At 36.2% G+C, this 144179-nt stretch overlaps 1 protein-coding gene across 1 annotated transcript; it reads left to right on the top strand.

The window, feature by feature from the left end:
• Nucleotides 1–52019: 52019 nt before the first annotated feature.
• On the top strand, nucleotides 52020–93668 carry LOC131060570 (protein transport protein sft2). Its single transcript, XM_057993839.2, has 4 exons — nucleotides 52020–52572; nucleotides 92325–92592; nucleotides 92922–93026; nucleotides 93159–93668. Exons 1-4 carry the CDS (start codon nucleotides 52325–52327, stop codon nucleotides 93267–93269), a joined length of 732 nt encoding a protein of 243 aa, XP_057849822.2. The 5' UTR covers nucleotides 52020–52324; the 3' UTR covers nucleotides 93270–93668.
• The last annotated feature ends 50511 nt before the right edge of the window (nucleotides 93669–144179 follow it).

The following is a 144179-nucleotide window of genomic DNA, read 5'->3' as shown; positions in this document are numbered from 1 at the left end:
ATTCAGTCTTTCATTTACATCTACTTGCAAGAACTTTCTTTCATTACTTGGTTAATTCCAAAATTAGGGTTTGACCTAAAGGCAAATCCCCAATCCCAACCCATTTTCCTCTCTTTTTTGTGTATAGGTTGTAGGTGTGCAGGTGTACTTTTGGATTTGGAATTCATTTGCTGAGGCAAAAAAACCCTTTTCATTTCACGGATTTTTTGAATAACCATGTACGTTCCCACCACAGTCTAAGCAACTTTTCCTCAAATTCGCAGGGCGACTTCGTCTCGACATTTTACTACCAAATCAAGGTGCACGACTTCATCCCATATTCCGATCTCAAGTTATAGTCAATTCTTTGTCACTTTTGCACTACATAATTCAATCAATTTCCTTTCTATTTCAAACAAGGAAGAGGAGATCAACTTAGCATTCCCAATTCATTCAGAATTCAATCTACCATCTTCATGTGCAAAGATTAAATCTTGTGAATTATCCTCTCCTCTTTCTATTGTACCATGGTGAAAAGTGCTTGAATGGTAATCGATAGTGAAACTCTCATCTCTCTTTGAGGGAAATGGTAGTTTCCTTTTTGATTTATCATTCACCATTTTTCCACCATTAAATTTTGGTGAACCTGATGTCTTGCATGCTTTCCTTTGAACAAAATTGCATATTTTTCATTTACAAGTTTCAAATTTATGCAAACTTAGTGGTTAAATCATTAAAAACCCTAGTTTTTAAATTTAAAATTGAACTTGTAATTTGTAAAAAAATTGCTTGTGGTTATCTTAGATCTAAAAATTGTTCTGATTGTCAAATTCAATTTCCTCGTTGTCTTGTTCAATATGCAATTAAAATTTATAAAATTAAGAGGTTACTTGTTAAAACCCTAATTTTCAAAAATCATCTTGAACTTGTGCAAAAATTGGATTTCCATTTAATTTTCTGATTTCTGATTGTTCTCATATTTGTCTTCAATCCTACAATTCAAATTTTTAATTTACCCCCTTTTTCCCAAAATTCAAATTTTAAAATTAAGTGGTTAGGTCATTAAACCCTAATTTTCAAATTTAATTGGATTTTGTGCAAATTTCAAATCAATTTCATTCCAATTCAGATTTCTAAACATTTTCCAAGGTGTCCCTATCCATTAGGTTTGACCTTTTTCAAATTTGCAATTCAATTCCTCCTTTTTTTCAAAACCCTAATAGGGTCCTATTTTCACATTTGTGCCTTCATTTCGCCCATCTAGAGGTTGCAAAATTTGTCAATTTTTGGGGGTTAGCTTTAAAATCATCATAATATCCATCCCTAAAAAATTTCGAAAAAAGTTGGTCGGACCATGTGCGTTCCCGCCACAGTCCTTGGCTTTTTTCCCGAAATTTTGGGAGACTATTATGATTGTATTTAATAGCCTAAATCTAGAAGATTGGCTGATTTTGTCGATTTTTGATCCCTATAGAATCGGAAATACCTTCAAAATTCAACATTTCAAATTTCCAGAATTTTTTTAAAATTAAGAGGTTAATTATAGTCTGCCCTGGTTTTAAAAAATCTGATTTTAAAATTAAGTGGTATTCCCTTGGCCCTAATTTTAAAATTCCAATTTCCTTTCATTTTTGGAAATTGTGTCATCCTCTTCCCCCAACAAAGTTCGAATTGTGTAATCATTATTTTCTTAAATTTTGCATTAATCAATTTTGTAAGCTTTGTTCCAAAAATCCAAAATTCAAACATTCCCTCTAGTGCATGAGTTTTACCACTATTAGTCCTACCTATCCTATCCCCGTTAGACGAAGCATTAGAATTAAGGCTTCCCAAGGTTTAATTACCGAGGAGATGGAGCCTAATTTGGGTGAGTTTTTAATGAGGAACATACTAATTCTTCCCATTCTAATCATGTGCCTATTCACCCCATTGATGAATCCCGTGATGAAGAAGAAGATTTAACTAGGGTCTCTATAGATCAACTTTCCACATTGGACAATCAATTTGATAATTTTCAATAATGGATGTCCTAAGAATACCTTAATAGTGAAGCTCTTCCATTAATTGAGGGCCTTAAACGCATGATTCAAAGTGATAAGAATGAAATTGATATATTGTGTGGCATTGCACATATTGTTGATTCTAATGTCATGCCTATCAAGAGTTGTGCCAAAACCCTAGGTTATTCACAACCTCCAACACAAGTCAATCCTTCAATTCCTTTGACTACTCTTATGACTAGTATTCTTACTTTTACCTCCAACATCATGGCTACTTCAACTCAAAATGTCATTCCTACAACCATTGGTCATGGGGGAAATCCCTCTTCTTCATTTAATCCTCCATCTCTACCTATGTCTTCCATGAGTGTTCCTATTATTCCTCAACCAATCAGTGTGACACAAGGGGGCAATTCCTTCAACAACTTTATTCCTCCTTTAAGTGCCCCTTTCCCTACCCAATCATCACCTATGCCTACTTATCATAATGTCCCACCATCTTATTCTCAGTCCATGCCTTCTTTCAATAACATCACACCACCTTCTCAAACACCTATGTCTAACATCAATTCATCTACCGAAGCGACAATTATCAATCTTTCTCAAACTGTGTCTTCCTTACAACAACAAATTGCTTCTATGAGTCAATCCAAGTTTAGTGTGCCCACCTTTGATGTTGTGAGCCCACTTTCTGTTGATATTGTTAAATTCGTGCCACCTAAACATGTTGAGATCCCTCAATTGGAACTCTATAATGGAAAATGTGATCCTCTTACACAGGTCAAAACATTTCAAACTTTGTGTACTGATTTTGCTTATGATCAAAGATTGCTTGCAAAATTGTTTACAAGAACACTAAGAGATAAGGCTTACAATGGTATTGCTCTTTTCCTTCTTATTCCATCACTTATTTTCAACAATTGGCAAATGCTTTCATCCAACAATTTCAAAACAACATTGGTCTTAAAACCACTTTCACTGATTTAATGCATTGTAAACAAGGTGTTAAAGAAAAAGTGATTGATTTCATTGGTACATATAAGCATTTGTGTGTCAAATTTCTTTTCATGTACCTGATAATGATATTCAAATAATTTTCATTTGTAATTTACAAAAACATATCAGGGAACAACTTCTTTTGTCTAAGTTTACTTCTTTTCCGCAGTTGTGCGCAACACTCCATAATTATCAACTAGTTGTGAGTCAAATGGAGAAATCCACTCCTATGGCTCCGAGTGATAAGGGGGAGAGTGCTCAACAACCATTTGTGAAGTTCAAACCAACAAAAATCTTCATTAAGTTCAATGATCCAATCAACAACAACCATGTGAATGCTACAACAGGTGTGCCTTCTATTTCAAAATTCTTCCAAAGAGAAAGACAGTTTACTCCTTTGAATGAATCTTTACATAGTATTATGTCTTAGTTGTTGCATAGAAATGTTATCAAACTTCATCCTACAAAACAAATTTATCCTTCCAAACTTGCATCTCCTTATTTTGATAGCAATTCCTTTTGTCAATTTCTTCATTAACCTGGTCATGATACTGAGAAATGTTTTGTATTGAAAAATAAGGTTCAGGACTTGATTGATAATAATACTATATCTGTGGTAGGTGTGAATGATAAAGGGAATAAATAAGTTGCTCCTCCTAATCAAAATCTTAAGATTCTCACTGATCCATTGTCATCTCATACCTCTAACGTTATTGAGATTGTGCCTAATTCTCTCCCTTACGAAGAATTCACCTCTATGGCTCCAAACTTGGTTAATATGGTAGAAACACAAGATTTGCCTAAGGATCCTTGTATTACATTTGACCCTCTTGAGACCATTAGAGCACCCGATGGCCCTATATACATAGTTGTGAAGGTTCAGAATATCCCTTACCCTAGTGCCCTTATTGATCCCTCTTGCATGGTTAATAACATAACTGAAGAGTATCTTTTCACTTTACGATTGCATAAACCAATATATGATGCTTCTACTATGGTTGTGAAGTTATTTAATGGCTTCTCTTGTCCTACCATTGGTTCTATTACCCTTCCTATTGAAGTTCATGCTAAATCTATGGATGTTGACTTTGTTATCATACCTTCTTCTGAGCAATTCTGTGTGAAGTTGGGCTATCCTTGGCTATCTTCCATGAAGGCTATTGCTTCTCCAATCCACAAGTGTCTTAAATTTCCTCACAATGCAGAAATCATAACTATGAACTATAGCTTATTTTATCCATCTGAAAGAAGCCCTGGTGTTCCTATTGATTTCTTTTGGCCTAAACAATTTCAATCTCTTCCATCAAAGAGTGATGCTCTTTTTCAATCTTATCAAAAATGGAAGAATGATATGATCTTATCCTTAAGTCAACCTAGATCACCAACACTTGACATTCCTATTATTCTTCAAGATGAGGTTCTTCCCCTCTAGGATAGAACTAATCTCCCTCCTAAGGAAAATTGTCCACCTACTCCTATGGATGTGACTTTACCTTCTCTGAAGGAGAACAATAATATTCTTCCTAAGGTTAGACCTATACCTCCTCCTCATGATGGATCTGTTCTCCTTCCTACACCTAATATTCCTTCTTTCTATGGTGCAGTTCCACCTCCATCCTCTTATCAAGAGAAGACCTTGGCTTCTCCTATTGTTCAACCAAAAGTACCTCAACTTAAACCTTACACTATCAAGGAGAGAAACACTCCTACTTTTTCAACTATTCTTCCTCCTTCTCAGCCTTCCACTAAGACTCGACGAAATTGTTGTGCGAGAGAACACCGACGAAGATGTCGTTTTCGATCTCGTGAAGCTATCCCTCAAAATACTTAATCTCCTCAGACTCCAACAGTTGACATGATTCTCTTTTCTCCTAAGAAAGATGTTCAACCAACATCTCCAAATCAGAAGTTGCATAAAACATGTGATGATTTTACTTCTATTCGTGTTCTTGCTCCTCTTTCTCTAAATGTTGATGAAGAAATGGGTGAAAATGTTATTCATAATGGCAATACAACTCCTAATGCTTCTGATAGTGAGTATGAGTATGTTGATGTGGACAAGCATTTATCGGATGATTTTTCACAAACCCTAATCCTAGATCCTCGGATCGGACAAAGTGACTTACAACATGAGCATAGTCCTTATTTGGATCTTGTGATAGCTCCATTTATTGTGCTCGATATCGCTCCTCTGCCCTTCCCGAAATAGTGATTAGCAAGTTTGGGCGGCTGATCTTATGTTAGATTAGCACTATTAGCACTACAGATCTTTCTCTATGTCCTTTCTTTCTCAATGTGACCATTCTTCTATGTGTATCCCTGTTCTTCTATTTGTTCCCTTAATGTCTACTTGGGGACGATGCAAAGCATTGAGATCTTTTCTTGGTCTCTTTCATGTTGACTCAAAAGACATCCTCTCTTCCCTTTCTTCTAAGGTAGTGTCCTTCTTTGGGGAATGAAGATTATTATATGCATATACATACATGATATACATGAGTTATCATTCAGCATACTGACCCCGAGGAAAGCGACACTACCTCATGTTTTGTGTTCATTATCCTTGGGTTTATACCTTGATCGAGGGCTAAATCCTTGTGATAACATGCTCCCTCCTTCTCTCTCTCTCTTGGGTGTATCCTACATTAAATAAATCACTCCTGATAAGGCACGTGCAATCGCTTTAACGTGGGGGCATACACTCTGCTCATACTTTCCTTCTTGTGATACGTAGAATTACTTAGTGAACTTTGTTTTGCTTTGTAATCTTCGGTATCCTTGCTTTCATGACTCATAGTGAAGGGAACTTTGCTACTTGCAATCATGGTTCTCCCCTTCTCGATATTCCCTTTTACTTTTTCAATCAAAGTCGTAAGATCCTAATTCCACTATGGGCTTGGTGCATCTTGCATCCTTGTCGTGGTAAAAGTCTTTCAATCTTGTTTCCTTGTACTTTACCGACAGTATTGGCATACACTTATATTCCCACTAAAGTGGGGGCTAAATGTAGTGTCAAAAAATTGTGACCCTAGCCATTTTTGACCGCATTAGGGTCCTCACGCAAGCGAATTCGAATCCTCTAGCTTGATCAGAGATTGGAGATTGCTTAGCTTGTGGAAATAACTTCTTCCTTGGCCTCTGCATCACCTCGTCCGCACTCTGCCCTGGAGAAAGGGGTAGGACAGGGGCATGGCACCACTGTCCCCCCTTGGATATGGGCATGGCATCTGTGTCCTCCCAGGATAGGGGCATGGCGCCCCTGTCCCTGCCCTATTTTGGGGAAAGACCCTTCCTAGGGTTGCATTGTTGCTTGGCATAAGTTGGATATGTCGAAGTTGGAAAAGTTCAAGTTGCATGAGCGATCAAGCCTTCAAGCATTCTTTTCATGCATTGAGCATTCTCAAGTCTCCCTTCAAGGCTAGGTGTTGCATTCAAGTCAAGGATTGAACCATTGAAGAGGAGATTGACTCCAACCTACAATTACATACAAGCATTTCTATCAACATTTCTATCAAAACCTCCCTTGAGGTGATTTACAATTCAGTCTTTCATTTACATCTACTTGCAAGAACTTTCTTTCATTGCTTGGTTAATTCCAAAACTGGGGTTTGACCTAAAAGCAAATCCCTAATCCTAACCCATTTTCCTCTCTTTTCTATGTATAGGTTGCAGGTGTGCAGCTGTACTTTTGGATTTGAGCTTCATTTGCAGAGGTGAAAAAACCCTTTTTGTTTCGCAGAGTTTTCGGAGGGTCATGTACGTTCCCGCCACAGTCCGAGCAACTTTTCCTCAAATTCATAGGGCGACTTCGTCTCGACATTTTACTGCCAGATCCAGGTGCATGACTTCATCCCATATTCCAATCTCAAGTTATAATCAATTCTTTGCCACTTTTGCACTATCAATCAATTTCCTTTCCATTTCAAACAAGGAAGAGGGGATCAACTTAGCATTCCCAATTAATTTAGAATTCAATCTACCATCTTCATGTGGAAAGATTGAATCTAGTGAATTATCCTCTCCTCTTTCTAATGTACCATGGTGAAAAGTGCTTGAATGGTAATCGATAGTGAAACTCTCATCTCTCTTTGAGGGAAAGGGTGGTTTCTTTTTTGATTTATCATTCACCATTTTTTCACCATTACATTTTGGTGAACCTGACGTCTTGCATGCTTTCCTTTGAACAAAATTGCATATTTTTCATTTACAAGTTTCAAATTTCTACAAACTTAGTGATTAAATCATTAAAAACCCTAGTTTTTAAATTTAAAATTAAACTTGTAATTTGTAAAAAAATTGCTTGTGGTTGTCTTAGATTTGAAAATTGTTCTGATTGTCAAATTCAATTTCCTCGTTGTCTTGTTCAATATGCAATTAAAATTTATAAAATTAAGAGGTTACTTGTTAAAACCCTAATTTTACAAAATCATCTTGAACTTGTGCAAAAATTGGATTTCCATAAAATTTTCAGATTTCTGATTGTTCTCAAATTTGTCTTCAATCCTACAATTCAAATTTTCAATTTCCCCCCTTTTCCCAAAATTCAAATTTTATAATTAATTGGTTAGGTCATAAAACCCCAATTTTCAAATTTAATTGGATTTTATGCAAATTTCAAATCAATTTCATTCCAGTTCAGATTTCTAAACATTTTCCAAGGTGTCCCTATCCATTAGGTTTGACCTTTTTCAAATTCGCAATTCAATTCCTCCTTTTTTTCAAAACCCTAATAGGGTCCTATTTTCACATTTGCGCCTTCATTTCGCCCATCTAGGTCACAAAATTCATCAATTTTCTGGGGTTGGCTTGAAAATCATCGTAATATCCATCCCTGAAAATTTCAAAAAAAGTTGGTCGGACCATGTGCGTTCCCGCCATGGTCCTCAGCTTTTTTCCCAAAATTTTGGGAGACTGTTATGATTGTATTTAATAGACTAAATCTAGAAGATTGGTTGATTTTGTCGATTTTTTATCGCTCTAGAATCAGAAATACCTTCAAAATTCAACATTTCAAATTTCCAAAAAAAAATTAAAATTAAGAGGTTAATTATAGTCTGCCTTGGTTTTAAAAATTTGGATTTTAAAATTAAGTGGTATTCCCTTGGCCCTAATTTTAAAATTCCAATTTCCTTTCATTTTTGGAAATTGTGTCATCCTCTTCCCCCAACAAAGTTCAAATTGTGTAATCATTATTTTCTTAAATTTTGTATAAATCAATTTTGTAAGCTTTGTTCCAAAAATACAAAATTCAAGCATTCCCTCTAGTGCATGAGTTTTACCACTATTAGTCCTACCTATCCTATCCTCGTTAGATGAAGCATTAGAATTAAGGCTTCCCGAGGTTTAATTACAGAGGAGATGGAGCCTAATTTGGGTGAGATTTTAATGAGGAACATACTAATTCTTCCCATTCTAATCATGTGCCTATTCACCCCATTGATGAATCTCATGATGAAGAAAAAGCTTTAACTAGGGTCTCTATAGATCAACTTTCCACATTGGACAATCAATTTGATAATTTTCAACAATGGATGTCCTAAGAATACCTTAATAGTGAAGCTCTTCCATTAATTGAGGTCCTTAAACGCATGATTCAAAGTGATAAGAATGGAATTGTTATATTGTGTGGCATTTCACATATTGTTGATTCTAATGTCATGCATATCAAGAGTTGTGCTGAAACCCTAGGTTATTCACAACCTCCAACACAAGTCAATCCTTCAATTCCTTTGACTACTCTTATGACTAGTATTCTTACTTTTACCTCCAACATCATGGCTACTTCAACTCAAAATGTCATTCCTACAACCATTGGTCATGGGGGAAATCCCTCTTCTTCATTTAATCCTCCATCTCTACCTATGTCTTCCATGAGTGTTCCTATTATTCCTCAACCAATCAATGTGACACAAGGGGGCAATCCCTTCAACAACTTCATTCCTCCTTTAAGTGTCCCTTTTCGTACACAATCATCACCTATGCCTACTTATCATAATGTCCCACCACCTTATTCTCAGTCCATTCCTTCTTTCAATAACATCACACCACCTTCTCAATCACCTATGTCTAACATCAATTCTACTACCAAAGTGACAATTAACAATCTTGCTCAAACTGTGTCTTCCTTACAACAATAAATTGCTTCTATGAGTAAATCCAAGTTTAGTGTGCCCACCTTTGATGTTGTGAGCCCACTTTCTCTTGATATTGTTAAAGTCATGCCACCTAAACATGTTGAGATCCCTCAATTGGAACTCTATAATGGAAAAGGTTATCCTCTTATGCATGTCCAAACATTTCAAACTTTGTGTACTGATTTTGCTTATGATCAAAGATTGCTTGCAAAAAATTTTACAAGAACACTAAGAGATAAGGCTTTACAATGGTATTGCTCTTTGCCTTCTTATTCCATCACTTCTTTTCAACAATTGGCAAATGCTTTCATCCAACAATTTCAAAACAACATTGGTCCTAAAATCACTTTGACTGATTTAATGCATTGTAAACAAGGTTTTAAAGAAAAATTGATTGATTTTATTGGTATATATAAGCATTTGTATGCTCAAATTTATTTTCATGTACCTGATAATGATATTCAAAGAATTTTCATTTGTAATTTACAAAAACATATCAGGGAAAAGATTATTTTTTCTAAGTTTACTTCCTTTCTACAGTTGTGCGCAACACTCCGCAATTATCAACTGGAGCAATCCACTCCTATGGCTCTGAGTGATAAGGGGGAGAATGATCAACAACCATTTGTGAAGTTCAAACCAACAAAAAGCTTCATTAATTTCAATGATCCAATCAACAACAACCATGTGAATGCTACAACAGGTGTGCCTTCTATTTCATAATTCTTCCAAAGAGAAAGACAATTCACTCGTTTGAATGAATCTTTACATAGTATTATGTCTCAGTTGTTGCATAGAAATGTTATCAAACTTCCTCCCATAAAACAAATTGATCCTTCCAAACTTGTATCTCCTTATTTTGATAACAATTCCTTTTGTCAATTTCATCATCAACCTAGTCATGATACTGAGATGTTTTGTATTGAAAAATAAGGTTCAGGACTTGATTGATAATAATACTATATCTGTGGTAGGTGTGAATGATAAAGGGAATAAATAAGTTTCTCCTCCTAATCAAAATCTTAAAATTTTCATTGATCCCTTGCCATCTCATACCTTTAACGTTATTGAGATTGTGCCTAATTCTCTCCCTTACGAAGAATTCACCTCTATGGCTCCAAACTTGGTTAATTTGGTAGAAACACAAGATTTGCCTAAGGATCCCTATATTACATTTGACCCTCTTTAGACCATTCAAGCACCTGATGGCCCTGCATACATAGTTGTGAAGGTTAAGGATATCCCTTGCCGTGGTGGCCTTATTGATTCCTCTTGCATGGTTAATGTCATAACTAAAGAGTATCTTTTCACTTTACGATTGTATAAACCAATATATGATGCTTCTAATGTGGTTGTGAAGTTATTTGATGGCTTCTCTTGTCCTACCATTGGTTCTATTACCCTTCCTATTGAAGTTCATGCTAAATCTATGGATGTTGACTTTATTATCATACCTTCTTCTGAGCAATTCCGTGTGAAGTTGGGCTATCCTTGGCTATCTTCCATGAAGGCTATTGCTTCTCCAGTCCACAATTGTCTTAAATTTCCTCACAATGCAGAAATCATAATTGTGAACCATAGCTTATTTTGTCCATCTGAAAGAAGCCCTGGTGTTCCTATTGGTTTCTTTTGGCCTAAACAATTTCAATCTCTTCCATCAAGGAGCGATGCTCTTTTTCAATCTTATAAAAAATGGAAGAACGATATGATCTTATCCTTAAGTCAGCCTAGATCACCAACACTTGACATTCCTATTATTCTTCAAGATGAGGTTCTTCCCCTCTTGGATAGAACTAATCTCCCTCCTAAAGAAAATTTTCCACCTACTCCTATGGATGTGACTTTACCTTCTCTTAAGGAGAACAATAATATTCCTCCTAAGGTTAGACCTATACCTCCTCCTTATGATGGACCCATTCTCCTTCCTACACCTAATATTCCTTCTTTCTATGGCACAGTTCCACCTCCTTCCTCTTATCGAGAGAAGAGGTCGGCTTCTCCTATTGTTCAACCAGAAACACCTCGACCTAAACCTTACACTATCAAGGAGAGAAACACTCCTACTTTTTCAACTATTCTTCCTTCTTCTCAGCCTTCCACTAAGACTCAATGGAATCGTTGTTCAAGAGAATATCGATGAAGACGTCGTGTTTGATCTCGTGAAGCTATCCCTCAAAATACTCAATCTCCTCAGACTCCAACAGTTGACATGATTCACTTTTCTCCTAAGCAAGATGTTCAATCAACATATCCAATTCATAAGCTGCATAAAACATGTGATGGTTTTACTTCTATTCGTGTTCTTTCTCCTCTTTCTCTAAACGTTAATGAAGAAATGGGTGAAAATGTTATTCATAATGGCAACACAACTCCTAATGCTTCTGATAGTGAGTATGAGTATGTTGATGTGGACAAGCATTTATCGTATGAGTTTTCACAAACCCTAATCCTAGCTCATCAAATTGAACAAAGTGACTTACAACATAAGCATAGTCCTTGTTTGGATCTTGTGATAGCTCCCTCTATTGTGCTCGATATCGCTCCTCTGGCATGTTGCTCGCCTTCCCGAAATAGTGAAGGGAACTTTGCTACTTGCAGTCATGGTTCTCCCCTTCTCGATCTTTCCTTTTACTTTGTCAGTCGAAGTCGTAATATCCTAAGTCCAATGGGGGCTTAGCGCATCTTGCCTCCTTGACATGGTAAAAATCTTCCAAACTTGTTTCCTTGTACTTTACCAATAGTATTGGTGTACCTTATATTCCCACTAAAGTGGGGGCTAAATGTAGTGTCATAGAATTGTGACCCTAGAAATTTCTGATCGCATTAGGGTCCTCACGCAAGCGAATTAGAATCCTCTAGCCTGATCGAAGACCGGAGATTGCTTAGCTTGTGAAAATAGCTTCTTCCTTGGCCTCTTCATCACCCCGTTCGTACTCTGCCCTGGAGAAAGGGGTAGGATAGGGGCATGGTGCCACTGTCCCCCCTTGGATAGGGGTGTGGTTCCCTTGTCCTCCTTGGAAAGGGGCGTGGCACCCCTATCCCTACCCTATTTTGGGGAAAGACCCTTCCTAGGGTTGTATTGTTGGTTGTGCATCGGGCAGGAAACTCCCCCAATGTCGGCTTGTGAAGAAATTCAAATCCACTAATATGTATTTAAGGGGGCATTTTTCCTCTCATTGGCATAAGTTGGATAGGTTGAAGTTGGACAAGTTCAAGTTGCATGAGTGATCAAGCATTCAAGAGCATTGAAGCATTGAAGCATTCTTTTCCATCATTGAGCATTCTCAAGTCTCCCTTCAAGGCTAGGTGTTGCACTCAAGTCAAGGATTCAACCAGTGAAGAGGAGATTGAATCCAACATACAATTCCACACAAACATTTCCATCAACATTTTTACCACAACCTCCCTTGAGGTGATTTACAATTTAGTCTTTCATTTACATTTACTTGCAAGAACTTTCTTTCATTACTTGGTTAATTCCAAAACTGGGGTTTGACCTAAAAGGAAATCCCTAATCCCAACCCATTTTCCTCTCTTTTCTGTGTATAGGTTGTAGGTGTGCATCTATACTTTTAGATTCAGGCTTCATTTGCAGAGGTGGAAAAACCCTTTTCATTTCACAGATTTTTCGAAGGATTGTGTACGTTCCCACCACAGTCCAAGCAACTTTTCCTCAAATTTGCAAGGCAACTTCGTCTCGACATTTTACTGCTAGATCCAAGTGCATGGTTTCATCTCATATTCTAATCTCAAGTTATAATCAATTATTTGTCACTTTGCACTACATAATTCAATCAATTTTCTTTCCATTTCAAACAAGGAAGAGGGGATCAACTTAGCATTCCCAATTCATTCAAAATTCAATCTACCATCTTCATGTGGAGAGATTGAATCTAGTGAATTATCCTCTCCTCTTTCTAATGTACCATTGTGAAAAGTGCTTGAATGGTAATCAATAGCGAAACTCTCATCTCTCTTTGAGGGAAAGGGTAGTTTCCTTTTTGATTTATCATTCACTATTTTTCCACCATTACACTAACTATGCCTTCTGGAGCAAAAGAATGGAGACCTATATTTCTTCCCTTGGTTTTTATGTGTGGATGTCTATCAAGAATGGGTATACTATCCCTAGTGTTCCTCCCACTGATCTAGATGCTAAAAAGGAGTATGAGAATAATGCAAAGGCTAAACATGTTATCTTAAGCGGGTTGTCGAATAATGAGTTTGTCAAGGTCATGCACTATGCATCCACCAAGGAGACGGGATAAATTGCAAAGGTTATTTGAAGGAGATTCCAAAGTCAAAGAAGCCAAGCTGCAATCACTAAGAGGTCAACTTGAAGGCATCAATATGAAAGTTGAAGAAAATATTGCAGACTACCTTCACAGAGTAGATGAAACTATAAACACCATCAAAGTGGAGAAGAAATTGTTGATGAGATTATTGTCAAGAAGGTACTTAGATTTCTCACATCTAAGTATGATACTAAGGTTTATTCCATTGAGGAAGTAAAGGATCTGAAAACCTTCACAATGGATGAACTATTTGGCTCTCTAACTGCCTATAAAATGAGGACAACTGGTGAAGCATCCTCAAGGAAAGAGGCAACGCTCAACTCCACCAAAAAGGGCAAGGAATAGGTTGCTCATAAAGGATCTAGTGAAGACTCGGATGTAGAGGTAGAAAACTTTGTCAGAAAGATCAAGAGAGGATCTGACAAGTATAAAGGAAAGTTACCACTCAAACACTTCAATTGTGGTAAAGTTGGACACTTTGCTGCAAAATGTCCTTATAATGAAATTGGTGGAGATGAGCAAAGAAGTTTTGGCAGATATATCGGTAAAGACAAAGAAAGGAATGTCTATCGGCAAGGAAGAAGAGGCTGCTGAAAGAAGAACAACCTATATACTATTCATGATGATGCCATAGATCAAGAGAGTGCATCAGAAGATGACTGCCATGAGAATGAAAGAGAAGTTAATCTCTTTATGGCTCTAGATGAACCAGTTGGTGAAGATGAGGAAGAAGAAGACATTGAAGCCGAAGTGGATCTAGAAGGTGAGATCATAAGTGCTCTTGAGGAGTTAAGTAAGACAAGAAGAGAACTCAAAAGGGTCAAGCTAGCTGTAGCAGAAGAACGAGGTCTCTTGAAGCAATCCCTAGATGAGTCCAATCAAGTTATCTCTGACTTGAAACTCCGGTTGGAAGAAGCCAAGAGGATATGTGAATTTACATCCTCTGATCTGTTAAAGAAGGAAAAGGAGCATCAAGATCTGGAAGCAGAAATAGTGAAGCTCAGAAAAGAGCTCGAAAAGAGTAAGGATGAACTGAAAATGAGCAAATATGAGGGTAGCACAGAAGTCTTAGATAAGATGTTGAGCAAGAAAAAGCAATCTAAAGATACCTGTGGATTAGGATTTGAAGAAGGACAAAGTTCAAATAGAAAAGATACATCTGGTAAGGAGATACAGTTCACTTCTTCAAGTGAAGGTGAAGAGAAGAAGACATTCACAGTAAGCAAGGATGCCAACAAGAAGACTTATGCAAAAGCTATTAGAAACCGTCACACAAACTGGTATACACAATCAATGAACCAGAGGCCACACTCAATGTACCAAAATGGAGATCTTAGGAGAAATGCAAGAGTTGATCATGAAGGATTTACTAGAGTTGGGAGCATGAAAGGAAGACCCTCGGTGAGGCAGATGTTTGCAGGACCAAGGCAATCTAACTGCTATGTTCCAAAATTTCATGGTTATTGTTATCGGTGTAACAAATTTGGATATAGGTTAACTGATTGTAGATTAACCAATAAGCCCACTGTGAGTTATGAAAATCCATTTAATGCACTACGGGATATGAATGTTGTATTTTATCAGTGCAATGGATTTGCTCATAGGAGTTTTGAATGTAGGAAGAGTAAACCGATCTCCTAAAATAGTTTCAAAGATTCATCTTTCAATGTAAATGTGAAATGATATAACTATCAAGAGTTTGGACATATAGAAAAGCTTTGTAAGAACGGGAAAATCAAGCAGAAGAGAACAGATCCTGATCAGGAACCGGTAGTCAAACCGGAGCACAAAATTGCAGCTGATAAGTGTTAGGTCCCAGAGACAACTGAGAGGGGGGGTGAATCAGTTGTCTAATAAATTCAAACCAAAAACAACTTAACCAACTTAATGCTTAATACCGGTAAACCAGTTAAGTATGCCGGTAGACAATTTTAATAGTTAATTGCTATATCGGTAAAGATTAATGCATGAAACATAAACACAAAGTCATCCACAACACATAACACCAATATTTGTACGTGAAAACCCTGTAAGGGGAAAAACCACGGTGGGAAACCTTATCCACAATCAGATGATACTACTACAGATAGTAAGTGTACATAAATGGGGTCTGTACATGCAGATAGGCCAACAGCCTAGAGCTCACTGCTCAATCACAAAATGGGAGTCACACTGACTACAGTTGGATGGTTAAATCCAATAAGAATGTACTGCACAAAATAGCATCTTCATATGTTGGATTCAGTACCAATGTAATGCTGATATGCTTTCACAAAAACCTAGCTTCACCTTCAAATGATGTCTGTGTGTATTGCACTGCTTAATCTCGCATATACCTTCACATAATTCTTTTCGCATTCCACACTTGATCTTACAAATAAGATCTTACATTTATACCATAACCTACGACCAATTTTAGTAGGTCGGCTCTACAAGATATTACAATAAAAAACATTTTACAAACAATATAATATCCGATGCAATAACCAATTGAACATGTAGGCTTAATGAATTTACAACAATAATTAATCATCTCCATAGCGTGCCATGTTGATCTGGAAAAGATAAACCTGCTGGTGATCATTATATCCTGTCGGTGAACCATATACCAGTAAATGTGCAACAGTTACTTGCTTGTTAGTGAATGTTGTTGGATCTCCAAAGTGCTAGTGTTTTAGTAGGTGTTGACATCAATGACAAAACCATACCAAAATACCAACAATCTCCCCCTTTGGCATTGATGGCAACACAAGATGGAAAAATCATCAAAGTGCCAAAATAGAAATGCCAAATACCAAAAACCAACAATCTCCAAAAAGATCATAACCAGAAATCAAAATACATATAGAGAGTAATAGTCTCTCCCAAACAACAATCTCTCCCCCTGGGAGCAACATGTGTTATCCAAAGTTTTTTTAATACCAATCTCTCCTCAAAAGATAATGTGTTTTTCCATAGATATCTCTCCCCCTTTGACATCAAATGCCAAAGTTACAACAAAACTAAGTTCATATACAAAATACCAATCAATTCAATATACCAACTACTCCCCCTGGGAAGTAGCTTCCTCATCAAAGACCGGAGTAAAAGATTTCTCTGTTAATTCTGTCGGTTGATGACAATCATCAACTGTCTAAGTCTCTACCAGTGGTGGTATGACTCCAAGTTGATCTCTGAGATATTCAAAAGTCTCCTTGGGCAAAGGTTTTGTAAAGATATCTGCAAGCTGTTCTTTAGTATTCACATAAACTAGTTTTATCTCCTTTTCTTCAACTTTTTCCCTTAGAAAATTCAGTTTGATAGAAACATGTTATGTTTTAGAATGTAGTACTGGATTCTTAGATATATCAATTGTTGTAGTGTTATCACAATATATAGTAATAGGTTCCTTGCATTTTACCTTTATGTCTTTCAACATTTGCTTAAGCCATAGTACCTGTGTACAGTTAGTTGTTGCTGCAACATATTGTGATTCTGTTGTTGATAAAGATGTACAACTCTATTTCTTACTCAACCAAGAAACTAGTCTGTTTCCAAGAAAGAATGCTCCGTCGATGGTGCTTTTTCTATCATCCACATCTCCTGCCCAATTTGCATCTATGTATGCACATAATTCAAAGTTTTCATCTCTAGGATACCATAATCCAAGATTTATAGTGCCTTGTAAGTACCGGAAAATCCTTTTTACTGTTGATTCATAATTTTCTCTAGGATTACTTTGAAATCTTGAAACAATGCATACTGCATTCATAATATTAGGTCTGGTTTGTGTCAAGTACAGTAAACCTCCTATCATAGATTTGTATCTAGTTGGATTAACAGGTGTAGATTCATCCCTTTGAGATAATTTGTCATTTGTAGTCATAGGTGTGCTTACCGGTTTAGAGTTCTCCATCCCAAATTTCTTTAGTAACTCTTTCAAGTATTTGGATTGACTCAAGAATATACCTTTATCAATCTGTGAAATTTGCAATCCTAAAAAGAATTTTATTTCTCCAATCATAGACATTTCAAATTCTTGCTGCATTTTAATAAAAAATTCCTTACATAAACCATCTTCTCCTCCAAAGATTATATCATCAACAAATACTTCTATAATCAAGATGTCATCATTAGTTATTTTTTAATATAAATTGTTGTCTGCATTTCCTTTAGTAAAACCAATCTTTAAAAGATACTTATCCAATCTTGCATACCAAGCTCTTGGAGCTTGTTTTAATCCATACAGAGCTTTTCTTAACCTGCAAACCATATCATTGTCATCTGTCAAAGAAAATCCCTTAGGTTGTTCAATGTATACTTCCTCTTCAAGATCTCCATTCAAAAATGCACATTTAATATCCATTTGATAAACTTTATAGTTCTTGTGTGCTGCAAAAGCCAAGAATAATCTGACTGCCTCAATTCTAGCTACCAGTGCAAAGGTTTCATTGTAATCAACTCCTTCCTTCTGAGAATATCCCTTACACACTAGTCTTGCTTTATTTCTGACAACCTTACCATCTTCATTAAGTTTGTTTCTGAATACCCATTTGGTTCCAATTACATTTTTATCTTTAGGCCAGGGAACTAATGTCCAAATGTTATTTTTCTCAATTTGTTCTAATTCTTCTTCTATAGCTTTAATCCAAAATTTATGTTCACATGCCTCATTAATAGATGATGGTTCAATATGAGAAATAAGACATACCTCTTCATTTACCAATCTTCCTCTTGTCATAACTCCTTTAAACTTGTTTCCAATTATCTGATCTTCAGAATGATTCAGTCTTACATATCGGGGTGTCTTTGTTTGCTGTTGTTCTTCAATTATTGTGGAATCCTCATATGGTACCGGGGTAACTGGATCTTCATTCTGTACCAGTGGATTTATTGTAGGTTCATTTTCCACAATTTTTGTTGCCGATTCAGAGTCTATATACCTTGAAGTTCCTCTGAATTGTTCATCAATTTTTACATTTGTACTCTCAACAATTTTCTGCAATCTCTTGTTAAAACATCTATATGCCTTCCTCTTAGATGAATAACCAAGAAATATTCCTTCATCACTTCTAGGAACGAATTTGCCAATATACTCATCTCTTCTGATATAACATTTACTTCCAAAAATTCTGAAATACTTAAGAGCAGGAGTATTACCAAACCATAGTTCATGAGGAGTCTTACCGATTTCACCTTTGATGTGAACTTTGTTGAATGTATAGACCGTTGTACTAACTGCTTCTCTCCAATACACATGTGGTAAATTTGCTTCTGATAACATACTTCTTGCTGCATCCAAGATAGTTTTGTTTTTCCTTTCAACAACTCCATTCTACTGTGGTGTTTGAGGTGCTGATAGCTATCTTTTGATTCCATTCACTTCACAGAATGTATTAAATTCCTTAGATGTGAATTCTCCTCCTTGATCTGATCTTAAGCATTTTATTTTCTTACCGGTTTCATTTTCAACCATTGCTTTGAATAGTTTAACCTTTCCAAGTGCTTTTGATTTTTCTCTGAGAAAAGTAACCCAACACATTCTAGAATAGTCATAAATGATTAGCATGAAATATCTATCACCTTGTAAGCTTTTAGTTCTAGCTGGACCACATAAATCAGTGTGAATCAAATCAAGAGCATTATTGGATTTTTCTGGAATACTTTTGAAACTAGCTCTAACTTGTTTTCTAAATTGACATTCCTTACATATTGTATTCTGAGGTTTGACAATTTTAGGTAAATCTCTAACTGCCTTAGTAGTACTGATCTTTACCATGCAATCAAAGTTTACATGACAGAGTCTCTTATGCCATAACCAACTTTCATCTATATGTGCAATCAAGCATGTCTTTTCACAGTTATTCAAATGAAAGATATTACCTCTAGTCTGATTACTGGTTGCAATTTCCAAACCAGTTCTATTCATGATTTTGTATTTTCCGTTTTTAAATTGTAATTGAAATCCTTTCTCAACTAATTGACCAACACTTAAAAGATTATGCTTTAATCCTTCAACATAGTAAATATTGTCAGTGTTATGCTTACCATCAAGAGATATTGTACCCTTACCTTTGATTGAACAAGCTTTGTCATCTCCAAATCTTACTAAACCTCCATTGTATTCTTGAAAGTTCAAGAATTTACCTTTTTCTCCTGTCATATGATGTGAGCATCTTGAGTCAATTGTTCATTCATCCTTTACTTCAACTTTAGCTACTAAGGCTTGTTCTACCAATTGAGCAGTAGGTGTCAGTTGATCTTCTGTTATAGAAACAAAAACCCATCCATTGTCTATTGGATCCTCATCAGAATCATCAGTCACACCTTCATCAGCAATGTAACAAGATTTGTCTTTATTCTTCTTAAATCTGTATCTCTAATATTCAGGATTAGGCTTGTATGTTCTTCTAGCTTCTTCTCTTAGTCTAGCATGTCTATCAGGGCATCTCGAAGCCATATGACCAATCTTATTGTAGTTAAAACATTTAAAGGGTGTTTTACCTTCATACTTACTTCCAACTGGACCTTTAGGCATTTTCCTTGCAAACAGTGCTTCAAGTTCTTCAAGTTCTTCATTTTCTTTCCTGCTTTCTTCAAGTTCTCTTGCATAAAAGGATTTCCAATCAAATTTGTCAAATGATGGAGCAAATGATGTTGATGCTTTAAAGGCTAAATCTGTCTTTATAGTAGCAACAAGACCAAATTCTTCAATTTCAAAAGCTGAAAGTTTCCCAATCAATGTATCCCTAGTTACTGATGTATTAGGCATTGTTCTCAACTCATTTATAGCAGTAAACTTCATTTTATATGCCGATGGAAATCCTCTTAAAACTTTTGAAACAATTTTATCCTCACTTAAGGTTCCTCCACAACATTTAATACCCAAAACAATTTCATTTACTTTTTCCATAAAAGCAAAAATCCTTTCATCTTCTTCCATTTTCAGATGTTCATACCTGACCTGAAAGCTTTCAAGTTTTGCAATTTTGACTATGGAATCTCCTTCATTCAATGTTTCCAAATGATCCCAAATAGCTTTAACAGTAGACCTATCTGATAGTCCCATGATTTGTTGATCTGATAATGCGCTCAAAAGTGCTTCTCTTGCTTTGCAATCATTTTCCTCATCTTTTGTCAAGTTAGTTGGACTGAGCTGACCTGGTACAACAGTAGTATAACCATTCTTTGTAACTTCCCAGATATCTTTTCCAATGCAATTCAGATGTGTCTCCATTCTGATCTTTCATATGCCATAGTTGGTTCCATCAAGTTTAGGACTGTCCTTCCTGAAATAGTTAGTAGACATTAGATCTCCTCAAGCTGTTAAACTTCTGCAAAAGAGGACTAAGCTCTAATACCAATTGTTAGGTCCCGGAGGCAACTGAGGGGGGGGGGGGGGTGAATCAGTTGTCTAATAAATTCAAACCAAAAACAACTTAACTAACTTAATGCTTAACACCGGTAAACTAGTTAAGTATGTCGGTAGACAGTTTTAATAGTTAATTGCTATACCGGTAAAGATTAATTCATGAAACATAAACACAAAGTCATCCACAACACATAACACCAATATTTGTATGTGGAAACCTTGTAAGGGGAAAAACCACGATGGGAAACCTTACCCACAATCAGATGATACTACTGCAAATAGCAAGTGTACATAAATGGGGTCTGCACATGCAAAAAGGCCAACAGCCTAGAGCTCACTGCTCAATCACAAAATGGGAGTCACACTGACTATAGTTGGATGGTTAAATCCAATAAGAATGTACTACACAAAATAGCATCTTCATATGTTGGATTTAGTACCGGTGTAATGCTGATATGCTTTCACAAAAACCTAGCTTCACCTTCAAATGATGTATGTGTGTATTGCACTGCTTAATCTCGCATATACCTTCACACAATTCTTTTCGCATTCCACACTTGATCTTACAAATAAGATCTTACATTTATACCATAACCTAAGACCAATTTTAGTAGGTCGGCTCTACAAGATATTACAATAAAAAACATTTTACAAACAATATAATATCCGATGCAATAACTGATTGAACATGTCGGCTTAATGCATTTACAACAATAATTAATCATCTCCATAGCATGCCATGTTGATCTGGAAAAGATAAACCTGCCGGTGATCATTATATCCTGTCGGTGAACCATATACCTGTAACTGTGCAATAGTTACTTGCTTGCCGATGAATGTTGTTGGATCTCCAAAGCGCTAGTGTTTTAGTAGGTGTTGACATCAATGACAAAACCATACCAAAATACCAACAATAAGAAGAAGGAAACTCAACCGGTTTGGGTTGAGAAAGAAAAGGACAAAGCAGAATCAAGTTTGATAGTGCAGACTACCCTACATGTTAAAAGAAGAAATCTATGGGTTGTAGACAGTGGTTGTTCTAACTACATGACCAGGGATAAGTTTTTTTTTATCAAACTTGAAGACTGGAATGGTGGCTCTGTACGGTTTGGAGACAACTCATCTATCAAGATAAAGAGAAAAGGTACTCTAAATATTGATGGCAAACTAAAAGCACATGATGTGTATTATGTGAAAGGACTGAAGCATAATTTGCTGAGTGTGAGTCAGATGTGTGACAAAGGTTATAAATTCACCTTTGATTCTACCGACTGCCATATAAAGAGGGAGAGTACCATTCAAATTGTAGTTGGAGGTAAAAGGACAGATGGTAATGTATACAATCTGAAAGAATGCTCTGAATCCAAATGCATGTTGGGAAAAGTGGATGAAAGTTGGTCATGGCACAGAAAATTAGGCCACATAAATTTTGATAATCTAGTTGCGGTAAACAAAAAGGGTTGTGTGAGAAATATTCCACCCATCATCAAACCAGTAAGCACATTTTGTGATGAATGTGTGAAAGGAAAGAAGACTAAGGTGAGCTTTAGGACAAAAGAACACAACACTTCAAGACCACTTGAACTTGTGCATACAGATCTACATAGTCCAACTAGGACAAGAGCTCTTGCCGGTGAAAAATACTTTATGCTCTTCATTGATGACTATTCAAGAATGACATGGGTCACTTTCCTACAAGATAAACCACAAGCATTTGACAGATTCAAGATCTTTCGGAAGATGATAGAGAAGGAAAGTGGGTGCAAACTAAAATACCTAAGATGAGACCGGGGTGGAGATTTTACATCAAATGAGTTTGAAGATTACTATGAAAGACATGGAATCAGAAGGTAATACTCAACCCCTAGGACACCACAACAAAATGGTGTGGTAGAAAGGAAGAATAGGATAGTCAAGGAGATGACCAAAACCATGTATTATGAGGAAAGTTTTCCGGACATGTATTGGAAGGAAGCGGTTCATACTACTGCATATACCTTGATCCAGGTTCAACTAAGAATAAAAAACAAAATGACACCTTATGAGTTGTGGTATGACTGGAAACCATCACTCAAGTACTTCAAGGTATTTGGAAACAAGTGTTTTATCAAGAGATATTTGGATGGTTTAAGTAGTTTTGATTCCAGGAGTGATGAATGGTGCAGGAGTACCTAGGACTTAGATTGTTTAGTTTTTCAATTTTGTCTTGTACTGACCCTAGCCAAGTCAGTGGTGAATAAGGACTCTAGAGGGTCCAAGAGTTAGAACTTTGAGTCAATGTAGGCCTAGGTTGTGTTCATACTTCTTAGGTTTGCATTTTTGTGTAAATAGTGAGTTTGAGTAGGTAATTGACCTTTTTGATGGTCAAAAGTGTCAAAAATTGGTATAGGAATTAGGGAGGGTTAAATTAGCATTAGGAAAGTTTTAAAATTCATTTGTGATGACTTAGAATAGGTCTTATAGGTTGGAAAGACCAAAAGTGCAAAAATTGAAAAGTTGCAAAAAGTTGTCATGACAACTTTTGTCCTAAAATGGTTAGCGGTGGAGTTAGGGATTTTTCAACGCCCTAGGATGACTCCACATGTGCGAAATCTATAATAACCCTCTCTTGCATGGTTACCAAGGTTGGTGAATGTGTTTTGCAAGCTTAACAATCTGAAACTACTCATTTTCAGACTAGTTGGCAGCGTTTTGGCTTGATTTTACTCATTTTGTAATTAAAGATGCATTGAATCCATTGATACAGAAATGGATTGAGTTTATCTTGTGTTTTTGGTTCAATTTAGAGCTTTGTAGATACCATTCATTAGTATTTTCTTGCTTTAGTTTGCAAGCAGCCAATTTTGGCTTGTATATAGCAGTTTTCTTGTAAATATGGTTGCCCCATAATTTCCACACGTTCTGCCATCACGAATTATTGGGAAATGATGGGAAACAATCTATATAGTATACATATGCAGGTGCAAGTTCTAGAGAAGAGCTTTGATATGACTGTCACCTTATTCTAGGCGAGTCTAGGAGCAACCCAACTAGAGGAAATAAGGTGAAAATGAAGTGCCAAGTGCAGGGGTGGATGTCAAATAACTTTCTAAGTTTTTGAAGAGGTCCAAGGAGTTGGGATACAGTTTCCAATGCAAGGAGGAGCCTTGAAGAGGTCATTTAATGCATAAACCCCAACTTGACCAGTCACTGCCACCTAGAAGGCCTAGAAACCCTCCAAAACCCTCATTTTGGGGTTAGCACATTGAATGGTGGAACAAGAAGCTAAAACCACGAAAATCACTTGAGGTTATGTTGAACACTATATTTGAAATAAAAAAAAAATCTTCCCAAAGGCGTGAAAACTAAAAGATATCGGCCAAAATATCATATCGAGCATCTCAAAAGGAGTTTCACCGAAAGAATACTGTCATCGAAATAAAGCATGACGTGTAAAACACTATGTAAAGATGTCTTCGGCGGAATATCACTTTCGATAAATGAAGGAAGCCGCTCATCGATACTCCAGTTTCATCGAAAAGTGAAAAGCAAAAAGCGATTTCGAGGAGATACAACTGCCGAAGAAATTCGAAAAGCATTCATCGAAATGCAAATCTCATCGATAATATTCTATCGAACAAAACTGAGGGGTTTTATCGATAAAGGGGATATCGAAGAAAAAAGACTTTCGAAGAGCTTGCATGAACTTTCACCGAAGAACAAAACTCATCGAAATATGATTTCGATGAAACTTGCGAATGACTTATCGAAAGAAAGTTCATCGAGGAAAAGATGATTTCGATGAGACTTGAAAATAGTTTTTCGACATGGGCTATTCGCCGATGAAGTGATATCGAGGAAAGTGAGCTTTCGATGAAAGATCAAAGTATTCAGCCGAAGACAAGGGTTTCATCGAAAACTCGATTTACGATCATTTCAGTTGAATAGTACTTCCCGCGAAAGAGTTAAAAGCCCAAGTGAGGAATGTCACATCTGCAATTAAGTTTAAACATTTGAATAGCCGTTATAGACGCAGAGACATTAACTGTGCACAAGTTGCCCATGCAATTACAGCTGAGCTAATCGAATCTTCATAAAAACCAGATTGATGCTAAGAGATTGAAAGTTGCAAGGGATTTGCTGAAGTTCGTGAACGACAATCAGAAGAGTTAGACGATTCTCCAAGTAAGTGTGATTTCTCGTATTTACTGAAATTATGGAACCTTCTTCTTCTAAAAAGAGTAGAAAGGAGAAAGAATTAAACCCTGAAGAGAAGCCCAAAAGACAGAAAAAGGAAGGTAGAGCTTTGACTCAGGATTTACTAGACCAGTGCCCGACATCCAGTGTGAGGTCAAAAAAGATCAAGAGTGAAGAAGAAGGATTGGAAGATAGATTTGAACATCTGGGAGACATATGGACTGAAATCAGAGGACATGAGTTGTTCCTGTTTAGTTACAAGAGAAGGGATGCTCCTGAACCCATGAGTAACCTATGGAAGAAAAACTTAGGGAAATTGGTAGTCCCAAATGTATTTGTGGATGTTGAATTAATGAAAGCTCTGGTGGATTGCTATGATTCGAGAACCAAAACCATATGCGACTACCGAGGGAATCCCTTGGTGGTGATTAACAAGCAGACTATTGATATGGTATTTGATCTAGACTGGGAAGTAGAAGAGAAAAATTGATATGCAGAAACTGTCGCGAGAATTCTTTAGCTTGGAAAATATCTACAAGACATGGAGACTACCCATTCATCGACCGAAAGTGGGCGGGTCCTTTGTTCCATTCGGCAAAAATGACAAGGTGCCATTTGATGTCAACCAATTCCATCCGTATTTTAAGTATACATATTATGCTACAGCCCAAGTATTAGGCTTAGAGGCTCATCCTCTCATGGATATTGGGGTTATGGTTCTGTGTGCTGATTTACAATCGAAAGACCCTAGGTCATTTGATTATGCCACTTATGTTGCAGATTGCCTAAATCATGGGTTGGAAAAGTTGAAAGGAGACCTTGTGAATATCCATTTCTCATTATACTCTTTATTGATGCACATTATTCTTTATTGTGGACAAGAAATCAATTTCTGGTCAGATGATTTCTGCATCAGAGCTTATGATAAGAATGGTTTGAAGAAACCAGTTCAGTTATGGGTTTCTGCATGGGATCAAAGATTCATGAATAACCAATACTGGCATTTTCAGGAATATTTTGTGAAACCCCTTAGTGCGGCCTTTGGACAACATAGAGATTATACTTTGTCCCCTGAAATTAAGAGATTCCTCAAGCCAAAAGACTTCTCTCCAGAGTCCCAGATTGATCACAACTGGGGTGACTGGTATTGCCACAATAATCATACAGAAATCAGGGTATTTGGGTATGAAGGAAAGCCATACATGCTTCCAATTACAGTACCAAACAGGGTGGCTAGCCTGGAGATTGTGAGACAATTATCTACTATCAGTGCCAAGCATCTTACGAATTTTGGTAAACAATCCATTGTTCCAGGGTTATTGGTTTTTTCTGATTTTATTGTTAAAAGTTCAAAAAGCTATCATTTACTTCAAAATAAATTAGATTATTATGGCATGACTCTGGGTGATCCTAGAGAGAACTTTGATCCTGAGGGATATATAAGAGCTGCCAGGGCGTCAAAAAAACTAAAAGCCGGAATACATGTGGCTAAAATGCCAGATGACTTAATCAAGAACCTTGAGAGGGAAGAGGCCAAGGTTTTGAGAGAAAGAAGCGAAATGACTTGGGAAGCCTTCAAATGGAAAAGAGCAAGGGGGATGGTGGATGGAGACTTGCTTGGAAACCTCCAAGACCCTTTGGAGATAGCTAAAAGGCTACTTCAACATGAAGTAGAGATTATGCATAGAGTGCCCCCACAGTTCCTTCATTTTATAAACACTGAAAAGGATAGTCAACCACTGGCTCACATGTCACCGAAATCAGCTGCTAGTAGCATCCCTGCTGACTCTCCTAGAGAAGATTATCCCCCCGGTTTTGAAGTAGAGGTGGATGTGGACACTGGTGAATTCAACATTAAAGATGTAGTTGACATAAGGATGACAGAACATGAGGACTTTGTTGCTAATGACGGATTCGCCTCTTCGAGGGAATTCCTCTCATTCTTGTACCAGTATAAAGGGGCCCATGTGAAACGAAGCATGGCTAGAAGACCAGAAGAAGAACAGATGAAGAGACTATAGGATGAAATCGATACCCTCATGAAAGATATGACCCCTGAGAAAGGGAGGAAAATATTAAAAGAGGCTGGTGTTATCATATTTTCTGGTTGGGACATAAATTCAGCACTTCTGTTTGACGGATTCTTGAAGAAACAGGACTTGAATCAACAAGTGTTGCCTCAAGAGGTAGATAAATTGTTCCTAGGCTCCGGGTATGATCCTAATCAAAAGGCTCTCCTACAATGGGCATTATATCCGAAGGGAAAAAGGTGAATTATTGTGGATATCGAAGAAACCTTTGGACACCTCATGATTCATCAGGTTGGAAAGACTGACCCTAGGGTCACTGCAAAGTTGAACCTAGATGTAGCCAAATTAAATATGGATCAGACAGAGTTTTTGGTCAGGGAAAATATTACCTATAAGGGCTTGTATGAAAAGTCTAAAGAGGAGAACCAAAAGTTACAAACGAAAATATTACAACTCGAGACAGGGACTCCCTTGAATGAATATGCCTCATATCCCACAGGACAGAGCTTGGATGATGTTTCTGATGCTCTATATTGGAAGTATCAAGCGGATAAGGCTACCAAACAGGTAAATAATATCCAACAAAAGATGGATAAAATGGTTAACGACATCATTGAACACCGATTCAACACCATGCTTATACATGTCGAACATTACTGGAGGGTGTACACTGGAACCATAAAAGCATTAAGAGAGCATGAAAGGTTAAAAGCACGATTGCATGAGGTAATAGGCAATGTTGATGTGATGACGCCAGAGGAGAAGGCTGAAGGGACTTCATATATAGAAGATCATGTTAAATTCGAAGATATGCTAAAGCGAGATCTTAAAGAATTGGATGATGGGAGCCCTATTGGAATGCCCTCGTTCTATAAAGAAGGAGGAGTAATGTCTATGGAAGATTTGCGGGATGAGCTTGTAAACATCAAGGATCGGGCTCTGTCAAGATTGGACCGAAGCAAGGACATGGCCCCTACCGTCAATCAGATGATCTTCAAATACCTTTCACAAGGAGAAGAATTGAAGAAACAGAGTGTTAAGATCAAGACTTTCAAAGAAGATGATTATATTCATCATTTAGGAATTCTTAATCTCTTTTTACTTAAGTTTGTTAGGAATATTCAAATTAACAATTAGTATTTTGAAAAGACACGTCTTTTCATAAATAACTTTTGCTCTCATATATATGTGAGAGAGGTTTTTGTAATATGGTAACAAATAGACACATAGGAACAAGATAGCAATGTATGCCAACCTGTAAGTTTTTTGTTCAAATTTTGATGGAATACATACTATGATCAGTTGTTTTTCTTCACGTATGTGTTGTGGATTATTTCATTTTGTTTTGGCAATCGCTTGTGATATTATCCAAAGAGATAAGGTTATTCATATTCTTGGAATGAAATTTATGTTGTATGTTGTAAGGTTGAAATAAAAGTTCTGCTTGCGAATTATAATTGTTCTTCGCAGTACTTACTTGAATGGTCCCTTAAAGGTAGGGTTAAATTCATTCAAGCAACTTATGATATAAGCATTCAATTGATCTCAAAAGAAATAATAACCGACAGGTCCATAAAGGGGTGGGTTAAAAAACTGTCTCACAGGTCCGCACAGTAAGTCCTAAAGAGAATATAATGACTCTGTAGCCCAAACAGCGAAGAAGGCACTGGTTATTTACATATTACACTTATCATCATATTCATCGTATGTCATTTTAAAGCAATAGGAGTAACTAAGTAGGAAACATAGATCGAATAGCTTCTACAACAACAATCTTGAACTCATCTGCTATGTCTCCATCCTAGGAATTTATGCCATCCTGAGATAGGAGGAAACCAGATCAGGACACTTAATCTGCTATAAAAAGCACCGGTCATTAAAGACAACTGGCGAATAGGTATACCCGCCTAGGTCCTGCAGAGCCTGAAGTGAGAGAGTTAACAACTAAACAGGTTCACTCTATAAGTTGGCCAAGTCAATTGGAAGGTTTGACCATAGGAGTTGGCATTTCCTTAGAACCTATCCAATCTGTTGATTTGAGACCCAACAGGTTAGATGAACCATTGAAGGAAATCCAAGATTTTTTGGGGGTCTTTTGGACCGTTTTCGCTCAAGCCCTAAAAAACTGGTTTTAGGAGGCCTAATTGGGCTAATTCCTTGTAGCCCTTTTCTAGGCAAGATTTTGAAACCGGTAAGAAACTTATTGATGGAAAACCTCAAATGGACCCTAAATGCATCCAAAACATGAATGAAGACACCTCCACACCTCTGCATCATCTCACAATGGTAGGAGGTCATTGAGTACATGGGAAGAAAACACCTTGGAAAGGTAATAAGTCAAGCCCTAGAATAGACTGAGAAGGACTTGGAGGCCTGGTGAGCAAGTAGGCCTGGTGAGTTAGTGGAATTGAGCAACACCAACTAGGTGAAGTGTTAAGAAAACTAGGTGAATGACATCAATGAAGGGATCTTCCTTGGTTACTCAACTAACATTAAGGCCTATAAATGATACAAAAAAAGACTAAGAAGAGTCAATGAGAGTGTGCATGTAAGAGTTGATGAGGATATGCACAAAGGAAGACAATCACAAGTCAATTGGTATGATGATTCCGATGATGAAGGTGAAGAAGCTTAGTCAGAAAATGAACCAGGAGAAGCATCCAAAAAGGCCCCTAACCTGTATGTGCAGATAAACCACACAGAAGAGCAGATTTTAGGTAATAAGAGTGATGGTGTGCAAACTAGGAGAAGACTTGCCCGGAATGATGAACAAGTCTATTTCTGCCTCATGATTGAAGTAGAAGCTAAAATATTCAATGAGGCCAACAAAAGTCAGAAATGGATGGATGTCATGGAAGAAGAGTTGCATCAAATTGAGAAGAAAAAGACTTGGGAATTGGTCCCTAGACCAGAAGACAAGAACATCATTAGCACCACATGGGTCTACTAGAATAAGATGAATGATGAAGGTAAAATTGTTAGGCATAAAGCTAGACTTGTGTGCAAGGGTTACTCTCAAATAGAGGGCATTGATTTTGAAGAAACATTTGCACCGGTAGCTAGATTAGAAGCAATTAGAATTTTTCTAGCTTTATTAGCCTACAAGGGTTATAAGGTATATCAAATGGATGTAAAATCTGCCTTCCTTAATGGAAATTTAGAAGTGTACATGGAGCAACCAAAAGGGTTTCTGTTACATGATGATGAATCCTTTGTGTGTCGGTTGAAGAAAGCCCTATATGGTTTAAAGCAAGCTCCTAGAGAATGGTATTCAAGGCTAGATAAGTACCTGAAGGGGCAAGGATTCAAAAAGGGGAGTGTTGAAAGCAATCTATACATCAAGGTAGATGAAAATCACATGATCATTGTGGTTGTGTATGTAGATGACATCATTTTTGGAGCAACAAGGACACTCTTTGCAAATATTTTGCTGATCATATGCAGTCAGAATTTGAGATGTCAATGCTTGGAGAATTGACATAATTTCTTTTTGTAGACATCACAGCTAGATAAGGGAATCTTTATCTCACAAACCAAGTATGCAAAGGATATGCTAAATAAGTTTCAAATGGAGGACTGCAAACCGATGAGTACCCCCATGGTGAAGAGAAGCAAATTAAGCAACAATGGTGAATCACCGATGGTGGATCAGACTTTGTATAGATCCATGATAGGCAATTTATTGTATCTTACTGCTTCTAGACCAAATATAGTGCAAGCAGTGTGTATGGTGGCTAGATTTCAAGCAGCACCTAAGCAGTCACATATGAATGCCATAAGAGAATTTTTAGGTACCTGAAAGAGACACTCAATTATGGATTATGGTACCCTAAACAAGGGGAATTCATCTTGAAAGCATATATTGATGATGATTGGGTAGGTTGCATTGATGACCGGAAGAGCACAAGTGGTGGTGCATTCTTCCTAGGTGACCAGTTGGTCTCATGACATAGCAAGAAGCAGGATTCAGTCTCCCTATCAACTACTGAAGCAAAATACATTGTTGTTGCTACATGCTTCTCTCAGATGCTTTGGATGAAGAAAACCCTCAAGGACATTCAGGTGGACATCTCTGATCCTATTCCCATCTGATGTGACAATTCAAGTGCCATCAACATATCAAAGAACCCAGTGATGCATTCAAGGAAAAAGCATATAACCATCAAGTATCATTTTCTAAGAGAGAAGGTTAAAGGACAAGAAGTAAAGATGGAGTATGTCCCCATAGGAGAACAAGTGGCAGATATCTTCACCAAACCATTGCCGGCAAGCACTTTTGAGTACTTAAGGCACAAGTTGGGAGTTGTGTCACCTACCTCATGCACTTAAGTTTGTACGAAGATATATGGTTCAGGGGAGTTCATAGTAGTATCTATATCTCTTGAACCACATGTTGATTATAGGGAAAGTTCAAGGTTGTATGTCTCAGTACCGACTGTAAACACTAAGAGAATATTTGACTAAGGAGGAGATAAGTATGAATTAAAGGGGGAGAATAAAGTACCCTGACCCTTTGTCATTGTGTCAAAGGGGGAGAAATCTGCAGGTATGAATACTTGTAGTGAGTTGACATCAATGCCAAAGGGGGAGATTATTAGCATTGTTGGCATTAGGTTGTCATTGATGTCAACTGGTTTGGCATGGTCACCGGTGAGTAAGTAGTGGTGACAGGTATGGATGAAGTAAGACATGATTATGTCAATCCATGTGTGTGTAAGTAGACAAAAAGGTATGCTATTGGTACATATGAAATATATCATTGACCGGTAAAGTAGATCCACCAGCAAGGCAAAACAAGCAAGCAAAGAAGAACAAAAGGATGTGAACCGGTATACACAGAGAAGTTTAATGCTACCTATAAATGGACTTAGTATATGGACTACCATGTTTGATGGAAGGCCAAGTTTATCCATTGATAGAGAAGAGGTCAGCAGGTATGAAGGACCACCAGTGAAGTTAGGTTATACCGGTAACGTGAGTTGAACAGGTAGTCAATCTTGGTCAGTGAAGGATGCCAAACCGACATAGCAAATCGAGCATAGGTGGATGTCGACAAGGATGATAGGTGGAAACTAGGTGGTGATCACGTAGAGGTCGATGAAGTATTCATCGACGTAATAGTCAGCAACCAGGTTGACTTTAATGAAGAATCTACAAATCATGGGAGGATGGCAAAATGGTGCGGTTCGAGGAAGACAAGGTGGCAAGATGATTGAACTGACCCTGCAAGGAGATATGATCTTTGTACCCACTTGTCGAAGGAAAAAGTCGATCCATTAATGGTGAATGATAGAGAAACGTAGAAAAGCATGTCATAGGCATCCTAAAATAGAAAACGCACATCGAAAAGTGAGGAGATGGTGGTGCTATTTGGTGTGATGCAAATCACCATTCTAGAAAAGAAAATCGGATCAAATCAAATACGGATCGAGTTGGTGAAGGTAAAACCTAACACAACACCATTTGAATGTTGCTTTTGGCGGGAACCCTCACAAATAAATATGTCAACTCGAGATTGAAGTGATTTGATGCTAGATGCGAGGTGTGAGAGAGAAGAGAGACTGATCAAGAAGAAAGACTATCTACCTTAGAGTTATTTCTCAGAGAGTTACAGTGTGTGTTAGCAGGTTGAACCGATGAGAGGGTCTAATTGGTAGAGACAGAGTAACCGACAAATTGTTGCAGTTCTAACAGTCAAGCAAACTGGTAAGGAGTGATTGGTTAGTAAGGCATCCAAGAGTGACACTTTGAAGTGTGAGGCTGAGAGAGAGAGAGAGAGAGAGAGAGAGAGAGAGAGAGAGAGAGAGAGAGAGAGAGAGAGAGAGAGAGAAGAAACGCTGAGAGTACCCAGTGAGTGATCAGAGAGAGTAATTTGATAATTGGCAGTGTCAGAACCAGTGAAGAAGAGGAGGTTGTTAACCGATAGAAATCCATTGATCAGGTGTTACAAAACTCATTTGTAACTAGGTGCTATCACTGTATTAAAATTGCATTTCATCATATTACACTGAGTTGGTGCTCCTTGGGTTGGTGCCTTAAATCATTGTAATCTTTTGTTTCATTGCAAGGCTAAATTGGAGTAGTAGACTCCATCAACATTTCTCACTGAGGTTTTTCCCATATTGGGTTTTCCTCGTACATCTGGTATTGTGGGTTATGCATTTGTGTGTTTGGATCTTTTGATATCCACTCTTATCTTACCGGTTTGAATTTTTAGTGCTTAGGTTGTTAACTGGTACTCAAGACTTGGTTTAAAAGGAAAATATTTTAGGAAACACTGATTCACCCCCCTCTTAGTGGTACATTATGTCGTGTGTGTGAAGTAGGATACTTGCAACTGCAACACAAACACTCAATAGATCATTACAAGCATGGTTAGCAAATATAAATCAAACAAAAGATAAACCATGAAAAATTGACCTTTCGCCTCCTAAGAGATGTGAGTGTGGATTTTCTCTCAGATCTAGAGCAATCCCAGTGACTTGACTACACCAAGGCGAAGGATTTAAAATGATATGATGTGCAAGCTAGATGAATACATGATTAAGATAGATTGATCCAAGAATCTAATTATGCTAATGATATGCATTGATTATGCTAAATGAAGATGCAATTAAGCTATAAAAAGAGATTGATTATGCTAGAAGATGATCAAATTAAGCTAGATCTAAGATGTAATTGCCTATAATAACAATGCTTAAACTAGAATGCTATAAATGATATGCCTATAATAACAATGCTTTAAATGAGATGAGATGGGATTTGAATTTCCTATAATAATCATGCTTAAATGATATGAGATGGGATCCTTTTGTGCTCCAAAATGGGGGATATTTATAGGATTTCCAAGGCTAGGGGTGACGTTGCAGGAATCAATGGTCAAGATTGAGTCTGAAGATAACAAGGATCAAATTGGAGGAGGTTGGAAAAGAGGTTGGAGGGAGGGACACTTGTCATCTCTGTGGTGACAAGTGTCAAGGAATCTTGCTCACAAGAGGGTGAGTATCCAAGGGAGGATACATGTGGCACAAGTGCCATGTGTCTCAAGGGGAGAATATCCAACCCATAAGAGGTTAGGATGAGGAGGTTAGGATGGGGCTAGCTAAGCTTAGGATTAGATGGGATGGGTTAGGTTAGAGGGTGGTTAGGTTAGGTGGTTAGAAGTTAGGAGGCATGTGGGGAATTAGAATTTAAAAATTCAAATAATAGGAAAAGGCTAATTAACTTTCAACAACTCATAAATTGATTTGTTTTAATTAATTAGGGGATTAGAAGAAATGAATTAAATGGGGGAGGATTAATTAATTTAGATTAATTAATCACAGGGGACTATTGAAATGAACTTATTAAATAAATCCTTAGATTTATTAATAAGTAGGTGAATAGGGGGAATTTAATCAAATTGCTAATGAATTCAATTAAATTGGGAAAGGGGATTAATTAAATAATTGCTTATTTAATTAATTATCTTCAGAGCATTTTTAGGTGTATACACATTATGTTCAACATCAACATGCACAAATGGATTTGGATGGTGTCGATAGTACATTTGAAAATCATGTCATTAAGAAAGAGTGCCACTTCTATATTAGTGATGATAAGGAGCATGACACACTTTTTGTACAACATTGATTTAAGATTTTTTTTGAATATTTGAAAGAGAGAGGCATACCAATAGTTAAACATTTTGTTTGGTTTGATGGATGTGTGACACAATTCAAATCTTCAAGGCCATTTTATGCACTATGTAGATATCATCGAAATGACAAAATACCACATGTTTGGAGTTTTTTTTAGAGTGGGCATGGAAAGGGTGAACATGATGGTGCAGGAGCTTGTATCAAACATGCTCTAAGAAAGCATGAAATAAATTATACAGTAGACCGTATAGATGATGCACATGATGTTGTTGAATGGTGTAAGAAACACTTTGTGCAGCCAAATTATCCTAGTTCATCATTGGGAACATACAGACCCATTCCATATAGAGTGTTTTGGGAGATATCAAGTACGTGATCTCTTTTCAAAAAAAAATTAAGTTCAAAATATAAGTAAAAAGGGAATTGTCTTATAAGTAAATTAAATTAAATTTAAATGTTTAATTCATTTTTTTACAAAGATGTGCGTGTGTACACATGTACATTTTGCAGATGTGGATAGAATATCAATGCATGGATGCAAGAGCGTGGAGAAGACAATATCTTTACATTGTGTCATGAGTATAGATAATCGCCCATGGACATTGTACACTAGGGATTATTCATGTTTTTGTTCTGAATGCATTTTAGAAAACTATGTTAATTGCAATAACCAAGAGCTTGGATATGCCATTGAATGGAATTTGGTGCCACTAGTTGTTACTGACACATATGAGGAAAACAAGGATGAAATGTTTGAAGACATTCCTTTGATTTCTACTGATTATGACCATATTTCAAGATTGATTAAAAAAGGTATGTATGCATGTACGTGTATATAGTTCTTTAAAAATTATATATCTTTTAAAAATGTTGCACAAGTTTTTTCGAGTACATTTTATTTATAAGTTTTAATTTTCCATGTAAATTTGAATTGCATGAGATATTTTTGTAGTCATAGCAGAAGCTGGAAATATAAAAGGTGTTAGTTATTATTTATTGTGTTGCACATAAGAGATAAAGAAGTTAACAAAATCTAAAATGAGCGATGAAATGTCCTTTCCCCCAGGTTTGAATTGATTCACGTGTTTTAATTAATTTATTTTATGCATGTGCATTTTTAATTTTTATACACTTTCACAAATTTTTGAACCTAGAGGAATTTGTTGTTTCTTATGTACATGTAGGCTTAGTTGTAGTGCAAGGGACATATTTCAAACAAGTTAAAATTGTTCAACATGGGACTCATTTCACTGAATATCAAATTAACAACAAGGTATATCAGTATAGCCACTTGGTCATTGTTGTTGGCCTAATTCTTCATACAATTCCATGTTGCGGGCGATCTCAAAAGTGGAGACTAGATAGTGAAGATCATGAGAAAATATTAAGTATTATTGAAGAGCTTTCTGAACCATGAACTATTTAGTACACCAAAGTACACGTGTTTGAACCCATGAATTAAATTAATAAGACTTTAGAACTTAACTTGTTTTGAAACTTGGATAAATTATTAAATACATTAAAGTGTTTGAATTTAATACATGTGATATATATATATATATATATATATATATATATATATATATATATATATATATATATATATATATATATATATATATATATATATATATATATATATATATGGCTTGTGTGGACCATATTGTTTAGTTAAATATGAAAATTTTAATTATATGAAATTAGGATGTATGACTAATGTACATGTTAAATAATAGTACATGTGTATGTAAAGTAAATTGGGATGTGGATGAGTTGAAAATGTCTTAAGGGGACATGCACAATTAGGATGTATATATCTAATTCTAAATGCACATGCATAAGTTGTAAGTTGTTAAAATAATTTAGCATCATGTATGTAAAGTAAATTAGGGAACATGCATTTGTATGAAATTTGATATTAAGTAGGACATCTGTGTAAATTTGAATAGGTCTTAAGGGGGTCACATGTACAATTAGGATGTATATATCTAATTTTAAATGCACCTAAATAATTTGTAAGTTACTCAAATAATTTAGTATGTATGTATTTAAGTAAATTATGATGTATTCATTTAATTAAATGCATTTGTATGAAATTTGATATTAAATTAAGATATGTATGTGTAAATTTGAATACATGTCTTAAGGGGACATGTACAATTAAGATGTATATATCTAATTTATAATTTATATGCATAATTTGTAAGTTATTTAAATAATTTAATATGTATGTAAAGTAAATTAGTCCATACATATTCATTTCATTCAATGCATTTGTATGAAATTAGATATTAAATTAGGACATGTATGTGTAAATTTGAATACATATCTTAAAGAGACGTGTACAATTAAGATGTATATATATCTAGTTTTAAATTTATATGCATAATTAAATGTACATCTTATATATATATATATATATATATATATATATATATATATATATATATATATATATATATATATATATATATATTCAAAGTACAAACATCTAACTATAGGACATAAGTTCATGATATATATTCAAAGTAAACATATAATCTAGATATATATATATATTCAAATTAAACATCACACACATGATATCTTTATAATATAAATGTCAAGCAGATAAAGTATATCAAATGCATATATAAAGGTAAACAAACAACACATTTATGGGAAAGTCTATATAAAGTAAGTCTGAATATAACAATATGTCTATGAAAGTCAATGTATATATAAAGATAAACATGTGTGATGCAGCTCGACACATGCTAGAAAGTGGCAGATGGGTCTTAATCATGTCGGCCACAAATGGAGCAACCCTCTAAGTGAGAGTCCTAACCATCTAATGGATGTCCAATCGAAACCTGCAAAAGTAGAATATAAATTAAATATCTCTACACATATGGATATTAAATCAAATAGACTATTTAAATATATTGTAATGTACATGTACAAAATCCATAACCAACCTGTCCACTAGCAGGTGTAGCATCGAAAGCATCTCGCCTACGCACATGCTTTGAGCTTAAGCTAGGAGTGACATGAGGTAACTGTTACATACACATGATAGGATTAGTTTGAACAATAAATGATACTCTCTGGAGTTAAATTATAAAAATTGTATCCATTAAAAATATACATGCATATATCGACATTTTTATTTATAAAAAATTACGTGCACATGTACCTGTGTATCAAGAGGTATAATCTGATCATCTCCTGCGATCATATCAGCCACATCACTTGCATCCGCATATCGCTCTCTAGCAGTACGAATGAGTGAGGAGTGTAAGGGGCTATGTAGATTACTAGGCATCGATGAAGTGTCTGATGCTAGTAGCATATCCATATAACCAATCTGGCCCAAATCCCAAAGTTGTTGCTAAAATGAATCCAAGCCCTCATCTATGATATGGACTTGATCATCTCGTATCTCCTCCTCTGCAACAACAAACTGAAATGTAGGTGGGTCACCTGGAGGATATGTAGAGTGATGTGAACGCTGAGAATGTCCTGACATATGAGTCGATGCAATAGCCTGCATGTCTTTAAGAATCTCATCTCCGACATTAGCTAATGGTATCCGAAGTCAAGATGAAATGAAATGGTATACATGTACGAGGTCCTCGAATAAATATTGAGACATCTGTATATGTCGAGCACCTCCTAATATAGTTGCTACATCATCTGGTTAGGGGATGCCAACAATAACATATTGATCTAAATCAGCCACCCCATGACTAGAAGATGCACTTGTGGATGATCTCGAATATGGTCGAGTCATCATGTATCTACCCAGCCTATCTGAAGAAATCATGGTTGTTGCTGATGCAATATCTCTAATGGTATTAATTGCTTCTCTTTGAGAATCAATCATAGTGTGATTAGCTATGGGGGTGAGGGCTAGGGCTATCATCGAAAATCTCTGACCAACAAGTTGCCTGTGTGTGGATGCCTGTCTATCACCCCTATGATATAAATATCTATCAATAACTCTACACCTCCGTTGTCCATAATATCTCGGAAGGTCAAGGTAGTTGGGTTTCATACCCAAGTGAACCTTAGCGTACACCTGTTGAGCAAAGTATAATGGTATCTGGTCATTATTAGGATAACGACCATAAGTAGCTAAGAAACATGGGTATATCTACGCTGCCACTAGTGGATCAATGCATCGTGTTACCTGGTATACTCTCACCTTGCTCCTCTCCTGATACTAGGGAAGACAATGTTCTTTAATGATTTTCTTGGGGACTGCCTTCTGCATGTCCTCCAAGGTATGTCTACCCCTCACTTCATCCCTCAACTGTCTAAAAATGGAATCAATAACCTGTGGGGAATATGATGTGTGGCTCCCCAGACTATCCCTCAATTTTTGTAAGCTGGCGTAAATGGATTGGCATGTACATTTGTACACGCCATCCATTCGTGGATCATCTAAAATATATCTCAATTTCTGCATCTCGTGTTTCCTGTAACAAAATATGGTACCCATATCTGGCACATGTTCCTATTGTGTAGGTTGTGCATGAGGAGCTTGATCTTTCATCTATCTAGGTGGATCATAAAGTTAATAATTTACGTAATTGTACATGAGCGCACACACACACATGAAGAGCATTCAAATTAAAACATTAAATTAAAATTGTTAAATTTCTATTGTTTCTTAATTATTTAATATTCAAGAGAGAGAGAAAGAGAGAGAGATCATTAATCTTGAGTATTAAATTAAAACATGAAACTCACTTTTGTTGGAGAGATGGTGCACAACAGGTTTTGAGGGTTTCATCGCCAGTTCCAGAATGGCAAAAATTTAAACAAGTATGGCAGGAGAGAGCCTTCAAAACCGGGAAAAGTGGGTTAAAAAAAAGCATCACTAGAGGCGGAAGCATTAGAGGCGGAAATAGACATTTCTAGAAAAGTTGAAGAAGAGTTGGACCTATGGACAAAACATGCTATTATTGGCAAATTCATTGGTCTCAGATTCAACAGTATTGAAATTAAAGAATGGGTGCATAGCAATTGGGATTCCAATGTTGTTATCAAATTCATGCCTAAAGGTTTTCTCATAGTAATCTTTACGGATGAAGAAGTGAGAAACAAAATCTTGTTTCAACAGAATTGGTTTATGGAGGAGTGTCTGTTATACTTGCAGCCTTGGCAACCCAATTTTAATCCCTTACCCTTGGGGGTATACAATCGTCCTGTATAGATTCGTCTGTACAATCTTCCTTTAGAGTATTGGAATGACTCTTGCCTTGAAAAAACTAGAAGATCGTTGGGCACGCTGATTGATATTGATAATGAAATTATGGAAAGTGATTCATACTTGTACGCAAGGCTTAAGATAGCGGTTGTGAAAAAGATTCCTCATAATCTCTCACTTTTGCTAGGGAGTAAGGTTTGAATAAAGCAAGTGGAAGTTGAAGCATTTCTTCCGATTTGTGGGAGATGCGATTTCAATAACCATCAAAGTGTAGATTGCAGAGTCTTTGTCAAGCCCACAAAGAATGCCAAGAAGTGGGTTCCGAAGTCAAATAGGTAGTTAATGGTTACAAATGCAAACAAAGGCGATGAAGTTGATAAAATTCCAATTTTGGCTTCTAAACAGCCTTCTCCAAAGTGCACTGGAGCAAGTTTGGGCATGGTAAAAGAGGCCAATGTTAGATTGTCTCCCTCTAGACCGGATCCTATCAATCAGAAAGGTTTCTCTGATAACGAAATCAACTATGATTTGGAATCAGAAGATGAGTTTCATCTAGATGAGGAATTGGACAACATCAAGCCCAAGAGCATTAGTCAATCAACAAACATTTTGTTGGGTAAGGTTAAAGGTGGCAGAGGTAGGAAAAGTAATCGCCAGAAGCGAGAAGACAAGGCCAATGAGAAAGGGATTATTAGTGTACCGGATTTCATGAAAAAAACTAAGGGAGATGGATTCTCCCTTGGTGCGAAATGAAAAAAATGCTTGGTCAAACGCGCGTTGGCTAGAATATCGAGCGAAGTTATTCTGCTACAGGAGACCAAGCTGAACATGGATAAAGCTTCAAGATTTCTTTTGTCATGCAAAAATTGGGATGGTTTTTTTCAGGAAGCCAATGGTTCCGCAGGTGGATTGGCAACTTTGTCAGACCATGATAAAGTTTTAATCAAATTGATTCAGAAATCTGAAAATTGGATCTTCTATTGGGTCAAATTTCTAACAGAAGACTTTGAGTTTCCTTTGTTTAATGTGTACGGGCCGACCAAAATAGAGGACAAACTCAAAGTATGGTCTGAAATTACAGAGAGAAACCAATCTACCGATTGGGAGAAAGTAATGGTGGTGGGGGATTTTAATGCATTGCATGATATCGATGAAAAGAAGGGCGGATTAATATTGTCCAATCGAATTATGCAAGACTTTAGGGATTTTGTTTCCAATAATCATCTTTTTGATGTAGTCCCAAAAAATGGATGTTTTTCTTGGACCAACAGAAGAGCAAAGATTGCAAGCATTTCAGAGAGGCTTGATAGAATTTTTGTAGGACCTTTTTGGGTTGAATCCTCTATTACATTGGAATCAAGCATCTTGCCTTTTTCTCTCTGTGATCATTTTCTAGTTCAGATTTGTTCCAATGTCTCTCAAGCCAAGGTCAAAGGAAATTTCAAGTTTTTAAGTATGTGGTGGAGGGATCCTAATTTTCATATTAATTTGGAGAAGTGGTGGATGGAGAGCAATATCTTTGTTGGAACACCCAATTTTTGTTTCTCCCAACGGATGAAGTTTATCAAAAATAGAATAAAACTTTGGAATGTGGCCTCTTTCAAAAACATATTTTCTAAAAAGATCAGAATAGAGGAGGAACTTGATAGATTGAATAGCTCGATTATTATTAATGGCATGTCCGAAGAAGACTTCCTAACATAAAAACAGTTAAATAATGATTTGGTAGAAATTTTGCTTTGGGAGGAAATTTATTGGCGAGAAAAATCAAGGGAACTCTGGATTAGTGCGGGAGATGCGAATATCAAGTTTTTTCACGCATCAGTAAAGGCCAAACGTGGAAAAAGCAGAATTGATTTCATTAAGGATTCAAATGGGATGCAAACCTCAAAAAAAGAGGAGATTAAGGAAGTTGCAGTGGAATATTTTAAACAGATTCTGGGAATGGCGAACGATCAGACACAAGATGGTTTCTCAAACCTCTTGGAGGTAATCAATAGAGAGGTAACAATAAAGGACATCAAATATTTAATGAGCCCTTTCTTGATTAAATAAATCAAGGAAGCCACTTTTGCGCTTCATCGCCACAAGGCACCAGGACCAGATGGGGTGACAATGGAATTTTTTCAGAAGTGCTAGCATTTCATGGGAGAAGATATCTGGAAGGTTTTGGAAGAATTTCGTAAGAAAGGTAAGTTTGTCCAAGAAATCAACAACACCATGATAGCCTTAATCCCCCAAAAGAAGACTTGTGAGTCTATGGCTGATTACAGACCAATCTCGTTATGCAATTCCCTGTACAAAATCATATCCAAGTCTATGGTCAATAGATTGAAGATTATTCTAGATAAATTGATTTCTCCTAAATAACATGGCTTCACCCCGGGGAGGGAGATCGCTAATAGCATTATAACTGCTGCAAAGACCATCCATTCCATGAGTAGAGGCACGAAACATGGTATGATCGTGAAGCTTGATGTTAGCAAAGCGTATGATTGGGTAATTTGGTCATTCTTGTTTTCTATTTTAGAGAAATTCGGTTTTGTGAGAGGTTGGATAAATTGTATTTAACACTTTGTTTCTTCCATATGCTATTTGATCATTGTTAATGGCTCGGTATGCAGATTTTTCCGCACTTCTAATGGGTTAAGACAAGGAGATCCTCTATCACCCTTCCTATTTGTTCTGATGACAGAAGCTCTTGGTAGAAATATAAAAAAGTTGGTAGCCTTGGGAAAATGGAGAGGCATCTCAATTCATAAAGATCTTGATCCTATATCTCATTCCCAATTCGCTGATGACACTATTCTTTTTGGAGAAGCAACGGAGAGGGAAGCAAATACAATTAAAGCCATCTTGAAGGAATATGAGATTGGCTCAGGGAAAAGCATGAATAGAACAAAATATATGGTCTACTTTATCAACATTAGCAAGAGAACCCAATTGAAAATCGCAAATATTTTGGGTTTTCAGATTGGTGAGTTCCCCGTCAAATATCTTGGTGTGCAATTAACTATAGGGAGATCCCAGAATAAGATTTGGGAGGAGGTTTTCAATAAATGTCAATCCAAAGCGGAAATGTGGAAAAATAAATGGCTTACACAGGTAGGAAGGATCTAAATGATTAAATTGGTTTTGTTGATCGTACCTATTTATTATATGTCATGTTTCAGATTATCTTCAAAAGCACCTAATGATTTAGATGGATTACTTAAAAAAAATTATGGGAAGGGTCTAAAGAAAAGAAGAAAACCCCTTTGATTAAATGGGATACAACTTGCCTAATTAAAGATGAGGGAGGGGTTGGTCTGAGGAAGATGAATTTGCATAATTTGGCACTTAGTGCCAAGTTGGCATGGAAAATGTATTCGCACCCTCAAAAAATTTGGTGCAAAATTCTATCCAGAAAGTATCTTGACTCCACAGACCCGAAAATAATTTTCACTTTGGAAAACTCGGATGGAGGATCCCCTGTATGGCATTTTATTTGGGAAAGTAGGAGAATTATTACAAATCATTTGACTTGGAAAATTGGCAATGGTAAAAAGGCAAGGTTTTGGAGAGACTCATGGAATGCAGATCCCCCCTTGGTCGAGGCCTTTGAGGACCAAGATTGGGTCAATCAAGTGGAAGCCTTAGTTGGCCATTTTGTAGTAGATTATATACAAAATGTGCCCTGTTATATTGCTCTGATAATCTGGAAAGAGGTGGGTGAATGGAATTAGGAAAACCGAGAGAAATTGGAGGAATTGCTTAGCAGTAGGAAAAAAATTCACTACAATTGTGAAGAGGATAGTTTGATGTGGTGTGTGGCCAAATTAGGCAAGTATAAAGTGCAACTGGGATACGAATTACAAAGACACAAAGAGAAAGATATTGAGTGGCCCGAGGCATTGTGTTGGAATAAAAGTGTGCTACCCAAGGCAGGTGTTTTTTTGTAGATTGCGTTGCACAGACATATTCTTACAAGGAAAAGACTAAAGTTGATTGGTATTTTGGGACCTAGTGTTTGTACGTTATGTAAGGAGGATGGTGAGTCGGTCGAGCATCTACTTTTTTGGTGCCCTTATGCAAAGCCGTGTTGGGACTGACTCCTTGATTTCTTGCAGTGTCATCATATGGTCAGGAATCTGTTCTTGGCCAAATTCAGCAAAGTCATCCAAATGCGGCATTCTTTAGGTTGTGAGTCCATCTATGTTGATTTGGCATCTTTGGAAGGAGAGAAACCGTCGAATTTTTAATGAAGAGGCTTTGGAAGTTAACGTTCTCATTTCAAAAATTAAACATGCCATTGAAGAAGTGGTTAAAGTCAAATCCCTTGGTTGAACTTTTAAATCATATACAAAATGGGATATGGTGATGGAAAATATTTGGTCACTGTCGATGTGTAGTGACTATAAATTCCCTGATTCAAAATCTTGTAGGAAAAATATTAAGTGGAGTCCTCCTCCTCTTGAGTTTTTGAAGATGAACTTCGATGGGGCTTGCAGAGGGAATCTGGGTGTGTCTGGATATGGTGCAATTATTCGAGATGAGTCTGGCAATATGATGGGGGCAAAATTTGGCCCGATGGGAGTATTGACTAACAACATTGCCGAAGTAACTGCTCTTGAGGCATGCCTTGAATGGTGTGTAGAGAAGGGGGTTCACAAGGTATTTATTGAAGGTGACTCGCAGGTTATACTCAATGGTATATCTAATCAACAATTCACAGTCTGGAAACTAAACTGTTGGATCCTTTAGATCCAACATCTTATAGGTCACATCTCTAATTGTTCTTTTATTCACTCATACCAAGAAGGCAATTCGACTGCGAACTACCTGGCCAACATGGGAATAAGCAGTACATGTCCCAGACAGTTGTCTGTGGCAGATGAGATTCCAAACACTCTATTGCAGATTTTGATTCGGGAGAAATCATCAATCCCTAGGGCAGGGATTGGGTAGACTTAAGTCCTTGGCCTTGCATGCTCAGGAGTAAAGATGAGTTAGAGGGTCTCTTCATGTGGTGAGGAATGATAAGTACATATTACGATGATCACCTTTCTTTTCTTAGACTACAAAAGCAGATTTGATTGGATTTGTTTGGGCAGAAACCGCGAATTTGATTGGTTTTTGACGAAGCCTCTTCTTATTTGAATCATGGTGCATCACTTCGGGTTGAGTTGTATGTGTCAAGAGGAGACTTTGGCAGAGCAATGTGATCGACTATTTAACATTGATGTCGATGGGTAGGCAACAATCATTGCGATTGTCATGGAGGCGCTCAGTGGAGATAGGAATTGGTGCGATAGATTCATTTATGAGACCATCCTTTTCCTGTTAGTGGATACTCTTCCTTCCAAGGAGGCATGTATCGAGAAAATGGATGGTTTTGTCAGGGAAGTAGATGCCAACGCGGTAGGCAACGCTGTCATGGAACTGGAAGAGGAGTTGGCGAGCATTTTGGGGCCTTTTTTCAACCCTATGTGCTTCCTCTCCGATGTGGAAGTTTCAGACACAGATGATGAGGCACAGGTAGCTGTGAGAGATTTGAGGACGAAGAAGGAAAATTTCATGGGAAATGCTTGGGATGTATTCCGAGTAGGGGTCTCCTCAGGTGAATTGGGTCCATTGTGAAGGATGATGCATGAGGATATGGGCTGGCTGTCTGATAGCAATATTGAAAAGGTGGCTACTTTGGGTGAACAAATTGCAACAATTCTGAGGCTTGTGTAGTGGTATAGGCTACGTCGGGAGGTTGATTGTTTTTGTATCTACAATTTGGGCCATATCCTGTTGGGGGTCTGTGCATATGTAATTCTATTTTCATCAATATATGGCGCTATCCCCATTATAGATAGCACTTACCTAAAAAAAAACATGCAACTCGCATAATTCAAATTAAAATGTTATTAGAGAGAGAGAGGGAGAGAGAAAGAGGGACTAGATGATAATATACTAATTCAAACAATATATTTATAGTACAAACATGTATTAAGGGGTCATATATTGTTGTCAAGGTTGATGAATTGTATAAATAGATGATATTGTCATACAATTTGGGTATAAAGGTTGTGTCTACCTTATCAGAGAGTGGTGTATGTGAAAACGAGGATTCATCTTTCGGTGTCATGTATTGAGTAGAGATTGGTGTTATAGAGAAGATAATTGTGCTTAACCAGAACTGTCATTATGTATTTGTACATGCTATTATTGTAGTTCATTCCTTCCGGATTGTAGTCTGAATCTTGTTGTAAGTCAGTGAGACTTCCCTGAGGGTTGTAGCCTTCTGAGTCATATCTTTTGAGTAGTGAGCTTTAGGTAGTGTGTCTGAATGAATGTGCATTCCCCATTGTAATATTTACATATACTACCGTAGAGTATCATCTTATTGTGGGTAGGTTCCCACCGTGGTTTTTCCCTAAACCGGGTTTTCCACGTCAAAATCTTGGTGTTGTGTGTTGTGCTATCAATTTGCTTATCTTTATTATTGGTGAAATTTATCAAATCTGTATTGTGGTTAAGTTTGTAGATCCGGTGAAAACTAATTCACCCCCCTCTCAGTTTTCCTTCATTGTTTTTGCCAACAATGGTGTCCTAAGGAGGGTTTGAATTTGGTGTCGTTAGGGGTCATATGAGGTCCTAAGGGGTCACACATGGTGTTAGAGCACCGTATGACCCCTTAGGACACCATATGAGCCATTAGGACATCATATGGTCCTAGTGGTTCATATGGTGTCCTAAGGGGTCATATGGTGTCGTTAGGGGTCATATGAGGTCCTAAGGTGTCACACATTGGTGTTAGAACACCGTATGACCCCTTAGGACACCATATGAACCATTAGGACATCACATGGTCCTAATGGTTCATATGGTGTCCTAAGGGGTTGAATATGGTGTTGTTAGGGGTCATATGGGGTCTCAAGGGGTCACACATGGTGTTAGAACACTGTATGACCCCTTAGGACACCATATGAACCATTAGGACATCATATAGTCCTAATGGTTCATATGTTGTCCTAAGGGGTTGAATATGGTGTCGTTAGGGGTCATACATGATGTTAGGACACCATATGAACCATTAGGACATCACATGGTCCTAATGGTTCATATAGCGTCCTAAGGGGTCATATGGTGTCATTAGGGGTCACACATAGCGTTAGAACACCGTATGACCCCTTAGGACACCATATGAACCATTAGAACATCATATTATCCTAATGGTTCATATGGTGTCCTAAGGGGTCATATGGTGTTGTTAGGGGTTATATGGGGTCCTAAGGGGTCATATGGTGTCGTTAGGGGTCATATTACATCCTAAGGGTTCATATGGTGTCCTAAGGGGTCATGTTGTGTACTAGGATGTTAAAAGGGGTCATAGAGGTTCTAATTTTTTATTCTAATGTTCTATTTTTTCTAATTTTTTATTATCTAAGTTTTCTAATATTTTTCTAAGAATTTATTATTTAATTTTTCTAACGTTTTTAATTTATTATCTAAGTTTTTAAATTTTTTTCTAAGTTTTAATTTAGAATCTAAGTTTTCTAAGTTTTTCCTAACGTTATTCTAAAATGTTGAGAAAAATAATAAATATACAATTATATAATTAAAAAAACAAAAAATATTTTATTTACTATTTAAAAAAATAAATTTAACAAAAATAAATAAAAAATACAAAAAAACATTATTAAACAAGAAAAAGGGTAATTGTGTGCACTTGGAACAATGTAGGTCGAATGACGACTATTGAGGAGCGTTGACTGGTGCTTACAGGTCTGGCTCACAAAATCTCCACGTAGGGTTCGCTCTAACTGCCTTAGTGGAGCCCAGATGACAAGTTGAAAATGACAGTTCAACTGTCATTTTTAGTTTATATAGTTAGTTAAAAAAAAACGGTCGTCAGGGGTTCGCTCGAAGGAGGGGTTCGAGCGAACCCCCTAAAAATTATTATTTTTTTGGGTTCGAGTGAACCCTTTTTTGAAATAGGGTTCACTCGAACCAGTGGGGGTAGTTTGAGCGAACAATGTCAGTTCGTACAAACCAGACGAATTTTTTTTCCCACACCCTCTAATTTCCTTCACGGGTAAAAGTGGGAACCATTAATGTGGTTTCACCCTACAATGTGTGTTTATCCTCTAAGAATTTTGATAGATTAAGGGTTTGTTATTAACATATTGCTAACAACATCAATGCCAAGCATTACTTTTACGAGGGTGTTGTCGGCTAGAAAAGATTTAGTTATGTATGTTTGGATATAAATTTTGGATTTGTGAAAATATGAACTTTTAGAGTAATCTCATGATAAAATCAAACATCCATAGGAGGAGATGTATGAGATGAGTAAGTAGGGTTGAGATTACTCAGGTGGATTAAGGTGTCCCCATACTAAATTTTTCTTTTGAAAGGTTAATAGTAGCTTGGATTAGTGTTGTAAATGCTTTAGAATATGCCATATTGAATATGTCAAGGCTTCTTGTAACTATGCCACTTGAATGAAGAGATTGGTTAATAAAGTTCCTAAGAGAGTTTACAACACACATCATAACTATCATTCATAGAGCAGGAGAAAAAAGACCTTTTTAAAAATTTGTAGTTTGTTTTATTTTTAAATTGAAGAGTTTATGTGTAGGAACATTAAGTTCACCAAAATGTGACTCTGATAGAGAAAAACTAACACTCCTTAAGACACACTCAAATGAATCTTCCAATCTTGAATAATTAGATTATCCTTTTTAAATTTGAAATAAATAACTAAACAACAAACTATGAGTTTTTTAATATTAAACACTATGTTGTTACAAACTTGTGAAGGTATTTCACAAATTAAAAAGAATTAAAATCTAATATCCACACAATCCAAAAATAGTAGTGGTAACTTGTTAGATGTATCAACCATACACACCAACACATAGTGTAAATTTCCCCATGTCAACATATGTGTAAAATAAAAAGTGTCCTACAATCCAAGATAGCTTCTAGTTTATGCTTCTCTCCTCAAGATAAAGCTTGCATATAGAAAGAAAGAAGAAAAATATTTATGGGTTAGCCATGTGAGGGGCTTGGTTTAGTCAAAATCCTATTTTGGTATTTCTACCTCCATAACATCCATGGATTTTGAATAGTATTGAAAAATAAAATACATTTTCTTTAGAATGAAAGTACAAGAACTTGTGATACCAATTTATTTAGTTACATTATGCTAACACCAAGGATATTATAATGTAAACATATAATGTGGACAAAATAGGAAGGAGAAAATAAAACATAATGAAATCACCTAGAAGTTGTGGAAAACCTCTAAGGGAAATGTTGTTGCTAAAATAATGTCTTTCTTCATAATCCCATGAAGGTGAAAATCAAAGAGATTTGAGTTAATGTCGTGCAAAGTGACCAAAAACTTGGGTTATCATCAAAATGAGAGTTTCTTCCCAAAATCACAAAGCCAATCACATGAGACATCAAAAATCAACTTCCTTCTTGAGAATCACAAGATAGGTAGATTTTGTTCAATGTGACTGCATGCAAGATAATTACTTCTATAATATCCATGAGAAGGTAATGCTCCGACAACTATTGGAACCACAAATTTGCATGGCATTTTATTATGTTGCAAAATCATCTATTTGTAGAGCCTTATAAAAAAAAACCAAACATAGAAAGTTGGGAGCATCATAAAATTGTCAACAATAGAAGATTCAAGTGTCAACATTTTGTAATTAGGATATTTAATATTAGAGGGCTAAAGAGAGGAAACTAAGTAGTGTGAAATTGCAAGGGTGTAGAGTTCTCAACACCACACAAATCAAGAACCATGCAATCTAATTCCACCTTTAATATATCTTAAATTTTTTGAAAATTAAAAAAATATAAAATTTTCAAAATTTAACTATGCCCCTTAGAGAACAAAGGAAAAGGTATCACATTTTATTAATCACATGAAATTTTAAAAAAATGTCACAATTCGGATGCAAATATGTAATTTTCAAAATAATAAAAAACTACAATATAATTTGTAAAACTTAAATAGATTCTACCCTAATTTCAATATGAACATACATTATAAATCCATGTCCAAATCCATATAAGATTCAAAGCATGACAAACCAATATTTTCATTCAAACGAATGCAAATTTGCAAAGAAAATAAAATACAATTCCTTAAGGCAAACTCAATAATGAAGATTGTCCTTTCTTGAAAGTAACCCACAAGAAAATACAAACAATCCTTTTCCAAGCACAAGCAAACACACTCTGCCCAATCCCTTAGCCTTCTTTCTCAACATAAAAGAATGAAGAAGTGATATATAATACTCTACCTTTTTCTTTCCATTTAAAACCCTTAACTCAAAAATGGTTTTTTCTCAAAACTCCACTAGAATTGGATATTTTAAAAAATAGACATATTCATTTCAAATGATCAATATCTTTCCAAGCAACTATTACTTTTTATTTAAAAGATGCACATTTTCTTTTAAATAAAATTACATATTCCTTTCAAATTCTTTTATCATTAATCTAATTTATTAAATTGCACAAAACTTTATTCACTAGAGTATTTAATAATTAAAATATTTAATTTAAAATATTTTTTCAAACTCACAAGATATATTAGTTACTTCAAAAGTACCATACATGCATATAAAAAATCAAGAAAATGCAACATATGCTAGCTAGGAAAACTTACATAAAGTACTCATATACATACTTTATATGCTTAAACATAACAAGAATCTAGGATCAACATTAGCTAGAATTATAGTTCAAATGGTAGAACATATCACATCTCACAACCTATAAATTGTATGAGATCTGAAATTCAAGCATAAGCATTTTTTTTCAAATCGACTATTTTTGAAGTAACCATTATTGGAGAACATGTGCTTACATACTCAATACAAATGCAAAGTGTATCTGCATAATACAATAACCAAAGTTGCAAAATTTGACCAATATGAAATGAAATCAAGCAAGGTATGCATAATACCCTGCAATCACATCATATCCTATTAAATTCAATATAAAACAATATGATATCAAAATCCATTAGGGATCAAAACACATTACATCATTAAACAACTCATAATAATAAAGTGTAAACTAATTTACTATTAAGGCGTGTCAAGAAATAGGTAAAGCAAGAAGTCAAATAATCTTGGCATATGATAATATACAGTCTCAAATCATACATGGAGGAATAATCACCTACTTCTCCTTGTTTTATGGACTTCGATGATAATATTTCATGGATTGTGGCACAAAGAAGAAGAAATGTCTTCCTAAATCTCTCCCAATCTCATACTAGAGTTAATGGTTTGAAATTGAACATGATTGGGTCTAGCATTGTTTAATTTGAGCCTTGGGGTCCCTATTTTGTTTTTTCAATTGGCGTTGTGTGTGACAAATATGTTAGAGATGTGTATCACTCTTGTTTATTTTGTTGGGTTGTTTAGTTTGTCTCATATCTCATGGTACTTACTTTGTTTTTCGTCTAGCTACTCTATTGTACAGGGGTTGGGGTCCTTTCAATCCCACTTTTATCAATATCAGAAACATACATGACTATGGACCTTATACAATGAATAAGAGTTATATCAAATCTAGAAACTCTAATTTTGAGAAGAAATAGTAGAGGGAAAGTAGGTCATGTAAGAGAATACAATTCACCAAAATGTAAATGAAAATAAACTTTCCTTATATGAAATGGTCTTATCTAGGTTAATTAATTTATGTAAGAAATTGTTATATTAATTATATGAACTAACCTAGATAAGACATCCACATGCAATGAATATTAGAACATTCAAATAGAAGAAGATAAATTTGAAGGAGTCTAATGACATATCTTTAGGGAAATCAAACATTAAATATGTTTGCTAATGTGTTAAATTTTAAGTACCTTAAGATAAAAAATGGAAGATGATAGTCAATACTTTGCCTTCGATTTGGATCAATTGATATGTATTATAAGGGTAAATTCAACTAATATGAGTCACACCTATGTTTATAAAATTTTCATCTATCCCACAAATTTAATCTTTTCTAATGTGTCTTTAGATACTTAAGATATAAAATAGAAAATGATAGTCAATACTTTGCCTTAGATTTGAGTCAATTGTTTGTCTATAGCTTTGTCCTCTATCCCACAAATCTATTCTTCTATTTCTTTATTTTGCTTGTGTTTAGTTGCTACCTAAACTAGAGGTATTTAGAGATGCCTTTGAAGGGCTACCTAAATGGTAGGGTTCATTTTCTCTTAGGCTAACCCCAAAAGAGAACCAACTTTGTAGTTATTCCAATGATCCAAATCTCCGAGTTTCGATTATGCAATTTTCTCTAAGATGATCGTGTAGAACTAATTCGTTATACCAATAGAAATTGGTAGAAGTGCTTAAAAACCTTCCTTGGGCGAGTAAAATTTCAGTTTCAATAGTGAAATGAGATGCATGGAACCCGTGGAATAGAAAATAGGCAGAGCCCTATGTTGAAAGTTTGAAAAATATTGCATAAAATGAGCACTGTGGTAATAGCCATTTGATTCAAGGGAAAGGCAATGGAGGAGAGGGTGCGTTCCTGGTTCACACGAGTCAATCCAACTAATAACGGTGAGCAGCAGCAACAGTTTCAGTTGCGCCCCACTTCGCTACTTGCAAATTGGAAGGCGTATGTCTCCGTGCCATCGTCGTCACAAAATGAGGTGGATGTGGAAACAGGATCAGCCTCCGAATCCGCCTCTGTCGCAGAATCATTGGCTCCCTTTTTCAGATCCGCCAATGAAACCCTCGTCGGCACCTTCGACATGTGAGCCTTTCTCCCTTCACATTTTCATCTTCATGCTAATCTCAGATACTATAATTACCCACCAAAAAGAAAACAATCCTTAATTTTGACTGGATCTTTACCTCGGCTGAAATTTTCAACATAAATTTATGATGTCAGGAACAGTTGAAAACCTTTTATTTTTTCATACCGAGGTCTGTATCTTTTAACTGGCTCCTGCTACTTTCAGCGTTCAATTTGAGAGATATGCAAGCCAGAGTCGACTTGACGCCGACGACCGCCCCAAACAAGTATCTGGACACATCCGGGAGAAATACTGTTGAAACCTTGCTTTGCGTTTTCTTGCTAAACTTAGAGGAGTCTTGGATTGTTTGGGGAATTCAGAGCTTGTGTGGTTGCGAGTTACATGAAAAGCTGAGATGACTTTAAAATACGTCTCTTAATATAGAAAATGTATTTGGTGAAGTGGTAAATTCTAACAGATACTGAGATGACGCTATTAAGCTTAGGATACCATTTGACCGAGAGACCCAATAGGCATACCCTTTTTATGGTTTTTGTTTCGGCCATATTAATCCACCAAGCACGTGCTGTGCTCAGTCATCACAATGGCAATTGCCTTACCTTATAACTAAACTATAGCCTGCTGGACTGCACGTTATGATAGCTTGGTAATTATTTTGGATGGTGACCGTATCCATTCAATCAGGGATACATTCCAGTTATTTATTATGAATAATGTTAGACATCATTATATATATATTCTAACAAGTCCGTTAAATCTCTTTGCTCAGAGAGAATTTTTCCTTGGAAACACCTGTTTTCTTTCAACATTTCCTCACAACGTATGTTCCTCCATTTAATAACGTATTCAGTAATTTGCTTGAGCAAAAAGTCACTGATTCAGGCATCTACAGGTTTTCCATTGTCAATTCTTATTCAAGTCTTAGCAATTTGATTTTAGCTGGGCATTATACACCTATTTTCTTCTTTGGAGAAGATTCCTTAAAAAGTTATCCTTCTCTTTTGTGGTATATCAATTAATGCTTCTGGGTTTTAAGTTTGTTTGTTCGTTTGTCTCTGATTTTCAGCGGTGGTCACTAATAATAATGAATGTAGACAAGACTGAACTCCACACTTTCTGTTCGTTTCATTATGCAATTGCTTTTTAACAATTTCATTCATCATTTTAGATTTCTCCATGCATCTCATTGATTCATATATCTCCCTCACTATATCCAGCCAGTATTCCAGGGCATTTGAGATGCAATGCCACACAATATACCTTATTGCTATGTTACCGGTTCCTTTGTTTTACCCCGTTGTCCTTGTATGGGTCCAAAACAGGTCTTGGTTCGACCTGGGTATGCGCAAGGTACTGCCCAAGTGCCTTGGGTTCTCAATGGGTCTTTCACAGAAGGACCCTTAGGGAAATTAGGGTGCCTAGGTGGTACCTTGGGCGTACCTGGGACATGCTTGGGTGAACCTGGGGCCCATGGGCCCCCGAAAACAAATAAAAAAGCATATAAAAAAAACACATCTCTCCCAAAAGGCTTGGATAACAAACTTTGCACCTCATTTAACAAACACAAAAGGCCAAAACTGCATTTTTTCCCTCTAAGCTACCATTTTTGAGTTTTGAGGTTGGTTCATTTTTTTCCGAAGGTGAGGGCTAAGGGAGAGTTAAGCCTACACCAATAGGGGAGAAATTTTTGCACAATGCTCAAAGAAGATTTAACCATCAATGGTGAGCAAATTTTTCATTTTAATTTTCTTTTCATATTTTGAATAATTGTTTTGAAGATTTTTCAAGTTTTAAAAAAAATTCTTTGGTAAGTTTTGAATATTTTTTTAAAACTTTCACGCATAATAAGGGGTTATATTATTGATGTTTTTTTTAGATTAAGTTGTAGGGTTATTAATTTGTAATTTTTTTTGTTTTAGGTTCATACAAAATGATTGATAGTTTTAGTTTAGTTGCTCCAAATGCAGAGAGTTCATTTAAATTTGTTTTATTGTCACCTCTCTGGTAACATACGACAATGGTTGAATAACTTCTTTGTGGTGAGGTTATCTTTGGCACTGTATCCATTGTGCTAAAGAGTATAAGAGCTCATACTCTCAAGTCAAAGCTCACTTGTGTGCTATTCCTTTATAAGGATTAAGATTTTGTCTTGGGCCAAACAAAAAAGGGTTGTCAAAAAGTATCAAATATTGGCTTATATTAAAGAACAAAAAGATGCCATAGTAAGTAATAAATCAAAGATTCTTACACATCCTCCAGCCAAGACAAGCTTGCAAAAACTTCCTAGTGGCTTATCACAAGCGGCTGGCCAACATCCTTTCATGCCAATGCCACCATCTTCCGGAGATGAGAATGTTTTGGCTTTACATAGAAGAGGCCCATTGGAGAATGCCTTCAAGAATGAAGCGAGCGAGATTGTAGATCAGAGTATTGCTCGTTGCATTTATAGCAATGGGCTTCCTTTCAACTTTGTTAGATCACCATATTGGTGGGATATGATGATGACCCTTTCCAATACACCTTCCGATTATGTTAATCTTGAGTATGAAAAGGTGTGAACCACCTTATTGGCGAAGGAGAAAGCTTTAGTAGAGGCATTATTGAGAACACTCAAGAATACATGACCTAAAATAGGTGTGTCCATCATTTCTGATGGATAGAAAGATTGCCAAAGCAAACCATTGATCTATGTTATAGCAGTGTACCCTAAAGGGGCAATGTTTTTGAAGGCAGTGAATTGTGAGGGGCAAGTGAAAGATCCAACTTTAATTGCCAATATTGTCATGCCCCTGTCTTGATACCTTCTTGAAATCTGATTAAGAAAATTGTCTTATTTATAATACATCACAATTTTCTCATATTTGGCTGACTTCCTTATGTAAACACTTAGGTTTAATGAAAATAAGTAAAAATAATGCTGGCTGACCTTCATGAACAAAGAACAAAATGGTTAAAATGATGAAGGGCTGACCTAGTCTTGATTGCTTGAGATAAATACTTGAGGTGAAGTAGTTGAGAGCAAGAGAAAATTAATATAAGGGCCGACCTCTTAAGTGTTAGCACCCACAATAAGAGGCCGACCCCTTGAAGTATTCGCCCCTTGTGAGAAATTAAATAAAATCAAAGTCATTACTAATGGGAGGCCGACCCTTTGAAGAGTTGCTTTATAAATAGTCACCCCTCTTGAAGAGGAATGAAGGGGTATAAAAAGAGGATAAGATGGGAGTGGGAAGGGAGAAGAAATTAAGATACAACAATCCATTCAAAAAGAAAAAAGCATTGAATAAGAGCAGATCTGATATAAGGTATCAGATTCAGGCATACAACAAATTAAGTATTACTATTGTGATGTGGTATGAAATAGTAATTATTGTGGTAGGCAGCTTAATGTAATTATATGCATAAGTACTCACAACCGAACAATATATATGCAACCCAATGATGCAAGAAGAGATCTGATACAAGGCAGCCAGATTCAGGCATACAATCATTAAGTATTACACTTGTGATTTGGTGGTAGGCAATATAATGTTGTTTTGTATGGATGCCATCTAATATTATATTATTATATGATCAATTACACATAGGATATAGACAATAATGTCTGTTAAATTGCGGCAGACAACCATGATAGAGATAATCAGGGAATGCAAGGAGGGGAAACAGTTATCAGGTCCTTTTCTAAGCACAACACTTCATGGTGTTTGACCGGTGGTCCCATGAGGCCAAGGGGGTGCAAGGAGTGCCTTGCCCTTGGGCTTTAGAAGGGAAGGACATTTCGTGTTGAAAATGTTAGCTAGTTCGGATACCTGATTATCGAATTTTTAATGTTGTCAAATGACAATTAAAATTCATATGCATTATCTCAATTAGATTTGTTATTGGGCTGGACCCAAATGTAACGTGGGAAGCAATTAAATATATTATTGGGCTGGACCCAAATGTAACGTGTAAAGGGAATTACATATGTTATTGGGCTGGGCCCATATGTAATGTGGAAAGGCAATTCAATGACTATTGGGCTGGACCCAAATGTCTAACGTGGGAAATGTACAATGACAATATAACATTATTTAATTAACATGCAAGCCGACTTTAGGATAATTGGCGCCAAAAGGTTGATATATAACCACTTCAAGATGAAGTCATTTGAATACAATAATCATCAAATGCTATCTGCTCTCCTAGCAGCGATCCTTCCTCATGCGAACTTTTATAAGGCGATTGTGCAAACTCTTTAAGGTTGATGGTGGCGAAGTTGTCAAAGTTCTTCATAAGGTCTCTTGTGCGAATCTGATCTGAACATCTGCTCCTCCTCCTAATCATCTGCTGTTAATGAAGGGCTGCATTCATCACCGATATCTTGAACAGCAATCTGAGATAATACATATCACATTTAAAGGCTGGGTTTTTCACCTCCAAGAGGGAGGTTTTCTCAGGGTATTGGTGTCTTGTGTCTTGTGTTTTATTGCTGTTACTGTTTATGCACAGTCTGATTATAATCTAATTGGTTAAATTAACATCTGATTGCTTAAAACTAACATTTCGGACACCCTATTGTAATCTCGCCTTAAACCTCTATCATGGCTGACCATTGGATTAAGGAACTCCAATCATAGGGGGGGATAAGGATGAGAAGAGGAGGGGGAATGACTATAGAACACCTCACTAGGTACATCACCTCATGGATGGCAAGGGCCACATGAGGCCAAAAGGGATGGTATATCCGCTCTTGGGCCTAGGGTAGAGGATCATATATAGGCACCCTATCATGCATCCTTATTCTAACTCTTTATTGGTTGAACTTCATTAATGAATTAGATATATCATATGACTAAGATAATGATTGATCTTATGAATTGTATCTTCAATATTTGTCTAACATGATTGTAGGATCTCAACACAGATCTATCTTGCTTTACATCCTTTGGGTAAAGTTATATCTCTAACTATATTATGTTCCTTGATTTTATTGGATTTGTGATTCTAGGGAAAAATATAGGGTAATCCAAAGTATTACAAATATTCTCATATAATCCGTTGAAATGGTGGGGCCCTAAAGATGTTGTCCAAGTAATAACAAAAAATGCTAAAAATTGTAGGGCAGTTGGGTCTATAGTGGAGGGTACATATGGTCACATTTTTTGAACACCATGTGCGGTCCACTCACTCAATTTGATATTGCAAAAGATTGACACACAAATTGAGTGGGTCAAACAAATCTACACAAAAGGTGAGGAGGTCCAAATGTTTGTGACTAATCATCATTTGTAAAAAGGCATCTTTAGGACGTTCTCCAAGTTGGAGTTATTGAACATAATTTTACTTATTAAATTTAATTTTTTAATTATTATTTTAAACTGGTAATATGTGACATGTATTTTTTTCACCGTATTAGGTTGTTGAATTGCGATTTGCATCTCACACAATTGTCTTAAGATGACTCGTGAAGATGTGAGAGGTATTGAATTCTATGGCCATGAACAACCTGTGGAGTGTATGGAGATAGTCAAACATAGAAAGAGCCCAAAAATTAAAGCATTGATCCTCAATAATGACTGGTGGGTTCGTGTGGAATATGTTTTGAGTTTCACTGAGCCCTCATTAACATGATTAGGTATGTTGATATAGATCATGACATTTATGATGGCATGGACTCCATGGTTGAGAAAATAAGAAATATAATAGAAGCCAGGGAACATGATTCACCGGAAACATTTTTCAAAAATGTGTAAAAGACAAGGTTACCGGTAGACGGGGGTACTTGGAGACGTTGGAGACTGGTACTAGTATTGGTACGGCTAAATTTCAAAAATAGGAGACGGGGGTACTTTCGAGATGCCAATTTTTTTAAATATAATTTAATAATTTATAGAAAATATCATGACATAGATCTTTGAAAACAAGAACAGTGGTAAAGTTTAATGTTAAATTTAAAATTGAACAAAAATTGAAATTAAAATTGCTTAGAATATTGGTACCATGGCCAATCTAAGTGGCCTGTGCATCGGGAAGTTTCCAGAGACATTTCCGGTACTGGAGACGCATCTTCGTCTCCGGTACGCATCTCAGGGGGTAGGAGATGGGTCTCTTGGTAACACAGGTAAAAGATCATCGTTGATTGTTGGAACAAGATGACCACCGACTTAGATCTCTTAGCATTTTTTTTGTTGCCAAAATATTATAGCAAAGAGATACTTTCCTTGTTGATGAGGGTGCCAACAAATAGGGATGAGGATGTTGCTACTAGCTACAAGGCTGCATTTGGAATGATATATCTAAATAAAGATATCCAAAGTGTTGTTTTGAGTGAGTTTGACCATTTCATATCTTCAAGGAATCATGATGATGTTGTTCTTTGAAAGAAATATAAGAAAAATGCTCATGATTGGTGGTACATACATAAGCAAGGCTCTATTTACTTGCAGCCTCATGCAATTAAAATTCTCCCTGTAAGATTTGGCTGAAAAGCCACCCAAGAATGCAAATGAATGAAGGAAAACAAAAACAGAAATCATAAATGAGCTAAATAAACTGTATTTAACTCAAGAGAATGCAAAGCATACAATGAATGAGAATACTCATATGAGAGTGATGGGTGAGTATATATAGGACTTACCACCCAAGAGACTAAAAACACTACCAATGTGGGATAAAGTGAAAAAGCCGCTAAGTAAACTTAACTAAGTGTGAAGAGATTTATTGTGGAGAACTAGCTAATAAAGAACTAGATAGCTAAAGAACTCTATTCACATTAACGCTCCCCCTTAAGTGCAGCTTAGGGAGAAATGTAGACAAAAAAACAAAGACGTGTCTCGACAACTAGGCCTGATGAGGTACCCATGTACAAAATATCGTCTTAAACAAAAAAGGAAGGAGAAAACCAATTGGAAAAAAACTCCCCACAAGAGAGGATGACAATACAAATAACTCTCAAAGAAGAATGTGAAGGATAAAACCCCAGGTGAGGAAAAAGTCCCACCATGAGAGAAGTTGAGAGACAATGTAGCCTCCAATGTAGAAAGTGCACCAATGCTAGATGCTTGAAATTGGAGGTAGAAGATGGTCCATGATCGTCGAACAATGTTCCTCCCCTTAGGAAGAAACAAAACCAAAGGTGTATGAATTATGTCTTCCCATTCCTGAAGGGAAGATGTAGGAAGAAATCTCATGATGTATGGAGTCTCTGAAAGCTGCTTATGTGTCCCCATGTCAATGCTGAAAGTTGCCCCTTCCAAAATAGGTGTACTAGGCCACATTGCTGAAAAAGATAATCCAGGATCTAGTGAAGATGAATGTAGAACAAGATCCAAAGCCTCAAGTGTCTCCTCTAAAGATAAAGAGACCTCCTCCAAATGTTGTACACAAGTATCCACAATCACATCAAACTCGAAAGAATGATCATGTAGAGAATGAAGAAGAGGGTCAGAGTGTGCCTTCACAACAACTGAAGAAGGGTCATCTTCATCAAATAGAGGATGCATGTCATCAATGGTGTCTCCCAAATTTGCAAGATAGGACTCCATAAACAAACCTGCAATGTCTGTCAAGTAGTCATCCCAAGGATCTATATCTAGAAGACAATGTATATCCTGTTGCACTGAATCACAAGAAGCCAAAACTGTAGCAACACAAACATCATCAGGAGCAATAGTAGTTGTGTAATTGTTTGTAACTTCAGTAGATATTGTATCATATTTCTTTAGTCTCTTCCATGAGCTCTGTCGTGTTGGTGTCTGTTTTATCATCTACCAAACATTAGGATAGGTTACCCGAAGGTATTCTTTCCTCTCCTGAAAAATCACTATTGATTCCAAGGTCTATATGTGCGAACAAGCGACTTTAGTGGAATAGCTTCTTGGGTAGTGTATGCTGAAATTTTCAAGGGGGACTTACGTTTGACAAGTATTCTTGAACTGTTGGACTTAGATGGATATAGCAATTTAGGCTCTTCTTTCTTTTTTTTTTTGGGATTTTCTGGGATTTAGACTTTCAAAAGAAAGGGAAAAAGAGATAGGGTTCAGGGAGGCTAATCTAATCCTACGAATTCTGGAGACGGTATCAACTGGATGCTTTCGAGAAACCAAACCTTGCTTCGCCACGCTAGGGACAACTACACAAGGCCGGTGCAATCTTCAATGGGTTGTGCTTATGATCGAGGTGTTGGGATGCACAGGGGATGGGCTCAGACTAACTTTGCACGGTAGAATGGAAATCATCCATTTACCAAAAGTATGAGCGGAAATACACCATCAATTGATACTTATCAAATCCTTCATTCAAATTAATCAATAATGAAAGCAAATCTAAATCATTTCTAACTAAGTGTTGAGGCAGTTGAAACCATGCAAATCATTCAAATAATAGAGATTACAAAGCAGTGCACATGCAATATATTATCTGGAAATGACCTTAAGCAACAATACATCAAAAACCTCACCCTTTTCAAATGAGGGGAGGCAACCTTATATAGTTTCTCAAAAATAAATGAATGGTCGAGATCAAACAGTGATCAAGGGCCAAGATTGAAATTCCTAAACCCTAATTAGGGTTTCCCGAAATACTATCAGTTTAAGCAAATGAAAGAGTGACAAGTGGCGCAGCTGCTAATTTTACTGAGGTGAGTGGCCACTTTCCTCTTTCAGAGATTCAATGTATCTGGACACCACGAGCTTGACCTCCTCCATGGTGACACTTGGCAAACCGCCAATCTGGAAGTCGATGAGATCCACATCGTCGGCGCATGTGGCAAGGATGCCTTCCCACTCCACTGCTTGGGTGAGGAAGTTGTCATCGATGGAGAGGAAGTTTGCAATCTTCGAAAGATCGCCTTTGTTATTCATCCCTGAATCTCGGAAGAAGCTTGTTTGAATCCTGGCTCTCAGGTTCTCTACTTGTAGATGCTTCTCCCTTAGGCTTTCCTTTTGCCAGATCTTTGACGCCACTCGGAATACCTTGCCTAGGATTTCTCTAACCCTTGCCTCTGTCTCAAAACACTTGGTCTCGGATTTCTTCAGAACCTCAATCCAAGTGACCAGAGCATAGTACCACGTGCCGAAGTCGTACCTGTCTCATGTCTGTATGATGCCTGCATCCACTAAGCTCTTCTTTGACATGCCTTGGATAACTTTCAGGTGAGGGAGTATTTCATTTTGAATTTCATCCACTTCTTCCCAATTGGATGATAGATCCTGGATACGATCAATAAACAAAGAAGTTGCCTCATGTGCTGATACTAAGTTTTCTACCAGGGTGTCAGCACTTATCACAGCGTCTGAAATCCATTCCTTTTCTTGAGTGTATGATCCCTTCATCTCATCATAGTCCTTCATTGATCCTTGCTGAAGAGGCTGTGGTGGAGTAGCTGGGACTTCATGGTTGAGCGGGCTGGTAAGGTGAAGAACATACTTCCTCCACTGCTGGTTCTCTTCTTCTACTTTCTTTCTCTTTTCTTTCTCATGAGCCAGCCTTGTCTCTAGAACATTACAGGAGTCGTCAAAATATTGGATCTCCTGGTCCTGGGTAGGCTTACCCATCTCTATGGTGGTGATCTTGTAGTCATCTGCGGTGACATTGTCCCTAGTCTTCCCTTCTTTGGGCACTGCTATCTGGACTGTCCTGAATCCAGCACTGTCTCTCTGGATCAAGGAGAACTTCCTGGCTGGTTTGGGTGGTTTAGCTGCGGCGGGTTCATTCACCTTCTCCAAGAATGTTGCGGTAACCTCCTTAGTTGAGTGGACATCCTTGGGAACCTTGGCCTTTATCCTTGCTCTGAGCCAATCAGGAATGGTTGATTGTTCTACAGTGTTCCGATCAAACTCATCGTCTGCTTCTCCTGGGTTCGCTGGTATGCCATCCAAGAAGATTATAGGGGCTTCATCCCGCCCTCTGTCTAGAGTTCGGAAGACCTTCTCCACCACCTCCTCAACTGGCTGAGAAAGCACTCTTACTTCATCATCACTCACATAGATGTTCATCTCTTGTTCCCCAATTGTACTCTGATCAGGCGCAATGGAAGCAACACTTAGGATGGAGTGACTTTCGCTGGATTCTCTTCTCTAAACTACAACCCTTTTCCTTGTGCACTTTGTGGAGCTTCCACCCAACTCCTTTCTCTTTCGAGATCCAACACTTTCCGGATTCCGAGCATCACCGACGGAGGTACAAGGGTGGACGGACAGAGTATCATCCACTCCCATTAATTCATAAGTTAGAACCATACCTTTGGCCTTCAACTGTTTTGTCTTTTCAGATGCCCACCACCTTGAGTACTCAACCACTAACCTCATGAGGTCTGCTAGATCTGATTTTTCTCCCTCTGTCCAATCTATCAAGACTAAAGGTTCATTCTTCATCTTCTCAAAACCTGGCTGCTGAAGTTCTAGGCTTTCTTCCACCTGATCGGCAACTTTGAACACTTCCGTTGCTCTCACCATACTTAAAGGAATTCTTGACCAGAACCTCTTCCGGATCTCGAAACTATCGACTGCATTAGCCCAGTAGTCTTCCAAATCCAGTCTGTGCTCAAACGTTGTCCCTTCGATCTTCTTTATCCTATGGAATGGATCGAAATCTTTTCTTGCCTTGTATTGGTAAAAGGGATACCAGGCCAGTTCTTTCTCAGCGGTAGCTGCAGCTTGTGATGATGGGCATGTTTCCAATCCATTACCAATTGTAAGTGAGGATGTCCCTGCCTTCTTCTGCTTATCCCTTTGAATCACTATATACTCCTCCAATTGTCTCACAACCTCGAGCAACACCACTCGGTTGGTAGGGTAAGCTGGAAGCTTGTATGGAGGACCAGAGAATCCTTGAATTCGGAGGTAAGTGAACTTTGGATATTGGATGTACCAACACCCGAACTGATCGATGAAGTCCATAGACTCTTGAGAGAGCCTCTGGTGCAGGCCACCTTGAAGGGTCCGGGTAATGTGCATCAGAAAGGCATCATTCACCCTTTTGAAATGGAACTTCTCCTCCATATGGAGCTGGGGATAGCAATCATATACCGGAAATTGGTTCTCCTTGTTCCCAACTTCTCCTCTACAAGTGAGACCTCTGTACCTGTAGGTTCTGGATAAAGAATAGAACAAGTAAGAACTCATGAAGAAAGTCCTATTTGCCTCCAGATTCCTTAGTTGGCTGTCTAAACTGTCGCTGATCATACGGGCCCAGTCTATCATTTTTACTCCATTGATTATTTCATTAATGAAATAATACATCCAGGGTTCGAATGGAGCTCCCTGAGGATTTCCTATTATTCTATTGAGCAAGACAATCATGTCCCCAATGTCCTCCTTGAAGTATGCTCGCACTAGGCTTTTTCTTTGGAGTTTAGAGGCGCCCTTCCTCGGCTTGTCTAGCCAGGAATGATTAACTATGGCATCATATTCTTCCAGGTGATCATGGTACAGACTGTCAGCTTCATCCTTGGTCATATATACTGTGTTGTGGTACTCAGGGATCTTGAAGGCCTCTCTGATGGCCTCATCACTGACATTCGCCAACACACTTCCATCAGGTGCAACAATATCCTTACTGATGGGGTTGTAGTGTTTGGCACATTCAACTACTAGTTCATTGCACTGCATGGTGGGGAGGAAGCCGACAGCGTGCACGATACCACTCTTCATCATTTTCCGCGCAATGGTGGTCGGCACAAGGTTGTCCAGACCAAACATTCGCTTCTTAAACTCCCTCAGATTGATGTGTCCGAGGTTGGTGTCGCTGATGTTCTTCCACTTGGAAGTCATCCTTGACTCTGGAGGAGCATCTTTATCTACCTGGAACTTCATGGTGCTTAAGACCTGCAGATGAATGATAAAAAACTTTAAGTTAGAAAAATTCTGCAGAATTTCGAAAAAAATAACGGGGCTGCGAAATGGCCAAGTGTTGGAAAATTTTCCATTTTTTCATTCTCATACTTAGCCACAAAAGTTGAATTTTCACCTCCAGACCCTCAGCCTTGAAGCTGGTTGAAGTCACCATCAAGTGTTGAAACTTTCGAAAATTTTCATACTTAGCCAAAAAATTTGAATTTTCACCTCTAGACCCTCAGCCTTGAAGCTGGTTGAAGTCACCATCAAGTGTTAAAACTTTCGAAAATTTTCATACTTAGCCAAAAATAATTTTCTTTCTCCAAAATTTTTGAAAAAAAATCATTTATTAAATTCTGGAAAATATTCAGAAAATTCACAATTTTAATTTTACCTCTGACTTGGATAGGAATAAGGCTAGACTTTTCACCAAAATATTGAGAAAATTCAGAAAAGATGCCTTTCTCCAGAAATCTGTAAGCCTTCTGCCAAAAAAAATATTATCCCACTTCCAGCAATATCTAGAATTTCCTCCAGATGATCTTCAAATTGACATACTTTACTAAGCTCTCCTTAGTAATTTTGAACTTCTTGGTGTAATAATGAATTTGATAATGAAGTATTTGTAGACAAGTTTTAAGCAAAACCCCTAAAATCATCCAACTCATACTTCTAATTCTAAAAAAAACTTTCCATTTTGATTTAAGTTTGAAGATATTCATCAATCCTCCAATATTCCCTTTCAAAAAAACTTTCCATTTTGAATTAATATCTCAATAATTTTTTAATATTCCCTCAATATTCCCAAAAAACTTTCCATTTTGGATTTATTTTAAGGATTTTTTTTTTTTTTTTTACTTAGATATTTCTTCATTTTGGATTTAATTCTGAAATCTCTGTGACATCATGTTGACTTTGTTTGACCTTCCATGTGTAGGTTGATTTTTCGAATTTTATCTCCATCTTTTTCAAATTTTGACGAACTTTGCCAACCTCTCCAAGGTATGGCAGACTTTGGCTAGAACTCTTTCGTGGCCTCTATTAACGTGAAAAATTGACTAAGGCATTGGGGCGGACTTTGATGTTGACTCCTCCATGCCCTCCTTTACCTTGGCGGACTTTGGTGTTGACTCCTTCATGGCCTCTCTAGGTGGGGCGGACTTTGGAGTAGGCACCCTCAAGGTCTCCATCATCCTGGCGGACTTTGGCTATGACACCCATGTACCCTCCTAGCCTATGGCGGACTTTGGAGGTTGCTCCCAACACTTGGCTTCTCAAGCTGTGGCGGACTTTGGCTTGGCCTCCTTCATGGCCCCTTCAACCCATGGCGGACTTTGACCTTAGCACCCATGTGACCTCTATAGACTTGGGCGGACTTCAACCCTTGCTCCTCCATGGTCTCCATCAAGGTGGGGCGGACTTTGGCCTTAGCGCCTTCATGGTCCCCTTTCTCCTTGGGCGGACTTCAACCCTTGCTCCTCCATGGTCTCCTAAGGCATGGCGGACTTTGACCCTTGCTCCTCCATGGTCTCCTAAGGTGGGGCGAACTTTGGAGTGGGCACCCATGTGACCTCCAAACTCATGGCGGACTTTAGGCAAGGCACCCACATGGCCTTCTTGAAGTATGGCGGACTTTGATGAGAGCACCCACACAGATCCCTAAGGCATGGCGGACTTCATGCATGGCTCCTTCATGGCCTCTTCAGCCTTCGTGATGGGGTTTGAACCTGCAGAAACACTTCAAAACCCTTGTTAGCCAGACTTAGAAGAATTTTCAAAGAAATTTCAAAATTTCACAGTTTAATCTAATTTAATCGGATTAACTTGAAATTTGAAATCCGTGCTTAGGTGGATCATCTGAAAAAGCAAAAAGCCTAAAATCTAGGGATTTAGCTTTTTTAGATTAAAACTTGGAATTTTCGAGTTCCGATCGAAGCTGGCCAGTAGTACAAGTGTAAACCCTAGGTTTGCATCTCGGAAAAAGCAAAAAGCCTAAAATCTAGGGATTTAGCTTTTTTAGATCAAAACTTGGAATTTTCGAGTTCCGGTCGAGGCTGGTCAGTAGTACAAGTGTAAACCTTAGGTTTGCATCCCGGAAAAAGCAAAAAGCCTAAAATCTAGGGATTTAGCTTTTTTAGATCAAAACTTGGAATTTTCGAGATCTGGTTGGAGCTGGTCGATGGTGCAAGTGTAAACCCTAGGTTTGCATCCCGAAAAAGCAAAAAGCAGACATCCCTAAAAAATAGGGAAAACTTTCTAAAAATAGCGATATCGGGGATCAGGCTAAAAAAGCCAAAAACGAAACTTCCTAAAAAATAGGAAAAAGCAAAAAAGCAAACTTTCTAAAAATAGAAAGTTGTCCAAATTCATCCAAATCAATTGCGATCTTCGTCCTTTGGCCTCTCTAAGCACTCTGGTGGTGTTCACACTTTGGAATCACATAACTTGCAAAAACTAACTTTCAATCGTTAGGGCCTGAAATGCTCTGAGCTGGACAAGGCTTGGTGAAACTGCAGCAAAAGGTCACAGGATACTAACAAAATCCTAGAAAGCAGGAAAAGAGAGGGTCCCCATTTGCAATGGGGTGATGTGTGAAAAAGGTCACAACACGTCGGTATGAGGTTCACGTGTGTCTTTGCCTTGTTGTCTCTTGTCGGTGTGAGAGGAGTTTCAAAGCTGTCTTGTAACTGTCACCGTATTCTTGATATCCTTGCTTTTCGTATTCCGTCTTTTCATGATATATTGTTTCGTGCTCCTGTTCTTTCTGTTGTTGCGTGTTTTGTAACAGGTTGTTCGAGGAGTGCGTAGTAATTCTTAAGCAAGGCAATCTTTTATATGCTTTCAGTCTTCTCTTTGAGGACATATTTTCGGAGGAATGTTATCGTCTTCAGCTATCTTGTAGCTTTCGATCTTTCAGTTTAATTCTTCTATATTCAATTGTTGTGTGATCTTGTCTTGTTGTAAAAGATCATATTCTGAATGTAAGATAGCAGTCATCATTTTTCAGAAAGCTTCTTGATTTATACTATTGATTGTTGAAGTGAGAACAATCATTGCTTTTTAGGCTTCAAAACATTGTATCAGATTCATATTGATAATAAAATTCGATTTTGGTGTGGCTGGGTTTTTCACCCTCAGGTAGAGGGTTTTCCTAGGATAATCGTAGAGTCTCTTGTTTTGAATTTTTCAGATTCTGAATTTTTATCTTTCTGGTTCTAATTTAACATGGTATCAGAGCGGGTCTAAAGAAAAGATCCAGAACCCGATTGCTTAGTTTTGAAATTTTCTTTGTTTGAAGCTCTAGTCTGTTTATTTCAAGTTTTTCCATCATGGTGAATGGACTCAAAGTTGAAGACAGATTGGATGGTGCAGCCCATTACACTTCATGGAAATTCAGGATTCTTATTGTGCTAGAAGAGAATGATCTTCTTAACTACGTGAAGTCTGTTGTAGATGAACCTTTAGATGATACCGAGAAAGCTCAATGGAGGAAGAATAATCTCATGGCTAAAAAGATTCTAATTGATTCTGTTAAGGATCATCTAGTACCTGTTATATCCAATTTGAATTCAGCCAAAGATATGTTCGAGTGCCTTCAAATCTTGTATGAATTCAATAGTACTAGTAGAGCTCTAGCATTGAGATGTCAACTTCTTCATATTAAAATGAGCAGAGGTGAATCTGTTGTTTCCTTTTTTATGAAGATTACAGAATTGAAGGATCAACTCAATGCTATTGGTGATTCTATTGAGGATAAAGACCTGGTTATGCTGGCCATGAATGGTCTTCCTCACTCTTGGGAATCTTTCATTCAAGGTATTAGTGGAAGAAATGATTACCCAAGTTTGATCGACTGAGAGCTGATTGCATTCAGGAGAAATGCAGATTGGAGGCAAGAGGAATTGGACGTAAATCTCATCATGAAGAAGATCATGTTCTTGTTGCCCATACGTCTAAAAGAAAAGGAAGGAAAGGAAACTTCAAAAGGAACAGAGATAGAAATTCTGATTCAGCTCTTGAATCTAAGAGAAGAAAGGACTTCTCTAGAGTACAACGCTTCAGATGTGACAAGTTTGGTCACTTTGCTAGAGAATGTCCTTCTAGACCAAACAACAAGCTGCAACAACAAATGTTGTAAATGGTTCTCCTCATAGAGAGTCTAGTGAAAATTTAGAGGGGTTCTTATTTATTTCTGCTCTCTCCAGTAATATTCCTACTGATAGTGATACACGGCTTATTGATAATGGAGCCTCTTGCCATATTACCGATTATCGTGAACATCTCTCCAACTTGAAGGAAAAAGATTCTCATCTCCAAGTTATCATTGGTGATGATGCATGTTATTCTGTGAAGGGTGCTGGTTCTACTTCCTTTTAGTTGGATTCTGGTATTCCTCTTCTTCTGAGTGATGTTCTCTTTGTTCTTGGTATTAAGAGGAATCTGATTTCTATTTCAGCGTTAGAAGACAAGGGTTATCATGTTGCTTTTGCTGATGGAAAATTTCTTGCATGGAAGAAGAACACTAGCATTCAGTCAGCTTGTAAGATTGGTGTTCGTCATGACAGTCTTTACAAGCTTTCAACCCATCCTATCCAAGCATTAGCTCATGATTCTACAAGTTCAAGTGAGCTGTGGCATAAAAGATTTGGGCACCTAAATTTCAGAACTTTGTCTTCAATGGAGAAGGTAGTTGTTGGTCTTCCAAAGCTGAATCAAAACCATGAAGGTGTCTGCAAGGGATGTGCTCTAGGTAAGAATGTTAAGAGTACTTTTCATAGTAGTGAAAATAGAGCAAAGGATATTCTAGAGTAAATTCATTCTGATTTGTGTGGCCCTATGTCAATTGCTTCCCTTAGTGGTTTTTGGTATTATGTTACCTTCATCGATGACTTTTCTCGTACGTGTTGGACTTATTTTCTTAAGTCTAAAGAATTTGATGAAGTGTTGTCCAGATTTAAAGAATTTAAAGCACTTGTTGAAAATTTATCCAACAAGAAGATAAAGGTTCTAAGATTTGATAATGGGGGAGAATATGTTTCTGGTTTATTTCATAACTTTTGTGTTGAAGCTGAGATTAAGAGGGAGTTCTATGTCCCTTATAATCCTCAACAAAATGGTGTAGCTGAAAGAAAGAACAAGACAATTGTTGAGGCAGCGAAGGCTATGATCCATGATCAAAGTCTTCAAACATTTTTATGGGTAGAGGCTTGTAGGACAACAATATACATTCAGAATTGTAGTCCTCATCAAATCCTAGACAACATGATTCCAGAAGAAGCTTTTTCAGGTATCAAACCAGACATTAGTCACCTCAGAATTTTTGGATGTCCTGTCTATATTCATGTTCCAAAAGAGAAAAGAACTAAGTTAGAACCTTCAGGAAAGAAAGGCATCTTTGTTGGTTATAGTTAACTTCAAAAGCATACATAATCTACATTCCAGGTCAAAAGCAAATTGAAATCAGTAGGGATGTCTCTTTTGATGAAGATGTAGCTTGCAAGAAATCCAAAGAGTCTATCATGGAATCTGATAGAGAAGACTTTGAGCCTCCTCAAGACATAGATATGGCTGATTCGGATTCACCTTCAGAGATTCAGAGGAAGAATACAGATTTAGAAGTCTCTGCTGATCCCGTTGATCCGATTGATTCAATAGATACTTATGCAGGTCCCAGTAATATTTCAACTAATAAGAAAAGACCATTGTGGGCTTGGCACACTATGGAAGAGGCTGAAAAATATGCAGCCTCTCGTGGCACCTTCAGAGAGAGTAAAAGGCCTCATAAGTTTGCAGGATATATAGCTTTGATGAGTCACTTTATAGCATCTGAGCCTTCTAATTTTGAAGAAGCTTCAAATCAGCAAGTGTGGAAGGATGCCATGATGGAGGAGTATCAATCCATCATCAAAAATAATGTGTGGGATATTGTTCCTAGGCCCAAAGGTAAATCCGTTGTTTCTTCTAAGTGACTGTTCAAAATTAAACATGCAACTGATGGGAGTGTAGAAAAATGAAAGCTAGATTTGTAGCTAAAGGTTTTTCACAAAAGGAAGGCATAGACTATGAAGAGACTTTTGCACCTATAGCACGTTACACTTCTATCATAACTATTATTGCTATTGCAACTGTTAAAGGGTGGAAATTGCATCAGATGGATGTAAAGACAACATTCTTGAATGGTGTAATTGAAGAAGAAGTTTTTATTGAGCAGCCAAATGGATTTGTGATCCATGAGAAAGAATCCACATATATGCAGATTGAAAAAGGCCCTGTATGGCCTTAAGCAAGCTCCACGTGCTTGGTTTGAAAGAATTGATCAGTATTTGTTGAGCTTGGGTTTTCTCAAAAATGATGCAGATCCAAATATCTACTTCAAGGTAATTGATGATAAAGCCTTAATTTTAGTTCTATATGTTGACGATTTATTTCTTACTGGAGAGGATGATCTCATTGCTAGATGTAAGAAAGAGTTAGCTTCTGAATTCGAGATGAAAGATCTTGGTTTGATGCATTATTTTCTTGGTTTAGAAGTGTGGTAAAGACCAAATGAAGTTATATTGAGTCAAGGGAAATATGCCAATGATCTTTTGAAAAGATTTGGTATGTTAGATTGCAAGTCTATGGCAACTCCCATGGAAGCAAATCTGAAAAAGTTACATGAGGTTGCAGCTAGTTCAGACTTAGTTGATCTTACTATGTATAGACAATTGATTGGATCTTTGATGTATTTAGTCAATACAAGGCCTGACATATGTTATGTTGTTAACACTCTTAGTCAGTTTATGTGTGAGCCTAGACATATTCATTTTGTTGCAGCTAAACATATACTGAGATATGTGTGTGGTACAGTGGGATATGGCTTGATTGGCAGGATGTGTTCCTGACAAGAAAAGCACTTCAGGATGTTGTTTCAACCTAGGTTTAGCTATGATTTCCTGGTGCAGTAGAAAACAATAAGGTGTTGCTCAGAGTACAGCTGAAGCAAAATATGTTGCAACTTGTGTGGCTGCAAGAGAAGTAGTGTGGCTTCGCAAATTGCTTGCAGGATTGTTTGGGCAGCCTTTGGAACCTACAGTGATTCGTTGTGATAACCAAAGCTGTGTAAAGCTTTCGGTTAATCTTGTTTTCCATGATAGATCTAAGCATGTGGAAATAAAATATCATTACTTGAGAGATATGGTTCAAAGAAAAACAGTGGAGCTAAGTACATTTGCACTGAAGAGCAAACTGCGGACATTCTCACCAAGCCACTTCCTAGAGTGAAGTTTTGTTATTTCCAAGACAAGCTTGGTATTGTGGAGAATGATGCTCTTGCTGAGAGAGAATCTCAGCTGTAATGAATCTTGTACATGTTGTTAATGAGTTCTTCTCTGTGAGGGAGAAGTTTGAGGTGTAATCCCTTGTAATGCACTTTTCTCTGTGACAAAGAAATTTGAGGTGAATCCCTTGAGGCTCTTTTCACTAATGGGAGTAGCCATAGTGAATGTCATGTTGAGAGACTCCATGGCAACATCACGTTGAGTGACTCCGTGATGAGAGCTTGTGTTAGTTCAGCTTCCATGAGCTCCGTCGGTAAGAGGTTCACGTGTGTCTTTGCCTTGGTGTCTCTTGTCGGTGTGAGAGGAGTTTCCAAGCTATCTTGTAACTGTCACTGTATTCTTGATATCCTTGCTTTCCGTTTTCCGTCTTTTCATGATATATTGTTTCGTGCTCTTGTTCTTTTCGTTATTGCGTGTTTTGTAACAGGTTGTTCGAGGAGTGCGTAGTAATTCTTAAGCAAGGCAATCTTTTATATGCTTTCAGTAATCTCTTTGAGGATGTATTTTTGGAGGAATGCTATTGTCTTCAGCTATCCTTTAGCTTTTGATCTTTTAGTATAATTCTTCTATATTCAATTGTTGTGTAATTTCATCTTGTTGTAAAAGATCATATTCTGAATGTAAGATAGTAGTCATCATTTTCAGAAAGCTTCTTGATTTATACTATTGATTGTTGAAGTGAGAACAATCATTGCTTTTTAGGCTTCAAAACATTGTATCAGATTGATATTGATAATAAAATTCAATTTTGGTGTGGCTGGGTTTTTCACCCTCAGGTGGAGGGTTTTCCTAGGATAATCGTAGAGTCTCTTGGTTTGTATTTTTCAGATTCTGCATTTGTATCTTTCTGGTTCTAATATAACAGTTGTGATCTAAATAGGAGATGAAATGCAAGGCTCAAGAACTAGATCATATATGAGAATACCCAAGTTCAAGTAACCAAAGTTCTCCTCAATATCTAAATCCACACTAGAAGTGTGATCATCATCTGAAGAATCAAAGTCATCAATAGGAACAAAGTTTGAAAAGGAGTACAATCGAGATGTATGATCCACCACCCTAGTAGCAATGATCGCTCCACTCTCCAAGTCTTTGATGATGACTGAATCGGGAGTGAACTCCACAGTCTTCCTTGCTGGACCATGAGTGATTTGATAGATGGAAAGGAGATTGTTTGTCAAGTGAGGTACACACAACAGATAATGGAAGGTGCCATCCTTAATTTCAATAGATCCCTTCCCAATTACATTCATATATGTATGATTGCCCATCAAAATAGGTGGTAGATTGCAAGGCTTAAATGATGAGAACATAGATTGCGAAGATGCCATATCATGAGAAGCTCCTAAATCTAGAAGCCATCTCCCTGAATCATGACTTGTAGTAGGATAAAGAGCTTGTCCTTTTTTCTTACTTGTCTCAAAATTGTAACTCTTTTCTTTATCAAATTCTGTTTGTTTGGAAGAAGAAGTTGAAGTAGACACTCTAGAAGGCAAATTGATTCTATTCTTCTCAGAAGATGTTTCATTCCATCAATGTCCTTCTTATAACAATAGTGTTCTTCATGTCCTATCTTCTTGCAATATGCACAAGTAGGCTTCTCCTTCTTAGATGATTCCCTTTTACGAAAGGATGAAGAATCTCCTTGTTGAGAATAGGGATAGGTGTCTGTTTTTGGGGCAGATTGTGCTTCTGCTTGATCTTTTTGTGGCTTCTTTTTGGACTTCTCCTTTTTCTTGTTAGGTTTCTTTGACTCTTTCGCCCCTTTGACTAACTAGCCAATAAAGCTTGAGACTGAGATGGCTTTAAGAGACCTATGGATAGAAGCTCGCCTTGCTCTTGCATCAACAATTTAGATTAAAAAGCAAAAGAAGGCATTGTATAAGCAACACCCATAGTCAATCTATGAGTATGAAAACTAGAAACAAAAGCCGCATATTTTGGTCCAAGTTTATTAAGAGTACTCAAGACAAGTTGAATGCCCTTTTTCTCTATGCCACATGCTTTACATTGTGCTCTCAAATCATTAACTTTTGTTACAAAGTCCTGGATGTTGTCAAAAGACTTAGGATCAAGTGCCATTAGTTGATTATCAAGTTGATACCCCTAACTTCATTAGTTGTCCCATACAAAGTTTTTAATTTGTCCCATGCATCATGTGAATTATTACAACCATCAAGTTGAAACATTATATTAAGTGACACTAAACTCCTAAGACAACCTAGAGCTTTTGTTTGTTCAATCATCGAGAGTATTTTGTCCTTAGCATCTGTGGGTTCACTTATCTTTTGTTCAACATATGGTGTATAACCTTGTTGCATTAAGAAGTTCCATGCATTTTGTTGCCAAGTGTTGTAGTTGTATGGTGATAGCAATGGAAACCTAACATTACCCATTTGTGAAAGGAAGGGAGAACATGAGCAAAAACAAAAAAGACAATCACACCAAGAGACCCCCCTTGAATTACTCAATCAAGAAGGCCCCCCCCAAAGCAGAATGATTTGGCACTTTATAAGTAGTGCGATTACAATGGCCAATAGCTATAGAAAGCTAAGTGGACTTGATTTCAATGCCTTTACAAGTTCTCATAAAATGAGCATATATTGATATTATAGGTTTAGGTACTAAAGCAATTGAAATAAATAGTACTACTGTGAAGTACTCGAAAAAATATGCACTTTAAAAACAAGAATTGTCTCAATTTGAGGTCGTATGCAAAAATATGGCAAAAACAAGTTACCATTAGTGATTGAACAACCTATGGCACAAAAATCGAGGCAACTTAAAAAACTAGGGCACACAAATCGAAGTAGCTGTATGGAAATTTGGCACAAAAATTGAAGTGATCGTATGAAAATCTGATGTGAAAATTGAGGCGGCTGTATGAAAATCTGATGTGAAAATTGAGGCAGTCATACAAAAATGTGGAACAAAAATCGAGATAGTTGTATAGAAATATGGCATAGAAATTAAGGCAACTGTACAAAAAATTTGGCGTAGAAATCGCGGCAATTGTTCAAAAATATTGCGCGGAAATCAAGGTGGCCTTATAGAAGAGGCTAGCATGGAAATCAAGGCAGCTGTACAAAAAATATCTTGCAAAAATGAAAACCTTCAAAAAATCCCAAAAACAATTCCGATCTTTGATTTTGACAAATTTTATATGAAAATAGGGGTTTTTGGGCCTTTTGGATGCAATGGCGTAGTCTGTTTTGCTTCAAAGTGTCTCAATTTTAAGCAACCAACGAATATCTCTAGGAAGCTTAAGAAAATTTGCAACTAGCAAGCCAATAGAAAATAACCCTACACTTTTAGATTTCTTTTAAAAAAATGCTAACCCACAACTAATAACCGCTCTGATGCCATGTAAGATTTGGCTGAAAAGCCACCCAAGAATGCAAATGAATGAAGGAAAGCAAAAATGGAAATCAGATTTTAGCTAAATAAAATTGTATTCAATTCAAGAGAATGCAAAGCATACAATAAATGAGAATGCCCATATGAGAACAATGGGTGAGTATATATAGGACTTACCACCCAAGAGACTAAAAACACTACCAATGTGGGATAAAGTGAAAAAGCCCCTAAGTAAACTTAACTAAGTGTGAACAGAGCTATTGTGGAGAACTAGCTAATAAAGAACTAGATAGCTAAAGAACCCTATTCACACTAACACTCTCAAGTATGTATCTTTTTATATATTTTTTTTCTCATTTTTTGTAATGTCTCCATTTTGAAATATAATTTAATAATAAATAATAATAGTAAAATTTAAATGCAAAAGATTAAAAATAAAAATTAAATTAAATTATAAAATAATTTAATTAAATATAATTAAAATTTGGTTAAAGTTAATGAATGATCAAAAGGCATGAAATGATAAGTTGTGACTCCCCCAAATATGAGGTATAAAAGGGAGAAGAGAACTTATTTGAAGGGGGGGTATTTGGGAATCAGAAGTGCAGATCTGATTTAAATAAGGAGTGCAGATCTGATTGTGAAAGGTTGTGTCCCTTTCAAAGGGCAGAAATAATGAAGAGTTGCACTCTTTCAAAGGGTGATAATGGTGAAAGGGTGTGTCTCATGCCAAAGGGCATACACGATGAAGAGGTGTGACCTCTCCTACACATGGAGATATATATAGGAAAGGAATCAACAAAGCATCCAATGACATCACCATTGAACATATCAGATCAGAATTGTTATTAAGTTACATGCAGTAACATCCTTGTTTATGGTGGTATGCATGGGGATGTGTTTAATATGTATGCTAATATATGAAACCTGATATGTTCTTATGCAGAATTTAATAGTAATATTAGTATAGACTGCCATATGTATGACAGTCATACTTAAATACATATACATTCATAGTACATGAAAGACTTTTATATTAATGGTCTAGACTTTAATCATTCACTAGTGCCTACGAGAGGATAGGTTGGTTTGTGTAGGGAGAGGCAGAGTAATTCCTCACAAGATAGGCAAGCCCAAGATGCGGTATGGATGGAGTCCTAAAACCTTGAGGGAAACTACTTGTAGACCGGTTTCCAAGCGCCCTATGATAGTAAATCCCTGTCCTCCGTTAGGGTTAGGAAGAAGTAAGGATGGGTACTAAATATAATAATTATTGATTATATTGTGAATAATTAATTGTTCTCTAGTTTCAATAATCGGATTAAAGGCATGATAAGTGTGGTGATATATGGTTTAATTATGGGAAATAGGCTTACTCTTAGTGTGTTGAATCGGTGAAAGATGAGGCCACTTGGCTTGGATGGCAATATTGGTTGCCAACTGTGCAAGTTTATCTCCTTCCAGAAAAATCAGAGGAAGAAATCAGACTTATGCCAGTTATTAGTCTTATCTTTTGTAGGAAAAAAGAACTAGATTTGGTATGGAATCTTCTAGTTAGAACCATCGACTTCTTGAAGAAGCCTAGTTTTTTTTTGTAGTGGCAGTTTTATCCATTTTGTCTTGTAGTGACAGTTGTATCCTAGAAGGGAAATTAGATCTGTTTTGTCTTTAGCATCAAACCGCCCTAGGATTTCTCTTTGGCAACTATGTGCCATCTGTATGCAACTATTTGTAAACCAGAAGCTTCTACCAACTTCAGCCAACTCGTTGCTAACTGTGGTTGGCCTCTTTACAGATTGGCATCCCTTCATTGAAGGCAATCAGATTGTTTACTTGCTTTGCACTACAAGTTAATGTACTACCCAAAGTGGGTATATATTGAAGACTCTACTTTGTCTTTTGGCATGCTGAATATTTTGGTCTGCCTTTGTGCACGATTTGGGTCTTGGGATGGAACCCACAAGAGCACCACTGCTGCTATGTGTTGCTGTTTGAGCTTTATATGGTCTTGAGACGAAGCCCTCAAGAGTTATCCTCTGCTGTGTGTTGTTGTTCAAGCTCTATATGGTCTTGAGACGAAACCTTCAAGAGTTATCCTCTGCTGTGTGTTGCTGTTTGAATTCTATATTGAGTTCTATGTAATCTGAAAGCTTAAATTGCTGTTGTGAAGAAATTCTATATCAGTTCAATAGCAAATATATTTCTGAATTTGCAGTTCCTAAGATGAAACATGTTTATTGATGCTTTAAATTTGTGTAAGCACTAATAATTATCTGAATGTTATATAAGCAATTGGGAGCTCCTTATACTGTGTATTTCTTTTTCTGAACCAATCTGCATCTATATTGTGCAACTAGTTTGTTTCTTTGAATTAACAGCTTAAGTAAGTACAGAGATCTAGATCATACAGACCTTAAGGTCTTTACACTTAGTAGGGGACATTACAAAATGGTATCAGAGCTTTGATCCTACCATCCTGCAGGCTAAAGATGAATCAATGAATCATTCTAGTCAATGAGAAGGAATCTAACAATACATGTATTCATGTGTATGCGCCGTGTTTGGTTCATACCTGATGTGTTTCCAGCATGTTTATTCCATGGGTGTTTTCAAAGCTGTTTCATAGTTGGAATCATTTTGTGATGGTCTACAACGATTTAATAATGAAGATAAGTGACCCCATATTAAGACGTGATTAGTGGTAGAAGGATATTGGATTCAATGTTAGCAGATTTCCACAATCCATTCGAGTCAATGTCTGCTTCTGGATTTGATTGTGTAAGTGTTTTTGCATCAACGTTTCAGATCACACTCCGTGATCCATCATCAGGATGATGGAGAGCATAAGGAGAAAAAAATGATGGATCACGGATTATGATTTGAAAGAAATGTTGATGCAAAATACTCACACAATCAAATCCAGAAGCATACATTGACAAGATATTGGATTACCATTGTTGAAGATGGGAACATGATCAGAGCTTGCAACGACTGTACATGGAAGAATAATGTAAACAGTGAGTTCATATGTCTTCTCAGACTACAGCGATTAGAAGATGGACAATAGTTCATTAGACAAATTGGTATGCTCAACCAGATTACAGCGATCAAGAAGAGTTAAAGAGCAGTGATCACACCAATAACATAAGCAACAATAAACAAGATGCAATTCAAAGTGGTATGCAAAGGCTTAGTTTGCAGAGGATGCTGGCCGACTCACCAAAGTTAGCTACCACAGTTTATAAAACAAATTAATTATAGTTAAAGGCCCATCCTCATCCAAAGGTGCGACTCATAACAAATTAATTATAGTTAAAGGCCCATCCTCATCCAAAGGTGCGACTCATTATAATAGAGGACACCAATTTATTATCAGTTTGTTTAGTGATTATTTTTAAGAGGTACGATTTATGATAATTATAAAAAGAAATAATTTGTTCTTGAAGGAGTGTGACCAGTTTGGATATATCTATTAGATGTGAAGAGGCATATATATATAGGGATTGAAAATGAAGAAGAAAGGTGTGGGAGTATGTAAATGAAAAGAAGTCGGATAAAACTCATACACCAGTCTCAAAGGGAGGATTCTATGAAGATCATTGCAGACTTGTGAAGAAGTATATAAGTAGTATGATGTGAGTTAAAAGATAAAAGGCTTATATGCCAAAAGCCTTCGATAAGCAGAAGACTGCAGCTTTATTGAAGTAGTGTAATGCAGATATAAAAGAAGATTCATCAAGAGTATATGAAATGTAATTAATGTGCAAACATTAAAGAAGATAAAGGATACAAGGAAATCTGAAGTAAATTGAAGATTTTATAAAAGGTATTTCAAGAGAAAAATAAGGTGATGGAGAAGAATAAGATAAAGGATCATTGCTTGAGGATAAGCAATCTTAGGTGGGGCAGAGACTGTAATGTCCCAACTTTGAAATATAATTTAATAATAAATAATAATTAAATTAAAATACAAAAGAATAAAAATAAAAATTGAATTAAAATATAAAAGAATATAATTAAAATTTGATTAAAGTTAATGAATGGTCAGAAGGCATGAAATGATAAGTTGTGACTTCCCCGAATATGAGTTATAAAAGGGAGAAGAGAACTCATTTGAAGGGGGGATGATTTGGGAATTAGAAGTGCAGATCTGATTTAAATAAGGAGTGCAGATCTTATTGTGAAAGGTTGTGTCCCTTTCAAAGGGCAGAAATAATGAAGAGTTGCACTCTTTCAAAGGGTGCTAATGGTGAAAGGGTGTGTCTCTTGCCAAATGGCATACATGATGAAGAGGTGTGACCTCTCCCTCACATGGAGAGATATAAAGGGAAGGAATCAACAGCATCCAATGACATCACTCTCGAACATATCAGATCAGAATTATTATTAAGTTGCAGGCAGTAACATCCTTGTTCTTGGTGATATGAATGGGGCTGTGTTTAATATGTATGCTTAATATATGAAGCCTGATAAAGTTCTTATGCAGAATTTAATAGTAATATTAATATAGATTGCAATATGTATGACAGTCATACTTAACTTCATATACATTCATAGTACATGAAAGACTATTATATTAATGGCCTAGACTTTAATCATTCACTATTGCCTGCGAGAGGATAGGTTGGTTTGTATAGGGAGAGGCGGAGTAATTCCTCATGAGATAGGTAAGACCAAGATGGGGTATGGACAAAGTCCTAAACCTTGAGGGAGCCTACTTGTAGATTGGTTTCCAAGCGCCCTATGATAGTAAATCCATGTCCTCCATTAGGGTTAGGGAGAAGTAAGTAAGGATGGGGCCTAAATATAATAATTATTGATTGTATTATGAATAATTAATTTTTCTCTAGTTTCAATAATCGGATTAAAGGCATGGTAAGTGTGGTGATATGGTTTAATTATGGGAAACAAGCTTACTCCTAGTAGGGGACATTGCATTTTTCATTATGCGATATTTTATAATTTATGTTTTGTATTTATAAAATTAAATACTAAATGTTTTATGCAAATTTGATAGGTTCTGAGTTCTTTTTCAGTTGAGCAGAATCGGAGTACATACTCTTTCATCCACTTAGTTAAGCGCAACCATTTGAGTGCAAAAAAAGTAGAGGATTTGGTCTATGTACACTCTTTCCTTTGTCTCTTGTCACATAAGGCACCTAAATACAATGACGGTGTGACAAAAATTTGGGATCCGAGTCCTGAGTGTGCTAATTTAGATGCTACACTTGCATAGCTTGCTGAAGTCTCTATAGATGGGGTAGCTTCTGCACGTGACATAGCTAGTGGGAGTGGCAATCCAACTTAATTGTGGTTTGAATGATATTAAACCAAATGTTGATTTTGATGCTTTTGATGAATAACAAATGAAGATTATTAAATATTGATTGTAATTTTGAAATTTCATTGTGTAATGATATTTTGACTTGACAAATGATTGAATTATGAATTTATGTGTTTTTCATTTTTGCAAATAATGAATATGATATATATATATATATATATATATATATATATATATATTTATGTATGTATGTATGTATATTTCCGAACCTGTACCCATACCCAAGGAAAACAAATACCACCATACCAGGTCCTTTTACTCATACCTGCACCCATGCAGAACTGATAACATAGCATTATTGGTGTTGCTTAGCTTTATTGATCCCTAGACTCTTGGGTATCCATTTAGTTCATCCAAGGTTTCCGGTATCATATTTACATTTTGAATTCAATTTTTGTCGTGTGGCTCAGCAGTTCCCCTAATCCTAGATAAAACATTATATGTATTTCAAATCTAACATGATTGAGAGTTCACTGTCTTTAAGTGGGGCTTGCTGAAACTTGCTAATGCCATACGGGCATATAGGGTTGAAGCTAAGTTACTAGTAAGGGTATTGGTACGTCCGTACACACACATACATATATTTTCAAACTTCAAACATAAAAAGTCAAAATATAAACTGTCACTCCCATAATTACAATGATACAATCCATACAATGTAACTTTCTCATATGTAAATCCATAATTGCCAATAAATATTCATAATATCGTAAATGTAATATCATATTCATAATTTGCAAAATTGATAATATTCAACTTTCAAGTCTCAAAATGTCATGACACAAGGAAAATTGAAATTACAAGCCACATAGGATTTAATACTCATCTTCATTTGAAGCATCAAGCCCAAGCCCAAGGTCATCATTTGGTTCAAATTCAACATCATTTGAACCACAATCCATTGGATTGCCACTCCCACTAGCTACGTCTTTGTTAGCTTCCACAACTGCCTCATCTATGGAGACTTGGGAAAGCTGTGCAATTGTAGCATCTAAATCAGCATACTCAGGGGCTAGATCCCAATTCCTTATCACACCTGCATTATTTTCTAGTTTCTTATGTGACAATAGACGAAGGTTGGAGTGTACGTAGACCAAATCCTTTACTTGTTTTGCACCCAAACGATTACACTTGACCAAGTGGATGGAGTATGTACTCCAAGCTGCTTAGCTGAAGAAGAACTTGCAACCTGTTTAAACATAATTATAAATTGATATTTATAAAATAAAAATATTTTAATATGATAGCATCAAATGGAATTGGAAAACAATAAAAAAAAAAAAAAAAAAAATACATACATGGGAGAGAATTTTAATTGCAAGAGGCTGCAAGAAAATGGAGCCTTGACCATGTACATATCACCACTCATTAGCATCCATCCCATATCTAGCTTGAAGAGCTGCAACATCATGATATTTTGTAGATACGAATTGGCTAAACTTCCTCAAGACAATATTTTTAGTCTTCTTATCTAAATATATCTTTTTAAATGCAAGCCTATATCCAGTAGCAACCTCTACATTAAGGGGGTGGTCATTTTGTTCCAACAGTCAACAACAATTTATTGCACAACTTTGAAAAATGTTTTTATTGGGTCATGTTCCTTGGCATCTATTATTGCTCTTATTTTATCCACCATGCAGTCCATGCCATCATAAATTTCACTCAAACATGGTTGATCATTATCAACATACCTAATCATGCTGATGATGGGGTCGGTGAAATTCAAAACATATTCCACACGATCTCACAAATCATCATTAAGGATCAATGCTCTTACTTCTTGGTCTCTTTCTGTGTTTGATTGCTTCCACAAGTTGTTGATGACAATAGCACCGAAGGCTTCTCGCGCCTTCACAAGTTGTCTTAAGACGAGTGCATGAGATGCAAATCGTGTTTCGGCAACCTAACATGGTATAAAAAATTACACGTCATAAATCAACTATTAAAAATAAAAAAAACTAAAAAATTCAAAATTAAAATTAAAATTACCTTCAACAACTCCAACTTGGAGAAGGTCTTGAATATGGCTTGTGATATGTGATGATTAGTCACATTTTAATCTCCTCGCTCTTCGTGTGAACTTGTTTCACCTAATCAATTTGTGTGCCAATCTTTTGCATGATTAAATTGAGCGAGTGGATTGCACATGGTGTCCAAAAAATGTGACCATATGTAGCCTCCACTGTAGACCTAGCTGCCCTACAATTTTTAGCATTGCCCGTTACGACTTGGACAACATTTTGAGGCCACACCATGTCAATGGATTCTATGAGGATATTGGCAACGAAACTTGCATCTTTCACTTGGCCCTCACAATCCATTGTTTTCTAAAACATCACCCCTTTAGGGCACATTGCTATAACATTGATCAATGGCCTATTTTTGCAATTTTTACATCCATCAAAAACGATGGACACACTTGTTTCTGGCCATGTATCTTTGATGACTCTCAATTGTGTCTCTATGGATGCTTTCTCCTTTGCCAATGAGGTGGTTCACACCCTTTCATACCTAGGACAAACATAATCAAGAGGTGTATTGCAAAGGGTATGCACCATGTCCTGAAAATAAGGTGATCTAACAATGTTGAAAGGAAGCCCATTGCCATAAATGCAACGAGCGACACTCTAATCTGTAACCTCTGATTTCATTTTTGAAGGCTCTATCCAATGGGACTCTTTTTCGTGTAACCACAACATTCTCTGGTTCAGAAGGTGGTGGCATTGGCATAAAGGATGTGGGCCAACCGGTCTTGTGGAGCCACCACTACTAGGAGGCCTCTTCGAACTTTCCTTGGCAAGAGGATGATTAGTCTTTGGTTTGTTGCTTCTCATGTTGGCTTCCTTTTGTCCTCTAATATATTCCATAATTAGAGCTATTGGTAGCCCTTTGTCATTTGACCCCTTACAAAATTTTATTCCACATCCAGGGACAGCACAAAAGTTACCTTTCACTTGATAGTATGAGCTGGTATACTCTATGCTACAATGATTACATTGCTAAGAAAAACTCCCATCACTAGGCTTTTGCTTGATCATTGTTGTATAATGCCAAAGTGGTGAATTGGCATCAATTTTAAAATGGTTTTTTTGAGTTTGGGCCTAGGCAACAAATCTAGAGCTTGCACTTGCACTTACATCCATTATGTATGAATAATGAACCGAAAATAAAAAATGGAAAACTCAACATTATTGAAAAAAATTGAAAAAAAATTGGCATTAAAACCCCCCTATTATGCATACAAAGTGTAAAAAAACTTGAAGCTTCTTAAATTTACAAAAAGAAAACTTTAAAAAATCTTGAAAACTTGAAAAAAATGAAGATTCACTCACTTTTGATGGCTAAATCTTCCTTCTCCAATGATTCCTACGCCTTTGATGCGTGTCTGACACCTCTATAGTCTTCACCTTAGAAGAAAAATGCAATCACCTTCAAAACGTGCTTGGAGACAAAAAAATGTGAAAAATGCAAGTAGAATGAGATGAATGAGTGAAAAGAGCAAATAGAGGCATCTTAAGGGCGAAATTAGGGTTTTGTAAAAATTAAAATGTTAAAAAATTGTTTTTAAGAAAAAATGTTTTTTTAACCTGTGGGCCCCGTTTTGGGGCACCCACGGGCCTGGGTTTTTTTGGGTATGTCTAGGTTTGCCCCAAGGTTTGTCTTGGGTGTGCCCTGGGCAGTCGGGTTCCCTATGGTGTTAATTCTTGTAATGTCGGTCGTACTATTTTCGATGCATGAAGTAATTACATGTTAACATACTCACGTTAACAATAAACAATGAATAAATATCGAATGAGGGTGGTTGCCACCGGTCACACCCCTTCTTGTTATCGGGCTGGGTTAAACGATATCATAAATCGCGATTAGTCAAGCAAATAATATGTTTGTTAACGTGCGGTGATATGATGAGTGGTACGTAGGAAGAGATGTGTCTTCCCATGTGGGAAGACACATCTCTTCTCTACGTACCCTCTCATTCATATATATAACATGCATACAATGGGAGGAGGACAATACCAAAATTGATAAGTGTTGTGCTTCCGTTCCATTCACACTACTGCAGTTCGAAGAAAATTTCAGACTATATCTTCATCTGTTCTATCCTCTTGATCACAGAATTTAAATAAACTTAACATGGTATCAGAGCTAAGTTAAGGAAGATCAAATTAAATTTTGTAACGATCATATAGACCTTCACCTGACTCTTAGTAGATCACATTCCTATAATCCTAATGGCAACCGGAGTTAGGTTTGAAGATCGACTAGATGGAGCATCAAATTTTGTATCTTGGAAATTCAAGATCATGCTTATTTTGAAAGAAAATAAAATTGACTCCCATGTCAAAAGTGAAATTCCTGAACCCTCTGATGATACAGAGAAAATTCAGTGGAGCAAGGACTATGAGAAGGCTCTTAAGATAATTGTGGATTCAGTGAGAGACCACATTGTGCCAGTTATTTCTAAATATGAGACGGCTTTTCAGATGTTCAAAGCCCTAGCTGACATTTATGAAATCAACAACACTAGCAGGGCTCTCACCTTGAAGAATCAACTACACCATATAAAGATGAATAATGGCGAGACAGTTACATCCTATTTCTTGAGAATCACTGAGCTTAGGGATCAACTATCCACTATTGGACATCTAGTAGACAACAAAGAACTTGCTATGATGGCCCTAAATGGACTTCCTACCTCATGGGAATCGTTCATTCAAGGAATCAATGCTCGTTCTAAATTTCCTAAGTTTGATAGATTGAAAACCGATTGCATTCAAGAGGAATCCCGACTTGTCACAAGAGGAATAAAACAAAACAATGGTAATGAGGACATTCAAGTTCTAAACTCTAATTCCCACAAGAAAGGAAAGAAGAAGAACTTTAAGAGAAAGAGGGACAACGACTCAAATGGAAAGGGGTCTTCAAAGAAGAAGAGAGACATTTTTGAAGTACAATGTTTCAGATGTGACCAATATGGGCACTATGCAATGAAGTGTCCAGACAGGATCAAGCAACAGGCTTGAATGGTAGAAGTTAAGAAAGGGAGTGATTCCGAGAGACTAGTCTTCTACTCAGCCCTCTCTAGTCAAGTCACCTCCAATTCCAACACATGGGTGATTAACAACGGAGCATCTCGACACATCACTGGATTTCGTGAGCACCTAGATACACTTGTGGAAAATTCAAATGAAGAAGTGACAATTGGTGATGACTCAAATTATCCAGTTATGGGAATAGGAACCTGCAATATCAACCTAAAGTTAGGCATATCCCTACAGCTGACTGGAGTTCTATTTGTACCTGGTATAAAGAGAAACCTTGTCTCAGTTTCTGCACTTGAAGATAAGGGTTACGGATTAACCTTTATGGAAGGAAAGGTACTTGCTTGGCCAAAGAACTCCACCATCAAGAAAGCCCACACCATTGGAGTAAGACAAGGGAGCCTCTACAGACTTTGCACCACTCCACCTCAAGCCTTGATTCATGAGACTCTAGATTCGAATGAAATTTGGCACAGAAGATTAGGGCACCTTCATTTCCATGCCCTACCTAAGATAGAGAAGATGGTGATTGGCTTTCCCAAGCTAAGTCACAGTTCTGAAGGAGCATGCAAGGGGTGTGCCTTGGGAAAGAATAATAAAGGGTCTTTCAATTTTAGCAACAGTAGATCCAAAAATGTATTAGAATTAGTTCATTCTGATTTATGTGGACCCATGTCTGTACCCTCCTTAGGAGGATTTTTATATTATGTAATATTTGTAGATGATTATTCTAGGAAGACCTGGATATATTTTCTGAGGTACAAAGAGTTTGAAGAAATCCTTTCTAAATTTAAGGAATTCAAAGTTCTTGCAGAAAACATGACAGGTAAGAAAATCATAACCTTGAGAACAGACAATGGGGGGAATACACTTCTGAAATGTTTAAAGATTATTGTATAAATGCTGGGATTAAGAGGGAGTTAACTGTACCTTATAACCCACAACAAAATGGGGTAGCTGAAAGAAGAATAGGACTATAGTAGAAGCTGCTAGGGCTATGTTGTTTGACCAAAATATAGAAACCTCATTTTGGGCTGAAGCATCTAGGACAGCTGTGTACATCCAAAATAGATGTCCTGATTCTCTTCTTGATAATAAAACCCCTGACGAAGCCTTTACTGGTAACAAACCTGACATAAGTCATCTCCGGATGTTTGGGTGTCCAGTCTATATTCATGTTCCCAAAGAAAAGAGATCAAAATTAGAACCTTCTGGAAAGAAAGGGGTATTTGTTGGGTACAATGAAACCTCTAAGGCTTATATAGTATACATACCTGGACAAAGACAAATTGAACTAAGCAGAGATGTTATCTTTGAAGAAGACATAGCATTCAGGAGGTCCAAAAGCTCTAATGAATTAGAACACCAAGATCCTACAAGCATGGATGAGGATCCCACCCTTGAGATTTAGAGGGAGACCCCTGAAAATGTTGAGCATGAAGTTCAAGACTTACCTTTGGAAGAACATCATCCTGAAACTAGGAAGAGACCACTTTGGGCTAAAAAGATGCTTCAAGAAGTGGAAAATTATGCTGCTCCAAAGGGGACCTTCAGAGAAAGTAAGAGACCTAACCTATTTTCCAGTTATGCTGCCTTGATGAGTGAGACCATTGATGCAGAACCTTCCTGTGTTAGAGATGCTCTCAAACATCAAGTTTGGAAAGATGCTATGTCAGAAGAGTATCAGTCAATTCTGAAAAATGATGTCTGGGATATTGTGCCTAGGCCTAAAGGCAAATCTGTGGTATCTTCAAAATGGCTCTTCAAAATCAAACATGCAGCAGATGGCAGCATTGAGAAGCACAAAGCAAGGTTTGTTGCCAGAGGTTTCTCACAGAAAGAAGGTATTGACTATGAATAGACATTTGCTCCTATTGCCAGATACACTTCTGTTCGAGTAGTTTTGGCTATTGCAACATCTAAAGGATGGAAAGTCCATCAAATGGATGTTAAGACTGCTTTTCTGAATGGTAAGATTGAAGAAGAAGTTTATTTGGAGCAACCTGAAGGTTTTGTGATTCATAAGGCTGAATCACATGTCTGAGATTAAAGAAAGCCCTATATGGACTTAAACAGACCCCCAGAGCATGGTATGAAAGAATTGATCACTATCTCTTGGAATTAGGGTTTTCCAAGAATGAAGTAGATCCAAATCTCTACTACAAAGTAATCAATGGTGAATTATTAATTCTTATTCTTTATGTTGATGATCTACTAATCACAGGAGAGGATAATCATATTTCTCGGTGTAAGAAAGAATTAGCCTCTGAGTTTGATATGAAGGATTTAGGAATTCTTCACTACTTCCTTGGATTGGAAGTTTGGCAGCAGGCAGATGGTATAATCCTTAATCAAGGAAAATACACCATTGATATACTCGAGAGATTTGGAATGATGGATTGTAGATCCATGACCACACCTATGGAGACAAATCTGCACAAGCTAAAGGAAGCAGTTGCAAAATCAGAGTTTGCAGATCCTACCCTCTACAGACAGATTATTGGATCTCTGATGTATTTGGTAAACACAAGACCTGATATATGTTACGCTGTTAATACACTAAGTCAGTTCATGTGCGAACCTAGGGAAATACATCTTGTTGCTGCAAAGCATATTCTGAGATATCTTCGAGGAACCATTGGTTTTGGTCTGAAATATCAACATGTAGACCTTGACTTACATGGATTCACGGATTCTGATTGGGCTGGAAGTGTAGTTGACAGGAAAAGCACATCAGAATGTTGCTTCAGTTTAGGATCAGGAATGAAATCATGGATATGTAGAAAACAGTCTTCAGTTGCTCAGAATTCTACAAAAGCTGAATACATTGTAGCCTCCATGGGAGCAAGAGAAGCAGTATGGCTCGGAAAATTGCTTGTAGGACTGTTTGGTCAGCCCTTAAATCCTACTGTCATCTATTGTGACAATCAGAGTTGCATCAAATTTTCAATAAATCCAGTATTTCATGACAGGTCTAAACACATTGAGATTCCTTATCACTATGTTCGAGATATGGTGGAAAGGAATGTGATCCGACTGAATTATATTAGTATAGGTGATCAGATTGCTGACATTCTTATCAAGCCTCTCTCCAGGATCAAGATTGAGCACTTTAGAGATAAACTTGGTATGGTTGAAAATGCTATTTAATTTTGAGAGATAGTTTCATTTATTCTGATATACTAATATATTTAAGATGTTTAATGTGTAAACTCTTTTATTTGTTACGTGTGTGACTCCATGACTTCATGGCCCCCCTGTGAACATTATTGAAGGGTGACGATTTTTCAATAATGAACACTTGTTTCATATTGATATTGTAAGGTGACGATTTTACAACTATCAATTTTTCTATCTTGATGGATATCATGAGACTTGATATCTGTGGACATGTTATGATAGTATATATCTTTGAGACATTATGGTAGATATCAGTTGGTTGATATCATTAAATAAACCATAATAATGATAGAGATCTTCATGGTGAATATTATGGACATAATATTCGTGGACATGCCATGAATCATTATCAGTATGGTAGGCATCATGTGACTTGATGCCAGTGCACATACCTTACTTGATAACTATGAGTTATGGTGAGTATCATGAGACTTGATATTCATTGTTGAACCATATCTCTGAATATCACTGTGGTGTGATATCTCTTCTCTTCACAATCAATGGATGAATTGTGTTGTTTTCCTCTAACATGAAATATGTCCTCCCTAGCTAAGAGGGAGTGTTAATTCTTGTAACGTCGGTCGTACTATTTCCGATGCATGAAGTAATTACATGTTAACATATTCACGTTATAAACAATGAATAAATATCGAATGAGGGTGGTTGCCACCGGTCACACCCCTTCTTGTTATCGGGCTGGGTTAAACGATTTATCATAAATCGCGATCAGTCAAGCAAATAAGATGTTTGTTAACGTGCGGTGATATGATGAGTGGTACGTAGGAAGAGATGTGTCTTCCCACGTGGGAAGACATATCTATTCTCTACGTACCCTCTCATTCATATATATAACATGCATACAATGGGAGGACGTGGGAAGACATATCTATTCTCTACGTACCCTCTCATTCATATATATAACATGCATACAATGGGAGGATGTGGGAAGACATATCTATTCTCTACGTATCCTCTCATTCATACATATAACATGCATACAATGGGAGGAGGACAATACCGAAATTGATAAGTGTTGTGCTTCCGTTCCATTCACACTACTGCAGTTCGAAGAAAATTTCAGACTATATCTTCATCTATTCTAGCCTCTTGATCACAGAATTTAAATAAACTTTAACATATGTAAACCCAGTTGTCCAGGATGCACCTGGGATGAACGCAGGTTGTACCAGGCCCAGAACTGTACCCGGCCCTGATTCTGGCACAAATATGCAGAACCTAGTAACTTAGGGTTTAAGAATTTATCTGTGAGATTCCCTTATGTCAGCCTACATCTCCACCCTCTGGCTTCCCAGATAAATTGGCGTTAAGAGTATGTTCCACCAGCCAGGTCCTCTCATTTATGTGCAGTTTCAAGTCATTTATAGACAACTGTACTGCATCATATTTTTGAATACGAAGTGTTTGATTTTAATAAAAATTGCTTGTCTGATTCTTTTTCTGGGATTGCACACTTTTAAATGACATTGCAACATTTTCAAAGTGCACAAAGGCCTCTTAGGATCCAGTATCTGCTAGGATTTGGCTATTTATTGAGAACTCATCCTGGTATCCAGGATTACAGGATGCGGAAGCATTTCCAAAGCACACAGACAGAGGTTGGGATTCCATCTTCCCATACTAAAAAAAATCCAACACTTGTTCAAACGTTCCGTACACAAGTTTCTGTGATTTCACACTACACATGGCATTTCCTTATATACATGGTTAGGCTGTAAACACCTAGGTACCAAGACCAAAAGGACTTCACAAATTTGGAATCCTTGAGACCTCCTCTTTTGAGCCCTACACAAAGTTTGAAAATCTTATACAAATTCATTTTACAAGTGTTTTCTTTTAATGCCTTCAATTTAGCTAAATTTGTTCATTTATTTATGAAATTTCTTTAACAGATTCAGTAACCGATTAACATTCACACAATTTTTCATAGAGTAATAAGATCATAGGCATCATACACAAAATAAATAAAATAAATACAGAATTTTGGGGGAAAACCTTCATGGGTGATAAAGCGCCAAATCTTTGATATTGTAAATCATAAATCTATAGCTCTGACTGCCCAAGAGAGAGCAATTAAGTATCTTTCTGACGAGTGTTATACAATTTAAAAGAAGCTGCAAGAAAACGTTTCTAATGAGTTCACAGAAAGAAAGAATTTTAACAATCTTTTTTCAAATGAATGGCTCAGATCAGTCCACGTGTTTCATTTTTGTTATGTCCCAAAATCTGTGCAGCTGGTTAATGCTTGCAGAAATAAATCACTCAAAACACAACATAGAAATAACAGTTAACTTACAATTACCAACTAATAGTTACAAGTCTTCTTTTCCATCTGATTACTACTCACGTTCTGATATTTATGAAGTAATCTTATTTCATGTATTGAAGATTGCATTTATGATCTATAGTTTTACAGCTTGCTAATAATCCATATAAAAAGCAAAAGAAAATGTGGGGTAAAATTATGTCGCAATCTGTCAAAATAATCAATTGAGATAATTATAATAAATATTAACCATTATGGGATTAGGGAGCCTCACTCTTGGAGCTATACTGATTTGAAAATATTCTTCTCATAGTTTGTATGCCGTTATCTCCTTCCATCATGCAATGGTGAGCACTGATGTCTCTAGAATGGCATGTTGAAGCTGTTATTAAATAGCTATATGCATCATAATGTTAGTCAATTATTAATTGTGGAGGCCTAATTTGAAATTATGTACGTCTCCAGCATCTGCACATAAAAAACTAAAGAGCTTCTTCACCTTATCGTTGGAAGTTTTTCTAAGTAACCTCTTAAGCAGATGCCGATCTGTTACACTCTCTCACACAGATGTTTATGCTAGTACATAGGATTTGCGATCAGTTAATCATGGGAAGTGATATGATCTGGTATGGTTGCATGAGAACATGTTGTATCGAGTTAATTATATTCCTTGTCATAGGAGATTGGCTGATTGGACTCCACTTACTTCTCATTTAGTGTGCCCAGTCAGTCCAATGCTAAGTCGCTTGACAAGTAAACATATGAACCATGTACCTTCAATGTTATTTACTTATTATTTGTAGCAGCTATGGCACTTCCTTTATGAACAATCAAAACAACTGAAAAGTGTAAACTCAAATATTGCTCATCTCACTGAAGAAATCTTGGAAACTATTGGTAGTTTTGTTAGTCATTTTATTGAGAAGCTCATCAGTCGATCACAACTTGATATGATAATCCTGATTGAATATGATCATGTTTATAAATTGTAGGTCAACTGTAGTTATTTTCATATATTTCTTAAGTTTTTATGGTGAAATCTTTTTGCCTTGTTATTATATAGTAGCAGAGGGCTTTGTGACTTGCATTACTCTATGAGTATCTATAAATATATTTTCTTATTTTTCATCTATTTAGTGTTATCGTCCACACAGAAAACTTGGTTATATGTTTTTAGTTATGGTATCCTATTGATGATTGCGACTTAAAGACTGGGACAGATACTTCCCTTATCATACTCCAAAGAGTGAAGTACCTTAAAATGGCACCCCTAGTCAGCACAAGTTGCTCTGATGGACAGCCAAGGGAAACCTAGACTAGAGCTTGTTTTAATATTTTATGTTTAGAAACTAAAAATTCCAGAGTTCTGATTCTCATTTCTCTCTGCTCATTATTTTTGTCAGAGTATCAAAGGGAGTGCGGGACTTACCAGGAAGTGTTCAATCAGCTGCCAACACTTTTCCTTCAGGAAAAGCCCTCGTGTACTTTGGGCTGCTTATGGCAACGGGGATTTTTTTCATCTTCATTGCGCTACTATTGTTTCTTCCAGTCATGGTTGTGATGCCCCAAAAATTTGCATTAAGCTTTACCCTCGGTTGTCTATTTATTATTCTTTCTTTCTTTGCATTGAAGGGTCCTAAAACTCAGCTTCTTCACATGGTCTCCAAAGAGGTAGTTTCTTACTGTTACCTTTTATCATCAACTAATTTAGATTTCAGTATCCATAAATTTCTTTTCTGTTTTGCACTTAAGCCTTTTTAATAGACTCAATGGCAGCCCTTTCATTGGCCTTCTCTTGCTTGGCCTGTCCTAGTTGGCATCTATAAAAAATTAAAAATCTTAAAAGTTGCTTCTGTTTTTATTTGATTTGATGTGTTTTTTCACTTGCAAGATAGAGGTTTATAGTAACTCTTATGAAAGGAATGTTCTTTCTAATATTACCATCTCATTGCATCATTCAAGCACCTAATATTCTTGCTCTATGACATGCTATTCTGCAGAGATTACCATTCACCATTGGATTTTTGGCAAGTATGTTGGTTACGATTTATGTATCTATGGTTCTCCACAGCTATATCCTTTCTGTCATTTTCTCTGGTGTACAGGTTTCTCTCTTTTCCATTCTCTCATATGTGTTTTGTAGTGGACAAGGATAAAGTATTCTTGAAATTCTCAAGCTGTGAATGGAAGTATGTGTTTTGGTGTGATTGCTTTGTAACCTTAATGTTTCTCCCCAGGTTCTGGCATTGGTATATTATGTTATTTCATACTTTCCGGGAGGTTCTGCTGGTCTGAAGTTTCTTACATCAAAAATTATCTCCTCGATAATGAAGTGTTTTGGTCAGTGATGTGTATGACATCTGAAATTTTCAATTTGAGAATTCAAAGCCGTTTATGGAAGGAGATATGCTGGAACTTCATGTTAGATATTCGTTTATTACTCTCAGTGAATCCGGGTACAATCAGAATGCTATATATTTACGGTTGACCCAGTGTTTTGTTCATATTATGCTTTGAAGAATTCCTCTATGGGATTCCCTAGAGAGTTTTGTGCAAAAGAACCCCACGAATGGAAATTCAGGAGATCTGTCTGAAATCTTCCATGTTTAATTTGCCTTAGAAGTTGATCATAAAAGATTATTTGCTTGTTTAGTTTAAATAATGTAAGAATTATGATTACTGCAGGTTCCTTATGGGAACTTCCATCTTGTTACTACAGACAACTAGAATACAGAAGGTTCCGTTTATGCTGGCTTCCACACTTCCTCTTTCGTTTTGATTTCTAAGGCCATACCTTTAAATTAGTAAATTCTTGGGCTCTCAATTTTGTATAATTTATAACACCAGTTTAGGGCAAGAAAGTGTGCCAGGAACTATGCAGATTCAGTTTTGGAATTTTGACCTAGAGTTCTAATTGATAGAAATAAAAATAATTGGGCATATTCATCTAGCGTACTCTGAGTATTGCATTGGCGTGATTAACACGTTACCATCCAATTTTGATCGTTTACCGGGCTGATAAATGCAGGGCAAGGCCACTCTCAGATGTTTACTAGTTTACGGAATGCATAAATGTCAGGCTGTTTTTCTATATAAAATGAGAATTGGCTGGGCTTGGTACAACGGATGAGATTGAATTTACTTCATTTGATTTTCAACATTCAATATTGTCATTATTTTAGCATCTTTGTTGGAAAAGTAAGAAAAATTGTGGCACATAAACATTGATGATGTGCTATCTAAATTTAGCAGACGCGTTTTTGTTTTCCTTCTATTGAAATGAGAACTATGTCAAGCTGTGGCTTGCACCATTTTCATCGCCTATCTTAAAGTAAGAAACAGAGATTTACTATAAAGGAGTAACCAAGTAAAACTGATTCAGTAAATGAGAATTGATATGGATATGGCATTCTCAAATAAAAGAGGAGAGGTTAATGTGGATGCGGGCAACCTTACTCAAATAATTGACCGAACAAGCCCGGGAGACTAATGCCATTTATATAAAAAACCATCTCTACTTTGCTCGCTTTCATTGTGTAATGGTGAAATAAAATACGAAAGGTTGTGTGAATGTGGGCAACCATAATAAAATAGTTGGTTTAACAAGCCTACTTTATAATAAACCATCCATTTTGCCTGCTTTGATTTTGTAATGGTGAAATAAATAAAAGAGAGGTTGTGTGAATGTAGATAATCATAAAGAAAAATGACTCAACAAGCTTGGGCGATCACTGTCATCTTTGTTAATTTAATAAATCGTTATTATTATTTTATTTTTTCTATTATGTAATGCTGAAAATTGCATACCCATGCTCTTTTGTCTCTTGTTGGACTCGCTTCAACTTGATTGTTCCTTATGCAATAATAGGTTCACAATTGACATTGTTTGGGTAAATTTGGCTAAAGACCTTATGTAACTCATCCACATCATCATTCATCCTTGTGAACTATTTCCTATCTTTAGATCTTGTATTTACTACCACTGTTTAGGTTTATTGGTGCACAATCAACCTAAATACTTTGTATGGACAAATTTGAACTACATCTCAAAATTTAAATTAATCCTTACCAGCTTTTTTCCACTAGTCGTGTGATGGGCATTTCTTATCCATTTGAAATCGTGCTTGAAATACAAGAAACCTTAAATGTGAGCATCATAAAAACACCAAAATGCATTTTAATTATTGTTGACTTATATCATCCTTGGCATATTTCATGACTTGTCTTCAATATTTTTTCTCACATTAAATTGGTTAATTAGCCTAAGGGATTGACTAGAGGAGAACAAATCCTTGCACAACAAATCCTTGCACAACAAATCCTTAAATAGTGTCTCTTAACGTCACCTCACTTTTGCTCTTACCACAGTAATAATTGAAAAAAAAAAAAACCTTCACAAGAGAAGAATATGATAGGAATTATGCTGCAATTAGATTATATGTTAAAATTGTAAGCCACTTTGAAGGGGCAAGCTTCAAGTCTCAAATAAGAACACAATTTGCAATATGGTAATATAAATTAATCAATAGTTCATATCTATGCTTATGCCTTGGATGTCAAGTAGGTTAACTTAACTACCTATATATGACTATATAAATGATTATATAATTATATAATTAATTAAGAGCAATGCTAGACACAAGTTGGCTACACATATCACGATACAATCAATAGATTAAAGACGTAGTATGCAAACCTCTTCTAACAAGCATTGTATTGAACATTGATAAATTATGAAGGGTTTTGTACAAAATTTCATTTTCCCACGTAACATTTCAAATAAGAGAATTATTCTATTTGATTAAATACTTTGCGATCACCCATGTTCACAACCTATTAGTGTGTGTTTAAAGGATTGCTTTTGGTATCAAGACTATTTTTCCCTCCTCGTCAACCTTTGGTAACTCAATTTGGGTTGCAACTCTTTGTCTAATAACTTTCTTCAAGAATGAAACATAGAAGACCATGTGTATTTTTGTTGACATAGGTAACTCCAATTTGAATGCTACACTGCTAATCCTTTGCAAAACCTTAAAAGGACCATAATACTTTGGTGCAAGCTTGTTATTCTCCTTATATTGTTTTAATGACATTTGTTTATATGACGTATTCACGTAAAGACCTAATCTCCTATTGCAAAATTTCTTTCATTGTAGTGTTGAGCCAATTGTTGTTTCATTCTATTGTGTCATCACCAAGTACTCAAAATTATCAAGTAATTCTCTTTTGATGCTAGACATGTTTTTACATTATTTGGACCTTTGGTGTGCCTACAATAATTAGGTGATTGATGGTGGATGGTATCGATATAGTACAAAAAACTGAGATTGGATTATGTATGGAATGAAGTGTTGTATCACCATTCTACTAGTGACACCCATTGCACCCATCTCTTTTGTTTATCTAAAGAAAAACATCAAAGATAAACCTCCAAGTACTAGTTAACCACCTCAATCTGTCCATCTAATTAAGGATGCTATGATGAACTATGAACAAGTTCAATGCCCAAATATGAAATAAGTTATTCCAAAAATTAATTGTAAATATAGATACATAGTCACTTACTATGACCTTTAAAGTACCATGTAGCTGTTTAATAATATCCATAATGGTTGTTGATATGATGTTAGTACAAAAGGGTGAGACAAAGCACAAAATTGTGCATATTTGTTGAGATGACCAACAACAATGATGGTACTTTTTCCTTCAAATTCAAGCAAAATCCATGGATGCCTCCTTCCACCTATGACTCATAATAAACAAGGGTTGTAGAAGACCTAGGGTCTTAATTGTCTCCCATATTTTTGCTAGCATACCGTGTATTTTGCTAAAATTTTTTAACATCCCCTTTGAGCCCATCCCAAACGAATCTTGATTTTATGATAAGTTTTCAACAATTTCGAGTGATCACCTACTATAGAAGTATATAGTCATGCCAATGTCTTAAACTTAAGGCTTAAGTTCTTACATAGTCCTTGTACCTCAAAATTTTTTCTTTCCATGCAAACTTGTCCAATACATGATCTTTTTCGGATTTTTCAAATCAAATTGATGAATTTGACAACCTTGATTTGGTGTGTCATAAATATTATTGATCATGTCAATGAACCTTGTAACTCTCTATTTCTTTGAACACCTTGTTGAAATTTTTATTTTCTATTGCCAATAAATTACATATTAATCTTATAGATGTCTATAATGAGAGACCACTAACTTTTGCATCTCATTACATGTTTTACACTTTAATGGTGTTGCTAAATTCAAATGATTATGTCTTAGACCTTCTAGCTCTTTAAATCTAGCTTATAAATCTAATGTGATTTACTTTATATTATCAAATTTAGAATGATAATTATGTAAGCTAGTTAAGGTTGGACATGATCACATGAGGTTAAAATGATTTTAAGAAACATTTTATACCAAGTGAATTTAGTTGAACATGAAGTAAGGAATGATGTATCTAGATTTAGTGCAACTAAAATTACTAACGTGTTTTGTATCTCCTGATGAGGATGCTACTTGTGAGTGGAACTAGGATTTTCGAGATTTTTAAAATGGCTCAAAAGGATTGATAGAAATTATATGCACGTGTGAATGAAGGTAACACCAACCATACTAAAGGTGAATCTTAGGTGAGTAGAGATGATAAGTTGTATGTTCAATATCTTTGTTATGGTATTATTTAATAATAAAAAAATTGTTCAAAAATAAATTAGGTAGAATAAATAAATGATAAACCTAATTCTTATGATTACATTTTTCTTGAAGGTGGAATCAAATTTCTATTGTAAATTAAGTAGGATATTATCTTAATGAATTATTACCAATTAAAATATGTATTTTGAACATAATGAATTTAGAAAACAAGTGTGATTAATTATGATTAAGATTATTTGACAATGCATGCATTGGATATATTGATGTTATGATTGTTGGAGTTGATTCTTCAACTCTACAACTTCCAAATATCACTTGCAATCAAACACCTATCACAAAAAGAGAAAAAATAGAAGTATGGAAGTTAAGAGATAATTCATTCAAAAAAGATACAAATCATTATGTATATTGAATTAATAAACTATAATAATGAATCCTAATAAAAACAAAAAAACAAAAAGTAAAACAAAAGCCTTGAGAAACCCCAAGTGAGAATAAAAAGAGATCATGACATGCATCCTCATCCTAATACTTGAGACACAAAACACACGAGTTAAGTAAACTTAAGTATCTAGAGTGAAAAGGGACCTAGCTAATTAAATAATTAATTAGGCAAATATCACTTTACTCTAACACATCCCTTTGAGTGCAATTCAGGAAGTAACTAAAACCCTTAACCGATGAATATATAAATACAAAAGATGAGTCTTGATGACTAAAGTTGATGATGTATCTATGTACAACTAAAAATAATCTCTCATAGTTAGAGAAAAGGAGAAAAATTTATGGAAAAAAAATTCCTCTCCAAAAGAGGAAAAAAATGGACAAAGAAGCATCCAAAAGAATGTTCTCCAAAAAACTACAAACATGAAGAACACCACTAAATCACAAAGAAGTTGCAAACAATTATAAAAAAATGAATGCTCTCAAGTTGAAACTTGAGAACCTCCTATAAAATTAGGATGATCATGATAAAAAAGACAAAAAATTGCATTAGTGCCACCACAAAAAATGAATGCAAGAGTGTTTATATGGTAAGTTTGCCATCTCACTAAAATGCATGGGTAACCAATCATTGCATCTACCTATTACATAGGAACAAAAAATAGATACATAGTTCATGCTAAATTGAAACAAAAAAAACACCAATACCAACAATAATGCTAACAAGGGAGAGGAATGACAATTCCACTAAAATTCCGTGTCACAAATTAATGCACAAAGGAGATGACATAGAACTTGAATGTGCACACAATGATACTTGCAACTAAGAAAGGATATGAAAACCAAGACACACATGCATGAAAATAGTAAAAGTTGTGATTTAAAAACAATACACACACAACAAACCCTCGAGACACTTTATAACACCGTGGAAGTACGAAAAAGACACAAGAAGTTGCATTTATCTTAGTACATCTACAAATGAGAGAGTGCATTAAAAAGATGCCTATAATGCTCATAAATGATATCTTGTTCAAAATAAATATAAAATAGTCCAAAACAAGTTATCTCACACAATCATAACTTTTTCAAGTACCAAAACGTTCAAGTAATCAATTAAAATATAGAAACATGATAAATTGAATAAAAAGATATATGAGAAAGAAATCTAAAACAATGCATAGATAGCTATGAAAAACATTAAAGTATCTTTCTAATGGTATAAGAATTTGAGCAAAACATAGGAATAGGTGAAAAGTTATGAGCTTGAGATCCAAAAAAGTAGATTTATCTTGTTAGGTGATAAAATGCATTTGTAATAATATTTGATAAAAATACCTAAATGACTAGACAATGCTTAGAACTAACTTTTCAACGTATCTCATTTGCCAAATTTTGATATCATATGCCAAATTTATTCCCAAAAGAAAAAAAACTCCTTTAGTGTAAAATTAGGGTATAGGAGGCAAGCAAAGGTGTGGCCAACCATACAACTAATGTTAGAAAATAAAATATTCTACTACATGTTATAGAATATTCTTTACACTAAAAAAAATGGTCACTTGCAAAATTGTTGATTCATTGGAAAACAACTCAATTGCTAGAAAATGGTAGGAAAATCATTACAAATTGCTTGCATTTTCTATAAACTATCAAAAAATTGATGCTAAATAGTTTAATTGACATGTAAGGGGTTTTCTAGTGATTTAAAAAACATCAATTGCTAGAGAACATATAGTTGACAATGGAATGACCATCAATGATAAGTAAAGCTATGGAGGAAAAATAAATGAATTACCATGTGCATCAAATTAATGAATTACAATAAAAAGAAAAAAAAGGAGAAAAACAACCCTAGAGAAACTTATGTGAGAATAAAAAGAGATCATGACATGTGTCCTCATCCTAAGAATTGAGATACAAAAAAGAGTAGACAACCTAAATACACATAAGATGCTAATGTTTTCTTAAGATTGCAAGAAATGGGTAGCTGGACCCCCCATAAACTGTAGTGCACCTTTAGAGACTGGGAAATCAGTGTGAATCAATAAATAGGTCAACCACAAAAATACTAGAAAACACACAAGATCTTAAATCTCAAACAAGCACGCAAATCAAACACATGAAATCAAAGAGTAAACAATGAAATATACCTTCATATGTTCACTTTGGTTACCTCCATTGCTCTTTGTAAGTTTCTTGAATGGTATATATGTTGCTCTCAGAATTCAATGTACCCCTATTGTAAATGTGATAGCAACAAATATCAAAGATCGTTCTTCCACAAAAGCTCAAAGATTGCGGTTAGGTTTAATTGATGAATGATTACTAACTTTAGATTGTCTAATATCAATCAATGGTGGATATTTGATGAGAAAGAAAGAAGATCAACTAGTGTGATTTGTTGAGATGCTATAATTAGGAGAAAACTGATTATATGATGGAAAAAGCTGATTTGATTGATCAATTGAACTTAGAGCGAGTGTTAGTCGAGAAAAGAATGTGGATATATAATTAGCATTAAATAATTAAAAAACATTTAATTGTGCATGAGAAGATAAAATAAATAAAATAAAGATTTTATTTTTTTAGAGGAGATTTATTTAGAAAAGTGAATAATTAAAATGATTGAATAATTAATTTAATTATAGAAGACATAGTTAGCTAATTAAATAATTAAAATATTTATTTAATTATAGGAGACTTAAAAAATAATTAATTAAATAATTAAAATTATTTAATTATTGTGTATGATGGAGAATGATTAAAATAATTAAATTATAAAGATTATTTAATTATATGTACAAGAAGAAATTAATTTAATAATAAAAATCATTTAATTAATGTTTAGAAGAGATTAGAATAATTAAATAGTTAAAAATGATTTAATTATAATATAAAGAGGAAACTTAATATTTTGAATAATAACTTCAACTTAATTAAATAGTAAAATCATTTAACTAATTTAGATGAACAAATAGTCAAAATGCCACTACTAGGCATTGGACAATTTTTAATGTCTACGTTTTGCCCCTTTTTGAGAATGCAATTTCAACGTTGTTTCAAAGGAAAACTGAAAGAAAATTTGAACAGGTCCTACCCCAACACACCTTGATGGAAAGAAGGATAGTGGTAGGATGCCCCCTTGAGAGCTTTCTTGTGCATTAAAGGCATAAATGATCTCTCAAAAGTAGAATGTTAGATTAAAGATGAAATATGATGAAAGAGAAGAATAGTTAGTAAGAAGTGAAGGATGTTAGTTGATGGTAGACAAGGGTTGATCAATATTAGATTTCGATTAGCTTGATTGATCAAATATAATAGATTGCTTGAGATGATTTTATTGATTGATTGATTGTGATTGATTGTTTGATTGGAAATTGATAGATGGACTAAGCTTTGAGCTTTCATTGTACTTTCATTATTGCACAAATATCATCATAATGCATTTGAATGTTGCAAAAGGATATAATTGCACCAAGGTATGGAAAAACCAACTTGATGATGCCATCTCTTTGCATAGATAGACACATTGCAGACAAGGAGTGCCTTGACTCATACCGATGATAATAGAACCCTATCGAAATATGTGAGGAAGTAACCACATAGAAAGATAATCTTCATGCAAGAAAGCGTTAGATGAACTTTGACTTGCATAGGATATTTTAATTATGCCAAATGGAAGCCCAATCACACACAAGGAACTTAGTTGCTCCAACAGTATTATCAAGACAAACTGCAAACACAAAATTGAAAAACTATAATCATGAACCATCGTCGCTCCTCTAATCACTTGTGAATATCCTCAAGTAGCATATGAACATGATATAAGATAAATCAAATAAAAAAGATAAGACTCACTAGATCAAACAAGTCAACAACCATTTAGATCTTCTTGCGAAATTTTAGTGTTCTTTTTTATAGGATGCTAAGGATCATGTCTGGTTTCAAGAATGAAATATCTCATATAAGACAAATGTTTGGTTTTGATGATGCAACATGTTTAAGACAAAATATGGATCAAAAGGATAATGTATGGTTTTGGGAATGAAACATCTCACATAAGATGAATGTTTGATTTCGAGATTGGAATAACTCGTATAAGAAAAATGATAGTTGATGAGGATTGCTAATGTTGATGAGGCAATTGATCAGTTAGGTTTTAGGCTAGATTGATAGTTTTTTCGTTGATTCATGATTTGTTAAGACACTGTTTTGTCTAATGTTCTAGATGTGTCTACTCAAAGTGTTGATGTCTTAGCAAGAGACAATTTATTATGGGTTATGGATGATGATGGTTGTCAAAGTTTATTATGGTGTGTGAAAAGTTTATTATGGAAAGTGGATTGTGAAGGTGATTGTGATGGTGCAAATGCGATGTATCATCTAATGTAATGTCAAAGATCCAATTTGAAAACCTTAGGTCGAGGATTGACCCCAGCTAGGTATAGGACCATTGTTAGGAATTGCATGCAAAAAATATCAATTATATGTAGATAAATATTAAACACGAGAATGAAAAACACATAAATAATAACAACTAAGAGACAATATTTAACATGGTTCACCCAATCTCGGGCTACATCCACCAAACAAAGAGTCCAATATTATTATCTAGTAAATCAAAACCGATTACAACCAACAATCCCCTTGTAACTCAATACCACTGCAAAATGCTACAAAATTCTCTACAAAAAACCCTAACCCTTAGCCTTTTTATCAAGACTTATGTCATTTACAAAATTAGGGTTACAACATGTCAACCAATAGAAAAATAACACCCGATGCTTTCATAAAATAATAAAAGTCTTTTTGGCCTTGCGGGGCGCTACCCATTGACCCTGCCCTGTATTGCGATAGGGAGCGCGCTAGGGGCGTTGCCCCTGGACCCTGCAAGGGGCGCTACCCCTTGAACCCCATCTTGGGGCCCCCCAAACCCCCATTGAAAAATATGGGGGAAATTGTGCCGATATAAGTAGGGAAAATTTGACCTCCGAGTCTGATTAGGCTCCATATAACAACAACCATTTATTGTGGGATGGGCCAGGTGGAATGAGTTTATTATACCATGGGATAGAAGAATGTGAACTAGACATCAACACATCTCAAGCCACAATAGGTGTGTAATTTTTTTTATTATGGATGAATGGATATGGACTTTTATTATGGAAGGATGTATGCTCACTTTATTATGGATGGGGTGGAAAATTAGACATAATGATGATAGATGGAAGGGAAAGACCTACTACACATGGCTCCTATAAGATTTTTTCACCATGGTAATTTCCCAAAGTGCCACTAAAGTGATTTTCACAATAGGATGAATTATTTTTCTTAATTTCTTTTTTTTTGCATCACACAAGATGCCTATTTGCTAGGTTTTCATCAAGGTCATGATTTTTTTTTTTGAAGGGGATTACCCCAGGTTCATGTATAGAACTTTCGAAGGTGCATGCTACTAATAAGCTCTGCAAGCAATTCACCTTCAGGAGTAGTAAGATGACAGGAACCAAATCTGTATGCTACTATGACAATGTAAGGACCCAACGAATTAGGCTCAAATTTTCCTGGCTTCTCTCTGTCAAGCTTTTTTTTTTTAATTCTCTAGCATAATGTTGATCCCCAATCGGGTCCAAAGACCTGAAGCGAGGTAGTCGGGAAGTTTCACAGGGGTGGGACTTGGTGCATTCTGTGAAACAACCTCTGAGATTTTAGAAGCCGTCTCTTTGTGATTATAAATGGGGGGTGAAATGGGAAAGAAGAACGAAAAACACAACTAATACTAAGATGATACTCAAGAATATGTAGTGCTAGGATCATCCTAACTAAAATGATTACAAAATGCATTCATTCTTTTGAAGTAGAACAAGAAGCTTAAAGTTTACAAACATAAAAGCTAGATACTTGAAATCTTCAACAAAATTATTTACTAAGAATCGTAAGGAATATATGCCTTTCATTCACCAGGGTAAGTGCACAAAGATGGTGGTAAAAAAGAGGGGTATAAGTGGACACTTTTTTTTTGAAATCAGCTGAACTTGAACTTGGAGGCAAAATTTGAAACTCACCCACTCAAGATATGAAGATAATCAAAGAACAAATATTGTAGTACTCTGAATCTAGTTTCCAAACTACTAAACTTTTTCAAATTTGGATAAGATCAAGGGGGTCAAATCCTTCGCACATGAAAAATAGACCCTGATTTTTTCAGAAAAACATAACATAGTGTCTGACGTGTGCATCCAAAAATTCATACTTAGATTTAGTATTTTGATAAATCCTTTGGCAAAAAGATAGTTAAGAGCGAGCACTAGAAGATGTGTATTTTTTTGTTGAGTTTTTTTTTTTTATGATTTTTCCGATCGAGCACATCCTGAAAATTAGGTACCTGTTCGTGCATGAAGCATAAGTTGCACTAAAAAAACCGAAAATGCAATTTTTTAAAAAAATTGTAAAGAATCAAGTTCACTATAATAATATATAATTTTTTTAAAATTTGGATAAGTATATCAAAAGTTATTAAAAAAATGGTGCACGTGTGTCTGTAAGAACTATGGAGACACTGGTAAAAGAAATTCAATAATAATATGTTATTGTTGTTCAAATTTTAAAAAACTTATATGGTTAGAAAGCTCAGAAGATGGGTGAAAATATGGTGGAAATTTAGAAATACCCACTTGATGAAGTGTAAACCTGATGATGACAAAGTCGAGAAACCAAGTCGATAAAATAAAACACACCAAAAAGGAGGGAAATAGAGGGAAATCAAACTTCCAAACCACAGCCTTGTCATCCAGGCCTATTTCCAAGCCTAAACAGTCAAAAGCACGTACGGGGTACCTATGGTATAAAAAGCGCGTATGAGGTACTTATGGTGTAAGAAGCGCGTACGCTCTACCTTAACTATAAAAAAACACGTACGTGCTATTTTTACGATAAAAAGCACGTACGCGCTATTTTTACTATAAATAGCGCGTATGCGCTAAGTTTGTTTAAATTTTGGGAGTGTGTATAATATGATACTGTATATATAATATGTGTATATACATATAATATATAATTTATATATAATATAAAAAATATGTAATATATAATATTTATATATATGTATATAACAATATATAATATATTAAGTATATATACACACATATAATATATAATATATAATATATAATATTTATATATATATGTATATAACAATATATAATATATTAAGTATATATACACACATATGTGTGTATGTATGTGTATTGTCCCCCTCTCTCCCCCCTCTCTCCCCCTCTCAAGCGCATACAAGGTGCCTCTCTCTCTCTCTCTCTCTCTCTCTCTCTCTCTCTCTCTCTCTCTTCCCTCTCTTTTCCTCTCCCTCCACTATATCTTCTTTTTGTTTGCATATATATAAGGTGATAAGAAGATTGACAAGGTGGTTGATTTTTTTTTTTTTAAAGAAGATAGGATATAAAGTAGAACATTTGAAGAAAATGAACGTATTGGTTTCTTTGGATCGTGTGGATGTATTGGTTAGATAATCTTAATGGGTCGTATGGTGTACTAAGGGGTCATATGGTGTATTATGACCCCTTAGGTGTCGTTATGGGTCATATGGTGTTCTATGATCCCTTAGGACACCATATGACCCCTTAGGACTACATATGGTGTCGTTATGGGTCGTATGGTGTCCTAAAGGGTCATATGGTATTCTATGACCCCTTAAGACACCATATGATCCCTTAGGTGTCATTAGAGGTCATATGGTGTCCTATGACCCCTTAGGACACCATATGACCCCTTAAGACACCATATGACCCATAACGATACCATATGGTGTCCTAAGGGGTCACAGGATGCTATATGACCCCTCAAGACACCATACGACCCATAACAACACCATATGGTGTCTTATAGGGTCATGTGGTGTTCTATGACCCCTTAGGACACTATTTGGTGTCATTATAGGTCCTGTGGTGTGCTAAGGGATCATACAGTGTCCTATGACCCCTTAGATGTTGTTAGGGGTCGTATTGTGTTCTAAGGGTCATATGGTGTCCTATGACCCATTAGGACACCATATGGTATCATTATTTGTCTTATGGTTTTGTATGACCCCTAGGATACCTTATGACCACTTAGGACACCATATGGTGTCATTAGGGGTCATATGGTGTCCTAAGGTGTCATATGGTCTCCTATGACCCCTTAGAGCTCCATATGGTGTCGTTATGGGTCATATGGTGTCATAAGAGGTCATATAGTGTTTTATGACCCCTTAGGACAACATTTGGTGTCATTATGGGCCGTATGGTGTGCTAAGGGGTCATATGGTATCCTAAGGAGTCATATGGTACCCCTTAGGACATGTGCATGGATCCCTAGGATACCATATGACCCCTAAGAATACCATATGACATGAAAAAACACAAAGTGGTGTCCTCCAAGTTCAGGTACTCCTACGACCCCATAAGACTCCATATGGTGTTGTTATGGGTTGTATGGTGTCCTAAGAGGTCATATAGTGTTCTATAACCCCTTAGGACACCATTTGGTGTCATTATGGGTCGTATGGTGTGCTAAGGGGTCATATGGTGTCCTGTGACCCCTTAGGACTCCATATGACCTCTTATGTGTCGTTATGGGTCATATGGTGTCCTAAGGAGTCATATGGTGTCCTATGACCCTTTAGGACACATGCATGGATCCCTATGATACCATATGACCCCTAAGAATACCATTTGACCCTAGAGAGGGAGAGAGGGGGAGGAGAGGGAGGGAATGGGAGAGAGATACACCTAAGAGAGGAGGAGAGTGAGATAGAGAGATAGAGACTGAGAGGGAGAGACAAGAGATAAATGTGTGTGTGTGTGTGTGTGTGTGTGAGAGAGAGAGAGAGAGAGGAGAGAGAGAGAGAGAGAGAGAGAGAGAGAGAGAGAGAGAGAGAGAGAGAGAGAGAGAGAGAGAGAGAGAGAGAGAGAGAGAGAGAGAGAGAGAGAGAGAGAGAGAGAGAGAGAGAGAGAGAGAGAGAGAGAGAGGAGAGAGAGAGAGAGAGAGAGAGAGAGAGAGAGAGAGAGAGAGGTGGACAGAGGGATTGGGAGAGAAAGAGAGACCTAAGAGGTGAAGGGAGGAAAGGTGAGAGAGAGAGAGAAAGAGAAGGTGAGAGATAGAGAGAGTCTGAGTGAGAGGGAGGAAGGGATGGAAGGTTATTACAAGAGACTAGAGAGAGGTGCGAAGAGAGGGAGAGAGGGAGAGAGTGAGAAAGAGAGGTAATGAGAAAGGGAGAGAGGGAGGGAGAGAAGAGAGAGAGAGAATGAGAGAGAGATACACCTGAGAGAAGGAGAGAGTGAGATAGAGAGAAAGAGGATGAGAGGGAGAGACTTTAGAGATAGATAGATAGATAGATAGATTGAGAGAGAGAGAGAGAGAGAGAGAGAGAGAGAGAGAGAGAGAGAGAGAGAGAGAGAGAGAGAGAGAGAGAGAGAGAGAGAGAGAGTGGGAAAGAGATACACTTGACAGAGGAGGAGAGTGAGATACAGAGGTAGAGGCAGAGGGGGAGAGAGACTTAAGAGAGAAATAATGCGAGAGAGAGATAAAGGTTGATAGCCAGAGACGTGATAGAGAGGAGAGAGACTTGAGAGAAAGAGAAATGGAGCGAGAGGGGGAGAGAGAAAGAGAGTTAGAGGGAAATAAATACTTGAAAAAGGAAGAGAAAGGGAGGGGGAGGGAGAGGGAGAGAATGAGAGAGAGAGACACTTAAGAGAGGGGGAGAGAGTGAGAGATAGAGATATTTGAGAGAGGGAGAGAAAGAGAGGGATAGATCAAAGAGAGAAAGAGGGCGAGGGAGATGAGAAAGAGAGGGAGAGATACTCGAGAGAGGGAAGAAAGTAGAGAGGGAGATGCTTAAGACACAAAAAGGTAGGGGTTAAGGAAGAGAGAGGGGGAATGTAGGGAAGAGAAGAGAAAGATAACGCTGATATGAGCATGTTGATTACTGAAATTTGACTGTCTAAAATTTATAAGAATACTTAAAAAACTAGAATCTGCATTATAACTCTTAGAGATCTGGAACCACTCTCAAACATCCTGACAATATATACATAAAATATCCTACCAAAAAACCTAATGGAATGCTAAATGAAATGCATTTAATTGACAGACAAACGCGTACGTGGTTTACAAACCAAAACCGCGTACGAGGTTTTTAGTTTCTAAACCGCGTACGCGGTTTTAGTTTTTAAACCGCATACGTGGTTAGTATGCGTTAAATTAGTATGCTTTAAACCGCATACGCGGTTAGTATGCTTTGAACCGTGTATGCGGTTTAGCTTTGGTTAGGCTCAGAAAAACGAGCCTAAATGCATACGGGGTTCTTTAAATTTGAAATACCCCGTGCGCGTTTTGTTGTTTTTCATGTTTTTTTTTTTGGTGTGTCCACTTTTCTGACGACCATCTTTGTGCACTTACCCACCACTTGAAATATTAGTTTGATCATATTGACATGATACGATAACAAAATATCATCTACAAGTGACCAAAAGAGTCAATAAGAACATGATCTAGTTATTTGCATTTGATAAATAAAATCATAAGAGTCTCAAAACATTCATCAACAATCTTGACATAATACTTTTAAACAAGTCCAAAGATAAAAACACAGAAAGGCCTAGATGACACAACCTATAAGTTTTCTCTAATTTTTTGCAAAAAAGCAGAAGTCCCTCATCTAAAGAAAAATCATCCTTTATACTTTGAGATCATAACCCTAATAAATTCCCTAATTTGTGTCACACTAAGGTGGTAGATGGTCAATAAGATGGTTGTTGTAACTATCTTCTTTTGATCTGATCCTAATTCATATCCTTTGATAAGCGAGCTGGGAGATCTCAATGCTCTTATTCCTTTGCAAAATGTTAGCAACATTAATTCGTCCTTATCATCTCATGCTGCTGATGATCTCCAATCTAGGAATTAGGTGCAAGCCAAAACAAAACTATTCCATCGACCTCGAACACGATGGGGGAAATAGATGCTCTACTCACTGAAAACCTTGGAAGTCCCATGGGGAGGCCGAGTGGAAAATGAACTATAAGAAACTCGAGATACCCTGTTCATAGAGCGGGAATCATACACGTGTAGATGCGATGGGGATTCATCAGAAAGGAGGCATGTGTCTACTGCAAAATCTTGCAACAACGCCACGTATCACAACTCGATCAAAATTCTGAAGTCGGGCACAAATCAAGGAAGGAAACTACTTAGGGGGCATGAAAACATATCATGTGAATTTTTATTCACACATACCTAAGTCACCAATCTCATAGCTTCAAACTCAATCTCTTTATTATAGTTGCAACAAAGACAATTTTGATAAGCTTGCAAGTGGTTGTCGTCTCCCATCTAGAAATTCTAGCTCATGTAGTTTGGACATTTAGTATTCTTCATCATCAATAAAGTGCTGGATTGAGACCCTCAAATATGGTAAGTTGACCTTAATAGGAAGGATGGCTTTGGAGTTTAAGACTAGGGAGTATGGTGTGACACCTATGGGAGTGTGGATGGTAGTATGATAAGCCCATAAGGCGGGGTTGAGTTGGATATGCCTGTCACATCCAACATCATTGGTTGTCTTTTTTACGATTTTTTAATATGGTCTTATTGGATCTGCCTTGCCTTGATTGTTACCTTGTGGATGGTAGGAGTGGAGAGACAATGCTAAATATGAAATTTGTCACAAACCTTATGGACATACTGAATCTTGAAGGGACGATTATTATTTGTGACAATGGAGAGGGGTACACTATACCAACATATGATATAGTTAAGAATAAAATTTGAGATTTATTTGTTGGCAACATATGTAAGGGGAATGGTTTTAATCCACTTTGTGAAATACCCAGTAACAATGATGATGAATTTATGACCATTGGAGGAAGTAGGATGGATCTTTCCTATGAGGTCGAGTCTCCATTGAGACAATGATCATGGAGAAGTAACTGGTTGAAGTTTCTACACTGGTGTGTAAATATGATCCCCATGAATATGATGTTGATGATATTTATTGAAAAATCTATAAGCATCTCCATGGTGGGCCAGTAATATTCACTTCTCGTAAGCTTCTTTGCTAGGGTAGGACCATTGGAATGGGCTCTATATATACCATTGTGTACTTTGTGTAAATCCACTTGTTCTTCTATTCATTCGAGACATCTAAGAAGAGTACTATCTATACTTTGTCGGTATAGGGTGTCTTTGATGATAACATAATGAGAGGATTGGCATACAAAGGTCTTGCATTGGTTGTTCGATAGGTCATGTGGGATGATTTGGTCATGAAGGTAGTTGTAAATGTATTTGTACCAAGGGTAATTAGAACCAACAATTTCACACATAAGTTTGGATTCGGGAATATCAAAAGTGGGGATCAAAATTTGTTCCACCAAGAACTCACATTGTTGTATGTTTTAAGGAATGCCAAGTAGATATTCGATAATAGCCATTATATCATCTTCTTTATTCTATTCTTTGGGAATCTAATTGAACACAATGGCATCAAAATACTCCTTAAAGCTATCGACAATCCTCTTGTAAGGTATTAGTTTTTCATCCTTTGTTAAGTACTCATAATTAATTTTTATCATGACCAATTGAGCATCACCATAGACATGAAGCTTCTTAATTTTCCATTTGATGGTTTCCATAAGTCCTTTGATGAGAGATTCAAATTTAGTAATATTGTTTGTGTGGGAAAATGCTATTATATAGGATTTAGGGATGCAGTCCCCTTGAGGTGTGATAAAAGGAATTCTAGCTTCGAAACCATGTTGTATAAAAGGATCCATCAAAATACGATTTCCATTGAGTAGATGATGTCATTGTAAACATTGCTTCATCATGAAAGTTTGCTAGTAAAGGATGGTTTGTTGTAGTGGGAACATCTACTACTTGATCTTCTATCATTTGTCCTTTTATTACTTTTCAATCAACATATTCAATGTCAATTGACTAAGGATCATCACCCACTTTGCCAATGTACCAGTGAGTGCCACTTTTTTGAGAAGATATTTTAGGGGATCTATTTTTCTGAGCTTGGTTTGATGGTTTAGCATGTAGTGTCAAATCTTTTGTGAAGTGAAAGTGATAGAAATGCAAGATTAATAGGTGTGTAGTTTACTTCATATCCCACTAAAATGCGGTTGATATAGTAAATTGCTCTCTTTTTTCCTTATTTATCATGTTGTGTTAAGAATGCCCCTAGTGTTGATGTTGTAGTTGATATGTATAGGATCAAAGGTTTCCCTTATATAGGTGATATTAGCACTGGTGGTGACAATAGGTAGTCCTTAACTTGTTGGAAAAAATGTTGACATTGATAAATCCATTTGAATAAGACACCCTTATGAAGCCAATGTTGGAAAGAGTGACATTTATCTACTAGTTGTGCAATCATGCCCTAATCAAACTAAGCAAACATGCCCTAATCTCACCTTCAATCACACATTTGTGGAATACGAAAGAGCCTAGAGGTATCACACAATTGGCTACTTCTTTTTGTGGAAGAGAGAGCCACGGGCTACCTATTAGGATTTCTATTCCTTTGTTGCAAATGATAGATAGAATGATGCAAGTTCAATTCCTAACCCCAAAGTGCAAGTATGAACTACTAACAAGATTGCAGAATTGAACTTAAACAATGGAAAGCTGTAAACACAAGGACAAGACAAGAATGTAAATGCGTACTCAGAGTTAAAATCTGACTGAAAATGTTCGGGACGGGGGCGCGTGCGCCACTATCCTGATTCTGCCCCTGAAACTGCTCCAGAAACTGTTGTTTTGCACCTTGGAAAAAGCTGTCAAAAATGCTGAAAATGCTGTCAGTCAGGAGGACCAGGGCGCCCAGCGCCCCTGTCCCAGGGACCAGGGCGCCTAGCGCCCCTGTCCCAGGGACCAGGGCGCCCAGCGCCCCTGTCCTGGCAGGACCAGGGCGCCCCATGCCCCTGTCCTGGTCTTTTGCTCTGAGATTTGGTGTGAAGTTCGGTCTCTGTCTGCTTCTTCCGGATCTGTAACTTGCGGCGTCGTCCGAATTCTGAAACCTGCACTTATATCTGAAAAGGTGTGGTGGGCAGCTATATAGGGTTTTGCCTTAGTCAAACCCCCGCTTCGGTGATTTCCACCTCCATGAATAGCCAAGTTGTATTGTAAAATGTATTGTGTGTGCAGACCTAGTGTGTGTGCAAGGTCCTTAAATGCAAGAAAGCAAACTAGAGCAACCTAGAAAGTAAACCCTAATTGCTTGTAAATGATAATGTAAATGCTCTAAATCAAGACGCAAAGTGATCTAAAGCATGAATAAAGGATATATTGAAGCTTATGCAAAGACATGAAAACAACATGAAATCATACCCAACCCTCAAGGGAGGAGTACAAGCCAATCTTCAGTCGGTAATCTCCTATTGTTCTTCAATGTCTCCCAAGCCCTAAATGAATGAAATTGATGAATGCTTGATGGATGGATGTTGAAATGTTATTGAAGTCTTCAAAGATCTGCTCTTTCGCTGCATAGAAGGTCCTCGAAAGCCAAAATTCGGATCCTTTCAAATGAAGAAAGAGAGATCTTATGTATGAAACCCTAGGTCTTAATTTCAACTTTAGGCCGACTTAGAGATTGAATCTCCCACCAATTTCTTGGGGTTAAGCTTTATTTTATGATTGGATCGCGCTCCTAAAATTTCGGGAAAAATGTCCGGGACCATGTTGCACTCCGGGCGCCATGGTCCCAACAACTTTTCACCAAATTTTCAGGACTGTCGGATATGATGATTTTAGAGCGAATCCCGAAGTTACAGGTGATTTCGAGATGTTTTGACCCCCGAAATCAAGCCCCCAAGTTCAAAATAGGACCTAATTAGGGTTTTAGATTAAATGATGTATTGGAAGAATAAAATGAAAGGGGCACACTTTAATGAAAAGGGCCCAACTTTATGATGTGGGAGATGATGAAATAGAACCTTAGACCTAATTAATTTGACTAATTAAGTGCTAAAGGGGAAATGCAATGCAAAACGCAAAATGCGCCAAGGCGGGTGCTAAACTAGGTGTGAAATTGTACCACCCTAGCAAGTGCGTACAATTTACGACGCTACAAGGTGATATTAGCACTGGTGGTGACAATAGGTAGTCCTTAACTTGTTGGAAAAAATGTTGACATTGATAAATCCATTTGAATAAGACACCCTTATGAAGCCAATGTTGGAAAGAGTGACATTTATCTACTAGTTGTGCAATGAACTTGCAGATGGATAGCAATTTACCTTGGAGACTACTTATTCGAGTAAGATCAACAAGTGGAGGCATGCATATGATAAATTTTACTTTTCCTGGGTCCACTTCGATACCTCTACAAGAGATAACGTATCCAAGGAGTGTTTTAGAAGTGATTCTAAAGACATATTTCTTTGGATTTAATCTGACTTTGTATTGTTCCATTCTGGTGAAGATCATTTCTAAAACATAAAGGCAACTCTCTCACAAGATTGATTTACCAAGGAGATCATCAACATAATCCTCCATTGATATTTGCCTCATGTCACGAAAGATGGCCATCATGGCTCTCTGATATGTTGCCCCAACATTCTTGAGATTGAAAGGCATAACATTCTGACAATATGTACCCCAAGGACAAGTGAAATTTGTGTTGATCCTCAAGAGCTATTCCAATTTGATTATAACTAGAAAATCCATCCATCAATGACAACATCTCCTCCCCATTTGTGAGATCCACTATGATATCAATGTTTGACAAGGGGAAGTCACCCTTATAAAATGCTTTGTTCAAATAAATAAAGTCAGTATAGATTCAGATGCCCTTAGTTGACTTGGTTATTGGGACTATATTTTATATCCATTGAACATAGTTTATTGGGTGGATAAAGACAACATCTAGAACCTTTTTCATCTCAACTTTGACTAATAAAGTAGATTTGGGGTGCATCATTCTAAGTTCTTGCTTAACAGGTTTTGCACCTGGATGTAGTGGTAGATGATATAGGACGAGCTCTAGATCAAGCTCAGGCATGTCGGCATACGACAAAGCAAAGTTTATCTATCTCTAAATAAAAAATTTGATGAAATCTACTTTCTTTGTCTCTGATAAGGAAGCTACAAAGTGTAAGATCTTTAGACTCTCAGTTGTACCAAGGTTGATTTCCTCTGGTTATTCTAGAAAAGGTGGAGATATCTCTTGATTTATGAGGAGTGTATCCAACCTTCCATCCTTAGGTTCCTTGGAAAGGTTTTCATCCTTAAATATGTCCTTTATTTTTACTATTTCATTATCTAATGGTGTCTTTTGTTTTTCACCTAGAAACTTCTTATTTATTTTCAAATTTTTGTGATTGAAAGGTTGGGTACCCTCACCAAAATAGTCAATAGAATCAAGATAAATGGTGAATCCATATTTACGATCTCTCAGAGATATACCCCCTCGAATTTCTATGAACTCAACAATTGCTTCATTTTTTTCAAATAGCTTCAAACTCAAAGGCCCTTGTTGGTCCCAATCAATAAGTTGTAGGTAGACTAAGGGGAGGTTATCATTAGTATTTGTGAAGGATAAGTATGTGGTATTTAATGTAAATATGAATGAATGGTTAGGGTCCCAAAATGATTCAATCTAGGCATGGTTATTTGTATATTTATTCTCGTAAGAGGTTTAATAGTACCACTAGAGTTTGTATCAATATCTTTATTAGAAGTCCTGACACTATCAATAGCATTAACATCTTTATCTAAAATTAACTTAGTAATATAAACACTCAATCTCAATGGTTGACACTCGAGCCCTTTGTTCTTAGGTAGTAGGCTAGAGAGGCTCTTTGATTCCTTTCTTTTGAAGTCATATGTTGATGTGGCCATCATAACCTTTTTTTTTCATGATTATAAATCCTTTGCCATATTTTTTGACTAGTAACTTAGCAGGTTCTTTGTCCTCTTCATCCTTTTAAAGTCACTAAGAGATGTCTTCCTCTATGCTCTCCTTGTCTAGTTCTCTCCATTTGCTAAAAGTAGTGGGAGACTAGTATTGTATGATTTGACTTTGGGTTTCTTTTGTATCAGATGCAATTTTCCATAAGATGTAGGTAAGGTGGGCAACTTGCCAATGCCAATGCAAAATGAGTTAGCTATGTTGTATTTTCCACACCCCTTTTATTGGCCCTTGACCTTGATATTGAAGAGGTAGATGAAGTGGAAGATTTGGATAATGATGAGGGATCAATGTAGGCAGATGTGGTGGATGATTTCTTTATTAATTGACACTTGACACTCAGTATTCCTTTTCAAGTTACTAAAATTTTGGGAAGGATTGGGATCACTTGTTTAGTAATTTTAGCTCCATCGTTTGGAAATTCCAAGAATTAGTAATATGTAAAGGGGATGGATTTCATTGCCTAAATCCATGCACAACCAGAAAGAAGCTTGTAAGGGAAATCAAGGTACAAGATTTGTCAAATAGTATCATGAACTACTAGTCCAACTCTGATAGGAAGAGTGATTACACCCTTTGAAGGATGTTATGCATCATCATTGTAGTGTCCACCCTTGACTTGACTTGATTTGACTAGACTTGACTTTTATTTCATGCTTGATAGACTTATTTAGACTCTTTATGGTGTTTTGGATCATGATTCTATATTTGTTTCAGATACTCGTTATGATGCTAGACATTATTTGGACATATGCTATTTTGAATGATTTATATGATGATGACTCTATGCTTATTGATCATGCGATTTGATGGATTCTACATGCGTACTATGCAATGGATTATTGATAGAATGGGTGATCATGGTTTTGATATTGGTTATGGATACACTTGTTGGCATATGTGCAAGAGTATGATGACATGATGATATTGTATGTTGTCATTGATGTCAATATGTTGAGAAGTGAACTGGTATATTGAAGTTAAGCAACTGGCAAAGAGAACCGGTATATGTGCAATAAGTGAAGCGGTATGCTTGTCCAAGTGAACCAGAACCGGTATGATTTTGTGAGAACGAGAACCGGTACATGGAATGCGATAGGACTACCAGTTGGTAGTCTTAACTTCAGGGTTTCCGGTTGAAGTGTTCCAAGCCTGTGTGATTCAACTGATGACATTATGTGATGAGTTAGCATTGTAATAGAGATCAGATCATGTTGTCACATCAGTCTCGTGCATGCGAAGGATCTTGCATGAAGGAGATTGATCCTATCTACCTCGGGAATGTGCGAAGTCTTTGCAAACAGTGGAGAACGCATGATGGGTTATCGCCTCCATGAAGCAGTGAAGAATGAACGATGAAGAATGTCTTGAGATCTGTTCAAGACCATTGTATTCAAATGCAAAGTGCTCAATGGTCAGGATTGAACCGATCAATTGCTTAACCTAAGTGTTTAGGGTTTAGGGTTTATGCTGCTGACCTATCTGTGTTCTATAAGGTCGATGTTATGTTTCATGTTGAGGTTGTTGGCAAATGTTGTGTGTGCATCTAAGTGCAGAGATACATGATTCTTGCTAGACCAGATAAGAGGATTGATACCTACATAGTGTGTGTGCAGAAGGAAGGAACTAAAGCAGATCTGCATTAGCATTGAGTGCTATTACCAGATCATTGTAATACCTGTTGATCTTTAACTACTTCAACAGTTGGAAAATCCCTTAACCGGGTAGCTTTAACCAGCTTGTTGTAAATCCTTTAATAGGGTGACTCAAAGCCATTGAGTTCATAAAATCCTCTGACAAGGTAACCTCTAACATGGTTTAACCCTTAACCGGGTATTCTAGCCATCCCTTAACCGGGTGATCCCTAACAGGATCGGTTCCTAACAGAACCTATTGTAACAGTCTTTAACCGGACTAGGCTTCTAACATAGCGGACTTCAAAAGAGTTCAAATCAGCTTGTGGGTATTCATCCCCACCGTGGTTTTTCCCAGTTGGGTTTCCATGTGAAAAATATGTGTGTCATATGTGATGTCTTTTTCATGTGATGCTTTTTTTTTTTTTTGTCAAGCGGTGAATCATGTTGATCTAGCAAGTTATTATATTTCTAATGATAGATTTACTGTTTATGCATAAGGACAAAGTGGAAATGAGGGAGTAGGTTGTGTGGAAAGCTAAGAAGATTGACCGGTTCATGTCTTTCACAGTTGCACTGTGTTTAACTGACAGTAGTCTAGTTTGGACTGGTGTTAGGGATTGCCAGTAGTTTACAGTCTGCAATCAAACTGGGTCAAGAGAATTTTTTTTATTTGTGCTTGTACTGATTCAACCCCCCCCCCTCTCAGTACTGGTTTGGTACTCACCGTTCATCATTGAGTTATCAATTGGTATCAGAGCATCCTCCAGGTCCTCTGTGTTGTAAGCTTAACCGCTTGAGGGAAAGATCCTATTGTAATGATGAAGAGGGAAGGTCCAAAGTTCAACAGATAACTTTAAAATATGGAAGGACAAAATGAAGATATACATCAGAAGCATGGGTGCTCAACATTGGAGCTATGTTGAGAATGTTTATGTTATCCCTACCGGTACTCTCACCGATGACCAAAAGAGAGAGATTCAGGAGAATGGGCAAGTCATGGAAGCCCTAATCAGCAGCTTATCTGACATTGAGTTTATTGATGTCTAGGATAAAGACAATCCCAAAGAAGTATGGGATACTCTTGAGAATATCTATGGTGGTGATGAGCATGTAAAACAAGCTAAGGAAGAAAGCCTTAGAGGGAAGTTTGAAGATATGCGGATGGTTGAAGGTGAGACCATTCAACAATATGGAATACGAATCAAAACCATTGTTGGAGATATCAAGAGTGCAGGTGGTAAAATGGAAGATTCCACTGTTGTCAACAAAGTTTTGAGATCCTTATTACCGGTCTATGCAATAAGGGTTGCTGCTATTCAGGAGTTGAGATCAATAGACAAGACTAAGGTATCCCTAGACTCCATCATTGCAAAATTAATAGCCTATGAGCTAAATAGTTTTGATGGCAATGTTCAGAAGACTGAATCAGCTTTTAGAGCATCTGCTGCACCATCCAAAAGAGGAAAAGAAGCAAGCACCAGCGGTGAACCAAGACAGAGCAGAGAAATGGATGACGAGGAGATTCTAATGGAATTTGAAGCTCTTCTTTCCAATAGACTTCCCAAGGGAACCGACAAATACAAAGGTAAGCTTCCTTTGAAATGCATTTCTTGTAACCGGATAGGACACATCGCTATAAACTGTCCTAATGGTGATAGCAAGGACAAACCGTAAAGGTTCAAGAAATTCAAAGGAGGAAACCGAAGAAACTATTTTGTAGTAGTTGATGAAGGTGTCACAGATGAGGAATTAGAAGATGAAGAAAATGAAGATATTGTGTTTGTTGCAGTCAAGGAGGATGTGTCAGACAAAAAGGCTCTTGTCTCCTACTTTGATAATTACAATGAGTGGATTATTGACAGTGGTTGCTCTCACCATATGACTGGTGACCGGAGGAAGTTTATATCCCTGGAAGAGTATGATGGTGGTGTGGTTCATTTTGGTAATGATGCACCATGTATGGTCAAAGGTAGAGGGTCCATCTCTCTAAATCGAAAGAACAATGCTGACAATGTGTATTGGGTGGAAGGTCACAAACACAATCTATTGAGTGTTGCCCAGCTGAATGATGGTGGACTCACTCTGGAATTCAAAAATGGAGTGTGCAAAATCAAAGGAAAGAATGGTGAATTGATGGCCACCGGTATGCAGACCAAAGGTAACTTATTTCAGCTGAATGCAAATATAAGTACATGTCTTATGGATAAGTTTGATGATAGCTGGATATGGCATAGGAGACTCTGCCATGTAAACTTTGATAACATTGTGAAGGCCAGTAAGACCAAGGTAGTTAGAGGATTACCTGTGTTGAGCAAACTAGAAAATCCTTTGTACAAAGAGTGTCAACTAGGGAAAATATCTTCCTCAACCTTCAAAGGTAAATCTTTCACTATTGACAATTTACTTGATCTTGTGCATACTGATTTGTGTGGTCCTATGAAGACCAGGAGTGTGTAGGGAGATAAGTATTTTATGATTCTTACAGATGATTGCTCAAGAATGATGTGGGTCACATTCTTGAAGGACAAATCTGAAGCTTTTGGAAAGTTCAAAGCTGTTAGAGCACTGGTAGAAAAGGAAAGCAGTAGAAGAATCAAATGCCTTAGAACTGATCAAGGAGGGGAATTCACTTCCGGTGAATTCAACAAATATTATGAAGAGAATAGCATCAAGAGGAAATTGTCTACCCCCCGGACTCCACAATAGAATGGCTTAGCAGAGAGGAAAAACGGGACTGTGGTTGAAGCGGCTAGAACTATGTTGATCCAAGGAAAGGTCGCTCACACCTTTTGGAGAGAAGCGGTGAGCACTGCAGTCTACACAATGAACCCGATACTCATCAAAAAGGGAAAGGATAAGACTCCTTATGAGTACTGGACCGGTAAGACACCAGTGGTAAGCTACTTCAGAGTGTTTGGTAGTAAATGTTATATCAAGAGGAGTGCACATTAGAGCAAGTTTGATGCCAAATGTGATGAGGGAATATTACACTAAGAGAAAAGCTCTCAAATGTTTCAACAATAGGACTCAGAGAATTGTTGAAAGCATAAATGTTAGGGTTGATGAAATCTCTGAGAAATCGGAGGAAACCTATAGAGAGCATGTAGAAGATGAACCGGTAGTAACCTTCTAGGAACCGGTTGCAAATTTTCTCAGTACCAGCACCTGTGCTCCTACACCGGTAGATGCTGATGAAGATGAGGATGATGAAGAAAAGCAAGAGGAAACTGTTAAGAATATACCTAGGTATGTCAAACTCAATCATGATCCAAAGTAAATCATAGGAGACAAGGATGCAGGAATCCTTACAAGAAGAAAGGTCAGAGAAAACTCATGTACGATCTCTGAATTTGAGCCTAAATCATTCAAAGAGGCACATAAAGATGAAGATTGGGTCAAGGCAATGGAAGAGGAACTTGATCAGATAGAAAAGAATGGTGCATGGTCCTTAGTACCTAGACCAGAGCATAAAAATGTCATTGGTACCAAATGGGTTTTCAGAAATAAGCTAAATGAAGATGGGACAATGATAAGAAACAAAGACAGACTGGTGTGTAAGGGGTATGCTCAAGAAGAAGGAGAAGACTATGGAGAAACCTTTGCTCCAGTAGCCAGATTGGAAGGAGTTCGTATGCTTCTTGCATATGCATCTTTTAAAGTATTCAAGGTATACCAAATGGATGTAAAATCTGCATTCCTAAATGGAATACTTGAAGAGGAGGTTTATATAGAGCAACCGGATGGGTTTGCCCTATCAGAAGACAGTGACATGGTGTGTAGGCTACATAAAGCCTTGTATGGACTAAAGCAGGCACCTAGAGCTTGGTATGAACACTTGCACTCCCATCTTGTGAAGATTGGATTTGAAAGAACAAGTGAAGATAGCAATATCTACTTGAAATTGGAAGGAGATCAGATTCTGATCTGTGAAGTATTTGTTGATGACATCATCTTTGGAGGAGATGACAAGATGAGTCATGATTTTGCCGATGAGATGAAGAAGGAATTTGAGATGTCACTCATAGGGGAGATTAAGTTCTTCATTGGACTATAGATTCAACAAATGAAAGTTGGAATCTTTATTACTCAGTCTAAGTATGTCAAAGAGGTGTTGAAGACCTTTGGCATGGAAGACAGTAAACTGGTTAGTACACCAATGGTGACCAGTTGTAAACTATGAAAAGAAGATGACTCAACACTGGTAAATGAGAAGGAATACCGATCAATGATTGGTAAATTGCATTATATAGTGCATAGCAGGCCGAACATTGCACATGCAGTGGGTATTACTGCTCGGTTTCAACAAAGCCCAAGAGAATCCCACTTGGTAGCAGTCAAGCGGATTCTTAGATATCTGAAAGGAACTATTGACTATGGGTTATGGCATCCATACAATAATGAGTTCAACCTGAAAGTGTTCACAGATGCTGATTGGGATGGTAATGTAGATGACCAGAAGAGCACAACCGGTGGTGCACTCTTTCTCGGTGGCAAACTGGTCTCATGGATGAGTAAAAAGTAGAGTTGTATCTCTTAGTCTACAGTAGAGGTGGAGTATGTTGCATCTTTTATGAACTGCACCCAAACTATTTGGATGAAGCATGTATTGAATGGTTTCAAAGTTCCTGTATCTGAACTGGTAAGTATATTCTGTGACAATACAAGTGCAATTAAAATTTCCAAGAATCCGGTTTTACATGCTAGAATCAAGCACTTTGAACTCAAGTATCATTTCTTAAGGGAAAAGGTTCAAAACAAAGAGGTTGTATTGAAACATGTTTCCAGTAAGGAGCAGTTAGCAGACATATTCACCAAGCCTCTACCAAAGGCTTCATTTACCTATTTGAGAGGTGAATTAGGGGTGCTGCCCCTTCAAGAGGTGAACTAAAAGCATGTGCTCCACATCAGTTAGGTATTGCAGTGTCCAATCTTTTTCAGGATTGATGTGTTGAAGGATGCTACTCCTCAGGGGGAGCAACATAGTGGAATAGGGAACCTCCACTTTGGCATTGTTGTCAAAGGGGGAGAAGATGTGAATCAGGGAAGATATCTGCAACAATAGGGAGAAGATGTGATGCCGAGTGATATCTTTGTATATTGCCATCAATGCCAAAGGGGGAGATTGTTGGCATATGTGCAAGAGTATGATGAGATGATGATATTGTATGTTGTCATTGATGTCAATATGTTGAGAAGTGAACTGGTATATTGAAGTTAAGCAACTGGCAAAAAGAACCGGTATAGTGGTGTAAACTGGTATATGTGCAATAAGTGAAGCGATATGCTTGTCCAAGTGAACCGGTATGATGTTGTGAACCGAAACCGGTATGTTGGAATGAGAACTGGTACATGGACTGCGGTAGGACTACCGGTTGGTAGTCTTAGCTTCAGGGTTTTCAGTTGAAGTGTTCCAAGCTTGTGTGATTCAACTGATGACATTATGTGATGAGTTAGCATTGTAATGGAGATCAGATCATGTTGCCACGCCAGTCTCGTGCATGTGAAGGATCTTGCATGAAGGAGATTGATCCTATCTACCTCGGGAATGTGCGAAGTCTTTGCAAACGGTGGAGAACGCGTGATGGGTTATCACCTCCATGAAGTGGTGAAGAAAGAACGATGGAGAATGTCTTGAGATCTGTTCAAGACCGTTGTATTCAAATGAAAAGTGTTGAATGGTCAGGATTGAACCGATCAATTGCTTAACCTAAGTGCTTAGGGTTTATGGTTTATGCTGCCGACCTATGTATGTTCTATAAGGTCGATGTTATGTTTCATGTTGAGGTTGTTGGCAAATGTTTTGTGTGTATGTAAGTGCAGAGATATGTGATTCTTGCCAGACCAGATAAGAGGATTGATACCTGCATAGTGTGTGTGCAGAAGGAAGGAACTAAAGCGGATCTGCATTGACATTGAATGCTATTACCAGATCATTGTAATACCTGTTGATCTTTAACTACTTCAATAATTGGAAAATCCCTTAACCGGGTAGCTTTAACCAACTTGCTGTAAATCCTTTAACAGGGTGACTCAAAGCCATTGAGTTCATAAAATCCTCTGACAAGGTAACCTCTAACAGGGTTTAACCCTTAACCAAGTATTCTAGCCATCCCTTAACCGAGTGATCCCTAACATGATCGGTTCCTAACATAACCTGTTGTAACAGTCTTTAACCAGATTAGGCTTCTAACAGAGCGGACTTCAAAAGAGTTCAAATCAGCTTGTGGGTATTCATCTCCACCGTGGTTTTTCCCAGTTGGGTTTCCACATGAAAAAATATGTGTGTCATATGTAATGTCTTTTTCATGCGATGCTTTGTTGTTTTTTTTGTCAAGTGGTGAATCATGTTGATCTAGCAAGTTATTATATTTTTGATGATAGATTATCTTTTTATGCATAAGGACAAAGTGGAAATGAGGGAGTAGGTTGTGTAGAAAGCTAAGAAGATTGAACGGTTCATGTCTTTCACAGTTGCACTGTGTTTAACCGGTAGTAAGTCTGGTTTGGACTGGTGTTAGGGATTGCTAGTAGTTTACAATTTGCAATCAAACCGATTTAGGAGAAGTTTTTGTATTTGTGCCTGCACTGATTCACCCCCCCCTCTCAGTACCGGTTTGGTACTCACTGTTCATCATTGAGTTATCAACACTAACCCTATTTCATGACTACATATGATGAGTTGTGTATGAGATGTGTTTGATACTGTATGAATGTCTTCATGAGAGGGACAATGCCACATCACTCATTGCGAGCGGGACGTGTCATCACAATTCCCTATCACTTGTCTGTTATGAGATATATGCATATGTTGTATCATTGCTTTGTGGTTGCAGGAATTGTAGGTAGCAGACATCAACTCCACTTTGCTTCACATGTCTGAGCATGTCTTTAATTCCAATGACTTATGTGGTTTAGAGATGACATGAGTTCCCTACACATACTCTAGGTCTAAGTTGTTCACTGCGAGTCATCAACATCTTGGCGTAATTTGCCATGTCAGTTAGTAAGCTTGGTCTTCTTGGTGTTGCGAGTATGTTAGTAATTGTGGATTTATTTAATTATGTCTAGATTCATAATTTTATCCTTGATGTGTGTGATTCTATAGTTAATAATGTTTAATTTAATATATTTAATTTAATGACCTTGGATATTTAATTATTTGGCAATTAATGTTTATTGGTTTTATGATTGTTTAATATTTTTTTAATATTTATGGTTTAATCTTAATTGGGGTTTGATTATTTAATTGTTATTTATTTATTTATTTACTTAATTTCCTATGATTTAATATTTATTTGATATTTAATATTTTATTTGGTTCTTTAATTTATTTGAGCCTTTGGTTTATTTAGTATTAATTTCCCCATTTGATTATTTATTCGTGGCTTATGTTTTATTTATAAAGTTGGCTATTATTTATATTTATAGTGGGGGTGCATAAAAACATAAGAATAAAATAAAATAATATTATTCCCCACTTGGTTTTATATAAACTTTCTTTATATTTTATTCTACCTACCCTCTATTCTCATTGGTTGACATTGAGGCTAGGGTTTAGGTTTGGTTTTCTTTTTATTTGGTTGCCTACGTATGTTGTCAGGTTACCATTCTTGGAGTTTTTTTGCAACTTTTGGATTTCAAATTTGGTTTTGGATTTGGATCGCTGGAGCTTGTGGTTTTGGATTTGGATTTGGATTTGGAGCTCTCCGTCAGTTTTCTTCGATAACTTCTATTTCCAAGTTGAAGCTCTCTTCTTTAGAATTGATTTTATTTTCTGTGTATGCGCCGTGTTTGCAGAAAATGGCTGTTTGTGGGTTTATTTTGGAAAAATAAACTATAGTTTGTGGGAAATATTTTTGTGCATATATTTTGTTATATAGTTTTACCTTAGGCTTGGGAAAAATAATTTGTTCTGATTGGCTGGGAGTTGCCATGAACGCATCACTCTGTGCAATTTTTGTTGTTCAAATTTCTACGTAGAAATCTCTTCTATTGATTGGATTGGTAGATTTGTGGAGGAATTTGTTGTGCTTTGAATTTTTGGGTTTGTTTGGTGTATTGGGTGTTTCGTGTGAGTCTTCCTGGATGGGTAGTGTCATGAAAGGAACTTACAAAGAACCTTTATTGCGTCTTTGTTGGTATTTGATTTTCCCTGGTATCCTTATTGGTTTTAGTAGTTGTATTGTCTGGAGACTATGTATTAATTTTGGATTCGGATCTCTGTAAATAGTTTTTTGTATAAATTGAGTTGGAAACTCTTGGGTTTGAAAATCCATTTTCTCCTTCATTGATTCACGGTTTCAAATTCTATTCGTTGCTATCATTTCGTCTTGTTTGTGCATCTTTGAGCAATTTGGTTTTTGTACTTAGTCTTTTTATTTGATTTTTTAATTTAGAATCGTAACTTAGACATTGTCTGTCGTTTTTGTATTCTGGATCAAATGCACTAAAAGATTGAGTATATGTGCTAAATATTTTAGTGAATGTGCCATTTATTTTAGTATATGCGCTAAACTGTTTAGAAAATGCGTTAAGACAATGAACGTATGCGCTAGAACAAATGACAAAAGTGCCCCAGAATCAGTCAAAAGAGCCTTAGGAATTGTCATATGCACTATTATATTAGATATATGCACTAAACTGGTGTTTTCCTTGGTCTTTTCCAGTTTGTCAGTTATAATGTCATTTTTCAGGTATGTTTCTGTATCAGAGGCAATTTTGGATGTTAAATGTTGTTTTCAGACTCTGCATTGGATCTATTTGATTAATTTTTAAATGGCTTTTCTTTTAATTATTGTGGGAATTATTTATGTTGGATTTATGCCTCTATCATGTTGAGAAGCCATGGTAGGAAAGATTGTTTTATTGTGCTCAATCCAACAAGTTTATGTGCCTTGTTGTTGATGCTTGTTTCTTTTGTTGAGCAGATTTGGTTATATTATCTTGAAGCATTTCATGCTATGAGGCTCCTTGTTTTTACTTGGTTTTATGACCTTTGGATGTCCATGTATGTGTGTAGCTGCATGATGATAGTTTCAGATTTACATGTTGTTTATGAGCCTCTTGTTGCATTTATGTTTTGGGCCATGTTACGGGGAGTGGGCTTCCTTGTGATGACCGGGGTCATGAGAGATAGGATTGCATGAGGTTCCTTGTAAGGATGCATGAAGTCTAGATCACTAGGGAACATTGGAAGTTTACCATGATGTAAACAAGTGACAACATAATAATAAATTAATGGGTTGGGTCAAATAATTCACTAATCAAGATAATGAATAGTTGCGAGCTCCATGACTTGATCCTAGGGAGGATGTTTTAGGATAGGCATGGGAAGGCCATTGCGATGGCAAGTCAATCTCCCTTGATCTCTCATAGGTTGAGATGGCTCCACATGTCCATTAGGCTTGTGCCTTGTGTTATAATATATGTTATGTTAGAGGATGACATGTGATAACACTCAACTCCTACATATGTCCCCTTGGTAATTATTATTATGCCTTATGGATTTGTATTTATGACTTGTTGAATTTTAAGTCTCTGGGAGTTTATCCTTTTTGTGTTGTGATTGGTTCATGCATGAGAGTCCTTGTGTGGTTTATTCTCTTTGGTTATTAGTGCCAGCTTAGATTTAGAGAGTGTGTTGGGACCTTGTGTCATCTCCTAGCACAGGGGATGGTTCCTTTAGTTCCACATGGTTGGGTGGTTGGTGCTTTTTTAGCCATTGGGATGTTCTCTTGGATTTCTTCTTGTGTGGATGTGGATTCTTCTTCATGATGGATTATGGATGTACCTTGTAGCAGATTTATGTAATGGATATGATGGATCCATGTAATGCAATACTTGTTGGTTGTAGATGGAATCATGTATTCGGGAGAGCTATGCTCTTGATGTATTTGATGTAATTGTATTTGTGAGTAGTTTGGAGATGAAATTAGGATTATGTTTTAAATTGAAAAGTGGCTATATGATGTATCGTGTTGTATTGAAGAAAGGAAGGAAATGACTTTATGTACTTTGGTGTTGTAATGGATATATAAATGAAATGGAATAAATTTATATTATGGTTTAGATGTCTTAGTTGAAAAAGGAATTCTATGGTTATGATTACAATGTAAAATTAATATGTGGAGGAACCTTAGGAATGGGATGATCTTAATGTAAGAAGTGAATTTGATAGGTAATATAAATTAGGTTAAGATAATGATGAAATGGTTCATGTAGGGGCATTGAGAGAAAGGAATATTACACATAACATGTAAGAGATTGTTAGGCAAGAAAGCATTAGGATACTTACATTATGTATTAAAATTAATGATAACGGAAATGATCAAGTTAGAAAATTAGATGCATTTGAAGCACGGTTAAATGGATAAGTAAAGATGGAATATACCTATGCATTAGGATTGTATTATCATGGAAATGGATAAAGGGCATGTAGATAGGAAATGATGGGTTAAAACATAATTGGATTTGGATCATAAAATGAACTTAAGAAAGGGGATTAGTTATGCATCGAAAGAGTAAATGTATCATACCAGTGAATGTTAGACTAGTATACATATCATATTGGGTGATTAATCTAGTAGGTTGCATATCTCATAAAAGGGAATTAGTATGATGCATTAGAGTATATATTGATTTAAGATTGAATGTGAGTAGGATGTCATTATGGTAGTTAATTAAGTAATGACGTTGAAGTACCCTAGGGAGAAGTTAATGATGTTTTGTTTATTTCCGATTGCGTAATTTAATCATGGTGCTATGATGCATGTTCATAATGGTTGATTAATTAATAAATGTAATTAGAAGATGATGTTATGTGTTGCAATAGTTGATATCAATATTTTTTAATCTCCAATAGTGTGTTAGCTGCTTAGTTTTGTCTAGGGTATTTTTGGCGGGCATTACAATCATATTATTTGATCACAATTATTTTTGGTGTATCAATTGGTGCATTGGAAAATCATAATATTTTTACTAGCTTTAGAGTACAAATATTCAATCTTGCTCCTCCATCTATCAAGAATCGTTGGATATTATGTTTATGGACAAAAAATTCAAGGTGGACTGGATCATTATGGTTCAATTTGTGTGAAGGGACACCGTGGCTTGTGAATGTAACATGGTGTGTAGTCCTATCTTGAGACCGATTGACATTTATGTCTGTAGGAAGTAAGGAATTCTTAAGTGCTTTGTCTAAGAAATCCTTATGGGTAGGTGATATATGTAATAACTCAAGAATAGAGATATGTGTGGGTGTCTTTCTAGATGATCCAAAAAGATGTATTGGTTGAATGGTTGGGATTAAAATTATCCCTTTACAGGGTCATTTTGGATCGACATGTACCAACAACACAATTAGGTTTTTAATTTTTTATAAAAAAATGTTGAGACATGTGTGTCAGATTCCTAAATATGGCTCACTCTATACTCATGAGACACATTGGTGTAGTTTGCACTATTGTTGCAGCTAATACATTAACTGAAGGCTTTCCCTTTCCCATGGATTTTCAAGGGAAATTTGAATATTGTATGATTAGTATTAGAGGTCCCAAATGGATTATTAATAACTACTCCCCAATCTATAAGATTTTGGATAATGTTGTTAAGTCTATAACATCAAGAGGTTTTATGTCCCTTAGACCTATATTATATGTAGAAGTCATTGTCGTTCCACCATAGAGGTTTGAAATGTCTTGGTTCATACTATTTTACTTCAATAAGTGTGATGACATTCAATTACACAAGCTTCTTCAAATATGACTCAATAGGTTCTCCTAAGGTTGTGTATTAGCATATTGGAAGGTGTCCTTGGATGATTACGTTGTGAGTTGTCACAAGTTGCATTTGCTAATTGATCATAATTTTACAATTGGTTGTTTTATGTTTGCATGTTTGGTGTTGAAGGCCCTTTTAGGCTAACCATGGGTTGAGATTATTGACCACTTTAGCACCTAATACATCGTCATTTGTTACATTTTTTGTTTCACGACCAAAATTTAGATTTTTTGTTAGAGTTATTGGGATAGTCTTGGGTCTCTTTAAACATTTTAACAAGCCTTTTTGCTATGAGGGCATTCTTAATGGAGAGACCCTTTTCAATAACCTAGTCAAATGAATTAGAGCCTTGGACTTGGAGATGAAACATCATCTATTGATTGAGATATTTTACGAAAATGTGTTCTAGTTATTTTTATAGTATATGGAAAGGACATTTACTTGCTAGGTTTCTCCATGTTTTGAAAATGGAAGTGAAATAATCTTCATTCTTTCTTTTTGAGGCTTGATATAGATACTTTGTGTTTGATGTTATAGAAGAAATATGCAATAAATATGCCAGCTAGTTCATTCCAGTTCCTTATGCCATGTGGTAAATGAGAGAACCATTTTATTCCTTTCCCACCAAGACTATGTGGGAAGAAGTGCATGAGATATGTATAATTATGTGTGGCCTCCACACAAGCTATGAAAAGTTATCTAATGTGATCTCTAGGATCTCCCTTCCCCTTGTATTTGTCAATTTGAGTATCTCAAAGTTTTTAAGGAAGTGTGGCATGCATAATGTTTTATCAAAAGGATAAGGAAATATGTCCTCCATTATACAGGTCTTCTTAGGCCCACTAACTTTCATGTTTGTCATCTGTTGTTTTAAGCTATACATTTGTTACACTAGAATATCCATTGTAGATGGTTGAATGAGCATTTCTTGTTTGTGGAAGGTATGTATAGTTTTGTGTTGGGTCTATGAATTAATTTGTTCCTTATTAGGTTGGGTTTTGGTTGTATGTGTTTTGGTAGTGATGGGAGGTCATAAGTCATGTGGTTTGGCCAAAGTTGAAGGCAAAGGTTTGGTTAGGTTGACCTGTGTAAATATGCATGTGGAGTGTTCGTTATGTATAATGTTGTGTTGGGGGATGTAGTTATGATGTGAAATGGTAGGATTTGGGTTATATGTGCTATTCGTGATGAAGGTGTGTTGTTATTGTGGTGGTGGTTGGATGTTTTGGTTTGGGTTTGGTGTGATAAATGTGTTTGTTTAGGTTGTGGGTATGCAAGTGTTGGCATTGGGGTTGCTTGTTGCATGGCTAAGTGTAAGTGACATGTTGTCTATTTGGTTGAGGTTGCTATTATTTTGTTGAAATGGGTTTGTGTTTGTTTGTTGAGGAGGTTGGCTTGTCATTTTTATTTGTTGAATTGTGTTGGTCGTGTTGTTTGGTTGAAAGGAAGTTGTTGTGATCACTTGTGATATATTGGGTTGTTGATTTTGGTTTAAAGTTTTTTTTTGGTTTTGATTGCAATTGATTGATGTGGTGTGTTGGTTGGATTGAGGTTACATTTTGGGTGTTGGTTGGTTGGCTTGAGGTTACGTGTTGGGTGTTGGTTGGTTGGCTTGAGGTTGTATGTTGGGTGTTGGTTGGTTGGTTTGAGGTTACATGTTGGGTGTTGGTTATTTGTTTGTGTTGATGTCTAGGATAATGGTGACATACTAAAAGTTGGGTTCATGTATTGTAGTCCATAGGTGGGTGGTGTTGGAATGTTAAGGTTAGTTGTGTCATTGGATGTATTAGTAAAAGGCATGCTCATGTTTGATTGCTACTAAACGAGATAGTTTTGTGGGGGTATCATGTTTGTCGAGCCTAAGTTTTGACATGCGACATTTGGTATGGGATCCTAAATGTGTGAAAGATCAAAAACTAATGGTAAATTGGCTCCCTTTTGGGATAGGAACAAGAAGTATTTGTTTGGGTCTATTTTCAAAAGTGCTTCCATAATTAGCACGATTCTGGGATCTTGAGATGCATCTTCAACATTATTTATTGTGTTAGTGTTATTTATTGTGTTACTTTAGCTGAAGAGAATTCATCATTAGATTCTTGCATTGTATATCTCTATCGTGTGGTGTGAGCCTGGAGTAGACCCAAATTGCATCATGCTAGTTGGATTAAACGTGAGGTCTAAATTGTGACCCATTTATTTCCTTTTGCTTTGTGACCTCATGTTAACCATAAGATAAACCTAAGGAATGTCAATGATATAATATGAATGCTAAAATGCTATGCATATGAGTCTATGCTAAATGATTATTTTTGGTTTTTTTTGGTTTGATAAATGATTAAATTGTGATAGTGTTATGCTAATGTGATAGTGGACCAAAGTGAACAAAGGGAATGCCTAAATCTCAAAATGATATTTCTCAAGATGTTAGGTTGATAAAAGTTAATTTATACTATACTTGTGAGTATAGACCTCACGTTTAACTTAGACCTCACGTTTAATTTGCCTTGACCATGGTTTTTAACTTAACTAGGTTTTCCACACATAAAATCTTGGTGTTATGGTGTTGTTGCTGATTACTTTGTGTTTCTGCATCTTTCTTTTGTTCATTTGCATTAAGTGGTTGAAAGAACAAGTTAATAAAGTTAAAAATTTTAGAACACTAATTCACCCATGATTCACCCCCCCCTCTCAGTGTTCCTTGATTCCAACATCAGGCTTCTAAATATGCACTCTAGAAAGTTTTAGTTGTGTAAATCTACTTAGGGATGATAAAATTTAGAATATGGTTGATAAAACATATGCATAGTTGTTTTGCATAGGTGTGATTCAATGCTACAGATGCACAATTAATTGTAATAGCTGCGATGCTAACTACCACATATGCATAACAAAATATGAAAATTTCAACACTCTATGTAGCCCTATTTTTTTAGGATAGATGCACAACACTTTGGTTCAAATGCATAATTCTGGCTTAATTTTGCAAAATTTGTGTCTAAGGCAGTTGTTCATTTTGGGAAATTGTTTTATGTTTCAGTTGTTTGAAAAAAGACACTCAAAAGATAGTAAAACATAATGGCTAATTGACTCTCGAGTCAGGATAATAAGAACAAGGCCATGGCTTCACTATTATAGCACAAACTAAAGACAATTGTAAGCAAGCACAACCTAATTATTCAAGTAGGTGTGTATACTTAATATAGGATCACAATGAACACACTAATACCCCAAGATAAGTGTGAGACACCTCTCTTTTGAGAACAAATAGCTAAAGATCCTATGGCACAAGGGCTCACCTCTTCTCTCTCCCCAAGAGGCTACAAAAGCCCAACCCAAGAATTTCTATCTCAACTCAAGGGAGTAAATTTTGAGTAAATTTGGGCTACAATCCACATCCCTTTCACTACACTAGGAAACAAACAATGGCTCCTAGGCTTGAGATTGGAGGAGTCTCCTCCACTCTCCTCACCAAACAAGTCTTAACAGTTCGAGGATCTTGTGGATCAACTTCAAATTATGCTAGCTAATATTTGAGGTATAGCTTTTTCTCTCCCTTCATTATATACCTCGCTAGGAAATGTGGTTGAGTTCACCATGGAGTGATGAAATCCTTGGACATGCCTCCTACTAAAAAAGAAAAAAGAAATATTTTTGTGTGTTTGTATAGCATGAGCATATAAGGGGAGACGATACACACAACAAAATAGGTAAACAATACATTCAAGCATACCAAACATGAAAGACATGGTTCTTTTCCTGTAAAAAATCAAAGTGTGAGCTAGTTAGAAATTATAGATACACAACCTACAATAATATATGTTAGTAATTTGGAGATTGAGGTCTTCTCCATTCACCAATAAAGATGCATATATTTTATCAGTAAAACAAAACCTCTATGTGAATTGAAATACATAAAATGATTGAAAACCAAAAATTCACATGTTTCCTTTTACTAGAATAGATGCAACAGTTTATAAACAAATGTGTCACAAGAAACTATAATTATGTCATAAAACAAAACATATGAGTAACTGAAATTGTTAGATGCATACCAAAATATTGTGATTGCATCATTAAATGCTTTAGATTTGTTATAAAAATTCTTGAATGCATTATAGGATGTGTAAGTCAAGAAAAAATACTACACCTAGAAAAACCCAAACAATGATAAATTTGTTACAAATGTGTGCTTTGTTGTCATTTATGTCAAATAGTGTAGTGCAGATATGTTCAAGTTTGTACATCTACTGTGTGGATTTGATGTTGAAGTATCTGTAGTTATAGTTTTGTACCAGTTGTTATGATTATGTTTGTACCAGAAGTTGTTATGAAATTGGTTCTTGTGGATTGGATATGGTCAAATTGCATTGGCAGTTGTTCAAGTTGATATTAGCTTATTTGATGGTGAGGATAGTTGGAAGCTTTATCTGTATGGTTTGGGTGTTGCCTATTTTGGTCTTGACTCTTTCATTTGATTAGTGCATGTGTTAGGATGTGATGTATATTCCTTGTTCCGGTGATTCTTTGTGATGTACTCTTTTGGTTTGGTATTCCTCATTGGATGTTGGTTTAGGTTCGATTTATGCTCTATGCATTTTATATTTTGGTCTAGTTGAATATGTTGAGTTGGAAGTGTGTGTACATGTTATAATCTATCTTTTGGCTGACTTGGTGAGGATGTTTTGTTCTAGTTTGGTATATATATATACATAATGATTTGTTGAAGAGAATATATAGATATATACATGAGTGAGATGGAAGTAAGTTTTGATGAATATGTAAGATATGTGTGTGGAATTCAGCAGTGAGTATGTGTGACTTGATGTAAGGATGTGAATGTGATTTGAGTTGTTGTGTCTAATGGTTTTGCAGTGCAAAAGTGATAGTATATGTAGATTTTGTAATCTGAAAGATCTGTTAGCCCGGATATTTCAGTAAGGTCAAGAGATTTTTCTTTAAGAGTGACTATAGTCAACATATTGAGATGCTTTTATTCATACAGTTCTTTTCTTGAAAGTTGTAAATATGTATCTTTCCCTATTGCAATTAGCTTCAGGTTTGCAATCCCTCTTTTGTATCTTGCGCCATGAGTAGTTATCTTTGGTCTAAAAGTTCAGAGTAGTGATCTCTCTCTTTTGTAAATATTTCTATATAGTGTATTATCTTGTGAGTTAACACTCACCATGGTTTTTCCCAGTTCGGGTTTTCCACGTATAAAATATTGGTGTTCTTGTTTATATATTTTGATGTGCATATCTAGAATTAATTGGTTAACATAAGTTTGTAGTCTGTAATTTTAATTTATTTTGATTCAAACCCCCTCTTAGCATCTAGTGTGTGCTCAACAATTGGTATTAGAGCAAGGATCCTCTTGAGTAAGCTTAACTGCTTGAGGTAGATCCAAAGTTTTGAACACTATGTTTGAAGGAGAGCTGAATGATATGGATGATTTAGATGAAGTTGATTGGGATGATGTTGAAAGAGGTTTTGATATGGAAGGAGAACTAAGATCTGCATTGGCTGATCTGGATGAGTGCAGAGACACGTATAAGAAAGAAGTTGAGAAGATTACTTTCTTAAGAAGTTTAGTGGACAAAGGAAAGAAAACAATTGATGAATATGAAATAAAGCTTGATGAGAAGACCAAAGAATATTCGAAATTAAAAGAGGAAGTGACAAATCTAAAAAAGGAACTCAAAGATGCTAAAGATTATATTAGTAATGGATTAAGTTTGAGAGGTGGAAGAGAGATACAAGATTCTGTCTTGCAGTTTTCAGAATAATGGATATTTTAGTGAATGCTCAAAGGTCAATGAAGAGTAGGACAAAGGAATGAATAATTCTACCGAGAATAAGAATATTTTCATGCCTAATCAAAATTTGCAGAAGTCCATGATGGACCGAAGACCTCCTTCTATTTCTTCCAGGTATTTATCTTTCAAAGGAATTTTTTTTCATGTAATCAAGTAGGGCACAAATTGAGTGAATGTAGAAATCAGATAAGGAATTATTCTTTCAATGGAAATTGTCATTATTGCAATAAGTTTGGACACAAGGCTAGTGAATGTAGAAGTAGAATGAATATGAACAATAGTGTCAGATCTTTTAATGGATGCTGCTATGTTTGCAATGGATATTGACACAAAGCTATTGGATGAAGGATGAATAGGAACTTCAGAAGAAATGTGAATGGGAGTATGATACATAATAATTTGGTATTCTATAATTGTAATATTGTTGGGCATATTGCAAAATTTTGTAAAAGCAATATAGGAAAGAATGCTAGTCCAAAGAATGTGGTAGACTCTAATGGAAAAGGAAAGAAGTTGTGGGTAAAGAAATCAAAAGAGGAAGGAAATATTGAAGGTGGTTAGACATCCACAGAGGGTGTAGTTCCCTCTTCTGATAATTGACTCAAACAACAGGGTCTGAGGGGGAGCTTTAATGAAAACATCTTTCAACCCTCTTGGTTTGATGCTGGGTATCCTCTCAACATGGTAGATGTGTGTGGTGATTTTTTTGGAGGTTTCAAGCTTATCTTGTGGCCCGGATGTAATTTTTAGAGGTTCAACAAATAGTGTATCAACTTTTTGAAAACCTAATTTATGTGTATTTATTTAGAAGATTGAATAGTTAAATAGATTAAAGAATTCATTTAATTATAGAAGATATAGTTAGCTAATAAAATAATTTAATAATAAATATTACTTAATTATAAAAAGAAAATAAATGAAATAAAGGAAAGAATTAATTCAAGACCAATTGTTTGAAGGGAAATATTACCATTAAGTTGAAAAAATTGATTCAAGAGGAGACACATGATTTTGTAAGAGGAAAAAAAGAAGAAAAAAACCCAAATATTATGATGATGACATAAAGCCTAAGAATGATACAATGAGAGAAAGGGAAAGAGAGAGATCAAGCATTGAATGCTTCGTATGAAGAATAAGAGAAGTATCTCAAATAAATAGAGGTGAGAAATGAGTTTCTTAAGTAACTCCCAAGTCTATGCATGCCACCATTCATCCTATGTGTGTGCAAGATGTCAAAATCATCATAAGGAGGAATCTTCAACTAAGATTTAATATTCTACAAATTAGGAATAAAAGAAATGAGACATACTCACACATGTGAGAATACTAAAAAAAAAAAATACTTGTAGGAATTCCTTGGGAATATTAAAACAAGTAACAAGTAGAAATAAATAACTTTTACCAAGTAAATATTAATTCCTAACACTCCTCCTTAATCTTTACTTGGGGAGTTTACATCAAACCCTTCAATGGGTTGTAAGCCTAGATTATTACAATGATGAAGGAATTTATCTTTATAAAGTGGTTTGGTGATAATAGAAGATATCCGATATTCACTTTTAAAATATAAAAGAGAAATTTTGTTGTTTTCAATTTACTCTCCAATGAAATATTTCTGAAGAAAAATGTGATTGGTCCTTCCCTAAAATATTGGATTCTTCACTAAAGTAATAACACTTTGATTATCACAATATAAAGGTGTAGGAGTTTCTTGAGGTAGACCCAAGTCTTCAAGTAGTATTCTTAACCATAGTACTTATTTGGATGCATTGGTATATGTTGATGAGGAAGTTTGCACTTTTGTTAACACATGATACAATATATAGTGTATATCCTATCCTCTCTTAAATAAGGAAATCTCATATGCTATAAAACTTGATCTAATGAGATGAACTCAAGGTTTCAAATGTTAGGTCTTGACAACACTTGGATAAACTCAATTCTAATGTGATTTGATAGTAATCACAAAGGGACTTACATGTATGACAAGCTATTTTGTATTTGATACAACAATCTGATTGATGCTTAACTTCTCAAATTGTTTAAAATAAAGAGCAAAAGGACAGAGTTAAGAGAATCTAACCTAAATCTATGGACAATGATAGTAATGCCTAATACTATAGATAAACAAATCTCTCACAAAACTGACTCTTGCTTAACCAGAGATAACTCAAAATTTTCTATAGAAATAGTGCAATCTTCACAAGAAAGTGAAATATTTTTAGATCATGAACATACATCTAAGTACCCAATTCTGGTACAAATCAAATACACTTCCATAATTGAACCAATAATAATAGGCTTAGACTAACCATGGACAAAAAATTACAATCAACAAATCCCCAATGATATGAACCCGAAATCCATCAAATACCTTTACACTTCACCATTAAAATCACTTAACTTTAACTAGTTTGATGAAAGAAACCATAAAAACATGAGAAAACAAGTGGTGAAACACCATACTTCAGTTCTTTATTCATTTGCTTCAACTATTGGTACAACAATCCCTCTTCAACAAATCCTACTCTACTCTATTCTACTTCTAATTCTAATTACTTGCTAGCTACTACTACTAACTTTATAAATGGAGAGAAGGCCCCCTTTTATAGATATCATATTTTACATCGATGACCAAGATATAATTCATTCAATGTCCTAGATCTACCTTCTAGAAACCCTAACAACTTTATTTAATTATTCCAACAAATTTATAACCAATTCCTATCTGTTTCCACTACATGATAAAAGTTACACATATCCCAACACAAGATAATAGCCTTTTGTCACAAAAGGACAAAATTTCTAGCTGGATAAATAACTAACTTTTGGCCTTTATTATATTGCATTAAATTTACAATAACTAGCTAGATAAATAACTAATCTATTGTTAGTTTTACAATAGATTAATTCTCTTTTACAATAAATCATATTTTAGCTCGTATCCGACTATCATCTCTATTTTTCTATATGTTTATTGTAGGCATTTCTCTGTAATTAGTCACTATTTTCTGGAATTTTGGAAATGACACCCCTTTGGACTATGATAGTTCTCCTTAATACTCCATCTCCATCTCTACAACATGCTTTATTTTTGGAAAATTTTACAGATTTCTCTATCAGAGCCATTTTTGTGAACTTGTTACTCTTAATCTTTTATCTCTTTGACTCCTTTTGATGTCATTCATCCTACAATCACAAGTAGTTCTTATCACTATTAAGAGCTTTGAGAGTTTCTTAGGGTTAGCATGTTGCCACATGAGGAAAAAGTCATGGTGAACAATGTGACAAAGAAACAATGATCCTCATAAATTCCAACATCCCAAGGCATCTTCCACTTGATCAATAATTATTTTTCATATTCCACTAAAGAACACATCATAAGACTTCACCACTTGGTCATTTACTCATTGAAATATTTTTTTCTCATTTTGATAGAATTTGGGCTTTAAGAGTCTTTTGGATGCTTAGCATTTGGGTACTTGAAATTCAAAGAGATGATTGTAGAATACTGAACTTGGGATGAAGACCTGGAATATTTAGATTTAGAGATTTATCACTTGCATTGGGAACCTGGATCTTTGAAGATAAGGTGAACTTCAAAACTTAGAAATCAATCTATCACTTGGACTTCGGGAAACATCATAAAAACTTTAGGTACTTGGGATGCTGATTAGGTAACTCAAACATGCAAACTCTGAACTTTGGATTGGTTGCCTTAAACCTAGAATAAGATTGCAACATAGTCAAGGAAGAAAACTCTGACATGGGAAGATGATATGGATTTTATTTTTAAAAAGTATTCTTCTAAAAACTCAAACTATGGATGATAATTAGGAATTTTTATTTGAAACTTGACCTTAGGAACAAAATTAAAAATCCTCTCCAGTTTAAGTCATTCTCAAGGAATTTGATCTCTAAAACTTGGACTGTGGAAAAGGATTGGGAACATTGAAATATTGGACTTGTGACAACACATGGGAAACTTAGACCTAGGATACCCTTTTTAATTCCTCCTAAAATACTTCCTACCATTGAGTTTGACCTTGGAAGACAAAATGAAAGTTTGGACCTTGGAAGACAAAATGAAATTCAGACCTAGCAAAGTTTTTGGGAATTCCCAAAGTCCTTCCTAATACTGAGTTTGAGACTATTTAATTAGTTTGTATGTAGCTCAGGATTGGGAAGCAAATGTGAAATTTAGACTTAGGAACAATTTTAAGATTAAGTCTAATCTTGAAAGGCTTCTCAATACCGAGTTTGGGAGGTGAAGTTTGTTCTTAACATGTTGAAACTCAAATTTTGATCAACTTTTAAGACTAATTTTATTTCTTCTCCCAAGTCCGAGTTTTCCCTTGGTTTTAATTTGTTTCTTGTCTCCAAGGATTCTTACTTGATTTGATTTTACTTCTGATTTCAATTTTGTTGCTCAATGACCTTTCAAATCATTCGATGCTCATGCTTAGTTTTTGAGTTCCTTTTATTCCTTTGAAGTTTCCTTATAATGTGTAATTTATAAAATCTAAACACTCTTGCATAGTCTCAAACTCTATGATTCTTTATGTTCTATGGTCTTGAAGTCCTCCTAGGACTGATTCAAAACCATCTTAATTGAAAACCTCCTCCTCTAGTAGGGTAAGTGCACGGAGATGGTGAACAAAAAGGGGGGTATAAGTGGGCACTTTTTTTCTTCTTCTGAAAATAGTTAAACCTGAACTTCAAAGAGATATTTGAAGGTCATGCACTCAAAACTAGGAGTTGAGAAAAGAATAAGAATTGTAGTACTCTAAATGTAGTTTCTAAACTACTAAATTTTTTTCAAATTGTATAAGATTAAGAGGTTCAAACCTCTCACGCACGAAAAACTATTCTTGATTTTTTCAGAAAAAACATAACATAGTTGTTTTCATGCACCACACAAAATATATAGTTAGATTTAGTATTTTGCAAAACCCTTTGGTAGGATGATAGGTAAGAGTGAGATCTAGAAGTTGTTTATTTTTTTATAATTTTCCGTTGACCATTTTTTTTAATGATTTTTTGAAGTGATCGCATCTTGAAAATTTGGTACTTGTTCATGCACGGGGCATAACTTGCATCAAAATAATAAAAAAAAGCAATTTTAAAAAAAAAAGTGTATAAAATCTAGCGTAGAACAATAATATGTAATTTATTTTGAATTTGATCAAGTATATCAAAAGTTATTAACAAAATGGTAGACATATGTCTGTGAGGATTGTCAAAGTACTAGTAAAGAAAATTAAAGTTTACTATGCTAATTATGTCCAAAAAAAATAAAACTTATATGGTTAGGAATCTAAGAAGATGTGTGAGATTATGGTGGTAATTTTAGAGATACCCACTTGATCATTTGTAAACCTGATGATGACGAAGTCGAGAAATCATGTTGGAAGATGAAAAAATGTGTAAAGGGACAAAAATGGAGGGAAAATGAGCTTGCAAGCCTTAGGATCATTTTCCAAACCTCTTACCAAGCCAAAACCCGCACAGGTTCTGATGTGCAAGATAACCCACTCGGGTTTTGAAAAACAAAAAGTACCATTCATAGTTCTACATAACCCATACGGGTTATGTATAACTAAAACCATCATTTTGAGTTTCACAAAACCCGTATGGATTATGAAGATATCAAAATGTATGCTTGTGAACTTAGCATTTACTACACATATGGATAGACACATATATAATGTGTTTATGTATGTATATATGCATATCTATAGTTATATATACATATATTTATATTGATATATGCATACATGTTTGTATACATGCATGTCTCTCTTCTTTTCCTCTCTCTCTCATCTTCCTTCCCCCATCACCGTCTCTATCTATTCTGAGCCCTAATTATCCTCATTGAGTTCTATCTCATTTCTCTCCCCCTCACACTTCTCTCTCTGTTGAGTCTCTCACCCTCTTCTCCTTCACGTTCTCTCTCTCTCTCATTATCCTATCCTATTCTCACCCTCTCCCCCTTCTCTCTCTTTCTCTCCCCCTCCCTCTCCCTCTCTCCCTCTCTCTCTCTCTCTCTCTCTCTCTCTCTCTCTCTCTCTCTCTCTCTCTCTCTCCTTTTCCCAATCTCTCTCTCTCTCTCCTCTCCTTTTCCCAATCTCCCTCCCCCCCCCTCATCCTATTATCTCTCTCTCCCCTCCTCTCCTTTTCCCAATCTCCCTCCCTCCCCCTCATCCTATTCTCTCTCTCTCTCTCTCTCTCTCTCTCTCACCCTCTCTCCCTTCTCTTTCTTTCCCTATCTCTCTCCCTCTCTTCCTACCCCCTTCTACCTGTCTCTAACTCTCTCTCCCTCCCCAAATCCTTATCCTATTCTATCCCTCTCTTCCTACCCCCTACTCTCTCTCTAACTCTCTCTCCCTCTCCCCCTATATCTCTGTCTCTGTCTCTCTCCCTCTCCTTTTCCAAATCTCTCTCTCTCTCTCTCTCTCTCTCTCTCTCTCTCTCTCTCTCTCTCTCTCTCTCTCTCTCTCTCTCTCTCTCTCTCTCTCTCTCTCCCCCTACTTCCTCTTTGGTTCTTAGTTCTACATAACCCGTACGGGTTATGAGAAATTGTGAACATTCCCATTAGGTTTGCATAACCCGTACTGGTTATGGGAAAATCTTCATATTTTTTTTTTTAGCTACCAAGTCTAGCACGTTTTTGAATTTCATAGAACATGCACGGGTTATGAAAATTTTCATTTTTTTTGCATGTGGCCATTTTTCCATTTACCATCTTGGTGCACTTACCCAAATCTCTCCAAGTTTGAAGAATCTACCGTGATTACTTGATTTTATATCCTTTTATATTCTTCCAAGACTTAGAATCCGATGCAAGGCCCCTCTCTCTTCTACCCTCAACAAGAAAAAAATGCTACAAAATACCAAGGAAGTAGGCAAAACAAAGGGGGTCCTCATTTTCAATGGGGCATGTGTGAGAAACACAATGGTACAACCTTTATATTTAGATTCTATTGATCCAAGAGAAGTAGATGTTTATTTCTTATTATTCCATGAGACCGCATCTAATTTCCAACAAACAAACAATAACCACAAGTGGATCTCTCATCATTGCGATCACCTCCTAAATCTGAATTAGTATAACCCTTTAAACTAAATTGACAATTTATGTCATAAAAAATACCAACATTAAGAGTACCTTTAACATACCTTAGAATTATCAGTGGAACTAAAAAATGAGTTTGTTATGGTTTAGAAATGTATCTAGAAACTAAACAAACACTATATGAAATATCAAGTCTTGTGAGAGGTAAGTAATTTTAAACTACTTACTAATTGCCTATATAAAGTAGGATCAACAAAATGATTTTTCATTTCAACCAATAATTTATTTTCTAATTCATGAGTAGAAACACAATTAGTATTATACATTTTAAATTTATCTAAGAGATATTAGCATATTTGCTTTGAGAAAGGAAAATACCTTTAGGTGTTTGCCAAATTCGCATACCAAAAAATATTGTAATCTAAAATATTTTAATAAACCTAGATTAGTCATTTGAAATTTCTTATTGGGTTGAGACTTGATATCACAAATCAAATTGTTTAAACTATAAGTGATAATTATATCATCAACATATAAAATAATGACCACAATATCATTTTCACTATGCTTAATATATAAATTGAGAGATAAAGAAAGTATTACTTTTAAAATACCATTCTCTAGGAATTTGTTTTAAACCATAAATAGATTCCTTTAATTTTCAAACAAGGTGTTCATATAAAGAGATTGAGACATAAATTTCTTCATGTAAATCACCATTCAAAAATACAATTTTAACATCCATTTGATGAATAGGTCAATGCAACCTTTGAGATTCTAAAAAACATTTGCAATTCCCAACTTCAACCTCCAAGAAAATTATATACCCATTTAAGAGCCTCTATAAAATGAGACAAACCAATATTAGAATAAATATCACATTAACATCAAAACTTAATATCAACTTAAAATCAATTTAATTTTTTTATTATTAATGTTTTAGTCAATTTCAAACTTCAATTTCAATTAAAAAATGCACAGTAATATTTCACAACCAATATTTCAAATCGAAACTGAAATGTAAAAAATAATTCAAATTTTAATATTCTCAAGATTTAAATACAAAATTGGTTAAAATATTTTGATTTTTAAAAGTTGATATGCCAAATTTTAAATTATTTTCATGAATTAAACTTACTCAAATTGTGACTAATAAAAAACAAACTTATGACAACATATTAAAATGCATTTTCAAGTACAAGAACTATGAATGCAATTAGAAAAATAACTCTTGACAATATGTGGTGAAACAACAACTACACCAAGTATAATAGAGTGGCAAAGACGGATATTGCAATGATAAAACAAAATTCAATAAAATGCTACTTCACCAACCAAAACATTAGTATCAAAACAACAAGTTGCTCATGAACAAAGGCAAGAGGGATGCATTCAATGAAACTTAATAGGATTTGAAAAAGGAAGGACCCCCAATTTTGTGCAAATTAGGGGTTTGTTGTGAGAGGTCACAACACTTCGACCTCAATGTTGGTCCCCAATTTAGTTTCATAGAAGCAACTCTATCTATGGAACGTAAGCTATCTCTTATCACACAATGGACACCAAAGAGGCTAAGGCCGTCCTTTTGAGGTTGCATCAAAATTAGTCTACACACTACCAATGGAAGTGGGAATCCATTTCACCTCTTTTTGATCAACATTAGCCCATAAAAGTGACATTTTAATATCCACAATATGATGATATATTGTACATATTCAATTTAAGAATTCTAATTATTTCTATTGCTTTACAAAGTGACAAACTATAAATATATTAGATCAAGCATAGATTACCATGTGTGTGAGATCAATAAGCATCAACAAGGTTCTACTGAATCATGAAATCTATACACAAAATTTGTTGGGAAAATGGTGTTGTACACCTTGCATAATAATGTTTCATTATATTATTTTATTATTGTGTGAGGTGGACATAGAATTATATTGTAATATCATATTGTATTGTTACACCTAGGAGCACCTAGATGGACGTGCAACATGTAGAGATTCCCTTGGAATATTCTTGTAACCACTTGATGAGTTGTATTGACACATTGGTATTATTATATTGTATTTATTTAATATTGGGGAATGTTATTTTGATGAAGTACCCAATATTAAATATGGTCAAGGGTAGGTAGAAAAAATATTATATTTTATTGTCGCATGGTTTTGGGCACATGGTTTTGATGTAATATCACTTAGTGGTTTTGTGGGAGCTTGTGTTTATAAAAGCAACCACAAGGGTAGTTGTTTGGGTTAGCCAGGTTAGCATTTGTGAAGGAGGAAGCATGGCATGGGATGTGTGGATTCATGCTTGGTCATATGGAGTGGTTGGTTATGGTTGAGTTTTTGAAGGTTCTCCATAGTTGTATTGTAATGGATGCATTGATGATAATACATGGTGGATGATGCTTTTGGAGGCTGGGTTTTTCCCTCATGAAGGTTTTCCCAGGATATATCTTGTGTCACATTTTCATGGGTATGTTGTCTACTCTTTTCATATGGCTTCAATGTGTTGATTTGATTAAAATCTTAAATGGGTTATGTGGAAATTATCATAAAGTTGGCTGCAAGTTTCTTACAAGTGGTATCAGAGCTATTGGTTTAGTGGTGTTTATAACCCTAGTTGGAATCCATGAATGCATGAAATAATGAAAAGACAAGATAAGATATATGGTTTTGCAAGTTGTTATTGTGGATCTATGTTATTTGGGTTTGCTGTTATGATGGGTTGTTTGCAGATTTGGGGTTGGAAGAATTTTGGTCAATCTAGGGCATCATTGAAACAAGCTTTGAATGAGGGTTTTGGGGGTAAGCTTACATATTTGGCCTCGTGGGACAAAATATACCTCATTGATGGATTCAAGTTGGCTGAGAGAT

Source organism: Cryptomeria japonica, chromosome 8 (genome assembly GCF_030272615.1).
Source record: "Cryptomeria japonica chromosome 8, Sugi_1.0, whole genome shotgun sequence".
Classification (NCBI taxonomy): Eukaryota; Viridiplantae; Streptophyta; class Pinopsida; order Cupressales; family Cupressaceae; genus Cryptomeria; species Cryptomeria japonica.
This window is presented reverse-complemented; position numbering and strand designations above follow the sequence as displayed.

Bases quoted from the DNA above. Each gene is read 5' to 3' on its own strand.
- LOC131060570 (XM_057993839.2), top strand. From the start codon at position 52,325: ATGGAGGAGAGGGTGCGTTCCTGGTTCACACGAGTCAATCCAACTAAT. The intron at 52,573-92,324 runs GTGAGCCTTTCT...TATTTTTGTCAG, and splicing joins CTCGTCGGCACCTTCGACAT to AGTATCAAAGGGAGTGCGGG. The intron at 93,027-93,158 runs GTTTCTCTCTTT...GTTTCTCCCCAG, and splicing joins TCATTTTCTCTGGTGTACAG to GTTCTGGCATTGGTATATTA.